This window comes from Pteronotus mesoamericanus, unplaced genomic scaffold, assembly GCF_021234165.1.
Source record: "Pteronotus mesoamericanus isolate MK-2021 breed Mesoamerican mustached bat unplaced genomic scaffold, CSHL_Meso_final contig_74, whole genome shotgun sequence".
Classification (NCBI taxonomy): Eukaryota; Metazoa; Chordata; class Mammalia; order Chiroptera; family Mormoopidae; genus Pteronotus; species Pteronotus mesoamericanus.
Window position 1 is genome coordinate 6,483,614 of NW_026555247.1, and position 126,954 is coordinate 6,610,567.

Below are 126,954 nucleotides of genomic sequence, written 5' to 3' on the forward strand. Positions count from 1 at the left end.
AGTATTTCTGTAGCACAAATTCCTGGAAGTGGGTCACAGGGTATACTGCCTGGTCCAGTCTCTCTTTGGAGAGATCTTCCAGTCCCTCAATCACTATGTCAGAGATTGTTTCCTCACCCCATACCTGATACGCAAGAGACAATAATGTGTTCTCAAATTTTCTGACCTTAGCCAATCTGATGAAGGAAGACTTGTACTTGTATCTCATTAGAGCTTTTATTTGTTTTTCTTAAGTGTGAAGAAGGTTGATTTTTTTTTTTTTTAATGTTCAAGACCCATTTATTTATATTCTTATTCTGGGAAGTGTTTCTTCATACCATACCATTTTTCCATTGGATTGCTGGCTTTTTTCTTAATATTTAGGATTTCTTTAAATAGTGAGGAAATGTACCTTTTGTGATATGAATTGCAGATATTGCCCTCCAGTATGTTTGTCTTTTGATTTAGTTTCCCCTCTCCTCTAGCCATATAGTCATATCTGTGTGTTTGTGTGTGTGTGTGTGTGTGTGTGTGCACACGCGCGTGTGTTTGTACCTGAATTTACCCTTGCTTTTAAAGCTTCTGGGTTTTATGCCACACTTAGAAAGGATTCTCCCCTATCTGGATTGATTTTAAAAACATTTTTTTATGAATTCATTTCACCAAAGATTTACTAAGATCCAACTCTGTGTCAGGCACTACTTCCAGTGCTGGAGTTGCAGCATTGGACCAAACAACATGAGTACACATTCTGAGTTATTTTACTAAGGTCTTTACCACTTTTCATAAGGACTTTTATGGTTTCCTTTTTTGCCCTTAAGTCTCTCTTCCATCAGGAATTTAATTTGGTATAAACTGTGAGGTATCTGCTCCCTGCCCCCCTCAACTGGCAACCTAGTTGTCTCAATATCATTGACTGAATAATGAATCTTTCCTTTACTGACCTGAAATGTCAGTTTTATCCTATGCTGAATTCCCAGAGATCATACACTTTTTAAGCTAAAAAGATCTTAAAGAAAAGTCCTGCTTCAAGCTTCATCAACAGCCCCCTCAGGCTATTAGTCTACTCTCTTCTGTCTTTAGAAGCACTTGGTGGGAAGCTGAGTATCACCTCTTTTAATCCTCTTTAATCTTCTCAATAATAAACTCCTCTTTAATCTTCTCAACAATAAACTCCAAGGGAGATTATGTATCTCCATTTTCCAAGTCAGGAAAATAGGCTTAGAGAAGTTAAGAAAGTGCCCCCCCCAGGGTAGACCCTCTATTGTTCTACCGGCCCCACACTTCCCCACTGCTGGGAATTGCCCACCCCACGCACCCCATCCACTGCTTCCAGGGGTGGACGCCTGTCAGCCGAGACCCAACCCAGCTGACTAGTCCAAGACCTACTCCATGCAAGCTTTGCCAATCAGGTCTTTCTTGGTAAATCTGAAAAGGAACCCAGAGGTGCCCGATTCTGTGAGTTACAAAGGTGGAAATCTGCCTGGGGCACATTTCTTGCCTCCTTTACCAGAGAAGCAGAGGAACCTAACGTCCAGGGGGAGATGACGGCATGTGACTCACGCACTGGAGGTGAGGGGAAAAGAAAGGGGGAGTCTCCAGTTGTTCAAGTCTACAGTTCTCTCTGGGCCTGCCAGGCTGCAGCTGGATTCCTCATTCTTTTTTGAGACACTCCTGAATCCTGAGGATAAATCCTCCTTAAACTGCTTGGCTTGGATTTCTGTCACTTGCAATCAAAGAGGTTCTAGGATGGCTGATACGGGCCTGGGAAGGTTTGTTTCCAAAGCCTCCTCCCCGGGTATATCTCTAAAGGGGGCCAAAATGCTGTTTCGCCTCTGAATTGTGTCTCAAAGGGCAAGTGGGGTGTGTGATTGTGGCCAGCCTAGGGTGCTCCAGAGGCCTTTGTCCTCAGCCCTTCACGCTGGGAGGCCATCTGTCACCACATTGGAGGATTGTGCCACTATAGACTCAACATCTACTTATCTTTCAACCTGGTAAAGTTGTGATTTAGAAAAATGAGATCTTTAGCCTTTTATTGGGCCACTGTCTGATGGTGTAGAACATGAACTCATGCCAAAATTCAGCCAACTTTTTTTAACCCTCTCATCTGTTGTCTGCTCCCTAGGATACTGTTGGTTCTTTCAGAAATTGTAGCTGCCCCCCGTGGTTGGAAATCTAGAACCTAGTTTCTCCTCAGCATCTCTCTCACTTGACCCTTCTTTTCCATTCCCGCTGCCAATTCCAAGTTTTACTGCCTCAGGCCTGAATTGTTGTAATAGAGTCCTAAGGTTATGGCCCCTGTGCTTTTGCATGGCCTGAATGCCCAATCTCACATGTGAACTAGAGTCCAAGTTCAAATATCCCCTTCTCTGTGGGGCCTCTCTGACCCCCTAAGATTAGGCTCTTCCCTGCTGACACAAATGTCCCCCTAAGAGGTTACAGAAGGAACTCTCTGAGGATAGAGCGTGTGACCAGAGACACATCACCGTGCCTTTGTTAAGCCTCTGTCTCTTCAACTGTCAGAGGACTATGGTAAGAATTCAACATCAGTAGAAATTACCATTTCAGGGCTTTCAAATAAAAGGGAATCCACCTTTGTTCCCTTTGCTCTCTTTGCAATCTCCTCAGCAGCCTGCAGCCTTCCTGTAAGTGCCTAGCAGAGAGCATGGGCATAAAGCAGGAGCTCAATGAGTGCTGAATGAATTAATACAAAAATGGAAGAATAAACAAAAACCCTCACTGTTCCTTCAGACTCTCTCTTCAACCCCTATGCATTTTCATATTTGCCAAATTAACACTCCTTCAGTTTGGCTTTCAACACCCATCACTTCCTGTTTAAAAATTATCTACGGCTTTATAATGCTGTATGTTCAAATTCCTTAGTTTAGATTGTAGGCCCCCATGATTTGGTGTTTTATTTGTTTTTCAACTTCCTCTCCCATTATTCACCACTATAATCTTTTTAATCTAGCTGTTCTGGAAACATTCATTGCCAGTCACTTCCCAAAAGTCTATTCTTTTCCTATCACTTTCATTCATACACAGTTCCTTTAACAACAGGCATTTTCTTCTCTAACCATGTCCTGCTATCACAGAGAAAGCTAATTGCTTCTTAATATTCCTAAAAAATTTTTAAAATGTTCCCAATAATTCCATCATTTAAAATTTGGGCATAGGTTCTTCCAAGATTTATTTCTATGAATTTAAAAATATTTTTAAGATTGTTGATCGGGAAGCAATTTCTAAAATTATCACGCACTTATTTCTACTTAGATAAGCAAAAAGAAACAAGTAGAAATCACTGTAATCCTACTAACCAGTGATTTAATCTTCTGGTCACATGTAGCCTTTAGATGCATATTAGTCTTTAACAATTCCACTCATTTCTTTTTTTTTACAAAGTTGAGACATTGTGATTGATCAAGTTTCTGTTCTGTTTTATTTGGTTAGCATTGTTTCACAAAACATTTTTCATGTCTTAAGAAAGGATGGTAAAGATAATTTTTTAAAAAATAGAAGCACAATATCCAGTTGAGTAAGCAATAATTTACTTAGTTTCCCATTGTTCCACATTTAGGATTTCTGTTTTTAAAGTTTTCTTTATTTTAAACAATGTTATAAGGAATATTTTTGTGCATCAATCTTTGACCACGTTTCTTACTAGCCCTTTAGGATTATCACGGTAACTATAATCTTGAGTGCTTACCATGTACGAAGCATTGACTGCACTATTATTGCATTGAATCCTCATAAGAATGCTATAAGGTAGATATTTTCCCTCTCATTTCACAGATGACAAAACTGAAGTCCAAATAAGTAGAGCAATGTGCTCAACACACTCAAAGCCATGACAGTGGGGCCAACTTGGCCAGTATGACTCCAAAGTTCATGCTCTTAATCAAGAACTTTTTAAGGCCCTTGATACTATTGCCAAATGACTTTCCAGAAAGGTGTTTCAATCTACCCTTCATCAGCAGTATTAGAGTGTCCATCACTCTTACTTCTTCTTTCAAGCAATTGCTAGGCACTTGCATTTCACTTTCTGTGAGCTGTTTCTTCATGTGCCTATCAGTAAAGGTTACCACGGACCACCAATTTGTCTAGCAGGCATAGTGGTGATGTGTCGCCAGCATCTGGACACATTCATCCCGTTCTGATGTGAGAATGACCTGAACAAATGCAAAAACTATAAAATAATGCTTTTTATACTGGAGATACAGCCCACTAGGCCTGTATTTGTGCAGAGTCTAGTGGAGCCTTCATCTGGAAGCTTGTGCATGTACCTGGGGCCCACCTGGAGCCCCGAAAACTCACCATCTTGTAAAAACCTACACTGGCATCAGAACCTCTTGTTCTATGCTATGTCAGCTGGTTTCCATTATGAGCGATATCCACTGCCATACCTAAGCTAATTTTCAGACATCGTGGTCTGCTACTTTTTTTTTTTAAGGGTCAGCCATTATATTTGCAGGTTCTTTTTTTTTTTTCTTTGTTTTTAAAATTGACACTTGAAACAGTTCATACATGCAGAAAAAGCTTTCAGAATAGGCACTTGGAAGGGGCAATATGAAAGTAAATGGAAAAAAAAACCTTGGCTGATTAAGAGGAATTACATTTTAAGTTGTAGTTCTCTCTGCCTGTAATCCCTGAGGAGTTTGTTTGCAGAACTTCTCCTCCCCAAAGTGCCCCGCTCCATCCCTTCTTTATCTCCTGGCTCTTATATTAGGCCTTCCCTTCAGGCCTTACTGCAAATAAAGAGCTCCCTTTTTTTTTCATATTTTGATAACATTTATAGCCCAAGTCAGACTTCTCACTTAATCAGAATCTGCCTTGCATTTGAATTTCAATGTGACCTGAGCTTCTGTTTTCCACTATTTTCATTGCCAAGGTCATAAGGCTAAAGGCCATTCTTCTTTTTATTCCTTTTGTAGCAAGGTGGCATTGTGCCCATAGAAGTTGCTCAATATTTGATCAGTAAATAAATAGGTGGAAAATAAGTACATTCGAAATAATTCAGGACATAGATTAGGATTTTATATAACAGACATTTTTTTAAAAGTACTTTAAGTTTATAAAATGCTTCTTGTTCAATCTCATTTGTACCTCCAGATCACCCACAGAGGAAACTGATGTAGAGAGGTTAAGAGACTTGTTCTTGGTACCCAGATGCTCCTTCCTCCAAAACTTCTATTACTTCCATTAGAGTTGACGCTGAAATATAAATATAAGATTAAATCTGGAGTTGGCCTCTTCCCATAAAACATCCTCACCAGCAGAGGGCGTCAGAACATATATGGGTCTTAGAATAAAGTCTGCATACTGGCCCAACCACTTTAAGAGCTAGGTAACCTTGGGCAATTATTTACTTTTTCTGAGCCTCACCTGCAAAATATTGATGACAACCCATACCACCTCCCAGGGGAGTCATAGGATTAGAAATATTCTGTGGTTGGCACACAGTAGGTGAACAGTAAGTAAATCATGTCATATCCCTATAAAAGGATCACACGGGCAGTTTGAAGGTAGATATTCTTGTTTGACGCTTTAATAAATATTTTAAATTAGTTTGCATACTTGGCATTTAAAATAGGCAGAGTTATATCGAATGGGCAAAGAAATTAATATTTATGAAAAAATTTTAATACCCAATGCTGGCAAAAGAATGAGGAATCAGATTGGAACTTTTCTAGATGGAAAGTCTTAAGAACATCATGTGCCACTTGCCCCAGAATCTATTTAACCGAAGAAAATTATACTGAATGGTAGCAAGATTAAGAAGAACAAAGGATGTCATCACCACTCTCTAAAGTGGAAATAACCTAAATGTTTAATGTATGGCACAGGTTTAATAATTACAGTCTCCCTTTCAAACTGAACATTATGCCATTATTCAAATGATACTACAGAAGAATATTCTAAATGGAAAGATGATCACAAAAAAGCAAGCAAAAAGCCACAAGATACAAACAGCCTGTATTTGCTTTATTTAAAAATACACACAGGACAAAAATCAAAATTTTAACAGTTATTTTCATAGGACATAAGATTGCTAGTGATGTTTTTTTCCCCCAACTTCTCTTTGCTTATCTTATTCTGTAAATGTTCTGCAATTAACATTTATCACTGTCATAATTTAAAAATAGTTGTTTTCTTTTACATGTGCTGAGTTGTTGTCTTTCATTGAACACTGCCTGCCAGCACAACCAGGCCAGTGGTCATGGAAAATAAGTTGATTGTAATAAAGCAGCTTGGAAGTTTTTATGTAGTTAGTTAACAAAGTAATTAAAATCCTAATGAAATTTCACAGAGCTGGTCACCAACCTTTGACTTAGCTGCCATAAGGCTTTGCTATAAATAGACAGCAGGCTTCACTTTTTCAAAAGGCCTAAAAATGGCATAAAATAAAATATGAACAATTGTTCGTGTAAAAGGCCATGTGCCATGTTTGTCCTGAGCAACTGTAACCTGAAACTGCCCCATATCTCATCCTCTAGGTTGGCTGCCCATCTCTGAACAGGGTGTATTTGCTCTCCATTACTCAATGTACTCTCCTGAACTTGAAATGGAGTGGAATTTCAATGTAGAGTTACCCATTAGCCCTAGGGCTAAATTTAAACCTTTAATTAAATTAATCCGTGGATCTTAAACACATTGCTTCTCCCTCAGAAACGTGTGGAGAGGTTTCTTAGATGTCGCAGAGCTTAACTCAGTGTGCCGGTTCCTTCTTGCGTTTGTGAAGTCACCCAAACAGCACTGGGAAACCAGCACAATTTTTCAGATCGCTCCTGCCCCCTCCTCACTGCTCGGGGCAGCCAGGGCAGGAACTTCTTTGGGTTGGGGCTGGGATACTGCGTTCAGCGATTCTACCCAGATCCAGAGCTGCAGCTCTGGGCAGGAATCCATATTTATAGAAGACATGGTAAGTGCCAAAAGGGCGTTATCAAATGAATGACCGAAAGTACAGATTGGCTCCAGTTTATGTAAAAGGAAAAGAAATCACAATCCACAAAAATTTGCAATGTAACAAGGGGAATGGGTATGAGGCCATCTTAGTCTACTCATGTTTTCATAGAAAACGAAGCACATTTCAGGATCAAAGTAAAAATTTATGTTGGCCTGTGCTAAGAGAGAAAAACTGACAGCCCCAATCAAATGGGGGATGTGTACGTTATTCCGGCCAGTCGACAGATGTTCACGCGCCCAGGTTCTTAAGCATCCTCCGGTGAATTTATCCCAGGGGCTGCATCCTCGGCCTGAGAATGAATGAGACACAACCTCAATGGTTAGCGACAGTTTTAAGGTGGACAGTCCGCGTAGGGCGCCGTGTAACTATTTATAAGGACTTACTTCTCGGGGCCCAACAGCAGTGCGGGGGCCAGTTAAAAAGCTCGAGGGACAAATCTAGGCGTTGCTCCAAATAACTGTCCTGCAGACCCACGATTCTCCCGGGACCAAGTCCTGACGCCGTGACTCCAGGGGTTCCGCTCGTACCCCTAACTCCCAGTCCGAGCGTGTGGAGGAAAACGTGCTCGCCTCCCGCCCCTGGCTCCGGCGAGCCACGGGAACCATCACGCCTCCCCAGGGAACTCAAACGACCAGGACAGCGTAGTGGATCCCCCTGCCCGCTCGACTTTCTTTTCCTACTCTTCTTCCTCCTCCGGCCCTTTGCCTCCCGCCGCCAGTCTCTGCGGCCGCCGCCTGCGGCTTTGTTTTCCTCCCAGCTTTCATTCCCCACACGTGATACTGTGTTATTGCAAAGAGCGCCCTGGAGCGCGAGCGCGGGGCGCGCGCACCTATAAATACGGACACCCCGGCCAGCTGCGGGAGAACGTGGGGGCAGGGAGCGCCGGGGACCGAACGCGTCGGCGGCCAGCGAGCCGACAGCAAGCGAACAAGTGAGCCGCACGCGTGGGCCGGGGCGGCGGCGTCCTCCGCCCGATTACTGAGGGGCGAGCATGGCCCGCCCGCGGGGGGGCCGGCCTGCCGCGCACGCCGCCCGCGCCCCGTGCCCTGCCCAGCCCGGGTCGCCGGCGCTCGCGCCCGCGGCTTAGCACTCGGGCGCCGCTCGCTTGTCGGGGCGTCTCGGAAATATCGCCGCAGACGGACACAATGGCGGCGGCTGCCGCCACCCCCAGCACGGCCGCCTGCAGCAGCGGCGGCGGCACCGACGCCGGGGGCACCAGCGGATTGCAGCAGCCGCCGCAGCAGCCCCAGCCCACGGCTGCCGCGCCGGCCCAGCCGCCGCCACCGCTGGAGCCCCCCAGGAAGCCGCGCATGGATCCGCGGCGCCGCCAGGCTGCTCTCTCCTTCCTTACCAACATCTCGCTAGACGGACGGCCGCCGCTGCAGGATGAGGACTGGGGCAGCAGCGAGGACAGCGGCGCGGCCAAGCCAGGCGCGAGCAGTGCCTGCGGCGCGAGGACTCGGCTCAGCCAGCTCGCCGCTGCCGAGCGGGGCGGCTGCAGCGCGCTCACCGCGGCGGGCACGGCGGTACTAGCAGCTGGATCGGGTTCCTGCCTCCCTCAGCCCTCGCCGCTGCCGTCCTTGGTCCCCGGCAGCCTCGGAGCGGCCCGGGGGCTCCCAAGCCCCCTAGGCGCGGGCCGGGCGTCGGGGGACCTCCGGCAGGCGCCTCTCGCCGCCTGCGCTCAGCCGCAGCTACCCGACGGGCAAGAAGAGTTGGAGGAGGACGATGCCTTCACCAGCGTGCAGGTGCCGGCGACCGCCTTCCTGGGCTCCGGGACCCCCGGGAGTGGGAGCGGCAGTCGGGGCCGCCTCAACTCGTTCACTCAGGGAATCCTGCCCATTGCCTTCTCCAGGCAGACCTCTCAGAACTACTGCTCCTTGGAACACCCGGGCCAGGGGGGCAGCACCACCGCCTTGGAGCAGCTGCAGAGGTCCCGGTGAGTATGCAGGACGCGACGCACGCGTCGCCCCGCGTCCCTCGCTGCCGGCTCTTTGCCGCGGGACACTGGTCGCTCCCACCTTCCCGAGCCCTTCCGGATCCCTGAACTTCTGGCCCAAATTCCAGACCACAGGGCACGCGAAAGTGGGAGAGTCCCCAGGGAGTGTGTGTTCACACGTATGTGCACAAGCCCAGCACTCGCAGAGCAGAAGCACCCATGGTCGTGCAGTGGGTCCGGAGATAGGAGTTGCAGGGGCCCATTAAAAAGCGGCGCCAAACCCGTTGCCAGGAGATCGCGAACTTGCAGAAAACCGTTCGGTTCCAGACCCGGAGAGGCGCTCTCCCGCACGGCAGGCGAGACCTGACGGGGCGCAGGGTAGAACAGTGGGTCCGACCCGCGGCTCAGCGGCGTCTGTAAGCCCGAACTTGTCGCAGGCACGCGGTGAATCCCTCCTGAGAAATTCCTGCCTGCGCTCAAGTATTCCTGTGTCTCAGGAAAACGTGGCGTTTTTCTTTTAGTTTCCTCAAATAATGTAAAGTACTTCATACAGTCCTTTGATTCAGGTGTGGGGAACAGGGAGAAAATAGGGTTTGAGGGTTCTTTTTTCCGTTCCAAGATGCATTTGCTAGAGTTAGTTAAAAGCGTGTTGTACTTGCTAGTTTATCTGCAGGAATTAAACATTTTAGCAAACGCATGAAATGTTCAACATTAGCTTACTGTTCAGAAAATAACCGGAGCTTGTCACCATGTGTTCAAAGCACAGCTGGGAGTTCGACCTGTGTCAGACAGTGGGACTGGAGATTGGAAGACAACCGGAGTAGGAGGGTGGGGAACGCTGGCCTGTTCCCTGAGAGAGAGTATTCATCCTCCCTCATGAGTTAACAAGGCCTTCTGTGCAGTTAGTTATAGCACTGACTCGGCATTTGCTCAGTTTCACCTGAGGTCTCAGTTTCCTCTTCTGGGATGGGACCTTATTAATATTTTACAGGCCTCAAAATGAGAAGGGAGAACATTTTCTGTGCTGCCTTCCCTCCTGTCATGCTCATCTGAAAGCTCAGGCATGCTCTGGCCTAAGTAAGAAGGTGGCCTATTGGAAAACTTAACTTCCTCCCCCAAGGGACAAATGGGGAAGAACAAGCTGCGCTCATCCAGAAGTTTATTGAGTCTCTTCCCAACTGGGTGACCCTGCTCAGTGTGTAGCGTAGTAGTGTGAGTGCACATGGCTGCAGACAGGGGTGAGGAGCAGGCCAGCGCCTGGTAATTGTGTGGATGACTTATCAAGACTGGGCACAGGTGACAGCCTGTCCCTGGCATTTCTTGTCAGCACACGCATCTCCCCGTGAGTGAGTGAGCAGACGGGAGGGAAATCCCTTCCATTCTGAGTGAGCGGTGCGTACTCAGCAGTTTCTGGGCAGCTCGATATTACTACCTGACATCACTCACTGGCTCATAGTGTGTATCGTCTGAGTATGAGCCCAGCTAGTCCAGAGTTCCACGACAGGAATTGTAATAAACATACATGTTAGTTTAAGCCAGTGTGCAAGACCAGCCTGTGCCTCCTGGTAGGCAGATGTGTTCTTGTGGGAAGAACAGCTGTATATCAGATTACCTCACAACTTGTTTCCAAGAATCTCATTTAAGGGGTTATGGAAGATCTTGTGTGTTAGTACTTCCCATCCAAAGAATCGCTAAAATTTAATCTCTGATCCTTTCAATATGAAGCCCTTGTATATCTGATCTTTCCCTACAAAACACACATTAAGATGGGTTACTCAATATAAGGTACCATATTTTGCCGTGTGTAATGTGCTCCCGTGTATAACGTGTGCTCATGTTTTTGGCCCAAACTTTCAGGAAAAAGGCTTTAGTTTTACTTTTTTAATTCAATTTTTTAATTTATTTGTTTAGATACTTGATTTTTGTGTTACAAAGGCATTTTAGCATGTATTTTTGAACATGTTATGGAAGAAGAAATTTTATGTAACAAATAATTACAAAACACAAGAACAGATACAAGGTATTTCAGGTACTACTCATGTACAATGTGCATCCTTATTTTTCCCTCAAAAATTTGGGCAAAAAGTGTGCATTATACCTGACAATCACATTCACCTTACTACTTTGGAATTTTCTATAACTGAGAAGGTGATAGGCATTTAAAAAAAAAAAATAGAGCTGTCCACAGAAACAGCATCAAATTTAATGTACAGAGAGGAAAACTTGGGTAAAACTTGATTTAAGAAAGGCCTTGAAGAGCTAGCTTGGCCACCAGCTGTTGGAGTGGAAATATCCTAGATGCTTTGTTCCCTACACTGTGCTGCTTTCAAGAATTTTGTCAGAAGCAAGTTGCTTTTATGATCGCTAGAGAGTACTTTAACCTGCCTGGACAAAGTGGTGTAGATTACAGACTCATTTGAAGAAGGCCTGGGGCCGGTTTAAAGAATGCCATTTGCTTTCCTGGTGTATGTCCCTCTAAGAAACTCTGTTAGCCTGGCTAGTCCCATACACTCATTCATGAATGTTCTCCTGGCACGTCATTTTTAAAATCAAATCATTCTTCCCTTGGATTTGTTTCTCGCTAAGTAAGCCTTGCTGCTCAAAAGTATGGGCTCTTTGACCTTCATGGGAGCTCTTAGAAATGTAAATTCTCAGACTCCACTCTGGATTACTTGAGTCCAAATCTGCATTTTAACAAGATCCCTAGATGATTCATGTACAAATGGGAGTTTGGAAAGCATTTCCATAGTGTGTCTGAAATCTGCCTTTTTTTTATAACCTTGAGATTTCATATATTGGGTTTGTTATGGATATATAAAAATCAGAATTACTCCATCTGGAATATTGAAACCCTTTCTTTTTTTTTTTTTTTTTTTTTTTGTTATGTTATCTGGACACTTGTAAAACCAATCACAATTAGACATCCAAACTTTGAAACAGGACGCAGAGGAAAATTTCTGTACGCAGGGCTGGTGCAGATGTGTCAATGGAATGATGACACAATCTCTGTGCTCTGGGCTGGATGTTTGACATTTATCACATTTAATCCTCACCGCCAGCCCATGTGTAGGTTCTTTCACAGACCCAGTTTAGCCTCTTTGTTTGGGCCCCCTTCCCTCCCAGCTTTGCTGCTACTTGCCATTCTCCATTGTAATTTCTGGGGAACCCAGGACCATGGGCCTTGTGGCTGTCTCCAGCCCCGGGAAGCCAGCATGCTGGGGTTGGCTGTTAGGCTAGGTGTCAGAGGTGGGAGGTCAAAAAGATGCCTTCTAGCTTGACAACCCGTAGTGTTTCTCTGCTTGGTCTGTGAGCTCCACATGAGGAAAGTGTTAATGGGTGAGAGGGTGTATGAGTTTATAAGGTGTGTTTTCAGGTTCCCGTTCGCTTTAAAATTTTCATCTAAGGGAGCAACTGGCAGCATCCTGGGTTATGCCACTTCCTAGAGCTTCTGAATGACAGCCAGCCACCCAGATGCCCATGGAGTCTAAGTTGCTGATGGGAAGGGAGTGAGGTGACCATGTTATTTAAAATAACATGAGGGTTTTGCTCCTTAGAACACCTGAGTTAGCATTGTGCCTTGTGTTGAGTTAGGCCGTAAAAGGGAGGAGGTTGTGTGGTACAAAAGAGCCCCAAGTCTTGAGTTTGATTTCTGATGCCGCTGTGTGACCTGGAGCAAGTTAATCAGCTCTTCTGGGTCTGTTCCTTCGTGAGAGACTTGCTCTGTGTCTTGGGTTCTTTCAAGTGCTAATTATACTTAACATTTATTATTGAGAGCTGACTGTGTTCAGGGAGTATGTAATATTAACTGCTTTATACATATCTGGGCTTCTCAAATGTAAATGTGTTTAGTATCACAAGGGGATCTCCATGAAAGGCAGATTCAGTTCCTGCAGGTTTGGGAGAGACCTCGATTCTGTATTTCTGACTAGTTCCCTGGGATGCAAACGATCTGCACTTTGAGAAAGCTGGCTTTGCAGGTACTTTCTTCCACTGGTAAGGCCAAGGAAACCAGGGCTTAGAGACGTTAAGTTATCTGCTCAAGGTCACTCAGCATTGAGACAGCTCAGGCTCACTTCACACCCCACTGCTTTACAGACTTGGAGCTTCTAACTCTCCCCCGCCCGTTTGCATTGCCCACTTTGGGGTGAAACCTGGACTAGTGCTGCAACTGTAGTCTCAGTCTTTACTGAAAAGAGAAGTATGAGCTCACTAGGAGATCTACAATCAGAGTAAGAGGGGGAATCGGGCATTTTTTCCTGACTTTGTCACCGCTTTGCTTTGTGACTTGAGGCAAGGCACCGCTCTGTGTGCTCCAGCTGTGAGCCACCTGACTCATCTGGATTTCAGAAGCCTGTGAAGGACTTTGAACTCCTCAGCAGTAAGCAAACCCAAGTTATTGTGGAGACATTTTTTTTCAGGAACATGAATTATGGAAGCCAAAGCCTCTGCCATCTGAGGCCGGCCAGGCTCTGCCAGGACGCCCGCCCCCGGCTCAGGGGAGGCCGTGCCCTGCCAGGGCTGAGGCGAGTGGCCCGAGATTCACCCGCTGCCCTCTCTCTGGCTGTCTGTCGCAAAGCCTGTAGCAGTGTGGGTGAGCTCAGAAGAGGAAATAAATCGGAAGCCTGCTTACTGCTGGCAAGTGCCCAGGGAGGGCAGCAAGTCCGAGTGTGACCTTTTGCCCTCCAGGAATGGCAGGGAAAACAGCAGCATGCTTCTGTTCTGTGTCCCCAGAGCTGTCCCGGGAAGGTCTGTCTGCCTGCATTTTTTCCCTTCAGAAGGAGAGTTGTTAGGCAGGGAGAGGGCCAAGTGCAGGTAGCCCTTAGAACTCATTGGGAAGGAGGGGTAGGCGAGGCCAGGGGAGGTGGCATGATAGGGATCAGCAATGCCAGACCAGTGCTTGGCAATTCTAGATTCTGGGCCTGATCCTGCCATGGCCAGTAACCCGGGACGGGTCTCGCTTCACACCCTGCTCGTTCTTAGTTTCCTTGTGGAATTAAAGGGTTGGGACAGATGAACGCTGCTGCCCTTCCAGGCCTAGTGCTTGAGCATCTTAGTCCTGTGGCCTGCCGTGATGACCGGGCGTATTTAGCTTGGGAGTGTTTGGATAACCTAACCTTAGAATCAGATGGAGACAGGTGTTAAGTTTGTCCAATGTGGCTTTGGTTGGCAGGACATGCGCTAGTGAGTGAATGAATGGGTTTCCCATGGTGTAAGGGAGATCTTTACAAGACACCTTCAGCTGTGCTCCGTCTGGCAGCGGAGGTGTCACAACTGGACTGACAACTTCAGGAGTCTGTCCAAGCTGGAAGCAACTGCTCTGTGAGGCGGTTAGTCAGTCCTCAGCCACCAGCACCCGCAACTCAGAAGTGATTTACAGGAACAGCCTCTGTTGCTAAAGGGCCTTCAAGTTTACAAAGTACTTTCATAGACATTGATTTCAGCCCCTAGCAACATGGAGGGGCAGGAATCCAAGATCACAGAGTGGGCACAAAGTGACCTAGGTGCTTTGTTATATGTATCAGGTGTTTTGCGGAGGAAATTCTAGTATTGGGACTTTATGCTATGTGTCATTTACTCAACAAACATTGAACATAGTGAATATCAATTATGAGTGCCATTGTGTTAGTCATTTGGACATGAAACATGGTCCCCGTCTGTGTTGGGAGATATACATCAAAAGGCCTTTTATCCCAGTGATGAGCACTTCTTAGAGGTGAGCTCCGTGTTTGAGCACCTGACCAGGGTCCGGATACTTCATTCCCTCCCCGGGGGGACCTCAGTGCCTTGACACAGTATTTTTATCCAACACATGTCCCAGGCATTATTCTGAGCACTTTCGGGGGCTTAAGCAAGTTCATTTGTATAACAGCCCTCAGACAGCCAACTTCATTACCCCTATTCCAAAGCACAGAGAGGTTAAGTGACTTACCCAGGGTCCCTCAGCCCATACGTGGGAGCTGGGTTCAAACCCGGGCATTCTGGCATCGGAGTCTGTGCCCTTCCAAACCACTCTCAGTGCTGTGGTTTGTGAGTCAGGCTCATAAATGCTTGTCAAACTGGCTTCAGCTGAACTGAGCAGAAGGAGGCCTAAATGATTCCTAAAGGCACTGCTTACCCTGTGGTTTCCTTATTCTGGTTTCTACCTTTCTGTCATTCAGAAGGACCTCTGCGTGTGAGGACCCAGGGGGCAGGCATTCCGGGGTGCACCAACTCCTCAGTGACTACAGCACTCAGTCCTGCCCAGCACCTGCCCTGCTTCCCTTCTTCTCAGCCACACCTCTTTCCTGTCACCTGTGTTGCCTATTTTACGCATCTGGTGCATCCATGCCTTTCGTTGTTTAGGTCCTGGTCAAATGCGAGTACGAGCCTGACGCCTGCAGGGACTGTGTGGCTCTGGCTCTGTCACTTTGTGACCAGGTTCTCGTCTATGAAATGGGAACAATAATACCTCCTTCCTTGGTGAGTTTGCTTTGTTTGGACCTTCCACATCTCCTCGGAGTCACCCTTTCCCCTATAGCCCAGGGGTCTGCAGACTCACCCGTAGGCCAAATGTGGCCACTGGCTGTTTATAAATACAATTTTCTGGGAAACAGCCTGCCCGTTCATTTCTGTATTGTCTTTGGCTGCCCTCATGCTCCAAGGACAGAACCGAGTCGTTGCGGTAGAGAGCACATGGCCCGTAAAGCTTAAACGATTCATCCTCTGGCTCCCTGCGGGAAAAGTGTGCGACCCGTGTCTTAGTCCAGTGCTCTATACCCTGGGGGCAAGCGCTGGTGCCATCCAGCCCTCCCATACTGTCTTTGCCTTTTGGAAGCTCCTGGCTTCTGTTTGGACCTGCCAACACCTTCTCCCCCAGCTGAAACCCACATCCAATCCCATCCATTTTAAATTCCTTGTATTTCATGGGAGGCAGCCGTGTCCACCCCTTGGCTCCCACTGCAACTGCCCACCCCCTGCCCCGCCATCCCTTGGGGAGCATACCCATTTTAAACCTACAGAGACTGAGAGTTGTTAACAAAACTTGCCCAAGACCTCATAACTGGAATCTAGAGCTAGGTTTTGAACCTGGGTTCTCTGGCTTCTAAGCCAGAGAGCACACTACCAGGTCTAAGCCGTCCAGGCCCGGTAGTGTGCTCTAGCTGGCTCCTAGGGCCTGAGGGGTCTATGAGCAGGTTGGCGACCTGGAATGGGTCCTGGTGGGAGGATTTACACTACAGGATTCAGCCAACTTTACAAGTCAGGGCATTTTCTTTCCTTCCCGGGAGCTGGTTTACCGGCACGTATATCCCAGGGCTACACCACACAGCTTTTTGTTCCAGTTTCCCCTAGCGGGGGCTATGCAAAATGTCACCATCAGTGCAAGAGTGTTGAAAACCAGGCATTTTTATAAGACTTGGTTACTTCACAGACTTTTTTGAGTTTCCCCATTACCCATATGCTACCTCAAAAAATATCTGATCCACTCAAATTTTATCCTACACGCAGTTTTAAAAACCAGACTTTTCATAGACATTGTGGGGTTAAAAAAGACTGCTTAGTATTACATGTAGGAATCATAAAATCACTAGCCCTTACTCTGCTTTACAAACTGTGTAATGTTGTATTTTTGTTTGGTTTTTAAAAGCCTCCAAGAACATACAATCAATCAGGATTTCTTGTTTTTTCCCCCTCTTTGTTTGTGTTAGCATTTTGGATAATTGCACACTGGTTTATATTTAACAGGGTTATCATTAATGCGGTTTGGGGTTTATTGCTGCACATTTAGCCACAAAGACAAAAGCTTATAAAACAGAGCATGTAAATGTTCGAAGTTTAGGACTTGGAACATTATAATATTGTGTGTGTATGAAGGGGCCGTGTCCCAGTTTGAGAGGCCAGGTGTACTGAAGTCTAAGTTAAATTTCATGATGTATAGATGACAAACCATTCAAAAAGAGACTAATTAAATATTTAAGAATGCCACAGATTTCTATGTGGCTAGCACATTGAATTTTATTTAAAGCACTTTACTCATTGACCCAATGATTTATAAAGCAAACTATCTACTCCGATCATCTTAGGAAGGGTGGGAGGAGAGAAATGTGAGCAACTAGAGGAGAGGCAAAGTCTGTAGTTTTTTGCTTAACAAAAATTGGCATGATAGGGGATGAGTGGTTGATCTGATGTTGCAAGGTAGTCTTGATGAAGTATTATGTTTTATTGAGTTGAAGAAAGTTTGCTTTTGGAGAGAGACCAGTGAAGAAGGAATGTGAGATTACGAATATCCAAGGTAATGGTGTGGGTATTGAGGGGTTCAGTTTATCCGTCACAAAACAAACATTTGATAATATAGATTCTACTTACTTGTTTGGGGCTTTACAGAAATTTGCAAAGTGCTTTCATATATATTATTTCGCCAAGTCATTTCAGAAAGGCACTGTGGTAGCTGTTTTATAGATTAGAAAGTCGACACCGTGAAGAACTGAGTGACTCATCCATGGTTAAGTACACTCTCTATTCATGGAAGAGCTGGAATTTCGAAACCTACATTTTCTAAATTTAAGTCCAGGGGTTTTTTTAAATTAATTTTTTTGAGGTAGCATCAGTTAATAACATTGTGTAGATTTCAGGTGTACAACAGTTATAATTTGATATCTGTATACTCCATTGCATGCTCACCACCCAAAGTCTAGTTTCAGTTTGTTACATTATATTTGACCCCCTTTACCCATTTCGTCCTCCCCCGACCCCCTTGCCCTCTGGTAACCACCATTCTGTTGTCTACCTATGAGTTTGTTTCTGTTCTGTTTTGTTAGTCCATTTGTTACTTTAAGTCAAGAGTTTGAAAACAAATAAAAACCTCTACCATAGCTATACCACTTAAGAAAAACAAAGAGCTCTTATTAGGTGCTGTAAAATTTCATCCTTCTGCCTCAGATCTTCTACTTGTACATTAGCTAACCTCAAGAGAACAAAAATGCTAGGGCCTCATCCCTTTCAGATCTGTGGGCTAAAGCCAGTCAAGGTCAGTATGTTAAACTACAAAGAAATACTGTTCTCTAGTTTTGGCTAGCCAGCACCTTCTCATCCAGCCGGATGCTGATTTTCATATGATAACCTCCGGGGCAGGCCAACAGAACTCTGGTGGGAGGCCTGCGATACGGGAAATTTCCTCAATAACCACAACTCTCTCTAAATAATAGTTCAGTGTCAGGTCCTCCTTTCCGGCACCATGCTGCTTGGCCTTCTCAAAAAATTGGGTGAACAGATCCAAGAGTAGAAAAGACCAGCTTTGGAGTCAGCTTCTGCCACTTAGTGGCACCTTTCGGCGAACTCATTTAATCCCCCTGAGCCTCAGCATTGTCATCTGTAAAATGGAAATAGTAACTCCTGCCTTCTGGGGTGTTGCAAGCATTAAAATAAGAATGGAACATGCAGCACCCAGCAGAGGTTTGGGCCTTGGCAGTTGATCAGTAAAATTGTAGCTGTTAATTCTGTTCACAATTGCCTGGCGCCCTATACTGCCCATCAAGAAGCAGTTGCGAAACTTGGCAAGGTTAGCTGACGTCATTGGGAGGGAGCTCTTTGCTTTGGTGGAGCTGGTGCTGTGGTACACTGAACAGACAACTTGCTGCATTGTTTTAATTTTCAATAGTAGTGAAGTAAAATCAGAGCAGCAAAGAAAAACAATACCCCCTCCATGAGGTGCTGCATTTTGCCCCCAGTTATACAGTCTGGACAATTTTGGTTGCTAAAACAAAGGTCATGCAGACAGGAAAGCAAAAAAGGGCGAATTCACATGTTCAACGCTGTACACGTACAGCAACAAAGTGGCGAGGTTAAGCGTGACGGCGGGTCTGGCCCACACGTAGGCCCGCGGAGGATGCTGCCCTGCCTGGGCGGGGGGGGGGGGGGTCTCTGCTGCCCTGTTGGGCCACGTATGAGGGAAACGGACCTCCAAGGACAATTCTGGAAGATGCATCTTGGCTCACTCCCCTTGCAGAAACTATGGCTCTCATTCTGTGGTCCTTGTGCTGCCAGCCTGGCCTCCTTTTCTAAACAGAATACTCTAGAATGTGAGGGCTCCTGAGGGGCACCTGAGGCCCATGTGGCCATGGATTCACTCCGGCGAGCTGGTCTTACCTTTCCCCTCACTTCCCCTCCCTGTTCGCAGGCTCCTCTGCATCTGACCCTCTCCCCTACTTTGAACTTCTGGTTGGACAGAGTTGGACTGTACAGGGCTCCCAGTGGAGCCTGTTTGGCATCAGGTAAGTGGCAACCCACGCCCTTCTGTGTGCCAGGTTGTTCACATACCTCTCTGTGACAGTCAGGTGGTTTGGTTGCTCAGAGATCCTTTGGGCCAGCACCCAACTTCCAGAAGAGAAGGAGAAAGACAGGCCACGGCAGCCGGCTCCCAGGAGTGGCCAGAACCCAGTTCCTGTAGGGGGAGTTGGTGGCCATCCTGGATCTGGCCCTTGAGCTGGACCTGCAGGTCGGCACCCTGAGGACTAGGTTATAGTGGTGAGTTTTATTTCAGAGGGGGATGAATTTTGAGCAGGGTCAGGCATGAGCAGAGCTAGGTTTTTTAAAGCTGGAAGCAGGTGGGATGGAGGAGGGAGAACAGTGTATTCTGGTGTCCTAGTCGTCGCTTCCGAAAGATGAGCTTGTGCACATGCCAGATTTTCTGTTTTTCTCCTTCTACGCGCATAGAATTTTAGAAGGAGTTTCATGGGGTTCATGGATGCTTGTTAATTTCTCCCTGAGGGAGGGGATCAGTAAGGGAGCTGGGGTGGGAGTCCCAGAGAAAGATGGGGGCAGCGCAGAGGCCTCATGGTGACTCGGCAGCCACACGGATTCCGGGCACATCCCTCAGCGGTGTCCCTGAAGTCTTTGGGTCATGCAGCTCTGCAGCTCTTGTGCGTAATGGTTTGAATAGTGTCCTCCAAAATTCATGTCTACCTGGAACCTCAGAATGTGAGCTTATTTGGGAATAGGGCCTTTGCAGATATAATTAGTTAGGATGAAGTCTCACTGAAGTAGAGTAGTCCCTAAAGCCTCAGACCAGTGTCTTTATAAGAAGGCCACGTGAACATGCAGAGGCAGAAAGGACGACACCCTTTGAAGACGGAAACGGAGATTGGAGTGAGGCATTTACAAGCCAAGTATGCCACGCATTGCCACGCATTGCCAGCAAGCACCAGCATCAGGAAGAAGCAAGGCACCATGGAATCTGGGGGGAAACCTAAACTCTGTGCTGAACAATTCTGTTTTTGTTCAGTTCTTTGGCACGGCTGTAGACCAGTCGTTCTTGGAATGTGGTGGCTGGACCAGCAGCACCTAGGAGCTTGTTAGAAGTGCGATTTCCCAGGCTCCACCCCAGACCTGAATTAGAAACTCAGGGGGCGGGCCCAGCAGTCTGCCTCTGCAGGCCCTCAGGTACATCTGGGGCTCATTCAAGTTTGGGAACAACTGCTGTAGACAAAGCCTCATGTGTCTCAGGCTTTATTGTACCTTCTGGAAGAGGCAAATAGTGTGTGGTGTTGCATGAAATATTTTTATTTTGCTTCAAGACATTTATTCTAGCACGAATCAGTGGAAAAGCATCTCCTAATGCAGGCCTCTGCCAAGAGCCCAGGTGCTTCAGGTTTGAGGTTTCACACACCATTAGATTCCACATTCCTCTTCTGTCCCCTCCCCTGTGCCCCACGGCCACACTATTGATCTGGCAAACTTCTTCTAGGTGCAGCTTCAACGAATTTCTTTCACGTTAGCTTTCCCTTCCTCCTGCTTCCTTCTCTCTGGTGTATCTCTGCTCTCATTTGTGTCCTAAAGCATTTTTTAAGGATTTTATTTATTCACTTTTAGAGAGAGGGGAAAGGAGGGGGGGAAAGAGAGAGAGATCAATGCATGAGAGAAACATCAATTGGTTGCCTCCTTCATGCCCCCAGCTGGGGACCTGGCCTGCAACCCAGGTGGCTGCCCTGACAGGGAATAGAACCAGCGACCTTTCAGTCCACAGGCCGGCACTCAGTCCACTGAGCCACACCAGCCAGGACTAAAGCATTTTATATTCCCCTCTATTTTAAGGTCTTCGTAGTTTTCTTCAAGTGTTCAAACAGATATGTTGAAAGCCGCCTTCCATGTACCAATGACTGGAAATATGGTAAAACACCAGAGAGATGGGGTTCTTTCCATCACAGATCTTAGTGTCTACTGTAAGAAATGGAGGGAAAAAAGGAACTGAAAAAAAATGGCCATAAAGTAAATTCTGAAGAATGCTATGGAGGCTTTTTTGAGGTCTGTGAATGTCAGATTTGGTAGCCAGGAAAGGCCTTTCTGAAAAAGGTGAGAATGCTGTTAGCCACCTAAGGCAGGACGTGGGTTTAGGCATTGGGAACCGTATGTTCTAGGACCCAGAGATGGGACGCGCTTGCCGTAATGTTTAAGGAAGAAAAGGAAGGCCAGGGTAGTTGGAGCATTGTGAACTCAGAGCCAGAATTGGGCAGGGGCCACAGCACACCGAGCCGTGTGGAACCCGCTGGCGAGTCCTCACTGTGTTGTACAGTCACCCTTGGAGAGTGATACATCACTTGGAGAGTGATACGTCAGTGGAGAGTAAGTCCCACTGATGGCTGTGTGGCGAGTGGACTGGAGGAGGACAGGCATGGACGTGGGGAGACATTTGGGAGGCTTTGCTTCCAGGGAGTGTCCTGCTGAGAGACACGGTCGCCTGGACCAGGGTGGAGATGGCCCGGAGGTGAGGGACTCGATGCATTTTGGAGATAGGGTTGACAGAACTTGGAGGTAACATGGGTGGTCTCTGCCATTACGGTGCTTATTTTTACCGAGAGAGAGACTCTTGAATAATCACCCGGCAAATGTGAAGAAGCAGCTGTGCTGCATGTTACAGAGGGGAGGTCCTTGGTCCTGGTGGGGTCTGTAATAAGCACCATGGTGGGTTTGACCCGGTTGTGGTGGGGAAGGCTGGTTTCTGGAGGTGACTACTGAACTAAGGCCAAAAGGATGAAAGGGGCTGGGAGGACTGGTCAGACTGCAGGACTAGCCTGGGCAGACTTCCTAGTGGGAAGACTTCCTGGAGGAAGCAGACAAAGGCCCGTGTGTCTGAGCACAGAGAGCAAGGAGGGGAGCAGGTGAAATGGGGCCATACTGAGGATTTTGATCTGTATCATGAAAGTGGTGGGAAGCCATCAAAGGGTTATCAGTCACGTAGAATCAGAGTAAGACTAGTTTTGAAAGGTTTGCGCCACTGCAGCGTGAAGAACAGGTGCACGAGGGAAGCCACAGGGGAGGACACTGGAGAGCCTCCTGCAGTGCTCCAGGCAGGAGATGTGGTCAGCTGGGCACGGGTGGTAGCGATGGGGGTGGAGAGAAGTGAGCAGATTCCAAGAGATGTAGGAGGCCATGGAACGGACTTGGAGATGGATTGGCTGTGCAGGAGCGGGAGACGAAGGCATCAAGGGAGACCCCTTTACTGTGTGGACTGATTGGATGGCAGTGCCGTCCCTGTGGCAGGAGGGACGGTGTGGCACAATCTCTTGCTCTGAGTTTAAAAAATAACTACCTCGAAGAAAATTGTAGAACTGAAGTTTTTATTTCCTTTATTTTTATTTTTTCCCAAACCTGGTGCCTTTACTCTCTAAATAGCTCCAGAGCTCCAGGTGACATATCTATAGGGTTATAAATGGCCTTTCTTAAAAAGATTTTTTATTTATTTATTTTTAGAGACGAGGAAGGAAGGGAGAAAAGGAGGGAGAAAAACACCGATGTGCAGGAAAAACATCTATTGATTGCCTCTCACACATGCCCCAAGAGAGGGGGAAAAAAAAAAAGTCTTTGCAAAAGTGCATTATGGCCTGCTGCAGTTAACTAAACGAGTATCCAGTGTCCTCATGATTTCATACTTCAAAGTAAGGCCGGGATGCAGTTTTAATATTACAACAGCAATTGCATCTTTTTTTTTTCCCCCTTTATTGGTGGATTTTGTAATTTGGTAGTCCCCTCTTAGCAGTAGGGAATATGTTCTAAGATGCACAGCCCCCCAGCAGATACCTGGAACCATGGAGAGTACCAAACTCTATATTCTCTATGGTTTTTCCTACACATAAATACCTATGATAAAATGTAATGACTAAAGTAGGCACAATAAGAGATTAACAACAATAACCAGTAAAAAGTTGCATGAATGTGGTCACGTGTTCCAGGAAATCCTTGCTGATTCTTCCTATAGGCTCAGTGCTGTCTGGCACAACACGTTGCCGCCAGTCAGAACACATTTTCTGTTCATGTCTTCACACACACATTTAATGCCTTTTCCACTTTAACTAAGCGCATATCTACCGATGCTGTGGCTATAACTTTTGCAGTTTGAGGTGTGACAGCAATCCTAGCACAAATTTGTTTTTCTTCACAATTTCATGGATAGAAGATCCGTTCTTACCACCGGTATATTCAACCTCAGCATGTGATTTTTTTCCTTAAGTCAAGAACTTTCAACTTTTCACTAAAAGGAAACACTTTATGGTTTCTGTTGACATATTGGAATTGCCAGCATCACTACACTTGTGCTTTGGGGCCATTATTCAGTAAAATAAGGGTTCCTCGAACACGCACTGTGATGCGACAGTCCTCCCGATAACCCGGAGGGTGGCTGCTAAGTGACTAATGGGGCAGGAAGTATCTGCAGCCTAGGGACATGGGGCAAAGGGATGATTCATGTCCCGGGTGGGACAGGGTGAGATGACGCAAGCTTTTATCGTGCTACTCAAAATGGTATGCAATTTAAAACTTACGAATTGTTCATTTCTGGGATTTTCTATTAATATTTCCGGACCCCTGTTGACCATGGGTAACTGAAACCATGGAAAGCGAAACTGCAGACAAGGGGAACGACTGCAGTGGCATGCTCACTGAACACTAACGTTATGGGCTATGGAGCCATATGGAAATCGCTTCACACACATCCCAGATCTGCCGTTTCCTGAGTGTGACCTTAGGTAGATTCTGTAATCTTCATGAGCCTCAGTTCTTGTAAGTGGGCGGGGCAGGGGAGGATAGTATTTAATAATCAGATACCTCGTAGTATGGCTGCCAGGATTAAATCTGATGATTTCTGTGAAGCACTTAGCACAGTGCCAGGTACAACGTTAGTTCTCAGTATTTACTGTGACGATTGTTTCCCAGCTGTTCTGCTGGTACTCTGCGTGTTTTGTTGGGGCTGGTATCATCATGTAAATGAGGGACTTGAACTCTAGGGGGTTAACTTTTTCTGCCAAGTCATGTAGAGCTCGGTAGAGCTGGCATCCTGTCTAACCCTGAAGACCACACTCCTGCCACAGTGCTTTATTGCCTTTGACGTGTGTAACATTTCATCCAAACAAGTTTTGTGACCCTCCTGAGAAAAACAGGTTCTGTTTTAGGATCCGGGTGGTGTTTCTTGACATGTGCACTGCTTGACACTTTCATTGTCTAAGAATATATGCTAATGTTCATGTCATTTACCTGTCCAGCCCATGTTTGACTGTGGGTGTGTCAGTGGGAAGCTGCTGTGTGTATATAGAGTGACTAAGCCAGATTTTTTTTTTATTTGACCATGTTCACTCCAAATGCCGGTCAATAATCGTAGCCCTGCAATTTGGGAGCGATGGGAATGATATATTTAAATACACTCACACTATCTGTATTTCACACAGCTGGAAAGAATTTAACCTGTACAGCTTATTAAGAGGTGCAACATTTGTTATGTGTAACTTTAATTCTTTTGGAGCTAGGAAAATAAAAGTCAAGACGGGAATATAAGGTATGTGCAGGCTGGTGAAATCTGGATTTAAAAAATATATATATATTTACATAGGAGTTCAACTTTGATTTTATATTGTCACAAATTAATACCAGATGCCTGCATTTCAGACAGACTCCCAAGCTGATCTGAGAGTGTGAGTTGGAAAACAAACCACTTTGCCATTTGGAATGCTGATTGATATTTTAGAAGTTTCTTTTTGTTTTCAAAGGGAAAATAATGCATATTACAGGCCTAGCAAACAGAACTTTTATAAACGGCAATTAACAGAGGATGCCCAAGGGAGGAAGTCTCCAGTTTCTTTTTATAACCCTGGCAAAAGTAATTGAGGTGACATTTTATTAGCATTGGCATCTCCCACTTGCACTGGGAGCTAGTTCAGCTTTGTGTAGCCATGTCCAGAACTAGTAGCTTCATTTCCAGTTTCCTTCAACCTCAGTTCAGAGGAGAAACACAAGAGCACCTCTGTCCGGGGCAGCTGGCCTCATGTGGTCTCCACGTGGCAGGACCCCAGGCTCATGGAGTGGCTCACACATTTTTCCCCTTTGGTTTAAAAAAGGGGGCTTTTAGTTTTGAATCTTACGTTTGGTCTCAACAGGGTTCCTTTATCCTATAGGCTACTTTTTTTGCTGGCACTTGAATGACTCGTAAAATAAGTTTTGAATGGCCTGACAACTCTGCTGCATTCCTTGAATGCTTTCTAATAGGTGCTGCTGTTGAAGAATATATGCTCTTTTTCCCGTTTGAGTTGTTGGAGCATTGCCCAGATAACCAGGAGAGTTGAGTCTGAATTCTGGCTTAACATCTTGGAGTCCTCAATAAATTGAGAATTGACATTCATTCTGTCAGACTTTGGTGGGAATCACTCTCTGAGGATCAGGCTAGGAAAGGGGAATATCAGAGCTGAGTTGTTAGGAGATCCTGGGAGAGGACTGGAGCGAGGTTGCTCCACAGCCCCCAGACCTGCCCTCCTATTTCCAACAGTAGCCAGGCCATAGATTTGCAGGCGGATGAAAAGGGACCTCAGAGTGTCTCAGGGAGGTGAGGCTGCATGCACTCCTGAGCTCCATGCATGAAAGGAATGAAAGGATGAGAGCCCTTGCCCCTGCACCCTTGGGATGATATCGGCCACAGGCTTTTCAGCTTTGGATGGAGACGAATAGCGTTCCAAGACCGTGCGTTCCAAGTACTGCTATTATATTGACATTTCCTCTTTGGAGCTCAGTGTCTGAACTTTGTCCTCCTGGTTAGCTGCTTTTACTGTAAGGGGATGAATGTGTACTATAAAATTTTTTAGCTTATAAGAGTCAATTCTCATTACTCACAGTAGTTATGTTCTTTTATAAAGTTGCCATGAATGCTGACTTAGCTGCAGACACTACTGAACCATTGCTCCTAGGGGAAATTCAGGGTTCAGTTCCTGTGAGCCTCTGGTTACATTTTCATTACCAAGCAATTAATTACCAGTTTTATGTGAGTTACCTACAAAGGAGTACCTATAAGACTATCAGCTGATTTCTCCAAAGAAACCGTAAAGGCAAGAAGGGGCTGGAAAGAATTATTCAAAGTCATGAAAGGCAAGGACCTATATCCAAGATTACTTTGTCCAGCAAAGCTATCATTTAGGATGGAAGAGCAGGTAAAGAGCTTCCCAGATAAGATAAAGTTAAAGGAGTTCATCATCACCAAGCCCTTATTATATGAAATGTTAAAGGGACTTATCTAAGAAAAAGATGATCAAATCTATGAACAGTAAAATGACAACAAACTCTCAACTATCAACAGCTGAACCTAAAAACAAACTAAACTTACAACTAGAAGGGGAGCAGAATCACAGAAACAGAGATCACAGGGAGGGTTATCAGCAGGGAGGGGGGAGGGGGAGAATAGGGGAAAAGGTACAGGGAATAAGAAGCATAAATAGTAGGTACAAAATAGACAGGAGGAGGTTAAGAACAGTATAGGAAATGGAGAAGCCAAAGAACTTATATATACAACCCATGGACATGAACTAAGGGGCGGAGGGAATGCTGCTGGGAGGGGGGATATAGGCGGAGGAGAATAAAGGGGAGAAGAAAATGGGACATCTGTAATAGCATAATCAATAAAGTATGCTTACTAAATAAATAAAGGCACCTTATTTAATCTATGTTGGTCATTCACTGACATTGAACTCAGAGCCAACAGGAACTCGTGCCTGCAGGAAGCTTCTCTCACACATGCATTTCCTCTGCTGGTCACATTGCCCGCTTCTTGCACTTGGCAACACTAGACGGCACCTCAGTGTTTTGCCTGGGGGCTATTTTAAACAGCAAAATCCCCCCCCCAAAAAAGCACAAATATGCAGAAAACATGCCATTAAAACGATCTCCAAAAGAACACTTGTTTGTAGCATGAGAACTGAAAAAGACAGATCCTCATCTTGTCACCTCAGTCATTTACATTTTTCTCTGCTCTGCATGTGCACGTGTCCACAAATGACTGAAAAAGCACTATAAGTGTTGATTTGGGAGCTGCAAATGAATTTTAGCAAGTAGGAGAATTCGCAGCCACGAAATCTGCAAATAATGAGAATCTAGTGTACAGTGGTCCCCCTTAAGCATGGTTTTGCCTTCCGCGGTCTGTTACCCACAGTCAACTGCAATCCTCAGACATTCAATGGAAAAGTCCAAATAAACAATTCATAAGATTTAAAGTGCATGCTGTGCTGAGTAGCACGATGTAGTCTTGCACCACCTGCTTCATCACATGTGGGATGTGAAGCATCCCTTTGTTCGGTGCGTTCACACTATAGACACTCCAGCCGTTACTCCGTACCACCGCCTTGGTTATCAGATCGACTGTCGCAGTATCAGAGTGCTTACATTCAAATAACCTTCATTTTCCTCAATAACATCCCCAAAGCTCAAGAGTAGAGATGTTGGCAATTCAGATATACCAAAGAGAAGCTGTAAAGTACTTGCAAGAGATATATGTGTATAGGAAAAAACATAGTATATGTAGAGTTTGATACTATCTGTAGTTTCAAGAGTTCACTGGGGATCTTGGAGTGTATCCCTTGCAGACAAGGGAGAACTTCAGTGCTTCATTCAGGTGTTTCTTAAGTATGTGCTCTCTGCTGGAGGCTTCCTAAGACCAGGTGCCTCGGAAGGAGCCTGTTTCCTGTTTTACAAAGGCCGTCCCCGTTCGTTTTCATATTTATTCATATTAACACCCTTGAGGGGGAAGGGCTGGCTTTATTGTCTTCCCTTTATTGATGAGGAAGCTGAGAACCAGAGCATTGATGTGATCACAGTCCCAGCAGAACGCGAGCAGCCTCTCTGGCTCTGAACGCCATTTTATTCCCACTAAGCTGTGCGGGTGGGCGTTGTTACAGCCTAAGACAAGTGCTTTAAACAAAAGAATTTGAATGCTGACATCGTATTTTAATACTGTTTAAAAAGTTACCTTTACAATAATTTATTTATGGTTGACTTAGATAAATGCAGCATAGCATTATGCTGGAGCTGGACTTCAGTTTGAATCCTGACTTTGCTGCTCCCTACCTGTGGAACTTGGGGCAGTTTGCCAAAAGGCTTTCTGACTCTTGGCTTAGTTATTTGTAAACTAAAGATAGTATTAACACACAGAGTGTAGGGTTCATATGAGAATTATGCGAATTAATTCATATTTAGTGCTTAGACCTGTCCCTGGCACGCTGGAGATCTTCCGTATGCGTTAGCCGTGATTGTCAGTTAGCGTGATAGGTGCTCAGGAAGGGTTTGTCGAGTCAATGAATGCTGACTCTAAAAATAAGGGAAATGGCAAAGTATGGTTGTAATTGCACAGCTCAGCGCCAAGAGGAGATTTTGCAATTTTCCAGTCCTTTTGATCCATTTGGGTCACGCAGTTCAGACCTGGAAAATCTGTTTGAGAGCTTTGCTCATCCAGTTAGACGGTCAGCAGTCAGCAGATTAAACAGACTTTGTCAAGTCTATGCCATTTTTGATGAGTGGACAGCTAATCAGATGAGCAAATATTAGGGGGGAGGGGCACCTGCTGGGTGTCAGGCAATCTGCTGGGTTTTAATAATCCCTCCCCGTGAATAGTCAAATAACAGAAGACAAGAATATGAGGTGTTGCAGAGTATCTTTAAGTCATATAAAGAGCAAATTTCTGTGTTACCCCCAAACCTCTATCTTTGTAGCTACTAAAATGTATTTAAAACTGCCAGAACCCCTCTTCCTTTCCTTCCACTCAGTATCTGGTGGAGATGTCAGTAGGACGCAGCTGCATGCCCCACAGGGACGGGAAGAACACACCGTGCAGAGGACCCGACATTGAAGTCATCCCGGACCCATCAGACCTTCCCTTTCCAAGCAGACCTCAGGCAGCCAGTCCATCTCCTTGGTGACGCCTTTCATGTCACCAGCAAGGGATAATTACAAAGGACATAGAGTTATTTCCACACCTGTGTAATTACGACATGGTAGTAATTTGGAAAATCGATTCTTTATCTTCTCTGGAAGCCCCGCTCTTGGGCAGTCAAGTTACTTTCTGCATTTCTTCTTTCTACCACAGACCCAGTCTCCTAGTTGAATGTCACAAAATTAATCTTTTTGTGGGATGCCTCAGTTAGGAACAAGGACACAGGGCAGCAGTCTGTGAGAGCAATGTACGAAATTCCTGCCTGCTTTCTAGAAACGGAGTTTGGAATTTTCCACCCCCGGTGTGTGTGGGGAGTGAGGTGCCTATTACTTGCTTCCAAAAAATTGCAGGCGTAAATTCATATTTGTTCTACTATTTAATATTAAGCTTTGCTTTGCCTAACCTGGTTGTGTTGATAAATATAAGCTTGATAGGGTTTCCCTGTTAGGAAATTTGTATTTCCTTAAGAGGAAAAGGGCGCCTTTCCTATAAGCAAGTATTTTGTGACACATTTTAAGTAGGCCATTTGCCCTAGGTAGTTTTTTCTACTGTATACACTTTTTATCAGTAAACAAGCGATTCTTTATTCTGTCTGTGTTTATTCAGCCTGAGGCGACGGTGCAAGATACACTGCTAAATAGATTCCAGTCAGATGATCCTGGCTGTGTGAGCTTATAAAAGACATCTGTTTAAGTTTAAAAATAAATAATTAAAGCACACAGACAAAAGGTTGTTGCTCCTAGCCTGATTAAAATTAGTCTGCTGTTACAGAGGCTCTTTATACTTTCCTGAAAAGAATTTATGGTTTTTAAAATTTCATCTAAAGATAAAAATCTAGGTAGTTTAAATGATAAAGGTTTGAATTACTGTTAACTCACTGTCAAGTTAGGCAGTTAAAATACCCTTACTCGGTGGTAGGACCTTTTCATGTCTCTGGAGAATTGTAAGGTTAAGTCTTGTCTGTGTCTATTCTGAAATTACCCAAATAAGACAAAATTCTACCAGGCAAGGACTTTCAGAAAGATGTGTTGATTTTCATGTAACTATTTTGGTAGAGGATGGATTACTGGAGTCTTGACTTGGGAAATGGGAAACGACATAGGCCAACTCAGCTCCCAGTTTTGTTCTTTATGAGACCTTCTGCCCAGGTGCAGTGCCCAGCACATGGAGCGGGCCATCACGCACTGCCTTGTGGCCTCCAGCACGCCCTTCCTGGAGGGACCTCAGGCACATCTGTTGTCTGAAGTCATTACAGCAGAAGCCTCAGCGCTGGGGGGAAGGTGGCCATGGGCATTCCTCCCAAACGTTTCCCAGATGTACTGGGTAGGGGCCATATGTCCTGTCTGGTCTTCATCCTGAGACTCCCTTGCCCGTGGAGGTCCCTTCTAAATATAAACTGGCCTCTGGACTGTGATAAAAATCTTGCTTCGGAAAAAAACCACTATTACTTTATCTGTCATGTGTCACCTTCAGACTTTGTTCTAAAATACTTTAGTCTTGTGTGTGGGCTGTACGTTTTCTGCGGCATTTTCTAAAGCGCCTGGGCCTGAATGGCCAGTTGCAGAAGTGGGAATGAGGCTGTGTTCCCCTGTTGGGTTTAAATACAGGCTAAGCTCCACTGAAGGACAGGCATGATGTCAGGAAAAGGGGTTTCTGGGTGCTAGAAATCGCTCCGTACATCTGAAAACCAAACTAAGTATAGAGTGTGAACCACCGCACTTAATCTTTTACATAACATAAAGTTTACCATCTTAGCCATTTTTACATGTACAGTTCAATAATGTTAAGTACATTCATGTTGTTTTGCAGTTAATCTCCAGAACTCTTCATTTTGCAGAATTGACATGCTGTACCCATTAAACAATAACTCATTTCCACCTATCCCCAGACCCTGGAAACCACTATCTACTTCCTGTCTCTAAATTGGAGTCACCGAGGTGGAATCACAGTATTTATCCTTTTTTAACTGGCTTATTTCACTTAGCATAAAGTTCTTAAGGTCTGCCCATGTTATAGCATGCATCAGAATTTCCTTCCTTTTTAAGGCTGAATAATACTCCTTGTATGTGTATACCACATATGGTGTATCCAGTCATCTGTCGATGGCCATTTGGGTTTTTTCCACCTTGGTTACTGTGGAAAGTGCAGCGATGGATGTGGGTGTACATCACACTGGTTTCTGCTCTCTTCTCCCACAGTCTAGAAGCGATCTCATGCCTGGGTGATTTGCAAAGGGAAAAGGAAGGTCGGTTTGAATGCATTGGTTCCTCATTAAACTTGATGCCTGAAAATTCACATTTCAGGGAAATGAGTGATTTCCTGTCTTTCAGAAAGAAGCAATTTTAGGGATATTTTGAAGAGTGTGCAGGCAACTAAGAAATTACTTAATCATAATGGGTTGTCTTATCAACCTTTTATTGTTTTGTTTTTGCCTTCCTACATATTTTCTTCAATAATGGTGCCAATCGATTCTTAAATAATACCTAGAATACCGTAACAGTACATATATATGTATGTACATATTTATGTCTTTCTGTATAATATGAATGCATCATTTATTAAAACTCAATTTTTTGGTAATAAAAAGGAATACCTGTGTGAAACATGTAGAACAAACAAATTCTTATCACCCAAAACCCTCCCATCCAGGTGACCAGGTAATGTCTGGTGTAGAACATGCACACGTGGGTGGGTTAGGTTCTGTCAGTTGCCAGTTGCTATATGTACATACAATATACAATCTCTCTCTTTTTTAATACTAGAGACCAAACTGCATGTGCCATTTTGTAAGTTTCCTTTTTTCATTAACTAATGCTTTATGTCATTAAATCATATCCTGCATGTGACTGAGGAGCGCGGCACTTGGAGGAACATACTGACTTCTCTTGGTGGCACTGGGTGGGAAGTCAAGTGTCCCGCCAGCCCTGTGTCGGGTATGATTTCTCTGCTGAATGTCTTACAGAGGAGGAAGAGTGGCATTTCCTTCATCATACAGTAGAAAAAGCAGGGAGTAGAGGTTAGCTCTGAGTGACTTAACAAGGATGGAGGAAGCTGGAAATATAAACCAGATCCCTCACTGCCTGGTGCTTGATTCACTTGATAAAAGCTAATCTCGAGATCACTATCAGCGGAAATTATTTTCCCTAATCTCCTGGGAGTATGCTTTAATAATTTTATGTTTGCTTAATGGTTATTTCAGATCTATGTCTTTTTTTTTCTTTTCTTCACTAAAAAAAAGAAAACTTTCCAGGCCTCTTTTGGAGACTTTCTGAATCTTTCCTCTCCCAGAGCTGGAAACCTGTGTGGACAAGGCCTGGGGCCCACCCCTCAGGCATCTTTACTGCCCCACGGAGAAGCGTCAGGTTTCCAGTGGTCCAGCTGTAAATAGTCCATCTGCAGGCCATTTTTTTCAAAGGCTGCTTGGAAATGCAGGGTCTGTTTATTTCCTAGATGCCTCCTTTTTCATAGTTTTATTAGCATGTTCAAAACATGCTTTAAAATTTAACAAGGTACCATCCTTATGGAACTCATATTGGTTAGAGTCTTTCACTTATCATTTATACACTGTTTAATTGTCTTGAGGTTTGGGGGTGCTGATTGTTCTGGTTTGTTCAGCCATTTAACAGGTATTTATTGTGCCCCTAATATGAGTTATAGCCCTGGGTGTAGGGAGCCCTGAGTTACTTACGGGAGCCAGACAAGAACACCCGCCAGCACAGTGCAGGGCCCTGGTGGCAGAGGTATGCCCAGGGTGCCACGGGAGAAACGAGGGACCCTGGATGCACAGAGGGGGAGAGGGGAGAGGGAAGGGGCCATCCCACAGCAGGGCCCCTGCAGCCCAAGCAAGGCGTGCCCCAGGGGAGCTCAGCAAGTACTTTGCCTCCTTGGAGGGAAGGATGTGTTTGGGTGAGGAAGAGACTGGGTGTACAGGGGCTTGTACCCTTTTCTCCATTCCCACACTTCAAATCAACAGGCCAGCTCTCATGGATACCCCAGAGCTGAGCTGGCAGTTCTTCGGACACGCCTGCGGCTATATGGGCAGGACGGAGAGAAGCAGTTCCTGGGACTGCCCCCTTTCCCACCCGAGGCCCCTCGGGGCCATCCAAGGGCAACCTTCAGGGCATCTGATCAAATTCTTGCCAGTGTTCTCTTTCAGAGTTAAAAAGTAAATAAATGGGTGTGGAACTTAAACAGATGTTTGCCTACCTGTGTTCTTTGCAGCATTACTCACAATAGTCAAAAGGTGGAAGCAACCCAAGTATCCATCAATGGATGGAGGTCTGAACAAAATGTGGTATATACTACTATTCAGCCTTAAGAAAGAAAGATTCTGACACATGCCCAGGATGGATGAACCAAAGGACATTATGCTCAGTGAAATAAACCAGTCACAAAAGGACAAATACTCTGTGATTCCATTTATATGAGAGATGTAAGTAGTCAAATTCATAGAGACAGACAGTAGAATACAGTTTCAGTTTGGGATGATGAATTTCTAGAAATGAGTGGTAGTGATAATTACACAACAATGTAAATGTACTTAATGCCACTAAACTATACACTTAAAATGATCAAAATGGTAAATTTTATGTTATGTGCCTATTTTATTACAATCAAAGAGCTTATTTTTAATGGGGGGAAAAAAATCAGGGCATAAAGCAAACTGTGCCCCAGGCTGGGGCTGACTGTTGAGCCTGAAATAAGAGTTCCCAGGCACCCCACTTCCTCCCAGCAGGAGAAGCGCCCCCTCCACAGCCGCTCTGCGGAGGCCCACCCTCGTCAGGAGGAGAAGAGTGGGATCTGTGCACGTGCTCATCTCTTCCCCACGGTCCCCCCACAGGCACTCGTGGCGTATGATCTCCACTAGGCGCGAGTCACCTGAAGACCCGATCTAATGACTAAACACATTTAACTTGTAAGGTTAGGTATTTTACAAAGAAACTGCCTCATCTACCAGGAAAACATAGTTATTTCTAATGTTAATGAGGCCTTAGAGTTACAAGAGTGGCACTTCCCCTGGCCCAATCCAAGGTTCCAAAGTTAATTTTATATTTAGACCAGTCATTCCTCCCTGGTTGGGTAAAACTTACTTACTTCTTTGGCAACATAACTTTCATGTGAAAATAAACTTTGAAGTCGTTTGAAGCTAAAACAGGTTTCTTTCAAACACAGCAGAAACAGAAGGAGCTTCACTTCTTTTGAAAGAAACTCCTGGAGGACTCATCAGAATTTGAAAGGACTATGGGGCAGATGTCCTGTGGCTCAGATAAGGACGCGAGGGGGTTTGAAGTGGTGTGTGACCTGCAGAGGCTCCCTTGAGATGCCTTTGAAATCCTGTTGGCTTTTCCCCTAATTGGAGCCAGCCGCCCTGTGGAGTCATGGGCAGCTGGTTGGGGGGGCGGGGAGTGGCTCCTGCCTGGGCTTGGTGGTGGCCCAAGTGGGGCAGCCAGGCCTGTGGGAGGAAGGGATCCCTGAGCAGCCTTCCTTCTCCCCTAAGAGACACGTGTTAGCTGCTAGCTCTGGAAGAGGCCAGATGCAATATAGAGGAGGAAAAATAAATTTTATTCCACCTTTCCAAGTTCTTCCAGCTGGTCTAATACTCAAATTGATATGGGACACGAACAGGAAAAAATGACTAAATTTATCATGTACATACAGGAGTTTCACAAGAATGTGAGACAGGACTGGATCAGGCAGTTAAAGTTTATATGGCATCTTTGGCAAAGAAGAAAAGGAGGAGTGTATATGGTTTGGGACTTCAAAGGGCCAGAAGACAATGCACATGGATATTGAAAGCAAATGTTTGGTAGATAAATGTTTGCTGGGCCATCTTTAACAATGGGACAGAGAGGACTTTGATCAAATGAGCCTTGCTAGGTTCCTCCCTGTCTATCACTCACTACTTCATATTACACTATAGTTATGTATAATGGAGACAAGATAATGAGAAGCTAGAAGAATCCCTTGGCAAGTGAGTAGGGAAACGGAGACAGATAGCAGAACACAATGGCCGATCAATTTATAGCCAGATAGTAAAGGTCACCTCCCTAGAGATAACATCTCGCCCTCAGCTGTGTTTCAGCTTTGGACCCAGAAAAGCAGCAAAACCAGGTGGGTGACACCAGAACCAACTGCAATGACTAAAGACCCGCTGCCCTGCCACTAACCAATCAGTGGAGATCATGCCCCTGAGAGGACACACCTGGGGAGCTGATGAGTATTCCACTGAACCTCCCCTGAGACCTCCCCTAAGATTCCTGCCTGCAAGAGAGAAAAGCCTCAAGGGAAAGGATGCGGCCCATGCCCTCTCCCTCTAGGGAGCACCCTACGCCATTCCCTTTCCCTCCTTCTTTCCTCACTCCTTTCTTCACAGGCACATGTCTCCTAAACTCTAAGGCAGTGGGCCCCTGGCAGCTCATCCCAGGCTAATCCTCTGACCCTGTCTCCAAAGCCTCCCATTTCTCTGACTTCCCAGTGATCTAAGGCAACGAAGCCTCGGCTCTCTGTTGCTTCTTCAGTGCCAAGCCCTTCCTTGTTTCACTGTCCCCAGCTTTACTAAATGGATCCTCAAAATCACCTGGACTCATGCTGGGAAATCTTTCCTACACGAAGCCAGGAACCGACACACTCCCGGTCAGGGCCAGGCCCTGTCCGGTAACAGGACGACAGCTCCCTCTCTGGAGCAGGTCCTAGAGGGAAGGAAGGTCAAAGTTTTCCTGAGTCTTTCATTTCTTAAAAATAACCAGCTTGAAGTAGTCAATATCTTTTTTAAAAAGTACATTTTGGGGTGACAAACTCCACTTCCCCTCACAAAAATGAATCTCCTTATCAAAGTGCCACCTCAGACTGCTTCGTATAGAAATTGTTCTGTTCTTTATCTACTACCTCCTGGCTCTGTGACCTTCGACAAGTGACACACCATGTTGGAACCTCAGTTTCTCCATTTGAAAAATGGGAGTCAGAATAGTACCAGCCTCATAGGGATAAGAATTAAATGCAAAGATGCCTATAAAAACCTTAGGAAGGTGCTTGGTATGTACTCTTCGCAAAATGGAAATATAAGTTTGTAACTAAGGCCTGCGGGATTCTTGATCCAGTCTGAACCTTCCTGAGAGTCTTAGCGCTATGTGAAGGAGTGTCAGGCATGCATCAGATGAAGGCCCCCTTCCTTCCACATCTTCTCTCCGACCTCCAGAGGGCTGGACAGTGGGGTAGCTTCCAAGCTTTATGCTTGGTGTTTCTGGGTTCCAAGACCGCACACCCAAAGCTTCTCAGCAGCATGTTGATGGGCCTTGGATCTGTTTATGCCCCCTGTGCTTTTTATTAGTTTAAAAGCAGAAGCCAGATTGCTGGGTTTTTATGGACCTGGGAAAATGAGCTCTTGATGATTATGAGGCATTAAATTGTAGAGCCAATTTAATAGGCACAGTCCAGCATTAGAGTGAGCCTTGCACGTCCTGACACTTGACAAGCTTTAGTCTCAAAGGACACATTTCAAAATTCAGGAACAGAAATCTCTTAGGCTGAGCAGGGAGCAAGGACCAATCTGAAGGGTCTTTTCTCACATGTGTTGGTTGCAGAGATGAGTGGGTGCAGTGTTGGGGGCTCATGGGCTTTACTAACACGTGACCTGCACATCTGGTCCCTGTGTGTTCTTATCTGGATTAGTGGTCTCCCTAGTCCATCCCAGCTCTGACACCCGGGAAGTCTTCCCTGATTTGCTCTTCCTTGGCCCTACCCTAAGGCCTGGGGTCCTCCCTCCTTGCTCCCACACCACCTCAGACACATCTGTCAGTACATTCTTCATTTTTATAATTCTCTCTTAATGTGTCCCCTCCACCAGATTGTTCTTGAGGGCAGGGACTATGCTCTATTCATCCTCAATTCCCCAGCACCTTGTTGTGGGAGCTTAATAAATAGTGGATGGATGATTGTAAGCACAAATGAATGATAGTTTGTTTATAGTCCTGGTGAGCTCTGTCCCAGGTGGTGGAGGAAGACGTTCACATGCAGTGAACCATCCCATGGTATGGTTCATCAGCCCTGTACATCTTTATTCATGCCTCCATTTCTTGGCAAAGTTCTACACAGTGTCTCTGTTTTGCTATTCTTTATTTTCCTTTTGCCAGATCACAGTGTTATTTCTGTTGCCACCTTTAGAAATCTACCCAGTTTTCAGAGAGGGCATTTACTTCTATTCTGCTGTTGCTTTGACTGACATCCCTCATCTTTTTCCAACATTCCTACCACCCACTGAAACCCTAGTCACCTGGACTGCACGGAGCAGAGCCAAAGGCTCTACCGATCCTCTCTGTGCACCCACCTGTGACATGCACCCTCACTGGAACTCGGGTCCCCCACATCCCATCAGCCTTGCATCCCTGCCGGACAGGGCACGACTCAGAGGTCACCTGCATTCCAGGCTCTGGCCTGTGGGTATTTAACCAAAGTCTTAAAGTTTTTAGAGCTTTGTTTGCCACCTCCATACTAGATCATGAGCCACCCAGAACAAGGACCAAGTCTTACATTTCTTTACTCTTCTTTGTATTCCTAACACCTAGAGGAACCATGAATACTTGTGTATATTTGGTGATAATGATGACAATGACAGCTCGCTTCAAGTCATATAATAGCGACAGGATTGCATCCAGAACCCTGCCCTGCTACCCCAGGGCACTGTCTTTTGCCTGATAACAGTGGTTTCTAATCTTTTCTTGGGATTATATAGACTTTTAGAAAAAAAGGGGAAATGGACATGGGTACATACATGTATGTTTTGCATCTGATTTTGGAAGGTGCACAGAACCTCTTGGAAGCCCAGGCACCACAGTTTACAGATCCTGCCTTAAAGAATGACACCATTGCACATCCTTAGAAAAATTAAAATGGCGGCTAATTGCAAGTATTTTAGTCCCTTGCTTTCTGAAAATGGGTTGAAAACAGTATAAGGGTGTCTGTCTGGAAAAAGCCCAACTATTGTTAATATAATGAGAATGTTTGCGTGATACCAATGTCATCTGACAGCCAGAGAGAGTGGACTGGAATGCACATGTGTGAACAATGACAACTTGACTGTACTAGTAGAGGCTGGTAGACGCCACTGAGTGAGCATGTGTACTGTGTGGCCGTTAAATTCAAATTGAGTGAGTAGAACAATGAATCTGCATTAAATTTTGCATTAAACTTGAACATTCCTCCGCGGAAACTATTGTGACGGTTCAGAAGGCCACAGCTATGGACAACTGGTGATTGGCAGCTTCTTCACAGCAACACCCTTGCTCATGCAGAGTTTTTTGGTGAAACACTAAATCACCCAGGTGATTCAGCCCCTCTACAGCCCAGAATGGGCACCCTGTGGCATTTGGCTTTTCCCAAAACTAAAATCACCTTTGAAAGGGAAGAGATTTCAGACCGTGGATGAGATTCAGGAAAATATGACACGACAGCTGATGACAATTGAGAGAACTGTGTGAGGTCCCAAGGTGCCTACTTTGAAGAGGACTGGGGTGTCACTGTCCTGTGTACAATGTTTTTTGCATCTCATATATTCTTCAATAAACGGCACTTTTTCATGGTGTGTGGCTGGATACTTTCTGGACGGGCCTCATATGCCCCACCTCCCAGGTTGTTAAGAATATATTATTTTCCACAATAACCATGTGGTATCACACCCAAGCCCTGACATTAAGGTACCATTCAAACATCTCGGATAGGCTTTTACCAAAGAATCCAGTCAGCAGTTGAAGCTGCATCACATCTAAGTGAATATTCATGTGGTTTTAGGCACATTTCTCAGGCTGCAAATTCTTTTTGGAAACCTTTCCTGAACAGCCTGAACTGTGGTTGCTAATTACGTATACAGTGAGACAGATGCACTAATGATATATTTTCAAAGTGCTCTGAACAAGCTGTTAAAAAATTAAACTACCTCCCCAGACGCTGACAGAAGCTCCAGAAAGGTGTATTGTCTTCTTTCTTCTTGGATGCCTGAAGGTGCCCCCTGGTTCCCTCCTAGAAAACAGTATCAGCCTTTATAAAAAGAGAGTAATTTGCAGGGGATGTTAAGGAAATTGATGACTCGGAGCTCCAAACAATCAACAGCTTGATGAGAGCAATGATGAGGCCTGCGGGAAGAAAGGGGACGGACAGGTGAGCTGTCAGCGGATGCTGGGGGATGCAGTGCTTCCCCGGGGGGAAGTCATGAGCCAGCCTTGTCCTGTGGAGGGTTTGCCCGCATCCACCACTTTCAGTTCTCACCTGGTGCCTGCTGCTGAAAACAGCCCCTAAAAAGGCCAGTTTAACCCACATTTGGAAGGAAAGGGACCAGCTCTGCAATGAGATAGTCTGGACCCTCTCCTTACTCTCCCTCCATCCAGCCCGGGCCTGGGCAGCTCAGTCAAGCTCTCAGTCTCCATAGCTCTAGTCAAAGGAAATGGAACCAGATCTGTAGTTTTCAAAAATTATATTATCTAGAGCTTTAAGGATCTCAGCAAGAGCTTTAGGAGCTCTACAAATGGTTGATTCATTTTTACTATGTGTTTCTCCAAAATATATTCTTCCTATATAAATTTTATGTATCCATAAATATTTTAACAGCTTGATCAGACAGAATTATGCAACATTCGTTTAAAGTATACTATTCACTGGTTTTTAGAATATTCACAGAGTTGTGCAACCATCACCACTCTCTAATTTTAGAACATTTCCATCACCCAAAAAAGAAACCCCATGGCCATTAGCAGTCACTCCCCATTCCTCCCACACCCAGCCCTGGGCAGCCACTAATCTACTTTCTGTCTCTATGGATTTGCATTTTCTGGGCAGCTCATATAATTAGAATCCTGCACTACGTGGTCATTTGTGACTGGCTTCTTCCATTCAGCATAATGTTTCCAAGGTTCATCCATTTTGTGTCATATATCAAGTACCTCTGTCCTTTTTTATTGCTGAATAATATTGCATTTATTCATCCCTGTATCAATTTAATGGGCATTTGGGTTGTTTTCACATCTTGGCTATTGTAAATAATGCTGCTGTGAACCTCTGTGTACAAATTTTTGTGTGGGTCTTCTTTCATTTCTCTTGGATTACATCTAGGAATAGAGCTGTAGGGCATATGGAGTAATTCTGTGTTTAACATTTTGAGGTATAATTTATATGTGTATATATTATATACATATATATAGTTATATAGTAAAGTGTTTTTAAAACTGCCATAAAATACAAACTCAGTAGTGTTCTGTAGCAAACCCTATCACACTGATGACCACCCATATGTTAATTATGCATTAATTAACTTATATTCCCAGAGTAAGTTGATCATGTGCAACTAAGCTTTACCTGCCACACCTATTTAATTGAATTGGGTCCTGAGATGTTTAAAAATGGTTGCCATGGACACTTCTATACAGCCAAGACCAAAAAAATAAATAAATTAGATGCTGAGACTGACGTTAGACTAGAAATATCAGCCATGACTCCTGGATTTGGATTTATTCATTCATGAAACTAGCTTTACTGCTCTAACAGTGACTGAAGTATGTGTAAATTTTATACAGTCAGATTTATAAAATTTATATTTATTCTAGTCTGTTTTATGTTTTGTGATTTGTGGTAAGCTTTAGTTTGGAAAAAAAAATGCTGCTGCTCAAAAAAACAATTGAACGTCAGTGATCTGATGATCTCTGAGGTCCCAGCTCTGGTTTTGGCCCTCATTCCGCATATGGGTTGGGCTTCTGTTGGCTTGCTGAGCCTCTTGGAAGAGTCTCTCAGAAGCATGTTAACCTGACTCCCTGGAGCAGTTAAAATCCATTCTTGCCCCTGTGGGCTAGCTGTAGACAGTTGTCCATGTTGTACCTAAGGATTTATTGAGCACCTACTATGACAAGGGAATATACTGTTCCTTGAACACATAGTATTCTGTCCTCAAGGTCCTTGCCATTGGGTTGCAGATACAGGGTGTAAGATAAGAATAAAATCAATCATTATGCAAGTATCTAGTTATGAATATTTTCAAATATAGTTAAGTTACCAAATGTAGGAACTCAGAATATGTCAGGGACAGCTTTGGAGAGCAGGGGACACCACACTGTGCCTAAGGAGAATGGTAGGATTTGGGTGGATGAAGATAATTCTGCATTTTCTTTTAAATAAGATTTGGTCACTCTTGGGGCATTCCTTACCCCATAAACCCTTTATGGTGCCAGTGATTCAGCTGTGCCCATTTAGTTTACAATAACAGGAATAAACATAGGTGGCCCAGGAGAAACAAAGCATTTTTTTTTTTAAAGGTTTGCTTCCAGAAAAGAATGAGATCATTTGGGACCCTTGGTAGGAAAAGGGACTCTGGTGGTTGAAGCTGGATAGACAAGGAAGCATCAATCTTTGCTTCCATAAGCTGCTATAGAATGGGGTTCGAATCTGAAAAACTGCAAAATAAAGATTGATGAAATCCCGTCAGTCTTGAATTAGCTATAGATTACTGCATGTTGTTTCTGAGCTGTCAAAATCCTTTTCTACTGAAGGCCTTTGGAACAGAGAAAGGTCACACTGGAAACCACGGGAGAAACTCAGGGGAATGATTATGTTGGAAGGCAGCTTCCTGATGAAAGGTCCCATTAAATACCCCTCGGAGGTAACCGGCCCACACTGACTCCTTGCTGATTCTAATTAGCTCCCATTGACATCTCTGCTCTTCAGGCCTGGGAAGCCAGGGAGAGGAGTTTGGCTTCCTCCTGTCCATCTCGTCTTTGTGCTGCAAAGTCCATAGAGCAGTGCACAGTGAGCCCTCATTTTGCTTTCTGATGGAGAATAAATGTGTATCTGTCTGGCTTATAAAGAGTTCAGCATGCAAAGGCGTTCCTGGAAAGCACCAGAAAGTCCCAATGACTGAGCATTAAGGGCGAGGTCACCATTGCTCTCCACTCATTGTCACAGTGGGTGTTGAAGAGGTGGCCCTGCCCTGAGTACAGAGAAGAGAGTCCAGGATGAAACACACTACCTTTAAAGGCTAGGGATGAGTGGAGGCCATGGATGCATCAGACATGATCCAGGTACTGGTGGGCCATCAGAAGGCCTGGGAACAGCTTGCTGTCAGCCTCTGTCTAAGGAAGCACCTCCAGCCTCTGCACTGCTGCCCCACACGTAAGCCCTGCAGGCAGCTCACGCCTTGTCCTTCTGGTCTCAGAAGGACACACCGTGTGTGTTCACGAATGTGCACATACACTTACGCAGTGCATGCGTTTGTGCCAGCCCCCAGCCTCACCCTGCTGTGCATGTTCATTTGGCCCTGGGGTCTCCCCAGATCCTCCTAGAACCGACCCTGGCCATCTGATTGGGGGCCTGGCTGTCTCCTGGATTTTATTGGCTCTTTCCTTGACTTTGCTTCCGGGAAGCGCCTTGCACAGGTGCTTCTGTCCTGTTGAGCATGTATGGGAGAAGTCCTGGGCTTACCTTTTGAATCATCCACACTGGTCTGGTCAATCCTTTGCTGTGGTCTTTTTAACTGGTGCCTCTTCCCATTTGTACCAGGCTCTCCTCTGAGCTCACTTGTGCCTCCCTCTGCCTCCCACACACTACACACCTGGTCTGTCCTGGCCTTAAACTCTGGGTGCAGGTGCTGGATTCCTAGCCATACTCCCCACCTGGCTCAGGGAATCCCTTTCACAAAGATGCTGGATTTGATTCCTTGAATTCTGATGCTTACCCAGAACGTGCACGTATTGGGCCCAAAGTCCTTGGACTGGTCGTATTTGATCAACAGGGCTCTTTTTGGCCCAGGATGAAACTGTCCCTTTCATTTTGAGCAGTTTTCCATTGTTTGTATGTCCTCATCCTTACGTTGTCCTGGCTTGGCCTCCACTTGTCAATACTGCCCCCCCCCCCCGAAGTGAGTATCCAGCATGTTCTGTAGCAAGAACAGTGTCATTCACCTCATCAGTCACTCAAAATCCCAGTCTTCTCGGGATCCTGATTTTTCTTCCCAACCAGTCAGCTGCTCTTAGTCTCTGCTCTTCTGCGCACTTGGTCAGCTTGCTCCATCCCACTGCAGGCACGGCGCTTGCCCGGGATGAGGCTGAGCCGGACCCCCTTCATTTGCTGAGACCCGAGCACTGTCCAGGAGCCTGGGCAGGTGTCTTTGGGATGGTCAGGTTGCTGTGTGCTGCCGTCTTCTGACTTACCCTCTAGTCCTTCCATCAGAAGAGTTTGAACTTGTTCCCAGAGGGGATCATTGTGTGTCTCCAAAGTGGAGAGTGACATGATGTGAAGGGCATTTTGTAAGACAGGGAAGGCGACAGTGGGCAGGGGGCACTGGGAGGTCTGAGGAGTGAATTCCCGGCCGGTTTTTAAATTCTGTTAATACAGCCGTAAACACTGAGATGACCTCACGCCTTGGTTTTCCAGAATTTGGCGAGTCTGATGAGAAACTTGAAATGAAAATAAACATAGGCAAGCCGAGTGCCTTTGTATTCTCTGTAAACATTTAGTGCTGCTTTCCTGACCTGCATATAAAAATGTAGAAACAGATCTTATTTGAACAGCTGATTGGCGATTCTTGGTGTATTGATTTTAATTTCCTTTTTGCCTGATTCATCAGCTGGAGACCTTAACACAGCCAGATTCAAAATCAGTCTCCTAGCATTGTCTCTGTTTCTCGATCTATACATCTCTCCTTTTCTTAAAGATAATCCTGTTTTTCTTCCTTTACAAGAGAGACTCCTATGACCTGCTGGGGAGTGTGGATTGCTGCTTTCTGTCAGTATTCTGAGTCTGGATCTGAGTTTAGGTGCATAAGGTGCCACGCGGAGAGGATTTTCCTTGCACCAGCAAGCCCGCCGTGTGCCCTGTGGTCAGAGGCGTTGCAGACAGGATGCTCTGCCGGTCCCTGCAGCCTGGTGACCTGGCCCAGCCAGTCTGCCAGTGCAGCATCAGAACCCTGCTCTCCTCGGGGATTTTCTCCGCAGTCAGGCTAACAAGCAGCCATTGCCAGGTGAGCAAGTAAGGGCCACACTCAGTTTCATCAGCAGCTTTGCCGCTAGACAAAGCTTTAGATCCATAGAAAGCAGAACTAAGCACGGATCTGATGAACGCGACTTCAGGCTGAAGCCAAGGGCGTTTTCGCTTTAAGACTCTATGTAGCGTCTATTAGGAAGTGACAGCTGACTTTCCTTTCTTCATCTGTGGACACATATGTGTTGCTGCAAAACAGCTTGCTTCTTCAGTGAGCACAATCTGATATGACTTCTGCTAAAAGCGCATCTGGAATCTTGGCTGTGAGATTTGCCAAATCATGAACAAAGTTATCATCATTTAGCTGCTAAATCTGGAGAGCAAGCCCATGGAGCTGTAGCCTCAACAGTTCACAGCTGTGTGAGAGAGGTGGCGGCCGGACCCATGGCAAGTTAGAGGTGCATTTGGCCTTCAGAGAGCCTGGTATTTGAAAACCAGCATTTTCACCAAAGATATATCAATGAAAGTATGATTCTTGGATATGCAGAGGCTCTCGGACATGTTAGGGTTCCTGTCAATACTAGGCTTCCACAAAAGGTCAGCCCACAAGTGTCAGAGTTGCACCCTGTCCTTTAGGACCACCTTTTCCACCTGAGTTGAGCACTCTCTCTAGAACGGAAGACTGCATATATATGCCCGCGGTGTGGGGACAGAAGAACCAGGGGGATGGGATCTTATGACATTTTACCAGCAGATTTTTCTATCTGCAAAAAGGCCAGCTCTGCTTCCTTGGCTGGTGGCCCTCGAGCCCTTCCCTGCTGGACCCTGACTGGGGCCCTTGAAAGCTTTGCAAGTCTCAGTCAGAGAAGGAGGCTCAGAGAGGGCGCTCCCTCCGGCTCTGGACCGAAGTGTGGCTGCTTACCATCCAGCCCCAACTCCTTGCGGCAGCCCTGCAGCACCCGCTGTGGCTGGGGCGTGGTCTACATCCTGATAGTGCTCCTGCCCCTAGAATGGTCTCAGGCCGCAGCTCCCATACCTGCAGCTCCACGTGGTGAAGGCTGTTGGACCCGCGGGCATCAGGACCAGGCCTCAAGGGTGAGGTTAGAGCCCTCATCCTACTGGTGCTCCCGCATCCCCCTGCCCCCTAACTGGTGGTGTGAGCAATCAAGCCTTTGTGCCCCTTTATGGTGACTGCTTTTCTTGCCAGCCCACCAGTAGCCAGAAATTGTGGAGGGAACAGGGTACCCAGCCTTGGGGATGCCCTCTTGGCTGCTGTCCATCCGTGTCCCCGCTCTCCCATCTTGCTCCGGCGCTGCAAGCGCCTCCAGCAGTGGAGCCAGCGGCCAGCTTTGTCCCATGGTGGCGTTCTTCCCGGCAGCCTTTGTTTTTAAAAAGGCAAATCCTTCTTTTCACAGCTTTAATCACGGAAAGGGTAAACATCAAACTCTCAGAGGGTGCTCTCCAGGCACTGGGGTTAGCAGATCATTTCCTCAGTTTCTACTTGATGCATTTCCTGGTTTGATTTTTTTTTTTTTTTTTTTTTTATGGTGAGACACATAAAACTCCATTTGGAAAAGTGAATGTTTAATAAGCTTAAACAGAAGAAACCCATTTTAAACCGATTATACCTCATACCTTTGAACTGCTCAGCTGTGCTTGAAGGGGACTGTCCCTTCTCCGCTCCCGCCCTTCTCACTAGATGAGCGTTTTCTGCCCACCTGTACTCATCGTTATAGTGAGGTGTTGGGAAGCTTTCTGCGATGATTTCTGGGCTTCTGGCAACCGGACTGGGAACTCGTATATTGAAGAGGGAGGCCCCACTAGTAATTGTGTGTAGAAGAGCACGGAGTGGAAGGTCAGGAGCTCCCTGGGAATACCCTCAGATGCTCAGCAGCCCGATGAGGGGGTTCATTAGTTTATTCAGCCAGCCGTGCTTGAGCGCGTGCTGTTTGCGAAGCATGCTCCATCCCGAGGGCTCCACAGGGGAGGCAGACAGTGGCCCTCCCTGCGCAGCTCACTGTCCAGGGTGGTTCAGTTCTTTCTGGGGGAGGGAGAGGTCAGTGGGGGAGGGACACAGCAACAAAGCAAATAAATTACAAGTGTGTGGGTATCATGTGACTATGTTAATAAGTTATTCTTATGGTTGGTTTTTGTGGGGGGGGGGGGGGTTTCAGTCATAATTACTGGATGGATCCGAGGTCATCCTGACCTCAGATCACTCCTCACCTATGTAATTGAGGTGGCCTCACTTCCCTCGCACCTGTGAAGAGGTAACCGTGCCCCAGCGGCCTCTCTTACAGCCAGGAAGGGGGCCTCTTGCCGGAAGAGAACTAGAGCAACATAGGAAATTGCCTTTTTGTGAGGATGGCGACGGCAGCAATTGTTGGCTCAGATGGCCACGGGTCCCTTCTCACTCTCAGAATGTGTGTGTTGCTCCGATCTTCAGTGTTCCCTGGGGCTCCCATGTGCAGCCGGGTAGAAAGCATTGATCAGTTTAACGTCCTCACTTGATGCCAAGGCCAGAGGGCCATCTTCCTTGTTATATGCTCGTTCTGACTCTCGCAGTTGTCCCCTGCGGTGCCCACAGACTGACATTAGCCATTGGGCTAACCCGCTGCCCAGATAACCCCATAAGGGGATTAGCCATGAGCAGTTGGCACTGCCGGACCCACGGGTGACCCTGCCCTGGCCTCACTGGTCAGCAGGGGCAGCAGCAAGCCCAGCATCCAGCTTCGGTGAGGTCCTTCTGGCATTTGCCCCATGCCCTGCCTACTTTACCCCTCCCTCCAACGTGCTTTGAGTACCAGGCAAAGAAGAAATGTGCTTCTTCCAGAAGTGCTAATGCAGGTGTCCTAAGCACAGCTCCCACCTCGCCCCTCGCTGTCCTGGGGCCCCCAGAATGCTGTTAACTAGGACAGTGACAGGATGGCCGTCTTTCAGGATGGCCAGGCTGTGGGCCCTGTTTTCTCCCAGTCAGCTAGTGTGGATGGTCGGTCCCTGCTCCTGCCCTGAAAGTGGAGTCAGGGAGACTCTTGTGCCTAAAAGACACTTTAGAAATAGAGCTGGGGAGACTCTTGTGCCTAAAAGACACTTTAGAAATAGAGCTGGGGAGACTCTTGTGCCTAAAAGACACTTTAGAAATAGAGCTGGGGAGACTCTTGTGCCTGAAAGACACTTTAGAAATGGAGCTGGGGAGACTCTTGTGCCTAAAAGTCACTTTAGAAATAGAGCTGCGGAGACTCTTGTGCCTAAAAGACACTTTAGAAATAGAGCTGCGGAGACTCTTGTGCCTAAAAGACACTTTAGAAATACTGGACTTGGGTCCCACCTTACCTAGTCCTCTGCCACTACAGTCACATGCTTTTCTATGTGATTTTTCCCTCCTTCTCTCAGTGACTTGACTTAAGCTTTCAGTGTCAGTGGATTTATTATAACTACCACTGTGACCAGCCCTGGGTCCCAGGAGCACAGAGTGACTTGTACTCACAGATGAACCATTAGCCCTACTGATAAATGGATTAACTTGGTACAAGTATATATATCCAGATACACAGTCTTGTCATGGATTATTATTTCCTTGCTCAGACAGAGCTGAACATTTAAAAGGTAATACTCTGAAAAGGGTCTAGAGGCTTTTGAGAGGCCAGAACGTGAACCACATTGGCCTCAAAAGTGCTTGTGGCCAGTGTGGAAGGGCCCAAATTGTAATTGTCAGATAAGATGGGGAACCCGAGGACTCAGTCTAAGGACCAGACACAGACATTTCCATTTGATGATGTCAGCACATAATGCTGTTGTTTTGAGGTCTGTCGGTCTCTTACTGGATGTCTGCTTGGTTAATAAGGGGGCATATTCTGGTCCAAGGCTAAGTATTCTTATCAGTCATCAAAATATGCAGACCTTTGCTTGTTAACTGTGTCTGATAATAAGGAGTTTGCATGGCGATGGGCTTAGTTTATGAGGCAGATTGTGGGTTAAAAAGTGCCTGGGGAAGGTTGGCCACCTGCCCTTAGCCTTCCCTTCCATTGCGGGCTTTCAAAGAATAGAAGGCAAAGGGAGAGGTTGTTACATACCTTGGAAGGATCTAGCAAGGTGGCAGGGGGCAAAGATGAGCACAACTGTGTTACTACCACAGGGCATGTTCTTGTGGCAGCAAAGGAGTCCTTATTTTATGTAGGAAGGTCAGGTACTGCATCTCTGTATTCATGGTGCCATTTGACGGATTCTTTCTTTCCTTTTTTTTTTTTTTTTTTTTGAATTTTTTAAATTTATTTTTAGATAGAGAGGAAGGGATGGAGAAAGAGCAGAGAAACATCAATGCAAGAGAGAAGCATCAATAGGTTGCCTCTTGCGTGCACCCCCCAACCAGGGACTGACCCCACAACTCAGGCATGTGCCCTGACCAGAAATTGAACCTGCACCCTTTTGCTTTGCAGGAAGATACTCCAACCAACTGAGCCACAGAGGTTAGGGCTGTGACAGTTTCTTTTTAATGACCTGTAGTTTCTTCGCAAGCTCTGAATCTCTGTCTCAGAGAATATACTGTTTAGTTCCATTCATGAAGAAGGGAAGCACATCTGCCATATTTAAAGGAACAGGTCAACATTTGGGGTTTTTTTCCCTATAAGGAATCCAGATTGTAAGTGTCCATGTGCGCACGTGTGTGTGTGTGTGTGTGTGTGTGTGTGTGTGTGAGTGAGAGAGAGAGAGAGAGTGCTTATCAAAGGTACTAGCTTTCAAAAAGCAAATTCTTATAAATATATGGAAAGAGACATTCTAATTTTATCATTTTCTAAATAAGTAGCTCTCTTTTCCAGCATAGGAAGAGCTGGATGCAGCTTTTTAATTGGAGAATTGTCAGACGATACGCTTTTGTGAATGAACCTATTTTCCCTGGTCTGAATGTTGAATGAGAGCCTGTGAGGTCACAGGCTGCCCTGCAAGGGCCTCATGTGTTCACCATGAGATTTGCTTGGCTTTTCAGATGGAGTGCTCCCCACACTACTCCTGGGGTGGTTGGGGTAGGGAGGGCTGTCCCAAATGCTGGAGGGACTTGAAGGATTGTTAATGGAACTCCTTACTTGTCATCCCATGGATTCCCCTGGACTATGAGCTCCTTGAGGACAGGAGTCAAGGCTGGGTCAGCTTTGTGCTTCCACCAGGCCAGGTTTGCCATTGGTGTGGTTGAGCGGGTGGGAGCAGGATGTGTGAAGAGGATGCACCTGCTGGGCCTTTGCTGGGGCCTTGGGTTGCATCTTTACTGTCCAAGGACGTGACCACAGAGCTTCCTGGTGGACGTCTGTGAGAGTGACGGGGGCGTGGGGCAGGTCCTTGGAGTTCTGCAATGGCTTCAGTCACCTTGGTTTCAGAGTGAGCAAAACATCTACTTCTATTTGCATCTATTGAGCAAAATGTCTATTGTACTGGTCACTTCAAAATGCTATGCTATTCTATAAGTATTATTATATTTAAATATTCTATCTAAATATTTATTATATTTGAATATTCTCTCTAAGTATATAAATATTCTATCCTATCTACAATGCTATTTGAGGAAGGCTCAAAGTTTGACAATTAGTTGATATTTCCAGGATCTGAAACCTATACCTCTATTTCTGCCTGTGGTTAGAAGTTATCTCTAATGACAATCTAGGTGTGCATACTTAAATCAGTATTTCACTTTTGATTTAAAATACTCAGAACATTATCCAGAAGTAAACGGAGGAACTATCATTTTAATCACTACCTTCAGGCTATGGAGGAGACAGTAGTAATAAGGGAGAACAGTGCAGAGTGGCCAGTGCCTCAGCAGAGGTGACATGTGAGTTAGTTATGCTCTGGGGGTGTAGGCGTAGAAGGATCAATGCCCCACAAGGTATTTTGGGGTGACCCTGCTACTGAGTAGGACTAGGGGAGGGGCCAGAGCTAGGGCAGCCATAGGCATTTGAGGGGGAAGGGCAGGTCAGGGTACCGCCCCAGTGGAGGAAACTGGAGTATCAATAAAAAATACAGTAGATACATGACAGTAATTGCCATATGCCAAAGACTTTGTGTCTCTGTGTCTTAGTTACTATCATTTTCTCATTTTATAGATGAGGAAACGGAGGCTCAAGGATTAAGGAGTTTGCTAAGGCTCCCGCTCGGCCTCCCAGGGTTGAAGCCCAAGTCTGTCTGGTCAGCATGCGTGCTCCTTTGTGGACCTGCACTGTCCCTGGGATGAGGAGCGTGGCAGTGCCTGCCCAAGAGCTCTGACGGGTCGGGATGTGACTAACTGGGCGTCTGCCCTGTCCTGCGGGACTTCATACTGCCCAGACCTAGAACCTGGAGGGGCCACGCCTCAGCTGATGGACTAGAAGCTTCAAAGCCACAGCTGCTGGTTGCTGTCACAGGGGTCCTAAAGAGCCGAGTCCCAGAGTCACAGGGCTGCACAGAGAAGCCCTGCTTACTAATGTGTTGGCCAGTGTCTCCCCATAGCCATTGCCGCTGCTCTGGCTGACCACTGGAAGTCTGACGATATTCTAGAAATGGAAGTAGTTGAATGTGAATTAATTGCAGAGTTAAACTTCAGGTCTTGCAGCAGAAGGTCTGTATGTCCTAAAGACACTGAAGATAACGCTGGGGAACTGTTGGTTCTCACACATTGACGAATGAGGGTCTGAGAGAATTAGGCCGGTTCAGTGATACAGGAGGTTGTGTGATGAGTATTTTAGAAAGCATTGGAATATCAGCAGTTAGAAAAGGCTGTTAGAAAATTGAAGCCCTTGAAGAGTTTGTAGAAATGATCTTTCTGGTTGTCTTATTAAAAAGTAAAATATGAAGCAAAAGGTGTCAGGGTAGATGGTCAGAAAAGGTATACACAAAACAAAAAAAAATTTGTTTTATTTTTTGTTGCTCTTTAGAACAAATTAGAACAGTTATAATCGCATGTTCTTAATCTAAATTTTGCCAACCGTAATACAATATAGACTTATCCCTCTAGTTTTAGTCCCATTTTTTTTCAAGGTAAGGAGAGACCCAATCAGATTTTTACTGTTTACCCGCTTCAGTCAAATCACTTTCTATGAAATGATGGTCCATGTTCAGATGAATTCACTGTAAAGTTCAACCATCCCACCCTGATGCCCTTACCAGATAGTCTCAGTTAACGGGGACCTGTTCTTATCTCAGGCCGGCAAAAGAAACTAGATTGAGGAGGTTTTAGCTGGTGGTTTGCAATTCTTTAGCAGCCGGAAAGAGTAAATGTATTATCTAAACAGGCCCCAATATTTATTCCGAGTGGCCTCTGAGAAAGTCTCCCAAAGGAATAATGCCTTCCTTGTTTCTAACTGCTTTTGAAATCATGGTCATCCAGAGACCATAACTTTTCATTGCTTCCTAATGATTTTATTGCATCCTAATTGAGATTTTATTTAACATAGCTTTAAAATGTAATATTTATCAGCTAATCTGGTACAGGCCACTGATATTTGAATACTTAACAGTATTATCTAACGCTTGAGAGAAACTGCACAGAGTACCTCAGCTGCATATAATAAGAGGCACCTGGGTTTTTTGTTTTGTTTTGGTTTGGTTTTTTTGTCTTTTGGAGAAAATAGCAGTATATAAAGGGTCAGTCACTCTCCTAATCACCATAGGGAAGGCTAGATGGGCCTGGCATTCAGGGTGCAGGCTGGGAACACGGCAGCCTCTTAAAGACAGCTTTTGTCTGATCTTCTTATTCTTAATGGTCTTTATTCCTAGAACAGTTTCAGATTTTCAGAAATGCCCAATCTACTTCACAGTGCAGTTTTAACTCCTAGATTTTCCTCCCTCTCTTCTCTCTGCAGACGTCGCCTCATCTCTCAGAGATCGTCCTTGGAGACCCTGGAAGACATTGAAGAGAACGCCCCACTACGGAGGTAAATTTCTGGCGTTGCATTTGTATGTGTATAAATGGCTTGCTGTACAAGATCGCCACGAAAGTTTGCTTTTATTATTTTCTTGTAGTTCTTCATCTACAGAAGTAAATTTTTAAAATGACCTTCTGTCTCCCAGACTTATAATTTGGAAACTCTCACCCTAAGGACCACTAGAACCAGAAAACTGTTAAATTCTATTTACATATTGGAGAGCCAGTTAGCGTGTGGATTTGGGTGCTATTTTCCTTTCATTTTGAAAGCTGCTGCTTGAAGAGACCATCATGGCCCAGCTTTCCCAGGCGCGGCGACACAGTAGTCACAGTCCTGGGCTTCATTAGGAAGTGTCCACAATGTCACTGTGTACAGCCAGTTGCTGGGGAAACTCTATCAGGAGAGTTGTGAGTGCTCCCTGAGGGCTGAAAGCGTTCCATTTCTCCCTCAGGATTATAAAAGTGCTGGCGAGGCATCTTCTTTTGGGTGACAGCAATTGCTGAGCAGTGCCGGGCCTCCGACTGGCAGCTCTCCCTCCTCTAATCCTACATCTCTCTGCCGGCCCCATCTGCACCGCGGTCCAGCCAGGCCCTCCGTGGTGCAGGAGACAATACTCACACACTGCATCTTTTTAAATCCTCACAGCAGCCCGAGCCGGGTGGCCCGTGGCAGGTGGGGGGCCTCCTCCCTGCAGAGGGAGCTGAGGGAAGATGGGATGCTGGCTTTACGGGGCAGGCATGCAGGCGGCCAGCGGGGCGTGGAGGAGGGGTGAGGGCGGTCCTGCAGGAGGATGTGCTCCTTCAACTCATACCAGCTCCTCGGGAAACCATGTCTGTGCTCCTTGTGCTCTCGCCACTGGCCAGGATTTAGGAGTCCCAGGCTCCTTGCTTTGAGCCTGGGCCGGGGGGGGGCGGGGGGGGTGATGTGGAGGGAGGCATCTCACCCTGAGCCGGCTCCTTCTCTGACAAGAGCTTCACTCCCAGGTTCTAGGTCTTACGCACAGAGGGCCTGGATGAAGGATGGCGCATAGACAGGGTCTAGCCAAAAGTGTCAGGTGACCCTGAATCTCATCACTGACATTATTCCAAAGAGAAAGCCAGGGCCAGACAGTTTGATTTCCACTTTGGAAGTCTTTTTGAACACATTTGTTACCTCCAGGCCCATCCTAGGATGAATGGCGCACAGCTACGTGACAAACGTGGCCGGGGTGCAAGTGTGCTCCCATCTGCCACTATTTTAAATGTGGGAGAAGGGCTGTTTCCTTGAAGGAAGCCTACAAAAAGCTGCATTAACAGTCAAATGAGGGAGCTGGCTCTGGGCCACAGTAATCAGTAGGAGTGGAGGAGAAACGTTCTCAGGTGGCACCAAGTGGCTTTGGCATTTGAGCAGGTACCACAAGCGGAAAAATCAATGAATAGAGCTGAAAAGCCCCTGGTGTTCCTAAAGGCTTTGAGAAGCCACAGTCGTTAGAGCAGTGTGGTAGCTGTGAGCCAAGGAAACCGGGGGAAAAATGTTACTCCCGCTTCGGGGATTCTAGGTGGTTAAGGAAACGCCGAGGAGACGCTGGGCACCGAGCTCCTGGTCACACGCCCCATCACCCCTGTACCGCCCTCTCAGAGGCTGCCCAGGCTGATCCTCTGCTTCCGCTCCTCATGCCTCTGACAGCACAGGCAAGTAGAGGACAGCAGCTTCCCCCCCTCAGCTGTGACTTCTTCCAGCTCTTAACAGAATATGAGACTTCATTTCCAACAAACCGTGTATAAGTACAACATTTAAAAATAAGTCAGAAATCAAGGAAATTCAGACAGTTTAAAAAGTCTTATTTTCCCTAATGGACTTTTTTAAAAATTAAAAACAGTTTAAGAATCAGGGGACTTCAGTTCTTGGCCTGATTCTTCTACTAAGTGGTTGCATGACGTTGGAAATTTACTCAGCTTCTCTGGGGTCTCAGTTTTCCCATCTGTAAAATGGGAGGGGCAAACTGGCTGATCGCCGAGGTCCTTTCCAGCTTCCCAAGTCTGTGAAATTAATGTACCGTTACTGACATTGAAGTGTTTGGAGAACTGGGGTCCGAAGGCTATTAACCCAACTTGCTTTTAAACTCAGCACATTAAACAAATAGCTCCAAGGCATCTGTTAACAACCTTTTGCATAAGTAAGTGTATCCTGTAATCAGTGCTAACAAGAAAGAGCCAATCTTTCATTAAATTAGTTTGTAATTTAATTCTATCCTAATTTAATTTTGCATCACTTAAAATGTATGTTTTTAAATGGATATTTACACATTAATTCAGGCAGTTTCAAAATTAATTTGTTCTTTGCTTAAGCTGCCACAACCTGCATGCTCAGTCTTCCGGTTTCCTTGGCAATCGTTGCTAATGCCACAATTCTCTTCAAGCATTTCTTAGATTCCCTGGTGGTTTAGTTGAATGCTTAAAAAAAACGCAAGAAAAACAGCTCCCTGAATGAGGAGCCCATAGAATTGGATGCTGATATCAACATAAAGCACCTTTGTTAAGTTCTTCTTTTAAAAGTCTTGCTTTTCTTTTGTGCATCACAATTTGTTAGTAGTTTCCTGTGTCCATCCACAACTCCAAGAATTGAGCCTTTTCAGAGAGAGGGTTTATAGACTGAGCCATGTCCTCCTGCCCCATGGTTACCTAGCACCCTAGAAATGAGGACCTCGGACTCCTATTAGGTATCTAGAAAACCCTCAGCTCATCTGCAGCAAACATGGCAGCCATCACCACCTGCCCCAGTTTTCCAGCCTGTCTTGGTTGGTGGGTGCTGGCTGGTGCTTCGTTAAGTGATTGCTGCACCCCCTCCTTCCCCTGCTGGGGCTGACACCCACCTATGGCTCTTTTGCTGACTTCCAGTTCCTGCAGAAGCCTGGGAGATTTTGTTTCTCAAACGTGAAGGGCAGCAGCACCTCCTTCTGCAGGCACAGGAGGCAGGGAGCAGCTTGGGAGCATCCGTCCTGTGGTCTGGGATTGCTACCAGCTCCCCGCCACTGGGGTAAGGCTGGGAAAGTGCCCTCCCATCTGGCTCACAGTCTCGCTCTGGGCCCACTGCCCCAAACTGGCTGACCCAGGAACCCCTCCCTTTGGGGGGAAGTGGGATGAGGGTATGAGGACACTCCTGAACACTTGGCCCTGTGCAGAAACTAATGGAAACACACCTTTACCCTCTCAGAGGTTCTCCCCTTTTCAGTGACTACATGTTTCTGGAATCTGCTGCTGTGTATGAGAGAGACAGCTGGGGACCTTGGGTGACCTGCAGACCCGAGCATTCATTTCGGGAGGTAGAACTGAGTCAGTTTGGCGTTCTGGGCCTGCCCCAGAGAGCTGCCCCAAGAAGGCATAATAGTTACAAGACACCCTCTGCTAGGGGTGTCCAACCGTTTGGCATCTCTGGCCACACTGGAAGAAGAAGAGTTGTCTTGGGCTGCACATTAAATACACTGGGACCCGTAATCTCAATCTCTCTCTCTCTCTCTCTCTCTCTCTCTCTCTCTCTCACACACACACACACACACACACACACACACACACACACAATATCTCATACATCTCATACTGTTTTAAGTTAATTTATGATTCTGTGTTGGGCCACATTCGTAGCCATTCTGGGACGCATGTGGCCCACAGGCCGCAGATGGGACACCCCCTGGCCCTTTGAGCCCAGCAAGACTAAATCTGGGTTTAGACACCTGGAGTAGGGAGTGGGATTGGTGGGTGCTGTCCGCTATTCAAACCCTGCCTGAAGTCCACAGGAAACATCTACCAAATGCCCTCAGGCAGGGCTCTGCAAGTCTTTAAAGGAATCTATTTAAAACCAAGAATTCAAGAACCTTAGTAAGGACTGCAGTGTTAACTATTGAGGTGGCAGGCAGTAACAAAATATTCACCCTTTGTAGCTAATTGTTTGTTAATGATCCCAACACCTGAAATGGGTATATGAATATTTACATGTATGTACATATGCATGAATGTGCATATTTGTATTTGACCATGTCACATGACAGTTTATGAAGCTCTTGTATACATCATCACATTGAATCTTCACAAAAATGCCAGGGAAGGAATGTTACTAGTGGTAAGTCAGGTTACTAGTGATAAGTTTTGGGGCGGGGGCTGGGAGGACCCTGGTTTCTGCTGAAGCGTCTTGCAGGGCCACGCAGTCTGCACCCTGCTCTGCTGTAGTGGACATGACCAGAAGGGGGCTTTCCCTCCTCAACACCCAAGGCCACGGAACTCTGTTTTGCTGATGAAAGTCACAGAATATCTGATGTCATGTCTTCGCTCTGGCTGGCACTCATTCACTTAAATGTGATTGTTTTCAAGTTAAACTACATTTTAAGGTGCTGTTTCTTATGAGAAAAATAATTTCCAGTGCCCTCTGGGAAAAGGCTTCTAGAAAGATCGGCCCTTCCTAGAGGGAGGGTAAGGAGGTTTGGGGGTGATATACACCCTGAAATCTGGAGCAGGGGCATCAAGGGCACCCACCTGGAACTGGGCCCTTGGGAGATTTTAGAGACTGGAGTTGCTCTGTAGACCTGTGACCCTGTCCATTCCCTAGTCCTGTGCCCATCCTGCCCCACGCCCCGCGCCCCCCACCCTCACACCTCCTTGTTGGGTCACTTTGTCACTCTCGTACTTGAAGGTTCAAGTTCAGTGACTGAACTTGAGAACTGGCCCGCGCCCTGACCTCCCTGTGGCTTTGGGCAGCCGGGCACAGCTCTCTGTAACTTTGCCTCTGAAGCGTACGTTCTCAGGTCCCCACTCTTATGGCTCAACCAGCCCTTGGGTCCCATAGTCAGAAAGGCTTATAAGTAATAAAATTCAGTAGCAAAAACCAAAATAGAAAAGTCATAGCTCCCTTTTTCAAGAAAAGACTAAACTTCAGACTCTTGTTTGTTGGGTTTTTGGGGTTTTTTGTTTTTTGCTTTTTTTTCTTGTTGTTGTTGCAGCTATGTGACTGAGTTTGCCAGGTAACTTTGAAAACAATATACACAAATAAGATCTTTTCAGCCTGTGGTCTGTTCTGTCAGTCTTGCTGTGCAAGCACATGTTGTGTATTCCAGGAAAAAAAATTTGAATCCAAGTCATTTTGTTCAACAAATATTTATCTAAAATTTATCTTAAAAACAAAAAAGAAAAGAAAAGCCATGAGCTGAGTCTCTGATTCTCATTCAGAATAAAGCTGTGACTTCCAGGCACAGTGGAGAACCGAAGGTAGTTCAGGCCAGAGTTCTGCTACAAAAGAAAAATGATTCAGGGTTGTTTTTAAACTGAATTTTCCAGTGTTGTTTCCCTTCTAAATTCTTTTAAATTTATAGTTTTCTATTTCTATTACCTGTGTTGATACAGGAGAATTCTTTTTGAGATGACAAGAAAGAATAATGTCTTTGGAATCTGGGTAGGTTATGTTGTTATAACTGAGGACAATAGTTTTCATTAGCTGGCTTTTCAGATACCCATATAAATTATTATCAGTATTATCAAGGAAGTTGTCTGTCATTGGGGTTTTTTTAAAGCTTCCTTGCCTCCAGCCATATTGTCCTCATTATCCTTGGGGTGACTCAAACCATTTGTCTGGTCTTTCCTTCCTGTCTTTGTGTGGAGATGTCTCAGCTGTCCAGCAAGCAACTGACTGTATTTTTAAATGACTTTGTTTTTCAGATGTCGAACTCTCTCAGGTTCGCCCAGACCAAAGAACTTTAAGAAGATTCATTTTATCAAGAACATGCGGCAACACGATACAAGGAACGGCAGGTACTACGCTGGCAGAAGCTGCCCATCTCAGTTCTGGAAGGGGGCGGGTCCAGTGGGGAAGGAAGGCGGGGACCGTCTGAATGACCAGACCTCCACCAAGTGCAGCTCACACTCTTAACATGAACAGGGTCTCCTGTAACCTTCCCAAATAGACTATTTCCACCCCATTTCTGCCAGAAAAGGTCTCTAGAAAATAAGCTTCCTAAAACGGACCAGAGGCTTGGTGAGATTTTTAGATTAACCACAAACTGAATTTTTAATAGTATTCAAATAGATTTTTATAGAAGACTTTGAACAGAAAAACAATTGAGATGTTTTCTGTTTTGTTTTTTCCCTCTTTTTCTGTTTTGCTGGGTTTTGTTTTCTTTCTTCACCAGGGCTTTGCGCTTTGGTCAGTAGCAGTCCTGCCAGGCCTGTGCCTGGACTCGGTTTTTGAGCGAGCTTCGAAGGCTTTAGGAGAGTAGAATCATGACTTTGCCAGCAGATCCTTCCTGGGCGCTGATTCACATTCCAGGACTGCTCACATCTGGACTGTGTGTTTCTCCAGGAAAGTGCCGTTAAATGAAAATTATGGTTGAAATTTCTGTGACCTTGATATTAAAACTATCCTGGTGATAAATGCATCAGAATCACCATTGCGGGTGTGTCGTGATGGAATGGAAGTCCATGCACGGCAGCCCTGGAACAGAGGTCCCCTGCCTCTCAGTACCCCTCCTACCCCTTGGGGACAGCTTCTCTCTGTTAACCTGTAGCCTGGGTCATGGTTTTCCTTGAACGTTAGAATTAGAGACACCATCCCAGAGTGGAGGCCTGCTGCAAAGACCATTTTGTTTGACCTCTTGACTTACACAAGACCACTAATGCTCTAATCTATACCAAATGAAAACTGCCAAAAGGTTGTTAGACTCATAGAATGACTAAGGCCCAGCCTTACTGTCATTTGGTGTAAAACACATTTTACAGCATGAACAATAATGATTATAGTTCTTAAAACTTGTTTTCTTGAATTTTATACCTATTTTTTAAACCTTAGTTGAACAGAGAACATAATTTTATCGCTATTCAGTGATTTTAGAATAGCAAAATTGAGCTCTCATCAAATAATTTTTACATAGTCAGTATATATCCTTATTTTAAGTACAGAGCTTTTCATTAAAATGTACCCAACTGTCACTTGTTAAACAGAATACTCTGAGTCTCTCTCTCTCTGCCCCTTACTCTCACTGTTACAATCATTGTGCCTCATTCATTTAACCATTGCGTTTTTGTCTTTTGTGGCTCTTAATTACTGAATCCAAACCTACTTATGCCATGTTTAGTATAATTTTTCACCATTAATTTACATTTGTGGTTTTATCCATAATCTCTTTAACCATAAAATAAGCATAGAAAGCCTGTCATTGCTAAATAAAATCAATGACAAGTCCATAGGGGTGGGCTACATGAATAGTATTCCCCACCTCTGAATGCTGTCGAGGATACAGTCAAATAATTACTTGGCATGGTTTGGTAGTGAGAGGATGTAGCTAATAAAAGATTTGGACTAATGTGATTGTCAGTGTACATTACAAAGCCGCCTTCCTCAGCGAACCCTTGACCCAGGAATAATATAAGCAGTCCGCAAAGCACGCAGTTGCTGGCAGTTTTGCTGGGGAATTTTCTGAGGGAGCCAGGAGAGACCATTAGCTTATCTGAAGATCTGAGAACTGGAATTGAGGACAGGAAGGCGAGCTCTTGCCCATTATGGGAACCACAGGCTGGAGGCTGTGGTGATGGGCAGTCGTAACCGCCCAGGTGAGAACTGCCTTTCTCATGCCAAAGGAGGATGAAAGGACGGGAGGTGCTCTCCTACTGCCTCTGGTTTATGAGCAAGGATGGATTGTTCTTAGATGAAAGAAAGAGCCAGGAAGAAAATCCAATTTCTGAGGTGACAGAAGGAAATTGTGGTGGAGCCGATGAATGGGAGGATGTGACCCAGCCTTTCGATAAAGGAAAGGAGAATTGCCCCCATGACAGCAGGCGCAAGATTGCCCCATGGAGGGCGACTGGGGACATGTGGACAAGCTCTGCACCAGCAGGGGTGGGTAGGGGTGTCTTGGTGGAGCTTTCAGAAGTCCCTACAGGTGCGATGGCTGGGGAGGGGTCTCTGATGCGCCACCTCTGGTGCCCGGAGGCATATACACGGCAGCACACTAGAGGGACACTCTTGCAGCAAGTGTCAGAGTCACTAGGCTCAGGTGTGCCTGCTGGGGAGGAACAAGGCTTTACAGAGAAGACCGGAGGTGTTGGTCAAAGATCTTGAAGGTCTGGACTGAAAGTAGAATGGCCTGAGTACTGATATGATTGCCTCTTCTTGCACCCGGGGAAGAGAGACCGAAAAGGAGCCTGCTCCAGCCCCAGCTTCTGCCCCCTCAAACACTCCTGAGTCTCCTTGTGACCTCTGAGCAGCACAGACCGGCCTCTCAGGCTGCAGACCGCACCCGTACCCACTTGCTGTTCTGCCTCTGAAGACCCTGGTGATGAGGCTCCTCTGTTCCCCAACCTGCTCACTGTGTGACAGAGGCACCAACTTGGAGGAGGATGTGGGCTCCCGTCTCAGCAAGGACCAGAGGGCGGCTGACAGGATGAGAAGGAAGCGTCTGTCTTGAGATTCAATGCCTCACTTGCCCGTGAGTGTTAAGCAATTTAAGATACAAAGGGAAAAAGTTGATGAAAACTGAGAACCAAACATGAGAAAAGACAATCCTCTTGTTACTGGACAAACAAGACAAAAAACCTAAGTCAGCCTCATGATCAGTAGGGTCAGGGTAGCTGCTCAGAAATAACCCTTGGGGCCTCAGCCATCCCCACGTTCACCCAGCCTCTCTGCAACAGGAGACAAATCCCAGCTGGTGTGGGAAGTGGAAGTGAGCCCCTTCAGTGGAAGGCATGGTGCTGGTGGAGGATGGAGTCTGCTTCAAGGAAAAACCATCTTCATCTGCTTAGAATCAGTGAATTCTGCGAGGCTGGACTGGGGACCTGCTGGAAGGCGTCATGTGCGGCTCTCATGCGAGAACCACGCTGAGGTGGTCTGGGGCCATGCCGCAGAGCTGTGGGCCAGTGGTAGCCGAGGGTGGAATGTGGACACCAGTGGCAGGCCCAGCGGTGAGAGCCTCAGGCTCACTGTTAGAGCCAGACGGGAGATGAGTTCTGTGCGGGCGCCGCGGGTGCTGCGTCTCCTGGCGGGAAGGGGAAGCAGCGACGGGAGCTACCGCACTCCCGTTCTTTTTCTGCCTGAACACGAAGACAGGTTGGCAGTCATGTTGGGCTTGATAGTTGGAAAACAAAGCAATGCTTGGCTGGGCTTGAGGAAGACATCTTAGAAAGTTCAGACTAACAAGTGGATTCTTGTGGCAGTGACCATATTGTCAAAAGGAATTACAAAATTATGAATATCATGCAGGGGTGTCCAACGTGCGGCCCGCAGGCCACGTGCAGCCCAGGACAGCTATGAATGCGGCCCAACACAAAATCATAAATTTACTTAAAAGATTATGATTTTTTTTGTGTGTTGCAATATATTTAATGTGTGACCCAAGACAACTCTTCTTCTGGAGTGGCCTAGAGACGCGCAAAGGTTGACCACCGTAATGGGGGTGTTTAATGAGTGCATACAGGGTGCCAGCGCTCAGGACCTGATAGGCTTTGTTTCATTAACTCAAGTCAGTGTTGGAGTAAATGAGCAGAAAGACCTTTGAAGTGAGTTTCAGTGTTCAGGACTCTATTTTGAAAAATGGAAAGAATTTAAAACTATACATATCCTTGAAACAATCTTACGAGGAAGCTGTTACGAGTGCTGTGTTAGGTGTAATAACGGCCCCATCCCACCCTGCCAAACATGTCCATGTCATATCTCCAGGATCTGTGAATATGTTAGGGTGCATGACAATGGGGAATTAATGTGACAGATAGAGTTGGGACCACTGATCAGCTGCCCTTAAAGTAGCAGGATTATCCTGGATTATCTGGGTGGGCTCCCTGTAATCACAAGGGTCCTTAAAAGTGGGAGAGGGAGACAGAAGAGTTAGAGCTGGGGTGATGCAGTGTGAGAAAGACTCAACTGTCCACTGCTGGCTTTGAGGATGGAGAAAGGGGCCATGAGCCAAGCAATGCAGCAACCCCTAGAAGCCGGGAAAGGCAAGAAAATGATTCTCTTCTAGTGCCTGTAGTGGGGACCAGCTCTACTACTACCTTGACTTCAGCCCTGTGAGACCCATTTTGGAGTTCTGACCTCCAGAATTGTAAGATAATAAATTTGTGTTACTCTAAGTCACTAACTTGGCGGTAATTTGTTACTGCAGCCATAGGAAACTAATACACTCCTCATCCCAATTTACAAAGGTGGAAACTGGAACACTGAGCTGGAAAGTGGGGCGTGGAATATAGATCTAGGCATCAGATTCCAAAGCTCCTCATAATTGAAAGGATGGGTGGAAGATTAAAACTCATACACTGGAAGACAGCATGTTATAATGGATTTTGAGAAAACTGTTGAATTCTGATTTTCTTTGAATTCTGACTTTTAAAAATCATTAGCTAAAGGCCAAGGACTGATAAGAGAATGGAAAATGTGTAAGAATACTGTGAGGAAGATTCAAGTTTAGAATGAACTAAAGATTGATAGAAAGGAAAGAAAATTGGAATCTTTGTACTTTGCTAATGGGAATGTGAAAGGGTGCACGGATTGTGGGAAATAGTTCCTGCAGTTCCACAGAAAGTTAAACATAAAATTACCACTTGACCCAGCAATTCCACTGCCAGGAATATACCTAAAATAATTGAAGAGGAATTCAAACAGATCCTTGTAGCCAACGTTCATAGTAGCATCATTCACAGTAGCAGAAGGTGGAAACAACCCTTGTCCATGAGCAAATGCATAAACAAAATGTGGTATACCTGCAAAGGAATATTATGCAGCCATAAAAAGTGAAGGAGTGCCGATACATACTGCAATGTGTATGAACCTTGAAAACATTATGCTGACTGAAATAAGCCAGACACAAAAGGTCACATATTGCATGATTCCATGTACACAGAATACCCAGAATAAGTAAGTCCACAGAGTAGATGAGAGGTTACCAGAGTCTGGGTATAAAGGGAGCCATTGCTTAATGGCTGTAGAATTTTTGCTTGGTGCATTAGAAAAGTTTTGAAAATAGAGAGTGGTGATTGTTGTTCAAAATTGTACACGTACTTAATAAGACTGAATTGTACACTTATATATCGTTAAATAGCATATTTTATGTTGTATATACTTTATCACAATAAAATAAATAAAAACCCCAGTGATAGCCATGGGGATTTTAAACCCATATTCAGAAGTAGGGAAGGGATGATGAATTTCTATGGGTGATGGTATAAGGACAGAGTAAATGTCAATTTTTGGCCGAGTTTTAGATTCTTAAACAAGTAGAACTATGGTATGTAGACTTTAAACAAAGTAATGTGCTAGGCATACATTAGGTGCCCCATAAGTGTTTGTGGAGTAAAAGCATGAAGAAGCCTTTTAAGTGAGTTTCAGTCTTCAGGAATGGATCCCAAGGAATGGGAAGAATTTAGAAATACAAATGATCATTAAAAATCCATGGAGAATAAAACTTCTAAGTTGAATGCTAGACAAATATTACCTTTGAAAAAAGTCTAAAAGAGACCAAAGTAGCAGCAGAGGGTAGGTTCTAATAATTCTAGGCGAGCAAACCCGGAGCCAATTGTTGGCAGAGTTCTGGAATGGATTCCTAAACAGATGGTTTGGGTGCTTTTAGAAAAGAGCGCAGGTTGCTAACAATCAATATGACGTCCTTGAGAAAGAGTTACATTAACTTCATCTCCCTATTGATGAATAACCAGGTTAGTAAACCGGGGGACCCCCGTGGACGTGCCATTTGATTTCAGCAGCATGTTAGACTACTCCCCGTCACAGCAAATCCCCGGGGGCAGAATGGTAAACAGTGGGCTGGGTGGGGATCAGGCGGGAGGACCTGCAGGCAGCTGAAATTTGTTAGCCAGTGGTCTGAAGCCTGAAGGGGAGCTTAAGAAAAATAGCACATGGTTTCACCTTGAGCATTATCTCTTCTTTGGAGTGAAGGCCAGTAAGCCTTGCTGCGTGCCTCGTGGAAGACGCAATGCAGGGAGAGAAGAGAGCCAACACTCAGTCACTTCAACAGCTGGAAACACCAGGCCCAGAGCACCGAGACTAAATTTAGCAGGGATAAATGATTTACACTTCAGGATAGAGAGTTTTTACAAGTTCATGTGAAAAAATATCTTGGAATTTAAATCAACCGTGTGTTCTATAGAGGCTAACAATTAGTGTAACTGCAGACTGAGCGGACTTAGCCTGTCCTATTACAGACATGTTACCGCTTTTGCACCCAGACAGGGTCAGTTCCATCCGTCGTGTTTTGATCAGCGTGTCATGTTTTAAGACACTGGATTTGTATTGGGATAGCCCTGTTGCAGCGGACTCAGGTTTTCTGAGCACCTCCCCTGTGGAAGACAGTACGGAAGACACATAACAAATGGGAATAGCCAGACCTTCTCTAATATCATTGAACCACCTGTGTATAAACAGCTGTTTTTCTGGAAGGAGACATGCGTGCAAATAGAAGGTGCCTAATAAGGCAGTTCCTGAACTATGCTGAGTGCAGTGATACCTGGGTTTAGTCCATTCAGCACCTCGGTACTGACACCTGCTGTGCTGGGACTGTTTTAAGTGAGGGGATGTATGTGTGAATGAAGCAAACACAGGTCCTGCTGCAAGGAGTCACAGGCTACTTGGGAAGGCAGATGATAAACAAGTAAATATACCCTGTCAGACACGGGATAGGTCTGTTATGGAGGAAAACAAGCGGCTGAGGGGTTGGAGGCAGGGCTCGGGATGGGCCAAGTCTTCCTTTGAGCAGAGGTCTGAGGGAGGCGAGGAACTAACCCTGTGCAAGGAATTGCATTCAGATTGAATGGAACAGCAGTTGTGTAGCCTCTGAGGCCAGAGAGTATGGGGTGTGCCTAAGGAACTATTGAAAAGCCAGTGTGAATGGAGCAGGGAGAGAGGAAAGGGAGGAGGAAGACATGAGTCCTGGAAAGTCATGGGAGGGTGGATTGTGAAGGCATCTGCTTTTATTGTGAGTCAGGTGCCAGCCGTGAGGGTGCTGAGCAGAGGACTGTGATCTGGCTTCGCCCATGCAGATAGACACTGCTGAAAACTTGCAGACTACACGTGCTTGTTGCTTCTTTTCAACCAGTGTGACACGCAGGAAACTAAACAAGTCACGGAGGGAAGATCTAGGGTTTGGACGGTCTTCCCTTAGCGGTTCTGTTTCAATTCTCTGCTTGGTGAGAGAGCCTGGGAGCCTGAGGGAGACCAGACCTTGGTCCCCACCGGTGGTGTGCAGCACTCTGAGAAGGAAACCGTGAAAACATTGTGGACCTTGAAAACATGCCGACTGAAATAAGCCAGACACAAAGTGGCGGTCCGCTCAGGGCCAGGGCCACACTGCGGGCACCAGCTGTCAGTGCCTTTCTGGAAGAGCAGGCAGGAGAGGGCTCAAGGGAGACCTCCTCACTTCTGTGACAGCACGCTCAGCTTGCTTCCTCCCTGATTGGGTCCTCCCAAACTCTCATGTTGAACCCCAACCCCGAACACCTCAGAGTCTGACCTTACTTGGAAATAAAGTCATAGCAGGTGTAATCAGTGAAGATGAGATTGTCCTGGAGCAAGGCTGGCCCTGTATGATGGTGTCCTTATAAAAGGGGGAAATATGGACACCGCCCCCATACACGCAGAATGCCAGGTGGCCATGTGAAGGTTGGCCTCACATTGTCACAAGCCGAGGAGCTACTGGAAGCTGAGGGAGAGGCCTGGAATAGATCCTGCCCTCTAGCCTCTGTCAGAGAGCCCTGTCAACATCTTGCAATTCTGGCCTCCGGAACTGTGAGACAGTCCATTTCTATACGTAAGCCATTGAGCGTGTGGCGCTTCACTATGGCAGCCCCAGCAAACTCCCACACTCCCTTATCCTCTCTCACCACAGCTGTGAGCTTCGCTATCCTAGTCCCGCCCCTCTTCTCCCTTCACTCCCTATCACTGGCGAAGCTCATCTACAGCATGGCGCCGTCACTGTCACCGCCTTTACCAGTCCCAGGCCTCCTGAGCCCCAGGACCGACTCCCTCCCAGGCTCGGGTGGCCTCTCAGGAGCTGGCCTGCTAGCGTCACCAGCATCTACGCTCCTCCCCCCGACGCCACCTCCAGCTCTGCTGAGTGATTTATAGTAATTGCTTAGTTAAGGGGAGAGGTTAGTAAACACTGGGAAAAAATACCCACAAAAATTACATACATAGTTTAAATATTGTACTTTAAGGCATATTGTTGATCATTCAACAGGAGGGGGGTTTTTTGTTTCTTTATTCTAGGTTTTATTTATTTTTTTAGGCAGAAGGGAAAGGAGGGAGAGAGAAACATCGATGTGTGAGAGATACATTGATTGGTTGCCTCTCGCACGACCCCCACTGGGGACCTGGCCTGCAACCCAAGCATGTGCCCTGACTGAGAATTGAACCTTTCGGTTTGCAGGCCAGCGCTCAATCCACTGAGCCACACCAACCAGGGCAATAGTTGGTTGTTTTTTTTCATTTGTTCATTTGTTTTTTGATACCATGCCTTTTCTTTGCATATAGGCCCACAGACTGGGGTCTGTCTTGTGGTATCAACCTCACATATCAGTATACCACCCCCCCAACTGCTGCCATGACCAGACTGGACTTTTACAAAATGACTGAGGAATCTAACTGCAAAATTCTTTTGGGTTTTTACAATTTTTTTTTTATCTTTTATAGATGTCTTGCCTATACCTCAAATACAAATTTGGGGAGGGGGCGGCTTGCCTTGTCTGAATATTTTTTAAAGCATCAGCATTTTTTTCATAGAAATAACATTTCTCCCCTTTTCCCCACATTTCATTAGTTTGTACAGTCTTTCATGAACAAGGACAAGTATAAATAACAAGCACAACTGGTGTAAACAGTTTAGGGTCATATATAACTACCTTTTAGTAAGTGCAAAGCTCACAGTGAGTATTCTAGAGAACAGCCTCCCTGCCTGGGCTGCAGTGTGCTATGGGTGTTGGCCAAACTGATTTACAGAGATTCTTGTGGGTCAGGAGGAGAGTTTTATTGCATGCTCAAGTTCTTGAATAGGCCTTCTGCTCTTTTATCCTCCCTGCCTTGACTCATACCAGTTCTTCTGCCAGTATACCTTCTCCTTGTAGCCTGATGCCATGCACCACTCCTACCTCAGCTTAGCGGTCACTTCCTCCAGGAAGCCCACCGCGCCTCCCTCAGATCAGGTTAGCTGTCCCTCCGATGTGCTCTATAGTGCCCTCTACTGCTCCAGACCAATCATACCCCTGCGTAAATATCTCCCACCCAACCATAAGCTTTGTAAGGATGGAGCCCTTGTATGTGCAGTTCAATATCTGATTCCCAGCACTAACACAATGTCTGACATAGAGTAAGTGCTTAGAAAATATCTGTGGGAGGGAAGAAGAGAGGAATATCATATAACTTGTTTCTCAGAAATCTCCCACCACTCCCTGCGTTGTAGGATAAGGTACCCTCTAGTCAGCAGGGAAGGCCTGTACTGTCCTAGCAGTAATATCAGCAGTCATGGAAGTGGCTGTGGAGATGGTGGTGATACGCGTAATCATGAGAAGAAGATTAACACCTCCCCCTGATGATACCACCATCTTGTATCTGTGGGCTACTTGGCATAGATCTACAGAAGCACTTTCCTACCTGATTTGAGCCAGCTCTATGGCCTCAGTCCCCCTCACTCTGATGCCCCGTGCGGCCTCACTCATCACTGTCGGTCATGTTTCCCTTCATCCTCGGCTCTCCGTTCCCCACTCCCACCTGTTGGAACCTCACTCCTCCTTGATGACCTGACCCAGATCCCAAGCGCCTGTCCCAGGCCCCAGACCCACCGCCTGCTCAGGCTTCTATGTCTCTCTACCCCACAGGCTCCCTCCCTCCTCCCAGTTCCCTAAATGGGAATATGATTGTCTTGGTGCACTGACAATGCCGCATGAGTGCACAGAGCACCTGCTGAGCAGGCGATGTATGAAACTGAGCAATGCTGGGAAGAAACCCATGCCGGCGGTGTTTGTTTTCTAGAGTTCCCCTGCAAAGTACCACAAACTGTGTGGCTTAAAAGAACAAAGTGTGCCCTCTCATAGTTCTGGAGCCCAGAAGTCAGAAATCAAAGTGTCTGCAGGGTCCCACAGCCTCTGAAACTCTAAAGAAGGATCATTTCTGGCCTCTTCCAACATCCGGTGGCTGCTGACAATGTGTGGCATCCTTACCTTTGTCCACGTCACTCCAGCCTCTCCCTCCGTCATCACATGGCCTTCTTCCCTCTGTGTGTGTCAGGGTTTCTCCAAATCTCTCTCCTTGATATATCCAGTCATTGGGTGTAAGGCCCACTCCTATCCAGTGTGACCTCATCCTAACTTGATTAAATCTACAAAGACCATATTTCCCCGTAAGGCCATATTGATATGCTCTGCGGTTATGACTCCAACATGTCTCTTTGGAGGACACAGTTCAACCCCCGACACCAGCATTTTTAAGTGTGTTCTTTCCTGCTTCCTGGGCAGTAGGGAATGAATTACAGAATTAGAGAGTGCATTTCTACCTGTATGTCCAGTACCTAATGTGGACCCCCGGCCCCTGGACACCCCTGGGTTGTATTCATGCATCAGTGTACTTAGCTACCATTGTTGTGAATGTGATTTTCTTTGCTCTAACTTGTGAAGTTGGTTGCTTGTTTTCATGTCCTTAAGAGAATATTCCTGGTCTAATGGAATATTCCACCTGGAAGAGCTCAAACCTTCTCACAGCTAAGAGAGACTCCTCAGGGTTCTGGAAATAGAACAAGAAGCCAGTTTTTGGCATTAGAGGGAGTCCTTAAGAGTCCTGGATGACGTTGGACGCTGTCTGCTCAGATATTGTCAGCACCGGACTGAAGGGTTGAAAACATTCAGTGAAAATGGTCCATGTTGCTCTGTCAACTGTGGGGACCCCCATGCATTTCCTGGCTATCCCGAGCACTCCAGCATCTTGTCAGCAGAACACATGCTTTGTGGCCTGAAGCTGCAAGTTCCTTCATACCAGAAACACTTTCCTAAGCACGGAAATGAGGCTAGGCTAGATGAAGAAGAAAGTTAGCCGATATTCCAGCTGCAGAACACGCTCAGTGCTTCCTGAATGGGTTTGGAAAGCATTGTGGATCCAGAGGGAGCCCTGCCCATGTGGGCTGCAGTACTGCGGACCCTTTTCTTTTACTTCTTTTTTTTTCCCACTGACAGATTCTTGTGTATGGAAATGTGATCTTTATTTCCTTAAAGACCTGTCTCTCTGGAGTCAATTCTTCTTTTGAAGTCATAATCTTTTGCGTAATGCTTTCTGGTCATCTTGACTCCAAGGAATCCCTTATGTGTCACAGATGCGGAGAATTTTGCGGGCTTTTCGCATACCATTTAGGCATAAAAGAAGATCGCGGCAGTGGCTGGAAGTGAAGACACGGAGGTGGTCAATTTCAAAGCCCATTGGAAATGGCGATTGGCTGTCTTACATCATCTTCACTAGCACCTGATCTACTTCTTTCACAAATACACAAGCTCTCAGAGGAGGCCAACGAATCTGATTTTCTTGTGTGTGTCCCATGTGATGGACATTACCTGATGCTTATAAATAGCAAAGCTGCAAAATCACACAAACCCCTCCAGGTTCTGGACACCGTGGTTGGTATTTAGACCCACGCTTCTCAGAGTTGCCGGTGGAGGCAACAGAAGACTCGAGCTTGCCACATGTTGATATTTGCCTTCTCTGGCTAAGGCCTGACATCCCTCCCAGATTCTAGAACTACTTCAGGAAAAATGCAGGATGTGTTCTCGGCAGCTCCGTTAGCTATTTCCAGCCCCCCTGTAGCATGAACTGCTGCAAACCCATTGCGGGGCTACTAGGCACGTGTCTGCTCTGAATTTCTCTTCTGGTCCCTGCAGAAAGTGAGAGGCTATGGGATGGCAGGGCCTGAGAATGGAAGGAAAGTACCCAAAGATGTGGTGCTCCTTACTGACTCTTCCCCTGTCCAGCTGCTTGAGCATGGCCTACCAGAGAAGTACCAACCCCACTAGAATTGTTGGGAAGCATTCCATATTCAGGGATGCTAACTTGACCTGTTGCATTAAAATAACATGTTTCTCTGAATGAGACTCATGTTGTCAACCCTTCCTAGACCTAAATGGTGAGGACCACACAGTGTGAGCAGTCATTTAGCAGAACAATGCAGTTCATTTACTAATGGGCGCATTGTGGTTGAAATTTTGGAAAGAATGCTTATATCTCACATGCATTTATAGTCTCTCATTTTCTTGTTCTATTAAGATGTCCAGACAAGTTTGGTGTGTGGGAAGGAAGGACACATTAGCACCAAGTAACGAAAAGTCAGTATGCTAAGCCAGATGAGTTTGTTCAGTACGTTCCTTCCTCTGTTGTCACCGAAGACATGGATGTCGAGTGACACGGGGAAGAAGAGGAGCTCCGGCCTTTTCTCTGGGGTGGATAGCAGGGGTGGGGTGGGAGTAGGTGTGGGAACCTCTCTCCTTCCATTTGGAAAGGGGCCCAGGCTGAGCAGAGTGGGAGTACAGAGCTACCCTGGGCTCCAGCAACTCTGATGGCACGGCTGTTGTTGTGATCAGTCACCCTCTGTCCCCACTCCATGCTCAGCCTGGTGACCTGCAGGCCAGCCTGGAAAGGTGCCCAGTGCAACCCGCAGGAGCAGACCTTGCATTCTTAGAGAAGAGCAAAGCATTGAGACATGTAGGAGTGATAAAGTCCATGGTCAGTCACACCTGCTAGTGCATCGCTTTCATCATGTCACTTACTTGTGTTTCCTTAGTTAAAATATTTAGAATCTGGCATCCAATCGGCACTTACTAAGTATTAGCTATTATTATAAGTAACTTGACATGGGCATTGCAATGTCAGCTCTGTTGCTGGTTTCCATGAATGAGACAAAGGAATCTGACTTTATCCTGAGCGTGTAAGCAATTTAATGCAAAGTTTTAAAACAAGGTCAAAATCCCCAAATTTTAATGCAATTAGTAGCACTGTTTCTTCCCCCCTGGTTGTATCACTACAATTATTGAAAGGAAAGATTACAAAAATCAGTAAGCCTCATATCTGATGTGTGTTGCCATTGCATTAAAGAATGTTGTTTTCTAATTCCACTCGTTTCTCCATTTTTTTTTTCCATCAGTAATTCTCTTTCGCAAATGTTATTCTCGGATGCCGGGATAAGTACTTTTGAGAGTTTTTTTAATGTTTTTTTAAGTGGCCTTTGATTGCATAAGAGCATCATGTAGAACCATTTCCAGTAGTATCTTTATAGCAGAAATGGAGGCTAAGACTGATTATGTAATTGTTCCCTCAATTTATTCTCAGAACCTAACACGCTGCCAGCATATTAAAAAAAAAAAAAAAAAAAAACCCTAATGATCATAATGGCATCTGAGTGTCTTTCCTGCTCAGTGGTTTCTGGCACCATTGCTTTTACATTGTATACTGCAGAGTAGAAATCAATGGTTTAAATGTAGCATGACGGTTGGCTCAGCACTGGGTACAGCGGACTCATAGCCGTGTCTCTCCTCTTGCATGTGTAGCCCACAGCCAGCCAATCTCACCGGAGAAAGGATTCATGTATCCTCATCAGAGACCCTCACCAGTGTCTCGCATGTTAACATTTGGATAAGGAGAGGCAGCGTGTGCTGCTGTGCTGAGGTTGCATTTGGCAAGGAGCTCAAAACACCATCTGTCAGAGGAGGTGGTGGGAGTGTGCAAATACTGCTGTGAATTCCATGAATGCTTAATTGCTAGAGTTTGTTTTTTTTTAATTTAAAAGTTTTTGCATTTAGTTTGTTTGTTCTTTTTTTATTTTTATTTTTTAGAATAGTCCTTATCAGTGGCAGAAGATCCTTCTGTAGTATATTTTCAGTGCTGCCGTATCGCGACAGTGCCCACATCGGGTATGTATATGCACGATTGCTTTGTAGTTCTCTGGGTGAAAAGTTATGATACCATGTGTATAATGCGCTACCCTTTCCATTTCAAAAAAACTCGCCTTGCTTTGACACTGCAAATTCAGTATTCATAAACTTGAAAGAAAAAAGTTCTACCTTCTTTTCAGCCAGAAAGCTTACTTGTTATTATGTGTGTGTGTGCGCATGTGTGTCTTCACCATATTGCCTGCTGTGTCTAAATGTGCATTTTGTCATCTCTCCCAATACTGTAAAGCAAGAACAATACAAGGCCCACCCCGTTCCATGGGGCCTTGTCAACTTTTGGAGAAAGGTAGGTCAGGAAAGGAATTATACAAACCATTGGGCAGTCCTGCCTCCTTGTATCTTGGGCGTGGGGCTGGAAACTGACCAGAAAGCCAGAGCAAATATCAAAGCAGAGTGGTAACAGGAACAGATGTAGGCGATTCGCAACCGGCCAGAGGAACAGTCACCTCTCTGGATCAACAAGCACCCTTTTGCTCTGGAAAACAGTAGGTAAGTGAGGCTGTGACTTTGCAAAACCTCCCCACCTCATCCCCCACCCGCGAACTCTGCACTCATTTCCTCCTCTGAGCCTTGCTCCCTCGCCCCTCACCTGTTCCCTGCCTCTGGGGCCAGTTGTCAGGTCCTGCTGATATTTAGGGCCGGATGCTGGGAATATTGTAGGATGTTGGCTCTGGCCTCTGCAAACCAGTGCTGGGATTGCCTTCTGGTTGTTGTGACAGCCACACCCTACCCACACATGACCATTGCCCTGTGGGAGGGCAGTACAGCCTCTGGTGCTGATTCACCATTTAGATTAGTCCCCCCTTATCTGCAGGGGTGATACATTTTAAGACCCCAATGGATGCCTGAAACTGTGGATAATATCAAACCCTATATATACTATGTTTTTTCCTATGCATGTGTACCTAGCATAAAGTTTAACTTATAAAGTAGGCACAGTAAGAAATTAACAACAATAATAAAATAGAACAATTACAACAATATGCTGTAATAAAAGTTATGAACATATGGCATTATTAAGTAAAATAAAGGTTACTTGCGCACAGGCGCTGTGATACTGGGACAGCGGATCTGATAACCAAGACAGCTACTAAGTGACTAGCGGGCGGGGGGCGTACACAGCATGAAGACGCTGGACAAAGCGATGACTCACGTCCGGAGCGGGAGGGAGCGGGACAGTGGGAGATTTCATCAGCCGCTGAGAATGGCACACGATTTAAAACTTAGGAATTGCTTACGTGTGCAATTTGCCATTTATTATTTTTGGACCACAACTAACTAAAACTGCAGAAAGCAAAGCCATGGGTCAGGGAGGACTACTGTATTTCAGGGAGGGTCACCTATAGGGTTATTAGTAGATTCATCTGTTCTGCCATTTGTCCCAGATGAAAACACAAAATGAGTGTGAGGGACCCCAGGAAAAGAACCTTTTTTACATCTTGGACATGAACAAACTCAAATTCACACTCTTTCAGTCTTTATAGATGAGGAAACCAAGATACAGAAAAGTTAATTTTCTATAAGAAACTGCTTAGTTGGATCCTTTATACGTAACAGGGAATGGGAGGTGCCCGTTTTGGCAGAATTTGCTACTTAAGTCTTCATGTAATAAACTACAAGCACAACTCAGACTATTGTAATTGAGCAGCAGGATTAAGAAAGGTTCTGCTTTTTAAATTTTTTAATGAGCAGATATCCTATTTATGAGTAACTGCCATTATCAGTATTAATGATTTTTTAAACTTATTATTGGGAAGCAACTATGCTCAAATGATAAAAATATTTATACTACCAAATTTATACATATGTATTTTAAACAACTTTGGTTCATGTACATTTTAACTGATACATTTTCGCTGTGGAAACTTCTTTTACTTTTGATAAAGCTCTGTGACCTGGACAGAGTCATAGAATTTCAGGGGTAGAAAGGACTTCAGAGATGACGTGGTGTGGCATTCCCACTTCACAGCTGGAGCCCTTAGGCCAAGGCGGGTGAAGCTCACCCACTCCCCCAACAGCCTGCAGCACCAGAACCCAGAACTCGGGCCACCCCGGCCTGCTGACTTTGTGGTTTCTGGCTCCCATGGCTCCCCGGTACTTTCGCACGTGGACTAGGCCACATGTGCCTGATTATTCCAGACAAGCGCAAACCACCCTGCTGACGGGTCATTGTACAGTTCCAACTTCATCGCAAGAAAGTTTTAAAAACAGGAAACTCAAAAGTTCATCCACTGTGTATTTGAATGTCCTTTACATGGAAAGCATCTATCAGGATGGGCTTATCTCTTTCCGGTTTGGTTTTTTGGCTTCTCGTGCTACCCTGGAGCTTCCCAAGTCCCACTTTCACATCTTGCCTTGCCCTCACTCCCTCCCTCACCCCAAAGCTTTGCTCTCTGTTTTAAACCGAACTTATTTTGGCTCCTCACATCTGCTGAGCAAAGCAGGCAGGTCAATCTTAGGAGACGGTTCCCCATTCATTCATTCCTCTGTGCCTTGGGTCATTCAGCCAGGCCCTCTGCCCCTGATGAGCACAAGGCCCTGGTGAATGCTGGGACAGTGCAGGGACGAGTACAAACTGCTCTCCACACGCTTATCATCCAGCAAAGAGACCAGACGTGTGAACTGTCAGGCCAGGACGACTGCGCGGGGGAGCCACGAAGCGCTGCAGAGTGCTTTAACTGCCCCAAGTCTTTATCGATGTCCACATTTACAATAAATCTATACTCCTCAGGAAAAGCCAGTGTTTGCTATAGAAAGTCTTATTATCCTCACTTACCCCTCTAAGTACTTTACCATTCCTGTCTGCCTCCTATGTAGGAATTGGGGAAGGGACTTAATCAGCCCAGGGTTGACAACAATGAAATGTTTGGAGTCATTTTGCATGCCACCAGATTTATACTGTCCATAGTATTATTCGCAGCGATCTTTAGAGCTTCTGCTTGAAGCCCACTTCCAATTTCTTAACTGTCCTGGCCTTCACACCGTTCTTCCCTGCCTTGACTTATAGATGCAGACATTTGAGGAAAGAGCATATTTCTTTAAGTTAGCTGATTGTGTAGTCAAATGTATGTGTGAATATGGCACGTACGGGTAATAGAATAAGCTGAAACACAAATAATGCTTCCAGGATGTCAGGCACCATTCTAAGTGTTTTGTATACATTTGTTCATTCAGTCTTCACAGCCACCTCATAAAGCAGGTTCTCCGATGACTGTTTTACAGCTCTGAGGCTGCAGCAGAGAGGCAGAGCTGCAGTGGCGGAGGCAGGAGGTGGGCTGGCTGCAGGCTCTGCGAGGCGCAGTGTTCTCTGCTTTGGGCCAGCGGCCCCACAGAGCCAGTCCCTGAAGCGCTGATGCTCACCTGGGTGTAGAATGTATTTCCTTTCACCGCTGCCTTTTTGGGGCTGGGCTTGCCGCCTCGAGACCAATGTGAAGCAGGTGCAGCCAACAGGTGTGCATCTAGGTGATGACAGAGCTGTGTGCATGTGCCACAGGAGGGTCGCCTCCTGGGAACTCTGTGGCCAAAGTGCTAGACGGTGGCCTTTAGAGATTGCTGGTTTATAGTGAAGCCTGAGCATCTTTAAGAACAAACCCCAGGCATCTTTGGGTAGAGTCTTGGGTGAAAAAGAATCTGTGTGATTTCCGCATATGAGTATTTATTGGTTATAAGTAGGAAGGCATGAGTTACAGAATTATAAAATTAGGGAGGTGGTCACATTCTCTAGGTGTCAACACGGTAGGGACAACCTGGCTGTGCATGGGTTTCACTGGTTCGTGACCTTGAAATGCTGCTTGCTCCTCTCTTTCCAGCACCTTCCCAGCCACAGCGCCCACAAGCTCCACAGGGAAGTGATTTAGGGACCCGGTTGGTGGGGGAGGGGTCTGCCTCCTGTCTTTCCACCATGTGTGAAAAATGCTTCTCTTTGAGAAAGTGCGCACAACAGTTACATTAGAGAATGACTATTCACAGTGCCAAATGTACCTTCACAACAGGGTTGGTGACAGGGCTGTTTAAAATAAAGAACTTTCTTTCTTAATAGGCTTTCTTATTTTCTTCAAATATTGCTTGATTTAGTTTGTTTTTCTCAAGGAATCATCTGTTAGGTAAAGTGAGGTGCTTCTCATCATCCTTTCTTCCTGCTCTTTCTCTTTAGGAATTGAGGCTTGCCTGTCGTACGATGGGCGGGGTGGGGCACACTCAGGCAGCAGCATCTTTGCCGTGGTCACACCTGGCCTCTGCAGTCTCTGTCCAAGCCCCTTCAGAGTTCCCTGGCTGTCAGTAGTTTGCTTACTTAACCCTCGGTCAACTCCAGAACATCTTCAAAACCGAGCATCATGTGATCAAAATGTAAATAACATACAGCCCCATTTTACTTAAATAAGGGACATCTTTGGACTGCATCTAGCACAGTTAGAAGAGGGTGGTTTCCCTAGGTCAGTACTGGGTGGGTAGCAGTAGGGAGCCTTAGCGTGGCACTCAAGCCCCTCTCGGTGTCTGGGGGTAATTGAAACCCCCGCCTTGGACCTCCTCTCTCTCTCTCTCTCTCTCTCTCTCTCTCTCTCTCTCTCTCTGTGGTCCTTGCTGTCTGCCTTTCCTGTGTCCCAGCGTGGCCATTTATAATCACATGCGCGTGCCGGGAAGATGTTGGGATTTACTGGCACGCTTCGATTGAAGACTGGCTACAGGCTGTGCTCACTCCTTTCAAATAACACAGCACTTGAGCCTGAAGTCCTCCTAATCATTACCAGGGATGGATTGTACTTCATAACAGCAGGCCTAGGGGCCGACCTCGATGAGCAAAAACCACTTCCAAGGATGTGGAAGCCCTTCCTAGCCCTAAGAGCAATTGCCGTTTCTCCTTGGGGTGTCCCACAGCTGAGTCATTGAAAGATACCTGCCATGGATGATTTGCTGGGTAATGTCAATTCACACAAGTTCATTGACAGGGAGCACTCTTTGGCTCTGAGGACAGGCTTTTTAGAACTAGAAGGAACTTGGAGATTGTCTAGTTCTTTGGTTTTTCAGACTTTTTTTTAGCTGAAATAACCATTCTTCCAACACAAGTATACACAGAACAGCAGTAAATAAGACAGCTAACCACAGAGCTATTCCAGAAGAGTGGGAGTGGGAACAAGAAGCCCACTCTTTGTTCCATCCCTCTTGACCCTATTGGGAAAACCACAGTCCTTATGCATGCCTGCCGTTGGTGCCGACAGGCATCCAAAGCCAGGGAGCAGGAGGGCACATAGGAGAGAGCTGAGAGGCAGGCAGAATCCTTGGTCCTGGCACATTAACCAGCCTTCCTGGTCCCAGACTTACTCATCTGTAAAATTGACTCTAATGTCATCCTTGGGGGGTGGGAGGGGTGAGAACATTAAGTGAAACCTTTACGTGTAAAAGCTCTAAGCACCCTGCTACCTATAGTAGATCCTCAGGAATTGTCAGCGTTGGTTCCATTTATGTTCAGTCACCAGAGCGATTGCATTGCTCTTTCTAGATCTACCCCAACACAGCTAATCTCAGATGGGTTTACAATGACTTAGCCAGCTGTCCATTTCTACAAACACGAAGGATTCTCCTTCAGATCTGCATTTATTCGGCATTTAAATAGTTCTCCTCAGAGCTACATGTCGATTAAAGAAAACCTGGAAAGTACGTAGAAATGAAAGGAAGACAGAAATTACAGAGCCTTACCTAAACAAAGCCATCATTAACATTCAGGTCTATTTCCTTCCAGTCTTTTTTTTTTTTCCTTAGTGCATGTATTGGTGTGGAACATGAAGAGGTGATTGTTTTGTCTTGATCTTTCTTGCTGGTGGAAAGAAGTGTGGCCAAATCCCACCTTTTAAAACAAGCTATTAGAAGCCGGTTACAAAGAAGAGGAACAGATGTTGCTTGTCTTTTTCACTATAACTGTAACATCAAACCTTCCCAAAGCTGTAAACACTCTTCTCAGATTAAGCTTGTAAATGATACCATTTTCTGGGAAGAGTCCCAGCCTTAAACCAGCTCCTCTTCTCTTAACTGACAGTTGCCAGGCCCATCTGAGCCTTTTTGCCTTTTATCCACATTAGTCACTGCCTTCTCTTTTCTAGTGTGGCTTTGTGGTTTGGCGTGGCGACCCTCCGCTTACAAAGTGAGTTGCAAGCAAGTTTCTCAACTTTTCCTAAGTAGACAGACCCCACGCCTAGTCCACACCTCTAGCTAAGACCACTGCCCCCTCTTGCTCCCAACCCCCCACCCATCCTCTGGGCTGCCATGGGACCCAGAGTGGAAAACCTACGAGCTGAAAAGGCTTCTATGGGTTCAGAAATAGTGGAAAGAAATCATGAAAAACTGAAACAACTAAGGAGAGTGGGTCCTGGAGTTCTGAAAAGAAAAGGTTTGGAGAGGGAGGGAGAAATAATGCAAACTTGACCTCCTTTACCGTGCTCCTGAAGGTCAGCCCCAGACCAGGAAACCATAAGGGAGATTCAGCTTTCTCCCATTTCTTCATCCTCTACTACCCTCTGACCTGTTATTCCTATGACCAGACCTCTTGCTTGGACTCTTGGGCTAGTTCAATTACATTATTGGCTAAAAGGGCATTCAATGAGTGGAGCTAATCTCCATTTATAACATTGTGTCAGTGGGAACAGGCATTTCCAGTTCCAGCCGGCCAACTCAAAAGCTTTTGGAACACAACCCACTGGTGAGTGAGAGGCTGCAGGCATTATATTGAGGACCAGTCCCAAGATTGTCCCTGTGCATATAGGGACTGACATGAGCACCCAGATGTTCTTTATTCCTGAAATACTTGGGCATCAGTAGGTATTTCTGTCTATACAGAGTGGGGCAAAGTAGGTTTATAGTTGTTTGTATGGAACGTAATACAATAATAAATAATGTAAGAATAAACTGAATTTTGTGTACTCCTAACTGTAAAACTACATTTGCCATACAGATCTGATTGGAAGGAAATAGGGGTGAATCCAGTTAACTTGCGGTTGGGGGTTATATAAAATAGCCAGGCTAGTGAATCCAGCAAAATGGCTTCTGGGATGTGTGTGTGAAAGGTACAGACCCACTGAGATTTCTGTTCCTGATTGGCTGTCACCAGGTTAGTTCACTACAAATGTATCAGAGACCATGTGATGAAGAAAATGGCTTCCTCCTGCGTGGAGCCCGAGGTGTCTCTGGGGGCATGTTCTAAGCAGCAGCTTCCATGTGGTGTTTACGTCCTCAGCTTTTGGCGTTGGGGCGTTGCAGATGAGGTCATCCCCTTGGGTCCATTTCCTGAGTGTGGATCATTCTGTGACACAGAGAACAGCTTCTTCTATTCTTAGAGAGGGCCTCCAGGCCTGAATGTCCCCTCTCCCTGGCCCGGGCTGTCCTCCCTTCATCCCACCCACTTTTCCCCAAAACACCTCTTTTTGTTGTGGAAAATTGTACATTGACAAATTGTGTTTTCTTTCCTCACACCAAGCGTATTCCCACACAGAGACAGATTCTGGAATGATCTCACGGATGAATCATGCCGTTATCCGGCTGTTTATAGGAGCTGCCTTTCGACAAAGGCTGTGGTGGAAGCCACATTATTAAGGCTCCTTCATTGTCTGCCAGTTACCCCTGAGGGATGGCTTATCGATGAAGCGCTAAGTGTGAGATGGGAAGGACTAACGAAAAGCTGCTATGATTTCACTTTTTCCTGTCAGCCCTGGGCCTTGCTCCATTGACTGTGGGGGATGATGGTACAAGCAAGCAGCCCCGGTCCCTACTGGCAGCACTACCTGAGGCAGCGACAGCAGGACTTCTGAACCTGTGTTAACGCGTGTGGTTTGGGTTCCTGTGGATGTGTAATCTCTTAATTAAAATGAGCCCACAGGTAGCATTTCCTTTCCTAATCCAGCTTTCAAACCTTGCTTTCTGAGTAGCAAATCTCTCTTTTTTTTTTTTAAGGATCTGGAAATCCTGTTAATATTTAATTCACTTTTAAATTATTTACACATCAGAGTGTTCAACCTATTGTCCGTTAAAGAGCAAGTGCCCAGTGGAGCCTCCAGCTGGCATTCCAAGGTCTTGAGCTAAGAGCACCATTAGAGAAATGATCGCAAAGGCAAGGAAGTCAGGCCATCCTGTCTTGGAAGCAGAAAGCCCTGGAAACTAGTTCATTGGTCATACACGCTTTTTTCATCTACTTCCCAGGTGCTGATTATTTAAATCCCATATCCTTTTTGTATTAAGAGGAATATTGGGTCATTAGCCATAAGCTCCCTAAGCAAAGGGCCTTAGCATGAACTTCTTGTTCTCTAACAGGGAATCTTAACCAGTCCCATGCATTACTGCTCAGTGAGCTTTCAGAAAAGGAAATGAAAGATCATTTTGTCTATTACACAAGATGAAATCAGGAGTTGGCAATAGCGTGGTTACTAACGACATGGGTAAACCCCATTTGGGCACCAGGGTATATAGATTGGCAGTCTGCTCTACCAGATGACTCCACAGCTGTGAAACCATGTACATTCACTTTTTGCCCCGGGAGCCAAAACTGAGACAGACGTCCAGGGGGTTTCCAGCCATGAAGTTACAGGCGTTCAAGGAGATCGACAAGAAGTGAACTGCAGTGCCGTCCTATGAAGGATGGGTTTACACCTCCCAAAAGAGCCAACCTGTACTTATGCTTCTTGCTTAAAGGTATAACTGCTGCTTACGTGTCTTGCAAATGCATTTTCATCTTCTGTTCTAATCCCCTTCCCCCAGTCTTCTGTGACACCCTCCCCTGGCCCTCCTTAAACTATCTCCCATCCCTCCCATTCCCATCATCCAATTTTTATATTAAAAAAAAAGAATATCTCTGTGCTGGGTTTTCAAAGTATGTTAGTTGCCATGGCCTCTGCAAAAGTTAAGGAACTGAAATAGAATGAGAATGAGCTCTTGTGGCTAAATAAGTGTGAGCTGTAGTGTCACCTGCGCTGTGGAAAAGAAGGGATCATGCCTGCAGTCCTGTCTATATCCACCCAGATGAGATCGTTTTCTACAACCTGACTAACAGTGTTCATTTCTGAGCTCAAGCTACAGGCTGTAAACCTTTACACACACAATCCTGGACAATATCTGCATATGGTATTTGAACTTGCCTCCGTTCCTTTTTTAGAAGGAGGTGGAACATAAATAAATTAGTATTTGAACTCAACATGTGTCTGGGGGAAAAAAGGATCTTCTAGGCTTTTCAAAGAAATTGAAAAGCCCAAGTTCAGCTTGCTTTTAATTACTTTCAGCTGCAGGTCCTTGGTCTCCAGCTCTGTCTCCTGGCACTCAAGGGTTAACACCAGCATCTCAGTCCAAGGGATACTTCTATTTTCCTACACCATTTTAATGAGAGTTTAATGACCTTAGAAAGAAACATCAAGATTTTATCAGGACTCCAGGGGAACTCTGCTTAATTCTTTTTCTCTGTTTTCTAAACTCTCTCTCTGGGTGGACCAGCATCACCGTTCAGAGTTCCTGTTTGCAGGCGGCTTCCTCCCCTCTCAGTGCCCCAAAAAGGGGGACATCAGGGGCCCCGGTCTCTGGCTTGCTTTATACTCACTCACATGCAAGCCCTGAGCAGTTACCTCATCTGTAAACTAGGTGGCACGATGTGAAATTGCAGTTTATGAAGAACAAAACAGGGAGGTAACAGCAATGTCATGTGGTTCGTGTTAATACAAGTTTTCAGCCGCACGACAGCGCTTAGCTGACGGCGACCCTAGAGGAGTCTGTGAACCTCTTTGTGAAAGATTTATTTTGAAGATCCCAAGAGCCGTATGATATACAAATCCAAAAGATGTTCGAAGAATGACAGTTTTGAAATAGATGGGCTTCGTTGTCCATGGTCATGTGATATGCCCGTGGATGCAGGTACGCGTGTACTCTTCATTGAGACCCACCAAAGTGGCAGCCATGAAGTGAGTGACGACTTCTCCCTGACCTGAGACAGAAAAAATGGGGAAGTGTGCCATTATGAAACGGTCAATTTTCTAGAGTAGCTGTGACATGTATTGCTATGTCAGGGAAGTGTATGAAGTGCAAATGGAGCAGATATGAGTGCCTCAGCTTTGCTGTGTAAGAAATGCCTCGTTTCTAATTGTTTTAAAATCTGCTTCATGTGAACTCTGAGCCTCCCACCCCATATTTCCAGGGGGAAATTGAAACTTAATTACCGGGCACCCCTCCCACCACCCCTCCAGAGTCTCCTGAAATGCCTCGGATTTGAGGGGCACACACTGGTCATTGTTCACTGTGCTTAGGCAGTGCCCCGTGCTCACCGCCCTCAGGGCAAAAGCTGCTCTGTGTCTCCTGTAGGGTGTGAATTTTTATCACAGCCGGGAGCCCTGTTCTCAGGGTTCTGATGGGGTACAGGGCATAGGTCCCCTTTCCTGTGGACCCCACAGTCATCATTTCCCTCCCTGCTGTGCTGTCCCCACCTACAAGGTCTGCCTCCCTCCTGCCTCCTGGGGCTCCCAACATGGTCTCTTGGGTGAGCTGGCACCTGGGATGTAAACATGCCCTGAGACAGCGGGCAGAAAACAGCCTGGCCACTTCGGGGAAGAAACCCAAGTCACTAAATGTGTCGTCTTTGACTATCTTACACGTTAATGGCAGCTAAAGTCCTGATGAGTAAGCACTATGGCTTAGTCCAATACAGCAACCACTCTCCGTTTGTGTCTATTTAAATTTAAATTAAGTAAAATAAATTCAATTCCTCGGTCAACTCATCACACTTTAAGCGCTCAATTGCCACCTGTGGCTAGTGGCTACCACCCTGGGCAGCTCAGAGAAGTTTGTCACCATGGAAGTTCTGTGAGTAGCTCTGAAAAATATGTGTTTTTCCAGTAGCAGTTAAGGGTGGACCCACTACTCTCCTAGCTTATTTTGTTACTCAGTTTGGTTATTTAGAAAGTAGGGTGATAAAAGTGAAGAGCCAGTGGGAAGCGGCAGCTGCAATAAGCAGACCAGTACATTAAGTCTCGGGAGACCAGTTCCCATGGTTAGATGTGATGGAGCCTCATCCATCACATCTAACCATGGAAGTGTGGTCCAGAGCACCCCTGAGGCACTTGGACAATCACCAAGTCTAACAATTCCTGTTGCTTTTAAATAGGGTTTGGGGTTTATCTCACCGAGAGGAGTCTTGGATTTCATGTGAGCACCAAAAGTCTACTCTTCATTATGGCTCCATTTGCCTCAGAGGAAGCCTCCAGAAGGGGAGTGTGGGGTGAGCGCAGTTGGCTTCTGTGAACTGGGATGTGTACATTTAGCAGCCAGGGCCTGGCTGGCAAAGGCAGGGCTGCCTACAGGAACGGTGAGCCTGTGAGCAAAGTGAGACGGATGAACAGGGGCACAATGGAAAAACACCCACGTCCCACATTGTCTTTATGAACCAGCACCCACAAGACAGCAACAAACCAGACGATCTTAGCTCAGTGAACACTTCTTTAAGCATCTCTACGTATCACACACTGTATAGAGAGGATACACACATGGTCTGAGACTCTTTTTCTCACCTCTTTGCAGCCAGCTCTCCATCCAGAAGCACTCTTTTAAAAAAAAAATTTACCAAAGTATAATTGGCATACTTTATTAGTTTCAGGTGTAAGGAGCACGCCTAATAGGGAGGCCCCTATTTTAAATATTCCTTATGAGTCTCCTATATTTGTAATACTCCTTATTTCTTTTGGTCTTCTCACCCCATAAATGCATTCCTTGCTTTTACATTAACTTCGGCCCCAAATAGCATTCTCCGTCTGGTGAAGTGGAAACAAGGACACAGTTGTTTTGGAGTTGGGAATGTGAGGCTCGTGCTTGCTGCATTTGGCTTTGGGCAAGCGGGAAGTCTGTGGAAGCACGTGCTGTAGGTTTTTTAATGAAATGCAAGGCACTGCTGTCTTTGTGTCAACTCACCTCCTGGTCGTTTTCCCCGTGGGGCTCCTTGCTCCTGACCCATCACGGCTGTTAGCCTCATTGCCTGGATCTTGCTAAGTAGGCATTTCTCCTTGTTAGTGTCCTGATGCATTCATCATCTCTGTCCTTTATTGCTGAAGGAAGACTTTTGAGAGCCAGGAGACAGGGCAGCAGGGCGGGTGGTCTCGTATATGTGGCCCTGGTTCTGGAGGTCTTGCGGAGCCCCGCTCCGCCCCAGCCCGCGTGGCCCTGCCAGCTGCAGCTTGGAGGTCAATGACTGGAGTGCAGGGCCTTCTGTTTTCATGGCATGTTTATAAAGTGATGTGACTGAAAACGTCCTGAGAGACCCCTGTGAGTCTGGTCCCCCGCAGAGGAGGCGCCCTCCGGAGAACTCAGACGCATCCTGAGAGCAGTCTGTGGCTCAGAACAATTTTTGAAGCTCTTGATGGGATGACCTACACCTTCTAATGAAGTGTTTACAGTTTTATAAGTTACTCTCCTATTCTGTACTGTCTTTAAGGGGTGAGTGTGATGTTTGAAATTACCTGAAGTCATTTACAGTCAAATCTAGTCAGTGGCAGGGGAGGGGACACTGATTAAAGTATTTTTATAAAGTTTGAAGGCTGGGATGGGATGGCTAATTGTTTTCTAGTTTGTTTCCTTTTTTCTGCATGACTTTACTGTCAGTTCCAAAAGGGGCTCCATAGACATTTTGAGCACAGCAGTACCATGGCCTGCCGCAGTGACTGCCTTAAAAATGCAGACTTGCCCTGACTGATGTGGCTCAGTGGTTAGGCGTCATCCCACAAAGCGAAAGATTGCTGGTTCGATTCCGAGGCAGAGCACAAGCCTGGGTTGTGGGTTCAGTTTCAGTCAAGGTGTGTACGAGAGGCAACCAATCAATGTTTCTCTCTCACATCGATGTTTCTCTCCCTTTCTTTCTCCCTCCCTTCACTTCTCTCTAAAAAAAATTAATAAATTCTTTAAAAAAAATGCAGTTCTTACTGGGTGCAGGACTTAGGTATTTCTTTCGAAAACTGTTGTTAAACATACTGTGCATTATAGGATTAGGGAGCCAGTTTCACAGAGTGCCCATAGAAGAGGTTGATTGCTCAACAGAATCCGAGAACCCTGTGTTCCTCCAGAAAGGGTGTGTGTGTGGGCAGGGGGCGGGGGAGATTCTTGTCTCTCTTCTCCCCATTCACCTGGCTCCATTTTCATTCGCTTTTTCCTTGACTCCTTTATCTTTTTACATTTTCTTTATTCTTGCTTAGAAACAGGCCCTGAGTTCTTAGAGAGGACACCCTCCCACCCCTCAACACCCCGCCCCACCCCAGCATGGTGCCTGGCCAGGCCTCACAGCGAGAATACTGCTGGCCTGAGGTGGCTTTGACTAACAAGCACTGTGTCACAGAGACAGAAGCTGGAAGACAGTCCTTGCCAGACGTGGCTGCGATTTAGAATCACCTGGGGGGCGTTTAAAACTCCTACCTCCCAGGCTGCACCCTGCGGCAACCGAAGCAGGATGGCTGGGGTGGGAGCCGGAGATCAGTAGTTTGTCAAACATCCCCACGTGATTCCAATAGGCAGCCAAGTTGGAGGACTACTGTAAGGAGAGGGAGATTGTCCCTGAAAATGTGAGCAGTTTTGTGTAACTATAGCCTCAGCCAGCCCATCTTGCATCTTCAAGGCAACCGGATGTACTAGAGAGATCACTGGATGCAAAACCAGTCTCTACAAACCACTGTACCAGTGGCCTTGGCAAGTCATCGACCTACCAAGTCAGAGGCCTACCTCTAGGCCTCGTTTTTCTCATCTGCAAAACAGGATAGTAATAGCAATACCCGTCTGATAAGGGCATCTTAAAGAATGAAAGAGATGATGTGTGGAAGTCTGTAAATTATAACGTGTTCTGTAAGTGCTTATTGTTAACACTGGAGATTTTTTTTTAATAGAATAATACTCATTTTCTTCCTCTAGGTGGCCTGGCAAGTTAGCAGGGGGGACTATTGTGGCATTAATTCTTTCATTACCATCAATAAATCTGAGAACTGTTTAGGATAAGAATTTATTTTGAATTTATTTCTTCTGTCTAATAAAGGGGGAGTCAAGGAGAGGTGGTCTCCCCAGATTTAAAAAGAAGCCAGCAGCTGGAGCCCAAGAGACCATTTTCCCACTGTGCCCAGGAAATGCTCCATCTAAGGTGGTTTGATGACCATCTAAGAGTGGAGGGACCATGCTGAGCAGGAAGGGATGTTGGTAATCCACTGGCTTCTGAGCCTGACTTTCATCGTCAGGCTTTCTGTTCGTTTTGATGGCATTTATATCAGAGTGAGTGGAGCTGCCCAAAGATTGCCACTGACAAGTCCCAAAGGAGGGACAGAGGGATACCCTGTTGGCCAGGGCCTGCTTGGTCATTTTCATCAGTGTGACTATGGTATCTGGTGTCATAAGCATCATCATGTCTCTTTTGGGTGCACACAACAGCAATTTTTTCTTTGGCTTGTCCTCCCTAGGGATTTGAAGTTGGATGGAGGGAGACAATCAACAGGCGCCGTGAGCTTGAAGGAGGTCATTGGCCTTGAAGGCGTGGAGCTGGGAGCTGATGGGAAGGTAAGACTGCCTGGCTTCCAGTCAGTGAGCTTACGCCCATTCCACAAGGGCCAGGAAGCAGAAGCCGTGTGACAGACCACAAACCTCACCAGTGGTGGAGGAGCCAGGTGTGGGGAATGTTCCTGGTCATATGATGCCAGCCTTCCTGCCCCCCACCCCGCCAGCCTGCAGATGGCGTGCCATCGAGGCAGTGGTTACATAACAGCATGTCTGTTTCTCCGCCTATGCCGTATACGATGGAATGCAAGATGCTGACCAGTATCTCAGGCACACGCAAGCATCCATGTGCATGTTTTGGGGCGGAGCGATGGGGGATTGCATTAACTGATGGTGTCGGCAAGCAACATTCCCACTACTAGAAGGTACTTCGGCTTCCTGTGGTCCTGAGCAGCTGAGTCCCTCAGCCTTAGATAGTGATCCCAAGCAGCAGGGCTACCACATTCCCCTTTCACACGCAGTTTGCTAGACTGCTGGGTTGAAGTCTGAGGAGAGAAGGTTGAAATCTGAACTTGACCTCTCGTGCTGGATCCAGGCAGTCTTCATAAACCCTCCCAAAGCCTGTTAGTGGAGACCATGCACGCATTTCTTTGGGGAAGCCATCCCAGCGTAGTTTGCGTGCAGGCGAAGCTTCTGGGTAGCAAATGACCTCTCTGCCACCCTTCCCCCAGGACAGCTTGTCACCACTGTGCTCAAACGACATCAGCCCTGAGCTCATGGTGCATGAGCCGTGATTTCCCAGGCAGGTGAAAAGGAAGATACTTTTTCTATTTTCATTCCTAAAGGCTGGGTGTTTACACAGGAATGAGGGGGGATAGGACAGAGAATAGATCAAGGATGGCATCCGTGGAAGGAACACAAAGGACCTGCCAAAGGTCGTAGTCCCTTGTCAGAGACTCCTGGGATCTGACGTGTCCTGGAATTCTGCACTTGCTGGTTTGTGAAAAGTAATAGCAGTTTGTGCCTCACATATTACACAACATCCCAACAGTTTCTATGATTACACGTTGTTATCAAGGACACTTACATTTCTGCCACATAACCTGAGTACTCTCACCAAGTGGGATAACTTAAAACTATAGCCAGCCAGCTCTGGCACAAATTTGGCACACAGTTTCACTTTGTAGATCTCTTTGATTTTAGAATTGCACATAGGAGAATATAGACCTGAACTTTGGTAGCGACGTAGCTTGGGCAGAATGCAAGCCTAACATGGCCTGGAAATAATCACTTGCCATTTTTGTCTTCACCTTTTAGACTGTTTCATATACCCAGTTTCTGTTACCCACAAATGCCTTTGGAGCCCGGAGAAATACCACTGACTCCACCTCCTCCTTCTCCCAGTTCCGTAACCTGAGCCACCGCAGCCTCTCTATAGGACGAGCAAGCAGCACCCAGGGGAGCCTCGACACAGGTAACCTGGGACCTGGCTGGGTCTGGTAGCTGGGGGCAGGAGATGTCTCGGTGTGCAGTGTGGCCTGGGTCTCCCTGTATGTGGACTGGAGGACAGGGGTCCCTTGCATCCTACAGGTCATGGGACTTTGGGGAAAGCCCAATTTCAGGCTCTACAGGCTCACAACCAGGCCACAGGGCGATCCCTCTAATGAGATGCCACAGTTGCCAACCCCCTGAGCTCTCCCAAGGAGCAATGCCAGGGCCATTTTGCAAAGATGGCTGTCATCTCACCGGCCACCTGCTTCTTGCCTGCGTTTTCATAGTGCTCAAGTTTGGCTTTTCTTCAAATAATTGGGCCAGAAACCCAGGATCTGGTGTGAGAACTGCCCTTCTGATTCTTAGAGTGGGTGAGCTAACTTGGCTGCTGAAGAAAGACTTGAATGCTCCCAGCTTTGCCTATACAAAGCTTTGTAAGAATTGGAATGGGGGGAAAAGCTCTTTATAAAGCAGTATTACTGCTCTCAGAGAAATTCCAGGTGAATGTGAAGTTCCTTCGGCCTGTTCCCGGTGCCAAGTTCAGAAGTCCTGGTGTTCCAGCCACCTCTGGTCATGTACAGCTGTTTGCGTTGGTGCCTGCTTTGATTTGTGTTTATGGGGACCAGCAGTCTGCCCAGGAGCATTCACACCAAAAACGGGCTTCTCACATGGCACAACTACTATTGATCTGAAGGTTTAGAAAGTGAGCCTTTTCGGCACCCCATTTTGTAACCTGTGAGCATTCATTTTTCATGCTCTGTGAGGTTTTGCACTCTCCCGGGTCAGGGAGATTGACACATAATTTTCTAAATGGGAAAAAAAAGTCATAATGTTAAGAATGTGGGAACCCTTTTGGGGGAGGATACACTTCATTGGCATGCAGAGACATTTACTAAAAGTCAGAGCAAGCGACCATGACTCTGAGCTAAATGCCCTGAAGCCAGCCTGTCTTCATTCTGATTCTGTGCTTGGCATTCGCCCAGCTGCTTCTCCTTCAGAGGGTCTGGAGTTCCTAATTATCACTTTGCATGTGATCTTTAGGCAGTGACCTGGGAGACTTTATGGACTACGACCCAAATCTCCTGGACGACCCCCAGTGGCCTTGTGGCAAGCACAAACGGGTTCTGATCTTTCCTTCATACATGGTGAGTAACGATGGAGAGAAGATTGGTTTGCTCACCCCCTCATCCTCCATGGAGTAGCTTGGAGGTGGCATCCGTTCCTTAACAGACGGCTGCTCTGCCTAGGATTCAGGGGCTTGTTTAGACACTGCTCAGCCTGGAGACCTTCTTGAGGACCGCCCAGTGTGGCTTACGGACAGGTGAGCACATTGCTGGTCCTGGATTATGGTGGTCATCTGGTCTGCATACATCACTTTAGCTACCAGCCCAGGGTCAGGGACCCTCACCTTAGAGGGGGCTCGCCAAGCTTGTACATCCGTAGGCCCCCCGCTAGGAGAGGATCTGCCCCATCACTGGCAGCGCTGAGTTCAAGTTCAGCTCTGTTTGGAGTTCCTCGGTGAGTGTAGGCCTCTACATGCACTCCGAGCAGACGTTTGGCACTGGGCTCAGAATGACAGAATTGTCTCCTGGGAAAGTGAAAGTAGGACATTGTGGGTGTTAAATGCAAAACCTTTCTTTGCTGTTTTTATTTCTTGGTCTTTTCCTGTTTTTCCCTTTGTATGACTTTGCTTTCTGCTTTTGGCCAACCACTGTTTCCCACCACTCTGGGCTTCTGTCTCTCCGGACATCGGTGGAGCCTGGCAGGGTCCCGGGTACGTTCTCGGGGCTGACTTGCCCCGGGCTCTGAGGCAGGCCAAGCCTGGGAGGCTGTGGGAGGAGAGGAGGGTGGGGCTTGTGGGGAGACCGGCCGCCCCAGGCCTGCCACACATGACGTCAGGTGGGAGAGCACAGGCCCGCCACCTCCCTGCCAGGCAGGCACAGCTGAAGACACCTTGCTCTGGCTCCCTCGGCCCTCCCCTGCCTGTGCTGTTCTCAGCAGCCCCAGCCCCAGCAGTGAGCAGACGGTCCTTTTTCTGCGATTAGCTGTTGTGTGTCTGCAGAAGCCAAAGTGGGACCCAACCCTACTGACTCAAAGGGCACCTGAACACTTGGTCAGAGCCGAAAGTTCTCACCAGTGGGGGTCCGCCCTCCAGCCTCGCTCTGAGGGGAACATCTGGCAAGTAGCTGACACCAGAAGACACCAGGCAGAACTCAGGCCCTGGCCAGCTACTTTCAGCATGTATCCTCCTGTAATATGGCAAATAGCTCAGGGATCATTCTAATATGTCACATTGGGTCAGAATGAATTACCAAAGGCATATAGTTTTAAATTGCTCCTATTCCTCACTATCCTGTCCTTATTCCCCAGATGCCAACTAAGAAAGCAAAACCAGAGCCATGGATGGTTATTTTTACTACTCTGTGACCTGTGAGACGACTTACCTCTTTTTTTTAATTTTTGAAGCGATTTTATTTATTTATTTTTTTAGAGAGAGAGAGGAAAGGAGGGAGAAGGAGAGGGAAAGAGAAACATCGATGTGTGAAAGAAACATGGATCAGTTGCCTCTTGCACGCCCCCAACCAGGGACCTGGCCCACAACGTAGGCATGTGCCCTGACTGGGAATCAAACTGGCGACCCTTTGGTTTGCAGGCCGACACTCAATCCACTGAACCACACAAGCCAGGGCTAGTTGTTTTGTTTTGTTTTGCTTTTTAAACAGAGCTTATTTATGTAAGCTAGCATATAATAAGTGATTAATAAATGACCAGAATCATCACTCTGATGTTAAGGAAGAAGCAACTAAAAGGTCGTGACTTGTGTAGGAAGAAGGATTCTTTATGTTCACTGCTTTATTTATCAAAGTTCACTTTATTTATTAAGTAACTTGGGCAGGAAGCTGTGGCTCAGGGAGCCTGAGCGAGGCTGTCACAGTTGACAGACAGGAAGTGGGGTGTGGAGGCCAGAACTCCTGGTTCAGAGGTTTTCTCACTTGGCTCCTGGATCCCACATCCCTCAGCGTTCAGTGGCAGCACTGCTGGCTTCAGAAGGACTTGAAGGTAGTTTTTTGGGTCAGCAGTTTAACAAATTTCTAGGTGCCCCGGAGAATAAGATGGCACACTATTTCTTATTGACATTGTGGTTTGTTGGGGAGCTTGCTCATAGACGTGTTATGTCTGGTGATAACACTGACCTCTCCTTTTATAGGCCTGGTGTCCGGCTGGTGCCAGGTCTGGTTTTGTTTTCTTTTTTCCTTTAAACTCTGTCATTGTGAGCTTCAAGGTTCTGGGCTATAGTCCACATGTGTGCTCCTTTGCACACAAGTAATTTTTCCTAGGACGGCATGCTAGATGACTTGCTAAGTCAGCATACATGTCCTGTCCTCCTTGTTTTATGTTCCCATGTAGGTCATTTTTCATTTCACCACATTGAATCTACAGCCCATGCTTCCTGTAATAGTTCATTTTTTAGAGAATGAAATTGCTCACAAACTGCATTTGCCTGGTCAGCTCCACTAGACCTGCATCTGTCCTTCCCGTCTGGCCACAGATATTGACACTCTGATAAAATGTGAGCGGCCCACTTTGCAGCATTCTTGTCTAAGCCATTGATGTGTGTGTCATGTGTGACAAAGAACATCAAACCTGCTCCCAGGAGACTCCTTCTCTAGAAGCAGGCAGGGAGTGCAGGGCTGTTTCACATGCATTTTACATTGAGCTTGCAGGGGTAAGAGCTGGGGATTTTGTTTGTTTGCTTGCTTTATTTTGTGCATTGGGTAATAGGTATAGAATTTGTCCATCAACCAGTGTTGACTGAGCCCTACTATGTGCCAGGGCAGGTGCTTCCTTATGCAGTGGAGGTTAAAGCAGCCACAGTCCCCACTCCCCTTGACCTTGTAGCGAGTGGAGAAGTCAAGCCGTAAACAAGTAGAGACATCGCTGTAGTCATGAGCAGTGTGAGGACGGTGGTAGGAGATGGCAGGGAGGGTTGGCCGTTGGAGGTGGGCCTCAGGAAGGCGCCTCTGAGGAAAGGGCCCTGAACGCACCCGCTGAGCAGTGGCCCTGCTGGGCCTTGGGGGGAGAGTCCGTGTGCAAGACCTTGAAGAGTGAAAGAGGCTGACTGTGTAAAATCGGTATTTTTAACAGCAAAAGTCACTGCCTTTCCCTCTGCGTGCACAGAAACACACTTGCGCACGCACACCCTTGGGAAAGTCAGGCCTGTAGAATGATGGTCCTGACAAACTGTCATTATCTCAACCTCAGGTGCAGGGAGCTGCACTTGTAATAGGCACTGACGACCAGGTGGACAGAATGACAGATTATTCAACCTGGGCTGTTGAAGGCCCTCTCCGAGGGTTGGTGGCACATCTTGGCCCGTAGTCGGATGCGGGGCTCTGCCCAGACAGACCTAGTTTGGAGAGGCCACTGGGGTGTGAACCCTCACTGTTGGCAGGGCGCCCCCTGGAGGCAGACGTCAGACCTGTGTGGAGCCTGTGCAGCCCCCTCTCCAGGGTTCCCTGCTGAGACCTTTGCTTGGAGGCTGGGGAAGGGGCTAGCATGCTGGTTACAGACAGACTGTCTGCACAGCAGCGCAAGTTCTCTGAGGTCCTGCTGCTTATGCCTGTCTGCTTAGGCCCCCAGGCCAGCTCAGGTGAGGCCTGCCCCGTGGAGGCCTGCAGCCTGAAAACCAGGGCTGTTGTCTGTGGTTTTGGGGTGCCCTGTACCTGTGGAATCTTAGGGCCTGAGTTGTCCCTTTGGCCTCTGCAGGGTCAGCCAACCCTGAAAATGATGCGCTAGTCCTTTCACCCCATCAAATCCTGCTGTAGCCTTTTTTTTTTTCCCCTTTTCATATTAAGGTATAATTTCCATACAGTCAGACGCACCCATTTTAAGTGTACAGTTCTGTGAATTTTGCAGCCTCCTTTCTGAGCAAGATATAGAGCATTTCTATCCCCTTAGAAAGTTCCCTCCTGCCCATCCCCCTGGACTCTCACCCCCTCCCCACAAAGGCAACGGTTTTGCTTATTCTAGAACTTCATATAAATGGAATCATAGACTATGGAGTCTTACTTTTTTTTGGTCCATCTTCTTCCACACAATATCTGCAATTCACTATGTAGATTGTATCAGTAAGTTGTTTTTCTGTGTGTGTATGTGTGTGTTTATAGCTAAGTAGGATTTCTTTGTATGGCCGAACCATAGTTTATTTATCCGTTGTCTTGTTAATGGACATTTGGGTTGTTTCCAGTTTAGGGACATGGTGAATATTGCCTCTACAAACATTCTTGTATAAGTCTTTTTGTGGATATATATTTTTATTTCTCTTAGGCAAATAAAAACCTAGGAGCAGGCTTTCTGAGTCATAGGGGAGGTGATGTTAACCAGCCAGGATGTAGTTGGATGTATATTTTCATTCATGTTTGTTCTAAGTATATGATAAAAAGGCCATGGTTGGGACATGCCTTAAAGTGGAAGGGTTCCAGAGGTGCACATTTCCTTGAGACTCAGAAAGAAGCCTGTTATTTACACAGTTTAAGTGGCACCCCTTTAAAATTGGCCTTGCAGTCATAGTTCCCATCATATTTTTTGACTTTGATCTGTGCAGGTGACTTCCACTGTTAGCCACTGTGGAAGGGCAAAGGTGACCTTTTAAACAACAAAAAACATTCCTGGGGCAGGTGTGGAAACCAAATTGTCACAGCCTCTCTGGTTTTGGCCTCAGAGTTTCTAGAAAGTGAGCACAGAAGGTGAGAGGATGTGGAGCCCCCTGGCTGCCTGCAGGTCCTTGTAGGGCCTTCGCTGCTGATGGTGTTCTTCAGGGCAGCGAGGGAGGCGGGAGGCCTCGTGTCGGAACCGGACGCTGCCTGCTTTGTGTGCCGCCGGTCTTGTAATTAAAGTTTCACTAGAGACTGGTTATTTATCATTAGAACCTGGCAGCCAAAGTCGGTTGTGGTTTCTTCCCCCACTTTATGGGTGCAGAGAGCAATTAAGAAGAGAAAACGAGTGAAAGAGCTGACTGAGATAATGTCAACAAAACTTCCTTTCTCAGGAAAAAATCCCTCTTGAAGTGTTTTGACAGAAAGGAACTCGACTAACAGCCTTTATGACATCTATAGGTATATAAATCTCAAGAGGACATCTCTTGGACTGCTCTCCATGATAAAGTGCCTTAGGTTTACTTAATATTACAATCTAAGTATTTGTGGAAAAACCCTTCTTTCCCATATGGGGTATATTCCCATAATAATACCTTAGAACTTAATTTTTCAGTACAGTGTGAGATGCTGAGCAGTGAGAAGTAGAAGACAATAAAAAGAAGACAGTTCAACCTACCACATGGTGGGTGATTGGGCTGTGCTCCCGGCCCCCTCCCACATAATCCATTTTCATTGAACGCTGTCTTGATGACGGGAGCACTTATTTAGCTGTCTGCAGGGTAGGCTGATCGAGAAGCTAAAGCATCTTAAGCCCCTACAGGGCCCTCCCTTGCAAAGTTCCTTCTAAGGCCCTCAGATTTCGAGGTGCATGAAGCTTATTCAATTCAGGAGACCCTGTTTAAGAAAAGTCATCCAGTGTGACAAAAACACCATGCGTAGGCCCCCGCTGAGACCTGAAAGGGCTCTGGTGCTTCCCCAGCTCCAGGGAAGACCTGCCAAGCACCTGCACAGGAGCTGAGCAGCGGGATCTTTGAGGCCTGACAGCTTTTGGTGTAAGTGTTAAAAACAAAATGCCTCAAATGCTTTACTGCATTTGGGTGGGTTTTTCCATGTTGTTTTTTTTTTGTGGGGAGGGGGGATGACAGCTTAATTGGATATAGTTCACACATCATACAATTCAGCAGGTTTTGGTATAGTCACAAAGGCATGCAAACATCGCCACAGCTGATTTCAAGAGACGTTTCCATCATCCCCACGAGAAGCCCCATATCCTTAGTGCCTCACCCCGTAAGCCCTAGGTAACCACTAATCTACTTTCTGTTGCTGTACATGCACTTGTTCTGGATATTTCATAAAAATGGGATTATACACTATGTGCTCTTTTGTGTCTGGCTGCATAGCATGCTGTTTATGTTGGAGCATGCATCAGAATTGTGGTGGGTTTTTAAATCTTTTTTTCCTTGTAAAAATAATACAAAATGAAGTATTAGCCTTACATTTTGCCGAAGATATTGCAGTATCTGCTCATTTTCTTTGAATTTGTCTCAGATTTTGTATAATCACTTTTGTGATTTTTAATGTGACCCTTCATACACAGTTAATTGGCTCATGTTCTGAGCCCACCATTTAAGAAACAGACATTTAAAAGTGCATCCAGCCCTGTCAGAGTGGCTCAGTGGATTGAGCACCGGACTGTGAAGCAGAAGGTCACTGGTTCAATTCCCAGTCAGGGTACGTGCCTGGGTTGCAGGCCAGGTCCCCAGCAGGGGGTGCGTGAAAGGCAACCACATGTTGATGTTTCTCTCCCTCTCTTCCTCCCTACTTTCCCCTCTCTAAAAATAAATTTAAAAAAAAACTTTTAAAAAAATTAAAAGTAAAATAAAGGTGCATCCAGCCCTGTCAGAGTGGCTCAGCTGGTTGGAGTGTCATCTTCTACAACAAGGAGTTGCGGGTTCAGTTCCCATCAGGGCAGTGTGCCTGGGGCAATGTGCCTGGGTTGCGGGTTTGATCCCTGGTCTGGGCTTATGCGGGAGGCAGCTGATAGTTGTTTCTCTCTCACATCGATGTGTCTCTCTCGCTCTCTCTTTCAAAAGTCGATAGATGTGCCCTCGGGTGAAGATTTTTCTTTTTTAATGTGCATCTAAATGCTATCTAGGTGTGTGTGAACTCAGACCACATTCACCCAGCGCTATCTCAGGTGGGTGGAGAAACTACTCCAGAAGTGTTTGTAGCACCCGGTAAATACGTGACAAATACCTGAAATTGTGAACACGCTTTTGCATCACCTGTTAAATCCACGTGGTCATGTAAAACCCTGAAGCAGAGGCAGTTTTTCCTGTGTTTCTCTTCTCAGTTTTGTTTCAGTGAGGGAAATGGAAGAACTGCTCCCCCGAGGAGAGGGAAGGGAGAGTAAATCTAGGGTTCTGTATTTGGAACCCGATGGGTAGAAATAATAACAAGTGCTGCCCCACCTGCACAGGCCGACTGCCCATTCCCATAGTTTCCTTGTGATTTACTGTCCTCTTAGGGAAAAGGATTAAATGCCTAGAACAGCCAAAATGCCCAGCTGTTCGTGGTTAGATAGATTTAGTCAAGGGTCGCCACTCTGCTTAATTACCTTAGGGAGCACATAACATCTGTTTTCTCAGTGCCTGGCTGAGCTGGAGCGCCGATGGATGTCGGACAGGTGTGGTGGGGCAGATTAGCTCTGGTTGCTCAGTGGCTGTTGTGCTGGAAGGAGCCATGGAGATCACTGGCTTAGCTCCCTCCTTCCCTCCACAGGCTCAAGGAAATGAAGGCTTAGGGAGGTTGCCTGCCTGTTCCTGGGCACCCTGCTGGCTCCTGGGACTGGAACCCAGGCTCCTTTGGAATGTTCCTGCCCCCAGGGACCCCTCTGACCCAGAGGGGAACAGTAGCAGAGTCTACAGCAAGCTCACACCTGTTCAGAGCTGCTCATAAGAATAGCCAGGAAGATGTGGGGAAGGAAGGAGAGACTAAGCAGGCCCCAAGGTAGAAGTTCCTTTTATGTTGTTTCTATTCACATCGGATCAGCAGCCTGTCAGCTCTGAGCCCCTCATTGTTCTCCACTGTTATCAGGGTCTCTGTACCTCCTGCGACGCATCCCCCCCACACACACCTGCTGCCTCAGTCCTCTCCTCCCTGGCCCCAACCCACCCCTCCCCGTTGCAACCCCACCCCTGCCCAGCCCAGGGGGCCTTGACTTTTTAGCATTGAGACCCAAGTTCAGTTCTGTGGAGGCCCCCTCCCTACTCTCCTGATGAGTCAAACCTTTATTTGTTTTTTAAAGCAAAGGATGTCTCAGTGTCTCCGCAATAGATGCGGTAGACAGTTGTGGTCTCACCATCTTTTCCTGTTATCTCGAAAGGGTTCCGTGGTGTCAGCCCCCGTGCTGGCCCTTCTTTTTCTAACTCTGCCTCCAGCGGGGCAGGCTGGTGGGCTCCTGTCTCAGTTGCGTCTCTCTGGACACTCTGACTTTTGGCAGCCTCCTCTCAGCCAGCCTTTGCCTCTTCCCCTTTATGCAGCTGTGCACACACGGCTTTCCTGCAGCCAGCAGTTGCAAGAAGGTGCACTTAAGCGATCTCTCACCACGAGCCCGGAATGGCTCCCTTTGTAAAAACACAAGCAGGGTTGAAGTTGCCTGTCCATCACACAGCCTAGCCCAGGTGCTGGCCACTGCCGAGGCTGCAAGAGGCCTTGTACCTGGCACAGCTCAAGGCCTGGGGTGAGGTGGCAATGAAAACAATGGTCACTCAGTCTGCCCCAAAGCAGGAAGGAACTACAGTCTGTTTATTACCACTTTGATTCACAGTGACATAAGTACACTGGCAAACTCTGAGCCTTGCAAGCCTTTATAAACTCTACATTCAGACTGAGGGGGCCTCTAGAAAAAAAGCATTGGCCTCACTTTTCATTCATTCTCTCTCAAACCAGCACGGAGTGGCTCGGAGCCTGGGGTAACCCCACGACTGTGTGTCAGGATGGCGGGGAAGGCTAGTCTCTCCAGGGCGTCCTAAGGCCTTCAAGGCAGAGAGGTCCATGCAGAGGAGTTGTGGCTGCTGAATTCCAGAAAGTGTTTCTTAGGGAGAACTGGAGCTGAGCACAGCGAGGACTGTCGTCCCCTCTGGAACCTGCCTGAAGTGGGTGTGGTCCTGGGCTCAGCGTGATTCTTCCAATACCCAGAGCCTGGCCCGTCCGGGGCTGTTGTGCGGCAGTGGGCTGCAGGCGCAGAGCGTGTGCAAGGCCCTGCCTGAGCCAGGGTCTGGGAGCAGGCTGTCGCCTTGGGGGCTGCCCTGAGTGTGTCCCCGTGCCGCCGAGTGTGACTAGGACCTGGAGCAGCCCTGCAGATCTGGTGCCCTCTAGCCATCGACATAAAGTGGATGATGGGGAGGCCAGATGAAGCAACTGAGGCACAGAGAACTTAAGCAGTTTACACTAGGCTGTCCAGCTATCTTATGGCAGAACCAGGGTTTAAACCAAGGGTCAGGCTCCAGAGTCTGGGATGGTCCCCACTGCTCAGAGAAGTAGAGACAAAAAACAGACAGGAAAGAAGAAACATGAAAAGTGTGCCCTCAGACCAAGGCCAAGGCCAAAACCTGCTCCCTGGGGCAAAGCTGGGCTGGTCAGTGTACAGCATGGTCGCATAGCAGCACCGTTATGAACAAGCAGACACCACTGCTGGGGGCTGAATTGTGTCCCCCAAAAAAGACAAGTTGAGGTCCTAACCCCCAAGACCTGAAAATGTGACCTTATTTGAAAATAGGGTATCGGCAGATAGGAATTAGTTAAGATGAGGTCATACTAAAGGAAGGCGGGCCCTAAATCAATAGGGCTGGAGTCTTTATGAGAAGACACAAGGAAGGAGAAGACAGCTCTGGACACAGACACACAGGGAAAGCACCAGGTGAAGGCAGGGGCAGAGACTGGAGCGCAGCATCTCCAAGCTAGGGAATGCCTAGGACTTCCAGAAGCTAGGAACAAGCAAGGAAGCTTTCTCCAGTCTTTAGATTTCAGAGAGAACGTGGCTCTGCCGACACCTCGATCTCAGACTTCTAGCCTCCAGCACTGTGAGATGATCAGTTTCTGTTGTTGAAACCACATAGTCCATGGTACTTTGTTACGGCAGCCACAGGAAACGGATACAACCACTTCCACATTCTCACCAGCCTAAGGTGCTCAGACTGCCATCCACAGTTTACCTCCAACCTCATTACCTTCTTCAGCCTTAGAGGCATTTTACTGCTCCAATAGTCAATCTGCCTCACTCCTAAAATAGACGTAAGCAAACAGACTAGAAGGTATTTTGTTCCACTTGCCTCAGGTATGGGCAGCAGCAAGCCTCCAACAAGCAGTCAGCATTCACAGTCTCTTTTCCCAGAAGCCATTGGATTTCCCAAAGCAGCCACCCTGGGAATCCTGGGCCCAGCTGGCCCATGTCTATCCTGATTAGACTCCGATTAGCCACGTGACAGCTAAATAGATAAGAAAGTGGAGGATCAGGCTGCCAACAGGCCTCCTACTCAGTGCCGGGAGCAGTCGCAAGGATGTGGCCCTGTGGCGAGAAAGTCCACACAGACAGGGTAGCAGAATGCCACTTTCGTACATCTGGGCGGCTGAGCTGGGGTTCAGAAGAATTCTGTGATCTGGAAGATGAACTCGAGGGCTTGACCATCCTTGGGGCTGCCATGGAGCATCAGCTCATTAACCCTCTTTCTACTCCGTCCCTAGGGTCCAGTCTGGAAATTCATATACATGTCCACTCATCCCTCTCTCAGAAAAAGCAGGCCCCAGCTTCATACCCTAAAGAGTCAGGATGAGGCTGCTTGTAGAAATAAGAGTCTCCTGCAAGGCCTGGGCTGGGCCTGAGACCTCCTCGCTCCATCTCCAGCGCCGCAGACAGAGCTGGGTTGTTGGTGCTCACGAGGTCAATCAAAAGCAAGAACTGGCCAGGAAGTAGCATGTGAGGGCCCCAGGGAAAGATGCCATACCTTGGTGAACGGATGACAGTAGTGCCTTTAGGAGAATTAAAAGCTCTGTCTATACGCCATGTCTACCCAGCAGGGTACAATTATGATAGTGGTAAATGCCATCAATGAAAGTACTGTGTGCATTAGTCACGGTTCAGCCTCCACTGGAGCTAATCTAGGAAGAAAGGGGTTTATTACATATGAGTACTAAATAGCTCATAGAATCACTGGGGAGGCTGAAGAAACAGCCAGGAATGATCCCAACACCATGCTGTAGAGACAGGCCACCGGGGGAGCTGCGCCAGCCCCCAGCTCCAGAGGAGGCAGTGGTGCCACCTCTAGGTCAGGAAGCTGCCCCTGCTGTGGTTTACACTGCAAGATGGACACCAGGGCTCCAGGACGCCCGCCACTTCTCCTCATAACTGCACAAACAGCAGAAGCATAGCCTCTGCTTCAAATTTGCCTTCTCATGCCGGTGCATTGCATAGGAAGAATTGGAGTTATATTTGGAATCCTAGCTGCAAAGGAGTCAGGAGGTCCAGAGGGAATCCTGGAAGGGGGTCAGATATCCAGACCTTTTATAATGAAGGAGAGACATTGACCCCCCGGGGGTTTAGGGAAGAAGCTCCTGCAGAAGTGGATGGCTGTTAGCCAGGCAAGGAGGATCTGATTCCCATAAAAAAATGACCTGGGCAACTTCATGGTGCAGATAGCAGGGCCCCACCTCAGACCCTGACTCAGTGGGACTGGAGCTGAGCCCAGTTTGCTGCCATCTTCCCCTATGATGCTCTCGATAAAATTCTCCACTGTCCACTAGGGACATTCTGTTCCATTTGATCTTCGAGACAAACCCATGAAACAGCCCCATCAGGTGTTCTTACCTTGTGCAGAGAAGGAAAAGGTGAAGCTCAGGGAAGTTAAGCTTGTTTCTCTGAGGTGACCAGTGGGCTGGAGTGGGAGCCTCTGACCGCCACGTAGACCCTGCGCTCCACTGCTCATTTCCATCTGATTAAGAACAGAAGAGCAGAAGGCAGTGGCCACGTGATCTGGGAGACCCGGGCCCCAGCACGGGCCTGCCTCCGCCTGCTGGGTTCCCCTGCAAGCCTCTTCGGCTCTCTGATCCTCTCTGTCCTTATCTGCAAGGTGAGGTGGCTGGAACACATTTGCAAAAACTCTTTTGGCTGTGGGAGCCTTCTTTCAAGAGAAGTGTTGCATGTATCTATATATAAGACAGAAAAAAGCGTAGCAGCTGTGTTTGCCTCAGGGAGGCACACACCCCCCTTCACCCCAGATATCCTTGCTTGGGGCTCCCAGGACTTCATCCCCCAATAAAGGCAGACGACCCTTTGCTTGAGCGTTCTTACATCATTGCAAACCTCGTGACTTTCATCTGCACAGGAAGAGCAGGAGGAGGCTGTCTCTGCGAGTCCAGGGTGCCTGGATGTGGGGAGGGGTGGGAGAAAGGGGAAGAGGTGCTGAGTATTTAGGAAACAGAAGAACTGACTGACTGGCCTATGGGGCAACTTGAAGTAAGCATGTTAGATGTTGTTCCCCCGTCCTGCTGCCTGTTTTGTGCATGAAAAAGCTTGCGTCCTATTAACTGGGGGGGGAGGGGGGGCGGGGGGCGGGGATATTTGCTCGAGATGAATTAGAGCAGTTTTGAAAAGTGGGAAGAGCAACAGGCCCATCCAGGAGGATGGCCGAAGCATCCACTCTGCTGGACCTTGGCAGGGAGTGGCTCCCTGAAATCGCGTGCGCCCCACCCCTCAGCGCCCCCCCCCCCCAGCAGAGCAGCACTCACTCATGCGTGCGCGTGTATGTATCCGCAGGCCAATGCCCCACAGCTGCATCGCCCTCTCCTTGCTCCTTGCCAGCGCAGCGCAGGTGCCAGCACTGGTCAGCCCGGGCCAGCTCAGGGAGCTCCTTCCTGAGTGGGCCTAGAGGAGCCCGGCTTCGCGGAGGAGGTCGAGGCCTCACACTCCCCATGTCCACCTCCACCCAGACTTCAGGGAAGCTCTGAACAACTTTGGTAGAGTCACTAGAGTTAATGTTGCTGTTTGCCTTCATTCACCGGAAGAGCAAAGAAGGGGCCATTGAGATCAGTGGGAATTTGGACGTGCAGACTATTTGCCTGTTCTTGGTCATTAACTGACACCAGAGGCATTCCATCTGCCTCCTCTAAATGGTGTCAGACCAAGGGTCTGCTGAATGCAGGTGTGCACGGCAAGCCCCCGACTTCTGTTTGAGCTCTTGAGGAAACAGGCCTGGCCTTGCCTGAGAAGCCGCCGTGGAAATGGCCCTTCTCTCAGAATCTGTGGTTTCTCCTTGCTTTGTCTTTGCCTAATAAAGATTATTGCCTTCAGCCAGCCACAGGAGGCATCGCCTTTGTCAGGGCCCTTTGAAAGGTGTATCCCCAGCCAGGACCTGTGTTTAATGCAGAGTTAACAGGGTAAGGCACAGAGGGGCAGGGAGAACCAGAGTACTCAGAAAGGGCTCCAAGAAGCCCCCTTTGAGGATGGACAGAATTAGAAAGGGACAGGGGACGAAGAGGAAACTCAAGGTTAAGGGACTATTAATAACAGCTAACATTATATACATACAATGAACTATTGTTCAGTCTCAAAAAGGAGAGGAATTCTGATGCATGCTACAACATGGATGAACCTTGAGGATGTTATGCCAAGTGACATTAGCCAGTCACCAAGGGACATATACTATATGATTCCATTTGTATGAGGTACCCAAAATAGTCAAAATTATAGAGGCAGAAAATAGATTGGTGGTTGCCAGGAGGAGCTGGGGAGGGAATAGGAGTTGTTTAGTTGGAATAGAGTTTCAGTTTTGCAAGATGAGAACAGTTCTGGGGATGGATGGTAGCGATGGTTGCACAATGTCAGTATACTTAATGCCACTGACTATACACTTAAAAATGGTTAGAGTAGTTTTACGTTGTGTATATTTTCCTACAATTAAAAAAAACTACCATTTGTTGAGTACTTGCTGTATGCCAAGTACTACACAGAGCCCTTAACGTCTCACGTGGTTCTCAAAATAGCCACAGGAAGGAGGCACTGTTACTATTTTCATTTTGTGGGTGCAGAACCTGAGTTTGAGGTCATTAAACAAGTCTCCCGCAGCCGGATAACTCGTAGTGGTCAAGTGTGGATGGCACCCTGATCTGTGTGAGTCAAACTGCAGTGTGTAAGACAGGCTGAAAGACAGGAGCTGAACGAGGGACTTCCCCCGCTGCCAGGCACTGACCCCTGAAGGTCGAGAGGCCAGTGTTTCTAAATGTCACCCGGTCCTGCTAAGAGCAGGGACTTGCTTTCCCTCTATGCCCGGAGGCCATGGCTTCATTCAGGCTCCAGGACTCAGCAGAACCCTTTTTGTGGGGCTCACTTGGATTCCCCATCATGCGGTTGACCATAAATTGCACGTAATTATTGCCCAGGATCTTTATTGTAAGGAGTGACGTGACGTCGTTGCCTGATCTGTTGCAGACCACAGTAATCGACTACGTGAAGCCCTCAGATCTCAAGAAGGACATGAATGAGACCTTCAAGGAGAAGTTTCCTCACATTAAGTTAACACTCAGCAAAATAAGGAGGTATGTGGGGATCAACATCTGCTTGAACTTGCCCTCCAATCCACTCTCCCAGCACGCATCAAACTCATGCTTTGTATGATGGTTCAAGTGAAATACGGGCACATTCAGCAAAAAGAGGCTCACAAGAAGCTGGCTGTGTGGTGCCTCTGCATGAGAGCCAAGGGAAGTGGGGCAAAAGGCTGATCTCTGGGCATGAGCTGACAAGGATCTGGGGGAGGTGCCTTCAGTAAAAGAATCACTTCGCACTATCTGCAGCTCACCAGTTCTGTAAGATTTATGTTATGGAAGACTCAGAATAGCGAACATTGGGTTCCCTGCTTTCTCAAATGTAGACAAAACAAGAGAAAAGAGTTGGTATCATAGGGTTTGAGATAACACTTTACCCACAATCATCTGCCCAGAAGCGATAGCCAAGCCCCATCTTTAAGCATCAGCAAACCAGCCACAAAAAATCAGGCCCATGTCTCCCCTACAGCTTAGTGGATCCACTTTGTGGTGACTCGTGTCTGCTAGCCAAGTAGTCCTGAGGACTGGCCTGGCTGGGCCGGAGAGAAACTGGCCTGTGGTATCTGCACACCAGGACAGCACAATTTCTGTGTGTGGCGGGGGGCAGGGGGGTGGGAATGGAGGCTAGATTATATACACACATGATGTTGGAATATGAACCAACATTTATGAGCACATGTATTTTAATACTGGTTTGATTCTGGCATGTTTGGTTTAAGAAGTCAAACCAATAAGAAAAACGAAGTATTCACACTTTGTCCATTCGCTGGGCAGCTCTCCAAAGCACTGTGGTTGTCATGCTTTTAACCTAACCCTTCTGCTTACTACTCCTGACATAAGTATGAACGTAACCAATGTTTGACTGAGCTGACACCCAGTAACTAATTCTGCATTTGTCTCTATGGGATGACCATAGTTCCTTTTATAGTTGTCCTCTTTTGTTTTGGACAGCTCTCCAAGTTTCCAGAGAGACCCTCAGACATCCGCTAGGGTTCACTGTGGTCCTCTGTGTCCTGAGTCAACAGGGCCTCTACAGTGTCACCAGCGAGAGGAAGCCCCAGCACCCAGAGTCTGTTCCTCACTCATTATGTAACCTTCTCACTCATAGGGGTTCAGCCCCACTCCACATCACCCTCTTGGGGATGAGAAAGGACATGCTTGCTAGATGAAGTAGGCTTTTTCTTCGGGGTCCCTGAAACTCCAAGTTCTAATAAGACTTCCCCGCTTCCTGTCTCTCTCTAGTCTGAAGCGAGAGATGCGGAAACTTGCTCAGGAGGACTGTGGCCTCGAGGAGCCCACGGTGGCCATGGCCTTTGTCTACTTCGAGAAGCTCGCCCTCAAGGGAAAGCTAAACAAACAGAATCGGAAACTTTGTGCTGGAGCATGTGTGCTGTTAGCAGCCAAAATCGGAAGTGACCTCAAAAAGCATGAAGTCAAACATCTAATTGATGTAAGTGGCCCATGTCCTGATGGCTGGGGTTGCACACGCTCTAGTGCAATGTTATTCTCACAGCCACGGAAACCACTGTGACAGCAAGGGGTCCTGTGGGAGGTGTGACCCGCAGAGCGTGCATCAGACACTTCGGCTCAGCAGACCTTGGCTTCCTGTGACCTTGGTTGCCTTCTCTTTGGGCGAGGCTGTGGGTTTCTCCTTTCTGTTAAAGGAGAGCCCCATCAAAGTAAGGAAACTCTGATATCCAGAGACAAATATTTGAATGCCTGTTTCAAAATACTGTGTATTCATAGAAAATTTGAGGTACTGGAAAGCCAGGAGGAAAGCCAGCAGATTAGGACGCAGTTGCTATTGAAGAGATAGTTGGTTCCAGTCCCCAAGAGGAGAAGTGTCTTAGCTCACACTGCCACACACAATACATCGACTGGGCGCTTAAACAACAGATTTATTTCTCATAGTTCTGGAGGCTGGAAGTCCAAGATCAAGGTGCCAGCTATTGATACTTTAGTGTCCAGGGAGGGCCCCCATTCTGGCCTCCTTGTGTCCTCATGTGGCAGAAAGAGAGGGGTACCCTTGGTTTCTTCCTGTGGGGGCAGCGGTCACATCAGGAGGACTCGGTCCTCATAAGCCCTTCCACACTTAGTCACATCCCAAAGGCCCCACTTCCTAATATTATCACATTGGAAGTTAGGGTGTCAATGTATGCATTTTGGGGGGACACAAACATTCAGTCTATAACAAGGGGCCACACCAGGCCATGAGGGTCATATAAGAAAGCACCAGGGTTGTCAGGGGTCAGAGAGAGAGGGAGAAACTTGGGCAGGAGTCTTTATTGTGGTTTCTGCAGGAAGCCATTGGCAAGGCAGGATCAGCAGCCCTAGGGACTAGCTAGTTGAATCATTTCAGCGTGACCTGGGGCACAGGGGCTGTTCTGGTTGCCTGGTACCTGGCCCTGGGTGATCAGGGTGGGTGGATAATGTCCCAGAGAGTGAGGGCCCATAGAGTAAATAGGTAGTTGGGATGTGGGCTCTAGGTTGGTTAGTTTGCATTTGAAAAGTGTACTCACAGGGGAGTTGTTCACTTTCTCCAGGAACTGGCTAATACTGGGAGGGTCAGTCCCAAGATGTTCAAGTATCAGAACACAGAAAATAAAACACGTGGTTACTATAATGCCCCATGTGTCTAGCTGTGCAGCCGTTTTCAGTAGCAAGGGAGAAAAGGCAGAAAGGGAGCTAATGTAGCCACTCCCTACATAAGAAAAAATGTTCTTTTTTATTTTTCTTAAGATTTTATTTATTTATCTTTAGAGAGAGGAAGGAAGAGAGCAGGTGAGGGAGAGAAACATCCCTGTGCAGTTGCATCTCGCACACCCCCTCCTGGGAACCAAGCCTGCAGCCCAGGCATGTGCCCTGCACTGGGAACGGAACCGGTGACCCTTTGGTTCACAGGCCGGCACCCAGTCCACTGAGGACACCAGTCAGGGCGGAAAGAGCATCCTTTTTTCTTTTTAATTTGCCATTTTAATTATTTTTAAGTGTATGGTTCAGCGGTTTTGAGTATGTCCATGTTGTTCTGCAGCCATCAACACCATCCATCTCTCTAGAACTTTGATCTTGCAAAATTGAAACTCTGTACCATTAAACACTAACTCCCCCGGCAACCACCATTCCACTTTCTGTCTCTACAATTTTGACTATTCTACATACCTCACATAAGTAGAATCATACAGTATTTGCCTTTTTGTGTTTGGTTTCTGTCACTTAGCATAATGTTCTGAATGTTCATCCATGTTTAGTGTTCTCAGAATTTCCTTCCTTTTTAAGGGTGAATAATATTTCACTTTATGTATATACCACATTTTGTTTATCCATTCTTCCATCAATGGAAGAAAGAGATTCTGTAGGTCAGTACTTACTGACTTTAAGAAATGGTACAAATCATCTAGCTTTTACAGTAAATACTTTTAGGAACATGGAGGTGATCTTTCGATACCAAATCTAAGCTGAGAATCAATAGTTTTACATAGGTGTTTGCTGCACTAATAAATTTTTAGAAGTAACAAATATTCATAAAAATTTTAAGTTTTGTTATGCACACTTAATCATAATTGAGTAATATATAACCCAGCAAAAGGTGATAGTATTAGTGCAGAATACGAGGTCTGTCCGGAAGAAGTCTAGCCATTGTTTCCACAACATCGATGTAACCTGGCAGCCAAGGAGAGTGGACTGGAATGTTTGTGTGCAAACAATGACAACTTCACTGTACTAGCCAGTGAGGGCTGTAGATGCCTTGAGTGAGCATATGCACTGTGTGGCCATCACATTCAAAATGACTAAGTAAGTAGACCAACGAAACCTGCATCAGATTTTGCATGAAGCTTGAACAGTCCTCCATGGAAACTATTCCAGTGATTCAGAAGGCCACAGCTATGACCAACTGATGATTGGCAGCTTCATCACGACGACATGTCCACTCATGCATCACGTCTTGTGCAGAGTTTTTTGGTGAAACATCAGATTTCTGAAAACTAAAATCATCTTTGAAAGGAAGGAGATTTCAGACCATTGATGAGATTCAGGAAAATATGACGAGGCAGCTGGTGGCAACTGGGAAAACTGAGTGAGGTCTCAAGATGTCTGCTTTGAAGGAGACTGAGGCATCACTGTCCTATGTGCAATGTTTCTTGTATCTTGTATCTTCTTCAATAGATGTCTCTCTTTTTCATAGTGCCTGGCTGGATACTTTCTGGACAGGCCTCATATAACGATGATGGTTTGACAAGCTATTTGCTGTAGCCATTAACCTAACACAAGATCCTGTCCCAGTTATAATCTGAAAGCAGTCACCAGTACTCTGTTGGCGAAGCTGTTCTTTTATTATTAAGCCGACAGCTGAGTTTAAGCCAAAACAGAAGGTAGCATAGCGAAAACGAGGCCTTCCCTATGCGGTCTCACCCTGATCATTCTCCCTTTCAACTCCAGCAGCCCCTCCAGCAGGGCGGATGGGAAGGCAGGGCAGGAGGGGAGCCCCTGGGCCCAGGGCCGAATGCTGGGTGCTCAGCTCACGCAGATGCGCTCAAGCTCTGTGACGGTCTGAGAGTGAAATGACCTTACCAGGGTCCTCGCGTACAAAACAAAAGACCAAGCTATGTATAATATGCTCACCCCCCACTCTGAACTTTCCCTGCGGCTGGTACTGTTGTAGGCGATTTGCTATGGTTTTAGTCATACCTCTAGGCCTGAATAACCTGGTTGTTAACCGTATAGCTTGAGCCCTGGCTGAGTTTGAAGCTCAGCATTGTCCTTCACTGCCCGTGGCATCATGGACAAATTGCTTAACCTCACGAGCCTGTTTTCTCATCTGTAAATGGAGATAAATGTAACATCAACCTTGTAAGATTATGGAAAAATTCAGTGAAGTCCTGGGATGTGTGTGAGACCCCTGCAGATCGGTGGGTCCTGGAAAGGTTCGACGACTCCTCCACCAGGACGGAGGGCAGGAAGCATAGCCGATGCCTCCCTTTTGTCCCCTACAGTGTTGCCCACAACCAGAGACCCCGGTTTCTCTGTAAACAGTCACTGGCTGTTAGGTGGAGACTTTGCATATGGAGAAAGCCTAGGATTTTGATTTGAAAGCTAAAATGCTATTGCTTTTCTTTCATTCTATTACAGAAACTGGAAGAGAAGTTCCGGCTGAATAGACGAGAACTGATTGCCTTTGAATTCCCAGTGTTAGTGGCCTTGGAATTTGCCCTTCATTTGCCAGAGCACGAAGTCATGCCCCATTACAGACGCCTGATCCAGAGCTCCTAGCACAGGCCCCCGAGGAGGGCTGGGGACCACTTCCTCCGTGCTCGGTGGAGCTGCGTTCACTACTAGAAATGCAAAAATGGAACTCAACACACAAAATTCTTTTCCTCACAGTATGTTTTTGTGTAGAAGCAGCACCAGAAACTTTTCAGGGAGTCTTCGGTCTGGCTAGCAGAGGTGAGCCGTCAGCCGTTCACTACTCAGCAAGGGAAGGGGACACCCATGCCGAAGACAGAGGCCCTTCCGGCTATCCACTGGCAAGAGTTCTTAGCCATCTCCACCCCAGTCTTCCTCCCGGGCACACACACGAACTTTGCAAGTGTGGTCCACAACCTCCTCTTCAGACCACCTCTGACTCAGAGGGTGAAGTTCCAGAGCAGAGAGAGGAAGACAATTTGCGAAGCTGGGGGCAAGCTTTTAAAAGATCCCCTCACGGTGTCAAAAGAGCGTGCCAATCCCTTTTTGTATCAGCTGTTGATGTGCACTTCCCCCGGGGGCGGGGGTGCCTGAGTGAGTGTGGCAGTGTGTGTGTCTGAGATACCGCGTCAGCCCTCGACCCCAGAGCCAGCCACACCCTCTCAGACCTGACCTCCACCTGGGGTCCTGAGCCAGGCTGACCTTCGGCAATCGTTTCTAGATAATCTCTGGATTTGATCGCTCTCTCTGTACCAGATTATCTGACATCCTCTGCCCTTAGAATCTGACATTGTGTCTGTTACTTCTACTACCCACGGGACAAAAACAAGTTCTCGGTGTTGGATGGGTCTTGCAGGAAGGCGTGGAGTGTGGCGCTCTGTACCTTTCTGCCACTTCATACCTTGTGCATAGATTTAATCTTCGCACTTTTCCCACTGTGGAGACAGCTGGGGTTGCACTCCGTGGTGTGTATGTATTCCTGTGCTCTATGTTAGAGTGCATAATAAGCACGTTTGTTGTGCTATATATATATTAAAAAGTGTTTTATAAAAATCGAGAATAAGGGTAAGACACGTGGTTAGTATTTTGAGGCTTTTGACAGCTGGGACCACCTGCGTCTCAAGCTGAGGTTGTGCCCATTGAAGAGACAGTGACTCTTATCACTACATATGCAGAGTTATTATTGCAGAATTTTAATTGTGACTTGTGTTGACTTTCTGGGACCACCTGTATGTCACCACGCCATCACTTTGTAGCCGTAAGAGAAGTGCCCACTGGGGTTCACTTGACTGAAGAAAGCCTGTGGCCATGTAAAAAGAGAATTAAAGTATCTTTTTGTTTCTATATACATGTATGTGTATATTTAGACATGTATGTGTCCCTTGTCACCCCTAGCCCTGCATTACTGACTCATCTGCCACCAGTCCCACTTGAGGCTTCACACGCAGACTTGAAGCTCTTGACATCACCCCGGAGAAAGGGCGATGAGGGGCTGAGGGTATACAGCTTTAACTGGTGGAGCTTGAGAGAATCTTTGAGTCACACAGGACAGAGAATTCAAGGAGCTGCTGGGGAGAGCAAAACATGGTATTTGCCTCCTCCAGAGCCATAGATTTAGCTGAGTTTAATCCTAAATATTTTGCTAACGAATTTCCTTCGCTGGATTCAGTTGAAGACAGTGATTTTGATGAATGTGATCTCTTTGGCTAGATCAACTAACACTTAAGGCACACCTGCTGTTGATGAGGCAAATTTGGGAAGGAAGCACAAAGCGTTCAAAGCCTCTGCATCACCTGAAATACAGCATGCCTTGACCTTCCTGCCCTGGTGTCTGTCACCTGCAGCTCTCTGATGAGCCGCCCACTCAGCTCCCTGGTGTGTGCCTGGTGGGTGGAAAGCTTCTGAGAAGCAGGGCCACTGACATCTAGAAATTGCCCAGAGGACTCCCTGCATCTGTCTACATGAGCCTCCTGCCAGGCTCAGGGGGACACCTGATGGACGACGCAGGCCACTAGTCCGGACATGGGGAGGACAGCCTGTGGCCTTCCTGTATCTTAAAATCAAACTGATACTCTTGAATGTGAGCCTGTTTGGTTTTATCTTTTAGTCGGTAGACTTAAGTTGTTGGTCTAAAAGACTCATCTTACATTTTATACTCTATTTTTGCCTATGGATTTGTTGAGTGGATTGACGGATTTATTGGTTTTAATTTAAGTTGTGGGGGTTGCTGAGGATGAAAGATTTTTGTCAAGAGGTTTCCTTTTGTCCATAACATGAGCTTTCTGAAGGGAAAGAAGGCAGAAAATGGGGGTTGAGGGGCGGGGATGAAGCTCTCTGCCAGAGCCCCTCAGTGATGTGGTGCATCTCAGACACTCCCCAGCCTCAGGCTTTGGCAGGGAGCCAAGGAGACCTGAGCCTGTGGAGAAAAGGGGGGCCCCTCAGCCCTCTTCTAGAAGACCCTGAGGCTCTGCCCTTCCACACCCACCCCGCCTCGGGGCAGGTTCGGCTCCTTGCAAGCTTCACTCCCTGTCAGAATTTCACTCCCGGCCCCCTGAAGTCGGCCCAGCTCCCCTCATGCACCAGTGTCTGGCAGGAAGCCCTGCCCAGCCCCCAGCTCCTGGGCACAGATAATCACACTGCCCGACTTGTTTCCCCAGACTGTCCTGGAGGTCCCAGGGCTCCTCTCCTTACCTGCCTTGACTGTGAAGTCAGGTAAGACATGGGAACAAACCAAGCACAGGCTGGTGCCTCCCGCCTTGGGAGGAAACGGGCAGCCGCTGCTCTGTCCCGGAGCAGTGGGCCTGCTATGGGCCCTGCCTGGGGGTGCCTGGGAAGGATCTGGTCCCCTCCCCAAAGGAACCTGCCCTTGGGGCCTGAGCCTGGGCCAGCCCAGTGACACTTGGTATAAGCCACTACTTCCCCTTCTGTTCCCGTAGTCAAACCTGTGTTAAAGCAGGAAACCCACACCAAAGCTGCTCATTTTCCTTATTGGAGGGGAGAGGGATGTTTTCACTTTTGATCAAAAATTACCCTGCCATAGTTTGTCATTCTCACCAGCAGGCCCATTTTGGAGTGGTCCTTTGCCCTATGCAAATTACTTCACAGACCCTGCCTCCCTGATGTGATAACAGGGGATGTTGGGGGTCCTTTCCTCTCCTTCTGTTACTCCATCCAGCCCCCTTCATTTCCCCAACAGCAAATAAAACTGCTTACTGCCCCTGCTGCTCAATTCTTTATCTCCCTCTCAGGCATTTCCTGTTCAGTGCTTCAGGCCAGCCCTCTCCCTCTGCTAGCCCTGGCTGCCTCCATAACTCATCGGAACCTGAAGCCCTTGGGCCTCCCAGCCCCCACCCTGCAGTCTGCAAATAAGGAGAAGGGCGCAGGCTGGAGCATAAATCACACTTGTGCCAGGAGGTCTTGTTACCTCTGATTTGTGTTACCTGTCCAGCTGTGGAAGACATCCTTCAAAGAAGGGTTTGTAGGGGGAGCATCCCGGGGGCTCACCTCTCCCAGAGGTGGTCCAAGTTCACATCCCCAAGGGCGGTGGGGCCACTTGGTTAAGGGCAGCTCGGGCCAGGTCCCAGCAGCACCGATTAGGAGAGTGCTGAGCCAGAGAAGGGAGGAAACATCAAGACTGTGAACAATATGTGGAGTCACATTGTTAAACCAACCTAAAAAGAAGGCTTCCAGTAGTGCAACTGCAAGGCAGAACTGAGGTAAAAAGCTATAGAAGAAGATGAGCCCTGGCTGGTGTGGCTCAGTGGAGTGAGCACTGGCCTGTAAACCAAAGAGTCACTGGTTCGATTCCCAGTCAGGGCACATGCCTCGTTTGCAGGCCAGGTCCCCCGTAAGGGTGCGTTCAAGGCAACCCCACATTGATGTCTCGATCTCTTTCTCCCTCCCTTCCCCTCTGTCTGAAAATAAATAAATACATCTTAAAAGAAAATTTTTTAAAAAAGAAGATGAGAGAAGACAGGCAAAAATGATAGAAGTTCCTCTTACTGCCAAGGGAACCCAATGTGGAATGCGAGAGTGCTCGCTCAGACAGCCCTCCCCCCATAAAGGACCATGCAGACTTCTAAATAGATATTTCAGAAAGTCTGCAAACACAGGACTGCTTGAACCAAGCCTGGTGAGTGCCCCTTTAAAAAAAAGGGGGAGGGTGCTGTTTGGCTACATAAGCCTGGCCCAAAAGCAGCCCTCAGAGCACTGATGGTATGAGGCCCCCTCCCTGCCAACTGGTCATTCATGCCTTCAGATCCTCAGAGTTCTTGGGAGCGCTTTCATGAGGGACCCCTGAACAGGAGCTGATCATAAACGATGACCAAAAGGAAAACAATGGGTCCAGCAGGGAGGCTGATGGCATTTTCTGCCAGAACCACTCAGTATAAATTATTATTTTTTAAACACTGGCTTAAGAAAAAGGAAGCAGATGCCTTTTGAGGCGTATCTGGAAATCCCTGGTGAAACCTACATACTGTTTTATGAGATTCGAAGTCAGATATAAATTTTTCCTAAGGCAGCTGCCTTCTCCCATGAAACCCATTTTCATTTTTATTTGCAAAAATAAAAACAAGACACAAATGGAATAGATTACTCTCCCCTCTCCTTCCCTTTATGTATTGGAGAGAGTGGCAGAAGTGGTTTTCGAGGAAAGCCAGAGGGCAAGAGATTTTTCTGGGAAGAGCATGCAGCCAAGAGGCAGGAGAGGGCCCGGAACAGAAGGGAAAAGTTTCAGCAGCGGCCCTGAGGGAGCCCGGAGGCAGTGACCCTGGGAGAGCTCAGGAGAGGGGAAGGCGGCTCCAGAGCGACGGGCAGTGCGGCCTCAGCCAGCCACTGACTGGCGCTGGCCTTTAAAGGGGATCCTCATACCTCCCACCAGAGGGGTTCTGGAGGACCGTGAGATGAGACAGCAAACATCTGAATGAGCTCAATAAATGGAAACAATAATTATTATTACCTCCCACTGAACTGAACTGACTTAGCATGAAAATATAAACAACACCCCCTGCTTGATAGAGGAAGCCATCGGAGCGTAGATATGGCATCTAGGGCCAAACGGGAAGGACAAAATAACTCACATGAATTCCCGGGTCTAGTGACCTAGGGTCGCTGTGGAGTGCACAGCCGTACAGCCCTGCCCGCCCGGGGTGCCCAGTTACAGGGATGCAGGGAGGCAGGCTGGAATCCAGCCCCAGCGTCGTTCACCAAGCCGTGCTGTGGCATAAGCCTAGACGAAGGGATGTCTTTTGATTGTTCTGCTCAGAAGGGAGAGCATTGTGCCAGGCAGCTGGAGAAAAGTATGTCGGCCCCTGAACCTTCGGAGGTGCTGGGTGGTGGAGGGGAGGGGGGCAGAGAGCGGGAGTAGAGGCAATATCGGGGTCCCCTTGTGCGCCCAATGGGATGAGCCACACACCCTCCCCCTACCAGGCCCGTCGTGCAGCTGGCTGCTGGGTAGACCCCTCAGAGGACTAGTAGGCCAAATGACCTAAGGCCAGGGATGAAGACGGTGTGAGGGTTCCTTAAAAATGCTGAGAAATGAAACAGGTACAGTGCAGGACGAGCAGGGGTGGCCAGGAGCTGCAGTCCAGGGAGGCAGCAAGAACCCAGCTGCCCAGGCCACTGCTGCAGAAGGGAGAGGGTGCTGGAGAGGCCAGCGCAAGGGGGTTTGGGCGGGGGAAGGAGGGTGCAGGGATCACACTCTCTAACCGTCTCTACCTGGTGGAGGCCAGGCAGGTGGTCACCTCTTGGAAGAACCAGGGTGAGGATTTTGGAGAGGCCCGTGAACACCTGGGAGTCATATTTCACATTGATTTCCAGAGCCGTCTTCCAGCTCCTGTCCCTCTTTGCCTCACAAAGTTACTTTCAAGCACGACAGACTGTTGGGGGAAGACAAAGTCATGAAGGGCCTGAAGTCAGCACTTCACCCTCTGAGCTTCACACAGTAACCGGTGGCACAGCGGGGCTGAGACACCTGGGTCCCATTGCCAGCCTTTTCATGGCCACCATCTTTACATTTCCAAGAGAAGGGGCTTCTTGTCAATGAACCCCAGAAGCACAGCTAGAGTTGCACTTGGGCTCTGGATCGCTTGCTTGCGAAGTTCCAGGCCTCGCCCACCAGCTTGGCCCTCGCTGGACAGACCACACCAGCCCTGGGTTGCAGAGCATGGGGTGGGGGACTGGGAAGGGCTGAGACCGCCTGCTCTTGCCCTGCAGTGCAACCCCAGACATGGAGGAGTTTGGGTATCAGGGGAGGATGATAAGAATGTGTCCTTCCACAGCAAATCGCCAGGTGCCCTGATTCCATTTCCTGCTCCCAGGCGATTGTTAGGTTCCAGGCGGTAGTCTCCTCCTGGTTTCCGTGGTGTTTCACTCGTTTGCTCACCCCCCCCCCCCCCCCCCAGCTGCAGGGATTGGCTACAGCTCCCTAGAGGGCCGCTCCACTCTTGTTCCCACTGCTGGGCTGGCTGCAGCTCGGACCCTGGGTCTAGGAGAGGTGGCACATGGACTCTGGATGCCTGCTGCTGTCTCAACCCAAATTCCCCCGAGTGCTGATTCCAGGACTCAGTGGGGAGATTATGAGGCTCCCGTGGAGCCCAGGCTTCCTCCTGGCTACCACCACCAAGGGAGAGTTCCATGCCCTGGCCAAACTCACCTGGACAGCTGTCCTTGCCGGTGGCCCTTGAAGAATCACTTCAGGGTGGTGCCCTGCCAGACAGAGGTGCCCACTGGCTTCTCTCTCTGCAGTCTTCTCCCTCCCGGATGTTTCCCAGGGGCTCTGTGAGGAAGGGGTGTGCAGGGTGAGCCGGGCTGCCTGGCCTGCTTGTCTGGGCCCCCTGCCCTGGGGCAGAGCGTTCTGACAAATGACCTCAAGAGGGGGAGCCCCCGACACTCGGCCCTACAACTGTGTCCGCGCAGGGCCTGACACCAGCGTCTCCGGAAGTCGGATAAAGGCACCTGCACCACCATCCATCAGCGAAAGGACTAAATCAGAGCCCGTGTCAAAGATGCTGCTGGTCCTCTCGAGGCTCCCTCTGAAGAACCCGAGGTAAGTCTTTGTGAAAAGAGGTGTGGGCCCACATGCTAACTGGTACGACTCTGCCATTATCCATCTCCGTCATCCACAGATGGGAAGAGGGGCTGCTTCCTCACCCTGCCCTGGGCTCCCCACGCCTCTCTCCAGCCGTCCCACGTACCGCCCAGCACATGCTGAACAGCACCGGTGAATTGCGATGTTGTTGGAGTTTGCTGGGGCCACCGCCCTTGAGAGGGGAAGGTCAGACAACCAGAGGATATGGCTGGGTTCCGGAGAAGGCGGGAGGAGCTGGAATCAAAGCGAGCAGAAGGAGAGGGATTCGTGTGAGGTCAAGAGGAAGGAATCCGCTACTGCGAGGAGCAGGGGAGCACGCCGCTGGGAGCGGCGCGTGTGGCTGAGTGGGAAGTGAAAGCTCCGTCTGACAGCTTCTATTTTCCTTTTAAGTAAGAGGCAAGGCCCATCTAAATGGGAGAGGGAAGGGTGTAAAAGGACAAAGTGTTTTGAAGAGAGCAAAAGTGTTTGGAATAGCGGTGGAAATTGGGAAAGTGAACCAGCCATTTGAGACTGGTGCTTATGAACGTAATCGTCCCTGTTCTGTGACTGCCTGAATGAAGGAATGGGGACTTCTGGGGTGACTGCATGTTCCACATTCCCTTGGGTACTTAAGTGCTGATAGACGTAAAAGTCACTTTACTTCATTGTTACTTTCCATTTACTCACACACTCCAAGTCTCCTGCCACAGAAAGCCAACCACTATGGAAAGCCACCCTGAATGACAGTAGGGATATCAGCAGTAACATTTATGGCCTATTATGTGCTGGGTACTGTGCTAAGCACCGTACATACATATATAGTCTACATATGGTATACATACATATACATATGTATATACGTATGAGTGAATATGCAAGAGGGGACCTCAAAAAACTACAATTTATTTATAAAAAAGTTAGGTATTTGTTCTTATATGTTTAAACTTCTGTCACCTTCAAAGTACTCTCCATTTGAGGCAATTGAGATGTTTTTATCCTCACTGCTCAGAACACTTTTTGAACTCATCAATTTTGATGACTTTAAGTGCTTCTGACGTTTTTTTGTTTCACCTCTTCCACATTGGCAAAATATGTCCCTTTAAGGACTTTTTCACCTGGGAAAAGAAAAAAAAAGTTTCTCAGGGTGAGATCAAGTGAATAGGGAGGGTGGGATATGGGCATCATGCTGTTTTTTGGTCAAAAACTGCTAAACACTCAACACATTGTGGGCAGGTGCACTTGTAAATCACCCATCATGAAATGGGCAAACATGTTGAAAGAGTCTTCAAAAAAAAAATTCATTGAAGCCAGATGCAGCCTCTCACAACAACGCCAGCTGGCACACTGACACAGATGGGTTGGTTTCCAGAACACTCAATTAGCAGGGGAAGCCTGTACTACAAGGGGCCCAGCCTGTAGAAGATAATTCCAGTTTTGGGGGTCCCCCTCATGTATAGCTTTCCCCCCATTTATTTCCATTTTAAATACAGGAGAAATGTGGCTCAGCAGAGTCCCTCACCTCCAATCCAGAACCCGTGCCCAGGCTCTGGTGACCTCAACAGAGGCAGCCATGGAGCTACCTGAGCAAGGGAGCTGGGAAAGACCATATGGGAAAGGAGGTGGGAAATTCTTGATAAGGAGAAATCAGCTTAGCCACATAATAAAAATAAATCTCATGCCATAGGATCAGGTGAATTTACCACCTGGTGCCCCCACCAGGTTGATCAGAGGACACCTGAGAGTTCCCGGGGGCACCTGACAACAAGTGACAGTCCTCCCCTCCCCCTGACCCTTCCCTTCTTCCCACCCACTTCCCCCACCCTCTTGGGTATCCGCAGTCTCTGAAGCCTCTTGAGGGGAACTCCCCCCCTCAGGGGCCACCACCGCCTACCCCGCTGGCCCCAGGGGCTGTCCCCAATGCGCCAAAGGGCCAGAGCAGCACAGTGTTCTCAAAGAAATGAGAGAAAAAAACCCTCTCTCCCCCTCAGTTCACCTTGGATTCTGTTGCTCATGTCCCTCAGGGTCCTCTTGAAAACATCTTCTTTGACTTTTGTCTGGAGCAGCCCTCGCCTCACCGCTTAAAACCATGAGGCAGGTGTGAGTATGTTTGTTGTATGAGAAAGCGTGTGTGTGTGTGTGTGTGTGTGTGTGTGTGTGTGTGTGTGTGTAGGCTACAGGGAAAGAAGGTAGAGGGTGAAAATTTAGTACTATTTTGCATTTTCTTTAGCTCATTAACTCATGCCAACAGGCTGCTTACAGACCTCAGGCGCTGCCATGGCACAGTTCTAACATGCCCCCTCAAGCCAGTGCTTATTTGTCAAGCTTTCAATCTAGGAATGGGCAGGACACCTTGGGGTTACTGCAGGAATATGGGTCCTGTCTTCTAGGGGTTGGTGAGAAAACCTGAGGGCCAGAGCGGCCTCAGTGCCCCATGGCTTCCCCGCCTGACCAGCGGGAGAGCACGCTGGTGGCACAGAGTGCGTGAGAACAGCTGGGCTCGAAGGCAGAAAGGAAAATGCAGAGTGCGGTGTCCACAGCCCCTGTGCAGGAGCTTGGTCAGGAAGAGTGATTTGTTTTTGTTTTGTCTGGAGATTTGGTGGGGACAGGGATAAACATACCCCGAGGCAAGGTCATATATATTCCGACTCTTCTGGGCATGGGGTGAGATGAGGGTGACAGGTAGTAAAGAAAGTACAGCTCTCAAATCCCGAGTGGGCTGCTTTTCAGGTACCTAAAAACAAACCTTTAGGGAGGATAAAGGACGTAGAGACATAAATGGACAAATACATGGTTCCACGTATATGAGGGATCCAATTTTACGGATTATGGACCTAATCCATAGACACAGAAAGTAGAATAGAGGTTATCAGGGGTTGGACGGAGGAAGGAATAGGAGTTATTGTTTAATGGGGACTGAATTTCCATTCAGATGATGAAAAATTCCTGGAATAGATAGTGGTGATAGCTATACAACATTGTGAATCAATGCCACTGAATTGTATACACATTGAAATGGCTAAGATGGTAAATTTTAAATTAGATTTATTTGACCACAATTAAACAATACATAAATGGCTGAGGAAAAGCTATGTGGGAGAACAACAGGCCCAGGGTAGGGTGGGGCCCAGGCTGGGAGTAGAATTTGAGGCAGAGACTCCCAGGTGCGGGGTGTTGAGGTGCTAACTTTGAGGCGCACTTCAGCCTGCTGAGCTCAGTCCTGGTGCCTTCACATGAAGTGACTTGGTATATAGGACTTCACTGTTCCCCGGCTGGCACAATCCCAGCGCCGGCTAGTCCCTTCCTGCCGAATGGACCCATCTGCCTGGTGACTGCAGGATCCAGGACCCCCAGGGTCAGCAGCGGCTCCGTTCTCTGCTTACCCCCTCCCAGGAGTGGCAGCCAAAGAGACTGCAATGCCCCTCATTCATGCTACAGGAACCGTAAAATATAAACCCTGCAGGACATAAGGAGCTCAGGACGTAAGGAGCTCAGGACACGGGGCATTTCAAAAGGCCTTTCTGGTCTGCCTCTCTTACCTTTTCTTCTCTGTACCTGCCATCCTTTGACATAATGTTTCTTCAAATCAGGTCAGCCCAAATCTTAGTGGAGTAAACTAAAACATTCATTATTTCTCCTGAGCCGTAGGGTTGAGCTGTGCATCTGCGACCTAACTGAGCTTAGCTGATCTCAGCCAGGCCCCTCATGTGTCTGTAGCCAGTGGAGGGCAGTCGCGTCTAGGACGGCCTTGCAGGGAGGCTTCAGCTTTGCTCCACAGGGTCTCTCATCCCACAGCCGCCTGGACCAGGCTTGTTCTCATCATCGAAGAGCTCACACAAAATGTGCACCGGATGGAGTTAAACAGGCAAGGAAAACTTTATTTAAGACTATGGCAACTGGGGTCAAGGCTATTAAAACAGGGGCCAAGATGATTGTTGTAATAGGAGACATAGATTAACTCAACTGTGAATACAACTGAGGCATCTGGGGATATGTAGCCAATAGGCTGGGTCGAGGGAGTCTGTGGGTGGAAAAATACCAAGAGGGAGTTGGTTCGATACGGGATGGGGTGGGGTCGGGGGAGTCTTGCTAAACTGGCTTGGCAGGAATCTTACTGAACTGAGCTCAGCAGGCTAAGAAAAAGGCCTAGGCAGGAAGAGGGCTCAGAAAAGTCCGAGAGACTAGGTAGAAGTATAAGAATCTTCGTAAGGCCTCAGCTCAAAACGGTCAGTGTCACTCCCACAGCCTTTGTTGTGCCAAAACAACAAAGTCACAAAACAAGTCACAAGGTTGGCTGGGCCCAGCAGTGGGGAAATGGCCCCATCACATTGCAAATGGCGTGGGCACCAGGAAGGGCAGAATACTGGGGCATCTTTGCAACTGATTCCTAATTCCTGATTCCCTCCTTGCTCCAGGAGAAGACCCTTTTACTCTCACCAAGACTCTTGGGCAGAATGTAAACCCCCTGCGCTCCTTGTATCCCAGCTTAGTTGGTCACCTGGCTGAACATGACAGTCTTACCTGAAAGGAATAGGCTGGAAGGCAGCAAAATTGGAACCCAAGCAATCTAGGGACTCACGTCCTGATGAGGTTCTCAGGACAAAAAGAAGGCAAAGAGAGTAAGATGAGAAACAATTGAATAAAATGTAAGTCAGAGAACTTGGTCTTAAGAAAAAGCAAAAATCTGATTGTCAGAAGTAAATGGAACATCACACTGGGACTGAAACAAGGATATACTAGAAAATGTCATCATTATACTGCACTGACTGGTGTGGCTCATTGGATTGGGTTGTTGTCCTGCAAATGGAAAGTTTGCCAGTTCAATTCCCAGTCAGGGCACATGCCTGGGTTGTGGGCCAGGTCCTTGGTTGAGGGTGTGCAAGGGGCAACTGACTGGTCTTCCTCTTACACATCAACGTTTCTCTCCCTCTCTTCCTCCCTCCCTTCCCCTCTCTCTAAAAATAAATAAATAAAATCATCACAGTACTGATATTGGCCACCATTGCTTGGCTATCCAACGCATGCTAGGCATTGTGTTAAATGCTATACATTTAATTGTGTTTTGTCTTTAAAACAGCCCTGGTATTATAACCTCTGTTTTTACCAGACTCAGCACCCAAGACCACAGAGCTGGTAAATGTGGAGGATTTAAAATTCGCTTAGGTCAACACTAACTGAGTGCCTCCTATGTGCAGACTTTGTGCAGGGACCCTACATTTAAGGAGCTCACAATATAGGAGGGCAGCAGACAAGTAGAGATGTCACTTCTGTGCTGGAAGACACAGCGTGCAAAGAGGACAGAGTAGGGGCACTCAGGCCTGACTCGCACCAAAGTATTAGTGCACGCCTTTCCCACTGCACCACGCTGGCTCCTCGCTGGCTATTTCTGTTAGGGTGCCTTCGGCTGCTAGTAACAGAGGTTAGAAATAATAAAGGAGACCTGGATTATTTTCTCTCATTTAAAAGGGTTGGAGGTGGGGAGCTGGCATGGTGGCTCTGCTGTCTCATCAGAGACCCAGCCTCCTTCCAGCTTCTGCTCCACTATCCCGAGACCGCAGCTTCCAACTTGGAGGTTGTCTCAAGGCCAAGAGGCCCCCTCCCCCAGCTTCTCTCTGGAGCTCCCTCACCTTCCTCAAGGTGCCCGGGCTCCTTTATTCTCACCCCAGTTTTTCATGCCCTATGTTCTGGGCTCTCACCGCACCCTCTGCCCCCAGGCAGAGATGCGGCTGCCAGGGAAGGCTTGAAGGACATAAACTACCAGATTTTGCTAGAAATACATGAATCACCATATTTTGCCATGTGTAATGTGCTCCCATGTATAATGCACACCCACATTTTTGGTCCAAACTTTCAGGAAAAAAGTCTTTAATTTTTTAATTCAATTTTTTGTTGGTTTATATTTAGATACTTGTTTTTTGTATTATAAAGGAATTTTAGCATTTATTTTTGAACATATTATAGTACAAGAATTTTATGTAATAAATAATTACAAAACACAAGAACAGATAACAGGTATTTCAGGTACTGCCCATGTATAATGTGCATCCTTATTTTTCCTCAAAAATTTGGGCAAAAATGTGCACACAGCAAAATATGGGTACTTTAAAACCTGAGTCTAACACAAAAGGCCGCATACGGCATGATCCCATTCCTATGAAGTCCCCAGAACAGGCAAATCTGTAGAGATGGACAGTGCGTTGCCTGGGTCAGCAGGGGCCGGGAGCGAGGAATGACAAGGCGTAGGGGGTGGGGGGAGAGGGAGTGATGAAAATGTTCCAAGGTTGGTGGCGATGGTGGAAGAATTCTGTGAGTATACTAAAAGCCACCAAATTATATGCTTTTATTGGGTGCACATTAAGGCATGTGAATTATATTTCAATAAAGTTGTGGGGTTTTTTAACTCTTTTTTTGAATCCTTACCCGAGGACATTTTTTCATTGCTTTTTAGAGAGAGGAAGGCAGAGAGAGAAACATCAATGTAAGAGAAAAACATCCGCGTGAGAAAAGCATCCGTTGGTGACCTCCTTGGCACTCCCAGACCAGGGACCATGCGTGCCTAGACCAGGGACCAGGCCTGCAAGCTAAGCATGTGCCCTGACAGGGAATTGAACCCACAATGCTTTGGTTACGTGATGATACTCCAACCAACTGAGCCACACTGGCCAGGGCAAAACTGTTTTGGTTTTTTGGTTTTTGTTTTTAAATTCAGGCTGTGCATCTTCTTGTAGGCTCAGGGCCTCCTTGAGAACGAGGAATGTGTCCTTTCTTTAGGTCTACGATCACGTAGAAAGCCACCAACATTGTTTTTGCCGGGTCGCTTCCAGCTCCTCTCTCTGGGATGCAGTCTCCCTACAGCCTCACCTCTTTGAAGAGCCCAACTTCCACTAACTCAGTGGCTGGCTTCTTTAGGACGGCAGGTTAGCTCTGCTAGAAGGAACAAAGGCTAGTCCCAGTGGACATTCAACAAGTCTGAGCTGAAGGGAGCAACAAGGAGATAAATGAAGGAACAATTGACATCACTTGCCAGAGAGGTGAGCCAGCCTGGGACAGAGCCTGGGGTTCTATCTCTGACTTAGAGCCCTTTTTATCAGGAAGCTTCCCTTAAATTCTCTTTGTCATGTAAATCCACAGGCCCAGGAATGGTGCCTCAATTAAGTCCCTCAATTTCCAGGGGCTTTGCTGCTCTCCCTGCGCAGTAACAGGTATGGAGAGGAACGGGCACAATAGCCTCGCCCTTGCCAGCCCCGGGGGCCTGTTCCCACAGCAAGAGGGGAAGAAATGACTCAAATGTTCCCCTTGGCCCAGGCAACTATTTAAATGGGATCCCACCCTCAGCTGCCAGGTGGGGGTAAGACAGCTCCTTCAGACCCCACCCCAGTGGATCCTGGATGCAGCAGGACGAAGGCTTACGTGCTACGGTCTGTTTTATTAAGGGCAAGCCGCTGCCAGTCGGGCCACTGAAAATCAGCTCATAGCAAGAGCAAAGAATCCCTCATTTCACCAGAGAGCATGGGAGGTCTGCTGTCTCTGAAATGTTTCCAGGACACAGGGAAATTTGTGGAAGCTCAGAATGGGCTCAGCCTTCGCTGGGGTTTGCTGCCCAGGGCAGAAGGGGCCTTGCAGGCAGCCAGCAACTGGGGGTGAGCAAACTGCCCTGGGCCCTGCAGGGGCTGCCTGGGGCGGGGCGCCTGGCTCCTCTGGTTTGCTCAAAGCCCACAGACCTGACCTGACGGGGATGGAAGTGGTAGGGGGAGGGAAAGGTGGGCATGGGCAGGCAATGCCCGCAGACCACCCATCACTTGGGGAGGGGCCGGAGCAGACCGGCTGTGAAGACTTTGGATTCTTGGTTTAGCAGTGGTGAGCTTGCGGAGGTTTCCTGTCTTGCCATTCAGGATGTGGAAAGTAGAAGACATAACGTGTGGGAGGCACTTGCACCCTGTCTGGAGCATCACAGGCACCCACAAATGTTCTTTCCTATCCAATATTCAAATCACACCCCTGGCTGGCCCAGCTTGCCTCCTGGCCTCTTACAAGCCATGGCTTTGCCACTCGGGAGGTCACTGCCTGAGCATGGCCTGACATCCACACCGCCGGCTCTGCTCACTCCGGTCCCCTGGCCACCCTCTTGTGCGGGGGCAGACCACCACGGGAGCTGAGAGGCAGGGCTGCGCAGTCAGATGGCCCCCTTCAAGCCCTCCTCCCCCTCGAACTGGCCAAGGACCTCAGGGAAGTGACTCCCCTGCTATCAGCCTTCCCCTCCTCAAGCGAGGCCAACAAGTCCTCCACTAGACGGTCCTTGTGAGGATTCAGTGAGACGCACGGGAGTGAAGCAGCACCGTGAGCAACACTGCGCGGCCCACGGTAGGCCTCAGTGCGGGGCTGCGCCGCCGGCAGGGGCTTCCCTCCCAGCGTTTCCTCGGGCACCTGTCATGTGTGTCATGCCCTTGAAATTGACCATAAGGCCCATTTTAAAGTCTGCCCGTCACCTGTCCTGCATGAGACTAAGATCATCCCATAGGCAGGGCCCAGCCTTCTATGACCAGCCAATGTCTGCCCGTGGCCGGTTCGTTACCAGGTTGACCTGACCTTCTCTGGGAGCACGTGGAGAGAGAAGGTAACGCTTTCCACTTGTGGAGATCGTTGGCTTCACCCTGTGTCCCCCAGTGAAGTTCATAATGTGGAATCTATGCCCCTAGAGGTCCAACAGACTTCAGGGAGACTCAATCCCCTCAACTACCCGCTATGTTTTGTGTGAGTGAGTGAGTGAGTGAGTGAGTGAGTGTGTGTGTGTGTGTGTGAGAGAGAGACTGTACATTTTGGAAAAGAAATTTTATTTTTCATTGTAGGCTCAGGAGAGCCTGCATTTCCCATCTCAGCTTTATTTTCTTAAAAGCACTAATTCCATTATTTATTCATTTATTGTGTCTCTAGCATTAGAAAGTCAGCTTCAGGAGGACCTGTCTTGTTCATGGTCATACCTGCAGAGCCCCCAGCAGACCCTAGCACACAGTGGGGTCTCCTCAGTGTCTTTTAAGTGAATGAATAAGTGAGGCACTCTGACCTAACGGTACAGGCCCTGCCCCACAATGGGGCAATCCTGCCGGGTCCCTCCTCCTCAGGGCAGCTCCGGGCCGGACTGGTTCTCCTGGAACGAGGGGTTCTTCAGGGGAAGGGCTCCGAGTGTTCAGACTGGATCCACTTGAGAGGAACAACATTCAAGGGCCTCTGCTCTAGTGCCTACTGCTGTGTGACAATTTTTCCCAAAAGCTAGCGGCTTAAACAATTTTACTGTATTTCAAGATTTCGTGGACAGGGATTCATGTGGTCACTGCTTGCCTGGGTAACTCTTCTGTCTCACATGGCGTTGACTGAGGTCACTTGATGGCACTCAGCTGCCGCATGGGCTGTTCTTGAGGGTCCAGGAGAGCTTCCCTCACAGGCATGGTGACCTGGCAGTGGGACAGCCAGAAGGCTGGGCTCAGCGGGAACCACCTCCTGGAAGCTCCTGAACCCTGGTCTCCCCCGCATGGCAGCCTCAGGGTAGTCAGCCTTTCACAAGCCAGGTTGGAGTTCCCAGAGGCTGTTCCAGAAAACCAAGGCCGACGCAACAAAGCCATTTTGAGAGCCTTGGAAGTCACGGAGCATCACTTCTACCACATCCTATTGGCAACAAGCAAGTCACAGAGCCAGCCCAGATTCGAGAGACAAGCCAGGACCTGCACAGGGGCATGAACAAAACTGAGGTGGGGGTGGAAGCATATCTGGGGACAAGCCACCACAGCCTCCCTCTGTGCTGGGCCGAGGGACACAGCCTCAAGTCCAGGATGCCGGAAGGGCTGGGAGAAGCCCCAGCACCTCACACTTTTAACTGGCTTTCCCTGGAACAAGGATCAAAGGACCATTGATCCCCAAAGTCTTAACCACTTGAACCTCCAGCTGATCCCATATTCTATTTCAATACTTTACCCCAGGCAACAGCTCAAGAAAGATATCACGTCCTAAGCACTATTAACCACATGTTGTGTTCTTACATGCTTATTGCTTCATCCAGATGTGTGACCACTTCCTTTTTGGGATGTGCAGACCCAGTGAAGAAACGGGGCTCCTCTCCTGGCACCGCTACCCAGGCTCCCTCAGTCTTCAAACCCCTCAGCCCTCTAACCGGGCCGATCCCCAGGACACCAGGCCTGAGAGCTTCACAGTGGCCAGTTGTTCTGCAAGCATTTAGAGCAATCGGTCAGATGAGAGCAGTGCCATTCCCAACCCACGCAGCACAGGTCTCAGCCACAGCCTGAGGGAGGTGGTGGTAGGAGGGACTTGGGGCAGCCTGGGAAGGCAGCTGAGACTCATTTCACAGACCCTGCCATTTGGCAAAGGGAGGGAAGGTAGCCTCCAGGGGAAAGGTCACAAACGGCCTCACAGATGTTAGAACTTCACATGGAAGCACTTACTGGAGAACTGACCACCCTCTGTGAAACACGGGGGCCTTCATTTCTTCTTCACAGAACGCTCTAAAGCGACTATGCTTAATCAGGAAGAGCTGGGTTCGAGTCCTAGCTGGGTCACCCTGGAAGTTATGAAAACTCTCTGGATCTCCTTGGTAAAATGGGAATGTTGTCTGCCCCAGCACTGGGAAGAATAAATAATGAGATGCATCAAAAATTCCTAGCACAGTGCTTGGCACATAACAAGTAATCAATAACGAACTTAGATACTATTATTGGTTGGTAAGCCCAGCAGCTACCTCCCGCCCCCTCTCCTTGGTCACTTCCTGGGGCCCAGTGTAGAAGACCTGCTCTAGATGAGCACTGTCCGACAAAAATGTCACGTGAGCCAAATACATAAAGTAAAATACTGTAGTAGCCTCATTAAAAAAGGTACAAAGAAACAGAAAAAACCTAATTTGGGTGATATATTTTATTTTACTCCATATATCAAAATATTATTTCAATATGCAATCAGTATAAAAATTAGTATATTTTACATCTTTTTCTAAACTAAGTCTTCAAAACTGGTGTGTACTTACAACACATCTGGATTTGGACCCACACCATTTCAGTGCTCAGAAGCCACACGTGTGTCCCTACTGCACAGCGCAGTCTACAGGGAGGCGGTGGGTGGCCTTCCCTACTGAGAGATGAGTGGCCTGGATTTTGGTAGAAGTCTGGGCCCCCGTGAGATATAGAACTCCCTAAGGATGACAACTTTTCCGCAACACCCTCCTGCTGGGGATGAAGAGAAAAGAAAGGCAAAGTACCAATAAATTAAAAAAATAAATGGTTTATTTTTCTTATATCCATAGCAGATTGGTAATAATACATAATCATACAGAACCTGGCCTTTCTCGACAGGAAGCATATTCTTTATTTCTACAAATAAAAAAACAGAACACCTTGGCTTTGACTTGCAGCCAGCAAGGCCTCAGGTAGCCAGGACCCAGAGAGGACATGACCAAAGGGGTCACTTCGGGTACCTGGGGGTGCTGGGGCGGCCTGGGGGTTGCCCGCCCGGGGCCCTGGCGCCTGGAGCTCCAGGAGGGAGAGCCACGGGGCTGCAACGACCGGGGCCAGCCTGCGGTTTCACGGACCTCCGGGCTCACCCCGCATTCAGAGCTGAGCACGTGAACTTGGGCATAAACG

General features: G+C 47.2%; 1 protein-coding gene across 3 annotated transcripts; it reads left to right on the forward strand.

Moving 5' to 3' along the window:
- The first annotated feature begins 8,088 nt into the window (after nucleotides 1-8,088).
- Nucleotides 8,089-109,549, forward strand: CABLES1 (Cdk5 and Abl enzyme substrate 1). Of its 3 annotated transcripts, XM_054583446.1 has the most exons (11): nucleotides 8,538-8,688; nucleotides 8,796-8,879; nucleotides 51,858-51,929; nucleotides 57,602-57,694; nucleotides 71,735-71,812; nucleotides 86,290-86,386; nucleotides 87,641-87,797; nucleotides 88,856-88,959; nucleotides 102,956-103,062; nucleotides 104,311-104,518; nucleotides 108,196-109,549. In XM_054583446.1, the coding sequence occupies exons 1-11, from the start codon at nucleotides 8,669-8,671 to the stop codon at nucleotides 108,334-108,336; spliced, it is 1,161 nt and encodes a 386-aa protein (XP_054439421.1). In that variant the 5' UTR covers nucleotides 8,538-8,668; the 3' UTR covers nucleotides 108,337-109,549. The 3 variants fall into 3 exon arrangements, with proteins under 3 accessions (XP_054439419.1, XP_054439420.1, XP_054439421.1); XM_054583444.1 differs by having other exon boundaries at nucleotides 8,089-8,879; XM_054583445.1 differs by lacking the exon at nucleotides 71,735-71,812 and having other exon boundaries at nucleotides 8,237-8,879.
- The last annotated feature ends 17,405 nt before the right edge of the window (nucleotides 109,550-126,954 follow it).

Bases quoted from the DNA above. Each gene is read 5' to 3' on its own strand.
- CABLES1 (XM_054583444.1), top strand. From the start codon at position 8,089: ATGGCGGCGGCTGCCGCCACCCCCAGCACGGCCGCCTGCAGCAGCGGC. The intron at 88,960-102,955 runs GTGAGTAACGAT...GATCTGTTGCAG, and splicing joins TGATCTTTCCTTCATACATG to ACCACAGTAATCGACTACGT. The intron at 104,519-108,195 runs GTAAGTGGCCCA...ATTCTATTACAG, and splicing joins AAGTCAAACATCTAATTGAT to AAACTGGAAGAGAAGTTCCG.